General features: G+C 37.5%; 18 protein-coding genes and 2 non-coding genes across 25 annotated transcripts; 11 read left to right on the top strand and 9 right to left on the bottom strand.

Moving 5' to 3' along the window:
* Window positions 1–1795: 1795 nt before the first annotated feature.
* LOC133726262 (cytochrome P450 85A-like) lies at window positions 1796–4486 on the bottom strand. The gene is made up of 9 exons (XM_062153778.1): window positions 4220–4486; window positions 3776–4097; window positions 3537–3686; window positions 3183–3434; window positions 3012–3098; window positions 2838–2916; window positions 2336–2442; window positions 2123–2244; window positions 1796–2015 (listed from the first exon to the last, which is right to left on the bottom strand). Exons 1-9 carry the CDS (start codon window positions 4444–4446, stop codon window positions 1922–1924), a joined length of 1440 nt encoding a protein of 479 aa, XP_062009762.1. The 5' UTR covers window positions 4447–4486; the 3' UTR covers window positions 1796–1921.
* A 16252-nt stretch (window positions 4487–20738) lies between these two features.
* LOC133745323 (PI-PLC X domain-containing protein At5g67130) lies at window positions 20739–24351 on the bottom strand. The gene is made up of 7 exons (XM_062173383.1): window positions 23995–24351; window positions 23775–23897; window positions 22585–22821; window positions 22198–22501; window positions 21864–22087; window positions 21679–21765; window positions 20739–21549 (listed from the first exon to the last, which is right to left on the bottom strand). The coding sequence occupies exons 1-7, from the start codon at window positions 24094–24096 to the stop codon at window positions 21520–21522; spliced, it is 1107 nt and encodes a 368-aa protein (XP_062029367.1). The 5' UTR covers window positions 24097–24351; the 3' UTR covers window positions 20739–21519.
* Window positions 21225–21297, top strand: TRNAE-CUC (transfer RNA glutamic acid (anticodon CUC)). The gene has a single exon. It is a non-coding gene; the product is annotated as a tRNA-Glu (tRNA).
* A 3885-nt stretch (window positions 24352–28236) lies between the features above and the next one.
* On the bottom strand, window positions 28237–29235 carry LOC133745312 (uncharacterized). The gene is made up of 3 exons (XM_062173375.1): window positions 29006–29235; window positions 28746–28834; window positions 28237–28631 (listed from the first exon to the last, which is right to left on the bottom strand). The coding sequence occupies exons 1-3, from the start codon at window positions 29027–29029 to the stop codon at window positions 28475–28477; spliced, it is 270 nt and encodes an 89-aa protein (XP_062029359.1). The 5' UTR covers window positions 29030–29235; the 3' UTR covers window positions 28237–28474.
* Window positions 29236–30329: 1094 nt separating this feature from the next.
* Window positions 30330–32795, bottom strand: LOC133726261 (uncharacterized). The gene is made up of 2 exons (XM_062153777.1): window positions 32315–32795; window positions 30330–30521 (listed from the first exon to the last, which is right to left on the bottom strand). The coding sequence occupies exons 1-2, from the start codon at window positions 32694–32696 to the stop codon at window positions 30445–30447; spliced, it is 459 nt and encodes a 152-aa protein (XP_062009761.1). The 5' UTR covers window positions 32697–32795; the 3' UTR covers window positions 30330–30444.
* Window positions 32796–33615: 820 nt separating this feature from the next.
* Window positions 33616–36053, top strand: LOC133726260 (COBRA-like protein 4). The gene is made up of 6 exons (XM_062153776.1): window positions 33616–34118; window positions 34217–34296; window positions 34424–34880; window positions 34967–35114; window positions 35208–35485; window positions 35580–36053. The coding sequence occupies exons 1-6, from the start codon at window positions 34067–34069 to the stop codon at window positions 35861–35863; spliced, it is 1299 nt and encodes a 432-aa protein (XP_062009760.1). The 5' UTR covers window positions 33616–34066; the 3' UTR covers window positions 35864–36053.
* A 1650-nt stretch (window positions 36054–37703) lies between these two features.
* Window positions 37704–41089, bottom strand: LOC133726258 (protein COBRA-like). Its single transcript, XM_062153774.1, has 6 exons — window positions 40882–41089; window positions 39738–39817; window positions 39118–39574; window positions 38871–39030; window positions 38482–38753; window positions 37704–38329 (listed from the first exon to the last, which is right to left on the bottom strand). Exons 1-6 carry the CDS (start codon window positions 40964–40966, stop codon window positions 38037–38039), a joined length of 1347 nt encoding a protein of 448 aa, XP_062009758.1. The 5' UTR covers window positions 40967–41089; the 3' UTR covers window positions 37704–38036.
* Window positions 41090–42465: 1376 nt separating this feature from the next.
* On the bottom strand, window positions 42466–47606 carry LOC133726257 (tRNA (guanine(26)-N(2))-dimethyltransferase 2-like). Its single transcript, XM_062153773.1, has 12 exons — window positions 47288–47606; window positions 46428–46727; window positions 46234–46321; window positions 45804–45925; window positions 45417–45556; window positions 45257–45329; window positions 44829–44917; window positions 44623–44728; window positions 43986–44198; window positions 43584–43778; window positions 43323–43400; window positions 42466–43175 (listed from the first exon to the last, which is right to left on the bottom strand). Exons 1-12 carry the CDS (start codon window positions 47381–47383, stop codon window positions 42936–42938), a joined length of 1740 nt encoding a protein of 579 aa, XP_062009757.1. The 5' UTR covers window positions 47384–47606; the 3' UTR covers window positions 42466–42935.
* Window positions 47607–67739: 20133 nt separating this feature from the next.
* LOC133745292 (transcription factor MYB23-like) lies at window positions 67740–69542 on the top strand. The gene is made up of 3 exons (XM_062173353.1): window positions 67740–68148; window positions 68425–68554; window positions 68650–69542. The coding sequence occupies exons 1-3, from the start codon at window positions 67917–67919 to the stop codon at window positions 69368–69370; spliced, it is 1083 nt and encodes a 360-aa protein (XP_062029337.1). The 5' UTR covers window positions 67740–67916; the 3' UTR covers window positions 69371–69542.
* A 567-nt stretch (window positions 69543–70109) lies between these two features.
* Window positions 70110–70183, bottom strand: TRNAI-AAU (transfer RNA isoleucine (anticodon AAU)). The gene has a single exon. It is a non-coding gene; the product is annotated as a tRNA-Ile (tRNA).
* Window positions 70184–70246: 63 nt separating this feature from the next.
* Window positions 70247–71156, top strand: LOC133745301 (uncharacterized). The gene is made up of 2 exons (XM_062173366.1): window positions 70247–70404; window positions 70727–71156. Exons 1-2 carry the CDS (start codon window positions 70292–70294, stop codon window positions 70944–70946), a joined length of 333 nt encoding a protein of 110 aa, XP_062029350.1. The 5' UTR covers window positions 70247–70291; the 3' UTR covers window positions 70947–71156.
* Window positions 71157–82331: 11175 nt separating this feature from the next.
* On the top strand, window positions 82332–87074 carry LOC133726256 (agamous-like MADS-box protein MADS2). Of its 3 annotated transcripts, none has more exons than XM_062153772.1 (8): window positions 82337–82849; window positions 85345–85423; window positions 85595–85656; window positions 85804–85903; window positions 86018–86059; window positions 86140–86181; window positions 86503–86648; window positions 86745–87074. In XM_062153772.1, the coding sequence occupies exons 1-8, from the start codon at window positions 82665–82667 to the stop codon at window positions 86833–86835; spliced, it is 747 nt and encodes a 248-aa protein (XP_062009756.1). In that variant the 5' UTR covers window positions 82337–82664; the 3' UTR covers window positions 86836–87074. The 3 variants fall into 3 exon arrangements, with proteins under 3 accessions (XP_062009754.1, XP_062009756.1, XP_062009755.1); XM_062153771.1 differs by having other exon boundaries at window positions 85592–85656; XM_062153770.1 differs by having other exon boundaries at window positions 82332–82849; window positions 85592–85656; window positions 85804–86059.
* A 6766-nt stretch (window positions 87075–93840) lies between these two features.
* On the top strand, window positions 93841–99224 carry LOC133733405 (uncharacterized). Its single transcript, XM_062161035.1, has 2 exons — window positions 93841–94014; window positions 98988–99224. Exons 1-2 carry the CDS (start codon window positions 93841–93843, stop codon window positions 99222–99224), a joined length of 411 nt encoding a protein of 136 aa, XP_062017019.1.
* Window positions 99225–101232: 2008 nt separating this feature from the next.
* On the top strand, window positions 101233–105718 carry LOC133726255 (agamous-like MADS-box protein FUL-L). The gene is made up of 8 exons (XM_062153769.1): window positions 101233–101678; window positions 103555–103636; window positions 104425–104489; window positions 104626–104725; window positions 104857–104898; window positions 104979–105020; window positions 105119–105249; window positions 105357–105718. Exons 1-8 carry the CDS (start codon window positions 101494–101496, stop codon window positions 105481–105483), a joined length of 774 nt encoding a protein of 257 aa, XP_062009753.1. The 5' UTR covers window positions 101233–101493; the 3' UTR covers window positions 105484–105718.
* A 142-nt stretch (window positions 105719–105860) lies between these two features.
* LOC133726254 (uncharacterized) lies at window positions 105861–109585 on the bottom strand. The gene is made up of 8 exons (XM_062153768.1): window positions 109070–109585; window positions 108658–108851; window positions 108525–108572; window positions 107978–108050; window positions 107530–107701; window positions 106550–106981; window positions 106282–106473; window positions 105861–106164 (listed from the first exon to the last, which is right to left on the bottom strand). The coding sequence occupies exons 1-8, from the start codon at window positions 109320–109322 to the stop codon at window positions 106098–106100; spliced, it is 1431 nt and encodes a 476-aa protein (XP_062009752.1). The 5' UTR covers window positions 109323–109585; the 3' UTR covers window positions 105861–106097.
* An 814-nt stretch (window positions 109586–110399) lies between these two features.
* On the top strand, window positions 110400–112946 carry LOC133726252 (uncharacterized). Its single transcript, XM_062153765.1, has 8 exons — window positions 110400–110534; window positions 110721–110872; window positions 110983–111105; window positions 111215–111258; window positions 111415–111540; window positions 112211–112295; window positions 112491–112547; window positions 112629–112946. Exons 2-8 carry the CDS (start codon window positions 110726–110728, stop codon window positions 112707–112709), a joined length of 663 nt encoding a protein of 220 aa, XP_062009749.1. The 5' UTR covers window positions 110400–110534; window positions 110721–110725; the 3' UTR covers window positions 112710–112946.
* A 451-nt stretch (window positions 112947–113397) lies between these two features.
* Window positions 113398–115196, top strand: LOC133726253 (uncharacterized). Its single transcript, XM_062153767.1, has 7 exons — window positions 113398–113473; window positions 113573–113898; window positions 114007–114056; window positions 114199–114324; window positions 114415–114499; window positions 114825–114878; window positions 114969–115196. The coding sequence occupies exons 2-7, from the start codon at window positions 113629–113631 to the stop codon at window positions 115044–115046; spliced, it is 663 nt and encodes a 220-aa protein (XP_062009751.1). The 5' UTR covers window positions 113398–113473; window positions 113573–113628; the 3' UTR covers window positions 115047–115196.
* A 384-nt stretch (window positions 115197–115580) lies between these two features.
* LOC133726251 (E3 ubiquitin-protein ligase At3g02290-like) lies at window positions 115581–119058 on the bottom strand. Of its 2 annotated transcripts, none has more exons than XM_062153763.1 (5): window positions 118746–119058; window positions 117640–117996; window positions 117024–117450; window positions 116547–116656; window positions 115581–115921 (listed from the first exon to the last, which is right to left on the bottom strand). In XM_062153763.1, the coding sequence occupies exons 2-5, from the start codon at window positions 117757–117759 to the stop codon at window positions 115895–115897; spliced, it is 684 nt and encodes a 227-aa protein (XP_062009747.1). In that variant the 5' UTR covers window positions 117760–117996; window positions 118746–119058; the 3' UTR covers window positions 115581–115894. The 2 variants fall into 2 exon arrangements, with proteins under 2 accessions (XP_062009747.1, XP_062009748.1); XM_062153764.1 differs by lacking the exon at window positions 118746–119058 and adding an exon at window positions 118423–118651.
* Window positions 119059–126147: 7089 nt separating this feature from the next.
* Window positions 126148–133192, top strand: LOC133726249 (AUGMIN subunit 5). Of its 2 annotated transcripts, XM_062153761.1 has the most exons (11): window positions 126148–127184; window positions 127653–128195; window positions 128552–128687; window positions 128820–128867; window positions 128977–129135; window positions 129360–129569; window positions 129949–130134; window positions 130497–130656; window positions 131370–131565; window positions 131843–131975; window positions 132604–133192. In XM_062153761.1, the coding sequence occupies exons 1-11, from the start codon at window positions 126673–126675 to the stop codon at window positions 132730–132732; spliced, it is 2412 nt and encodes an 803-aa protein (XP_062009745.1). In that variant the 5' UTR covers window positions 126148–126672; the 3' UTR covers window positions 132733–133192. The 2 variants fall into 2 exon arrangements, with proteins under 2 accessions (XP_062009745.1, XP_062009746.1); XM_062153762.1 differs by lacking the exon at window positions 128820–128867 and having other exon boundaries at window positions 126150–127184.
* Window positions 133193–135205: 2013 nt separating this feature from the next.
* On the top strand, window positions 135206–136833 carry LOC133726248 (uncharacterized). Of its 2 annotated transcripts, XM_062153760.1 has the most exons (3): window positions 135206–135434; window positions 135570–136286; window positions 136413–136833. In XM_062153760.1, the coding sequence occupies exons 1-3, from the start codon at window positions 135272–135274 to the stop codon at window positions 136664–136666; spliced, it is 1134 nt and encodes a 377-aa protein (XP_062009744.1). In that variant the 5' UTR covers window positions 135206–135271; the 3' UTR covers window positions 136667–136833. The 2 variants fall into 2 exon arrangements, with proteins under 2 accessions (XP_062009744.1, XP_062009743.1); XM_062153759.1 differs by having other exon boundaries at window positions 135570–136833.
* Window positions 136834–137736: the final 903 nt, after the last annotated feature.

Below are 137736 nucleotides of genomic sequence, written 5' to 3'. Positions count from 1 at the left end.
TGTTCAAAGGGGAGGAGAGTGATTGATTAGGAAAGACTCTAGGAGATTATGAGGTTGAGTTTGTGTTTAACAAGGTCTAAGTTCTTTGCATCTTCCACCACAAAGATGGTTGAGGCTACGGATTAGAGCTTAAAAGAGAACGATTTAATAATTGAAATTATATTGTAGGGTAACGAAAAACAGTAGATTTTTGCACTTTCTTACTTTTGCCAACGTTTCTTTTAGAGATTGGACTTTGGACGTTCAATTTATACGGGCAGTAAAAGTTACTAATTCAAAAAGTGGAAAAATAATATGAAAGGTAAACGTGTCATTTCAAAAAAAAAAAAAAAAAGGTAAACGTGTATGAGAGCTAGTTTGTCTCTTTGCGTCCAATTACAGTTATAGGAAGTGAATTAATGAAATGGACTGCCTTAATTCAAGCAATGATTTTGGGAGGTGTGGTGGCTCACATGCGCTCACATTGGGTTTGGGCTATGTTCATGTTAAGCAAACCCTCACCTTCTTCTTTACGTTTCATAACAAGCTTTTAATGACCCAAAATAAGACCCAAGAACCAGAATTACATGGCCCGTAAAGATTCCATGTCTAAGTTTAGACTTGTCGGAGTTTGTTTGCGAAAATCGAACTATTAATTCTGTCATAACTATCCTTCAAATGCTTCCTCATCCCTCATTCTGATCATTTTCTAATCTACTTACAAACGGCAGAATGGAAGGTTTTAATTCATAAGGAGGTCCCTCACCTATTCTCGCATTCCTTAAGGGCCTGTCCGGTAACGTTTTTAAAAATGATTTTTCAAAAACCGATTTTGAAAATGAAAACGAGAAAACAAGATTGGATTTTTGAGATTCGAAAATGTGTCCGGTAGTTTATTTCGAAAACAATTTTCAAAAACGAGAACAGCAAAAACGAGTCCGGTACTACCGTATGAAAATACAAAAAACAATGAAAATGTATACATATATCTCCGTGTTTTCTAAAATATGAGAATGAAAATGTGAAAACATCTATTTGTCGTTTTCCTGTTTTACAAGTAAAATAAAAAATCATTTTCAATTTTTATTTTCTGTATTTTTGAAAACAGACCAACGAACGCATTTTCAAGCCATTTTCATTTTATAAAATGAAAAAGATGACTTGAAAACGTTACCGAACGCCACCTTAATGTTTGCGCTATCCCAAAATAAGTATTCGGGCTTTACTGAGGCTGAATGCCTTTATCTTATGGGCTACACTTGATATTAGCCCAAAACGAGATTGCTCCATACTCTCTGCAGATGTAGCTTCATAATTAGGCCCAAAAAGTGTAGTTGCATCTTCTATTTGTTGAGTCACTTGGAGTGTTGGATGATCAAAGAAAAACACGAGTGAGAAAAGTTTTCTATTCAAATCACAAGTCGAAAATTCCAAAGAGGTGGCAGTAGGGTTTAGAATCTGGCTATTTTGCAGTCTCTAATATTTGATTTGCTTCACTTCAAAGCCTTTTGAAGCTACATTGTGTCAAAGCCTGAAACCCCAAACACAGGTATGTAAACCATTTTAAGTTCCATATGCACAGTTCTATCAATATTCATATAAAAATTATGTAGTGTTCTGGAGTATTGAAAACTCTGGAGTTAGAGCCGTTGGATTGGCACATTGCCTAATCCCTAATCTAACGCCTCCCGGATCTGGAGTTGGTACTGTAGAACTTTCGTGAAGAATTCTATTCTACTGCTCTAGACTGTCATACCAAGCACCACGCAGAGGTTTTTTTTTATTATAGTCTCTGTGATTGCATCAGAACAATAGCTGACAAAAGGAAAATGCTGACTTTCATTGATTTCTAATGTGTTAGCACGTTATCATACACCATCATTTTTTTTTTTTCTCTCACTCTGATATGCTACTGCTGCTGCTATATACTTGTTTATACAAACTAGTTAGTCAGATTTGAAACCCTAATGTGCAGTCCATTTGGCGCTTCAACTCTTGGAAACTTCATCAGTTTATCTCCCCCAACTTCTTCCCATCTGCAAATAATAGATCAAAGAAAAACCATTAAAAAAAAAAACTAATGATAGTTTTATATTGTAATCGGAAAATTATAGATTTCTGATTTGGGTTTTTAGTCACTAACCTGTATCTAGTTACAAAGTAGTGTAGGAATGTGGAAATTTCTGCTATTCCCAACTCCTTTCCTGGACACAGCCTAGTACCTCCCCCAAATATAAAGGAGTTGTTAGACTCCAAGCTCTTATCCTGCATTTTCAAGTCAAGAAAATTATTACTACCATGACTAGAAAATGAATCTGATACATTTCCATGAAAATAGAGTCACAGTGAAACTCACCATCCATCTCCATGGATTGAAGGTTAATGGATCAGGGTACGTAAACGAATCGTAGTTAGTCTCTCTTGTATAAACATAGATTCTCCATCCTTTTGGTATCAAAAACCCTGTTCAAGCAATCCAAGAATAGCTCTGATCAGGAATTATTCCAAGCAATGGTCCACCAGAAATCTTATCAAGATTCCCAGCCACTGAAAACCATGTTGAAAATGCAACTTAAATTTTCTTGATGTCAGAAAAAAAAAAAGGGGTATTTCCATGTTCTGAAGAATTATTCTTTAATGTATTGTCTAGCTGTTTTGGTATAAAATGCCATTGTAAATCATTGAGTCATGTCTATCCACTGCTTCAACATAATTTTGCCAAAAAGTGCCAATAATGTAATGCTAGCTGCAAATAGTTTCTTGAGCCCATAGTTATAATACAACCCAGAACTATACGAAATATCTATTTATATCTGTATCTTATATGCTTGTGAAACTTTCCAGCTTAGACTACTCACCATTTAGTTCCATATCTTGAGTGGTTTTCCTCAAAACCCCATTTACAATAGTAGCTAATCTTGAGGTCTCAAATATCACCTGCGGTAAAAAAAAAAACAGCAAGAGTTTATTAACAAAATTGCTATGATCCATAGGGCAAATGATGAAAACAAAGCTGGGAAATGATCTCTTACCGCACGAGTAAACCGCATAGATTTCAGGTCATTCCAGTCAATGGGATCCTCGGGCCTTTTTCTGGCTCTGATTGCCAAATGTTCTTTCTGGAAGTAGTAAAATTTAAAGTCAGTAAAAGAAACATGAGAAATGTAACAAGTATTCAAAGAACACCATATTCTTTAACCTACTCTGAGTTCTTCAATCGCTTGTGGATGATCATGAAGGTACTTAACCGCCATCATTGATGTGGTCGAAACAGTCTCATAGCCCGAATACATAATCGTGATGATGTGATCGATTATTTCTTCATCAGTGAGTTTGTATCTGTTCTGATCATCACTTCTCATCAATCCACCAAGCATGTCTTGGTGGACTTCCTCTGAAGAAGCCCTTCTATCTTCTATTAATTGCTTCAACATGCTAACAATATTTTTCCTCGCCTGCATAACATGGTTCAACTCTCAATTATTACATCTTCCATAAATCTCACAAACCACTCGACCATATTACACAAAAATAATGTGATTGGTGACATAATATACCTGAAATCCGCGGCGATAATTTGTGCCAGGAAGATCAATGGGCAATGAGAGAGTTCCCAACACAAGCTTGAAGAAGTCGGTCTTGAATGCCTGAGAAATCGAGCTTGATTCAATGCCTGCAATCTGTTTAAGCGACGAAAGAAGCGCCATCTGCGTAAAACAGTTGAAACAACATCAGAAATTGCACCAATACAAAGTGTGAAAAACTTCGCATGGATTTTCTTCTCTGCCACACAAACCTCTTTGGTCTTTTCTTGGATGTTGATGACTTGGTTCCCCCAACCACTGAGGTGGGCTCTCATGAAGTCATCAATCTTGGGCAAAATCTGGTCTCTGATCATGGTTGAGCTAATGAGGGCAAGCAATGCCCCTCTCATGTACTTGTGAGTGGAGCCATGAACAGCTGCAATGTTACACTTGCCCAAGATATCCAACATCGATTGAGGGTACCCGGGAACGAGGCCTTTAGCTTCGTTCATTAGGATGTATCTGTTCACCTCTGGATCCATGGAAACTACGGTAGGACACCCCAGTATGTGGGATTTGAAAAAACTACCATACCTGTCACAAAAAACCAGAGTTCAGAAAATAAAAAGACCAAAGCTACTAAAAACAGAGGAGAAACAGAGTAACTAACACTAACACCTGGTGAGCAAAGGCAAGAGTTGGAAACATAATCTCACCTAGCTCTCTGGTTTTTCATGAAGCTTGGGCCTTGCTTGAGGAACTCTGTGGTTTCTCCAAAGACTGGCCAGCCCATTGTGCCTGGAGGAAGACCCTTCTTCCTGTACCTCACCTCATTCCATCTTAGCAAAGCAGAGCAGAAACAGAGCACAAAGAGCACACAGAGTAGTACCACCACAAACACAGCCATTGATGCTCTGAAGAGAGAAGAAAGGAGAGAGAGCATTCAATGGTTTATGGGCATGCTCTAGTTTTTGAGATAGCAAGTGTGCATAGCATATATATATATATATATATATATATATAATGGGTGCGGCTATTGTCACTCTATCATTTACTTTGTTCACCGTACTTACTCATTACACTCTACATTTTAATTTTAATTATTAAATTTACTTATCTAACCTATTTCTCTTTCCAAAAATATCATTATATGATCCAATTAAAAAAGAATTTTTTTTAACGAAAATCTATCATTTAATTTATACCAATAACAAAACTAAAATATATTAAAGTTTCCTAATTATATTTAATCTGATTTACTTCCATTTTTTTTTCTTTCAGTTTCAATGTTCGTCTATTTCAATCTATCTCAAAAGATTAGTAAGTTAACAATTGTGAGCAATAAAGAAAAGATTGATTTTTTTTTTTGTGTTTTAATTTTTTACTTTCAGTGTTTATAAAGAATATTGCAAAGATTTTGATGAAGTTAACACTAATGGTTTTGTGAATTGAATAACGAATTAACCATGAGGAGAGAACAAAAAGACATAAAAAAAGAGTAATAAATTCAAATTTGGGTAGAGAAGAAGAAGATTAATGTTATCCAATGAGAAATTAAATAGTCTTTGTATTTAATTAATTGGTTATGTATTTAGTTTTCTTTACAAATTTAGATTTTAGAAAATTAGTGTACTTATTAGTCATTTTACACTTGGGTAATATAGTCTTTCAATAATTCAAATGTTTGTAGGATGAACTAAGAAAATGGTAGAGTGGCAATAGCCGCACCTAGGACTGTCAATTCCGACACGACCCAATAACACGACTCGAAACCCGCACGAAATAAAGCTGATTAAACCTGCACGATTAAAAAGCGGGTTGGCAGCGGGTCAACCCGTCATGACCCATTTAATAAACGGGTCGGCCACTGGTCAACCCGCCAACACGGAGTGAACCCGTATAACCCGATTATGTTATACTTCTTCTTCAAATTTTGAACGTTTGGAGTATTTAATCCTAAGATTGGACAATTTGAAATATTTTGCTTCATCATTATTAGATTTAATTATTTATGAATTATATATAATTATTTATATTCTTCGTCTTATGGAGTTTTTAGTGAATTTAATCAATTTATGCATTTTTTTAGTTAAATGGGTCGCAGTGTTAACCTTTAAATGGGTCATTTTGTCCAACACGACACGACATATTTATTAAATGAGTTAAGCGGATTGGAAACGGGTAACCCGTTTAATAAATAAGTTGGGTTTGAGTTTAAATTTTCGACACGATTAATAAATGGGTTGGGTTTGGATTTGTCTCTTGTGACACGACATATACCTTGACCCGACACGAACCCAACCCGACACGACCCATTGACAGCCCTAGCCGCACCCATATAGGATTTAAATTTACTCACTATTTTTATTTTGTGGTGATATCACCACCCAATTAAAACTTGTCACGTCATGTGTAATTAATTTAATACTTAAAATTTATTTGTTTAATAAAACATCATGATTAACTATAATTATGTTTTATAACACATAGCAGTTTTATATTGAGTGGTGGTGAGCAAATTTGAATCTATATACATAGGCCTTTTTCACAAGCCTCAAGTCCGAACAACCATATGAATAGAGAGAGGAGAAGGGAGGGAGGAACATATAGGCCAAATCCATGCACCCTATGCAATTTGAGGGACCCTAGTCTAAGGTAAAAGTACCCTCTACCTCTACTCAGAAAAATTGAATGGCAGAAATGTTTAACACTTTCCAAGGTTAAAATTTTGGAAATCAGACAAAAAACAAGAAGTTAGAATTTGAAACTTTCAAAGCCAATCAATTATATTAAAAATGATTTGCTCACAATAGAAAGGTAAAAATTGATTCTGAGTATTACTGGTTGAAACTTGAAAGGCATAGATGTAAAATGTGACGAGGCACATGCACAGCACCCAATTGGACCAAATAGTAAAGTGACTCCAAACTCCAATCCCTTCACATGTTGAACAAGATCTGCTAAATGGAATTACAAAAACCAGAACAAGACAGGTCCTTTGGGTTACCATGTGAATAAGTGGAGAGAGAGAACAAGACAGGTCTCTGTGTTTTTGGTTACATTCTAACTGCAAGTTTCAAACTTGGGCCCTATTCCCCCTGTTGCAGTTTGAAGTTTATGGATACACTACCGTACTACTGACTTTTTGAACGGTTAATTTGGTAGACCCTCGACCCTAAGGAATGGTCGTTTTAGTCTTAGTGTGGCCACTTTTAAGCATAAAGTGTTACCGGAAAAGTTTGATACATTTTGTAAGCTTTTTCGATAATACTTTTTAGGCGTGTACGGTGTTTTATATGAGGCTTTATATTTCATTTTAGTTTTAATGAGATTATATGTGAACGTTAATAAAAGACTGAATTATATTGATATTGACTACGATTGTTCCAAAATATGATTGCTTTATATATTCAAATAAAGATCTAAAGAAGTCTTAGTTTTCTGCTAATCACATCAATTGATTCAGTATCATTGGAGTGTTGGCTTCTTGCGACCAGAAAAAGAAATTCCAATTCCATAACTACCCTTTTATATGATGAAAACCCTGTGACCTCGTTGCTTCAATGATTGAGAAAAAAATAAATCAAATTTACCTAAAATCTAACTGAGAAAAATTACCATAAGCATTTAGCATGCCACCGACCATTATTTAACAATTTACTCCTACTGTTAATGTGAAGTTGTGAACACAGAAGCACAGAACACAAAGACTGCATATTTACTCTAAATTTTCTTCATTATTACACAACTAAAAGGGTGTTTCTCTTACACAGCTCAAATACTCTGTGAAAAAATGTTGAAAGCTGTCTTAAGTTGGTTGCCCATATTAAATCACATTTAGATGATCAAAGCACTATAAACGGTGCATTGGTTTGTGTGCAAAAATTTTGTCTTTTGCTATTCAAGTAAAGAGGTGAAGACATTAAAGAGAAGAAGAGGACCTCTGAGCAAATCTTGAAATAACATGGTTGGGTTGTGAAAACCCAGAACGCAACAGAAACCAGAAACAGAAACTTTGGACCCGAAAAAACTACCAGAAATGAAAACGCTGGGGTAACTAAACCTCACTAGTTTTGGAAATGATTCCAAAACCCTAGTTCTCCATTATTGCAACTTCTTTCAACTTTTTGTAATCGAAAAAAAAAAAAAAAAACCTTCTCTCAACTTTTTTAAACAAACTAAAAGTCCAAAACTATTTCCTTTTCCTTATCACGAACAGATGCTGATCTTTTCTTCTTCTTTTGGTTTTTTATGCAAATATTGACAAACTGCAAAGTGCTTGTTGCTTAGGGTTTATCTTGATGATCGTTTAATATATATAGATACACACCACACACATATATGGATGTCTAGTTTCGATCTTCAGGCGGCTCCGTACAGTAGGTGTGGGTGTCGATATATGATCATGTGTCTAATCAATTTACACATTCAGTGTTATATGATTCAAATGAGACAGGTTTCGTCCTGTAATTTCCGTTTATCTCTTCGACTTTCATTTTGTTTTTTGACTTTGGGTGGTCTGAGGCTGATGGCTTGTCCTGGAGTGCCCACACAATGTGATTTTGATGGTGACTTGAAGAAGAGTATGGATCCATATGGAGATCCTTGGAAAGGGATTTGACACAAAGCCAGCATTTATGAATTTACCCTGAACTTTCCAAAACTACCAAGAGAGAAAACTTTATAAATGTATTACGATAGGGCCGTTTGTGATCCTGAAAACTCGATCATAAGCTCAACTATGGATTCATATAGCTATAAACGCCGGAAAGTGCTAACCCTACATTCGATATTGAAGATTTCGGAGACTAATTATTTGTATAATCATGTCATTCAATTAAAAATATGAATTCTTTTTGATAATCTCATTTTTTTATGGCCACAATATAAGTGAAAATAAGTAGTATTCTAAAAAAAAAAAAAATCCTTGAAAAATGAGTCACATGTTAGGCACATGTCAGTTTTTAATGTTTGATTAACGGAAGTTAGTGATATGTACCATTTAAAATGAAATCGAAAAATTCAGGTACTGGTTGTAATCAAAATTGAAGTTCAGGTACCATCGATAAGATAGATGATAAGTTAAGGTATCATTTATGATAATAACCCTAAAGACAAATACAAGAGAAAACGAGAAGCATTTTACAATAATTTATGTATTAATGTTTTATTTTTGTGTTAGCTTTTGTCTTTTATTAGATAAAGAAAAAATTTCAAGATTCATCTTATATGAAGTTACATAATTTCTTTCTCATACGCACCAAAGTATCATTAATCTAAGATAACATCTCTCATGAAGACATCAATTTGTTAAATAGTGAAGTAAATGATTAAGGTATTGTTTGATATTCAATCATTCCTTTCATAAGATTAAAGGATTGGTTTCACGAGTACCCTTTTGGAGTTTTCTTTTCGTACATGCACTTGGGATATATATGCACGTCTTACAATAGAACAACTAGCCAGTTTTTTTTTTTTGGCATGTGACAAATGGAAAAGTAAGCACCCCTTGATCGTTCTCAAGCTGTTATCCATGCACCCTCTAGTTTTGCATGATTAAGAGGTAGCAATACATTGCATTGCCGACAGGGCACTGAATCGATGGATATATCGACGAAAACAAACTAAAATCTATCGAAAATTAACAAAAATAAAAGATTACAAATTATACGAGAGAGAGCGATTTATGAACGAATGAACAATAGGACTTTTTGTGTGAATCAAAATGAAAAAGGGTTTGCCCGGATTTGCAGATAGAATACTTATGGTACGTACGTACTGGTATAGGTTAATTGCCTGAGTTGTTGCTTGCTAGAAGAGGCTGCAAAAGGTTATGTATATATCAGAGGGAGACTGTTCACTGTTCTAAGAGAGATCGATGGAGAAAGCTATGATATTGATATATATACACATACACATGCATCTCAATGATTCAAATCTATATGCGTGGCTGGCTCCATAGATTTGCAGGCGGCAGAAGAAGAAAGAAGGAAAGGAATGTTTACCCACACGCACACATTTATATTAATCATTTTTCTTTTTGGTTTTGATAAAGGAGAAAAGGTGTGATGTTTATTGAAGCATCTAGTTGCACGAGGGCCTCTATTTTGTTTGCTACTACTTTTCTGGCGCCAGAGAGGAAATAATAATGGGCAACCCATTATTTCGATCATCTAAATTATTGATCTCTCTACCAGAGTGGACATGCATGTACACAATTCGAGATACAATCATATAAATAAAGTTTTGTAATTTTGTATTGTACAGGTATATCTAATTTTATCTATATTTTGGTTACAAAATATAAGAAACATGGGAATGGAATTTAGAACTATGCAAAGCAGTAAAGCTTGAAATATCAATAGAGAATATTCATACCTTCGCGGGGGAATTATGATACCTAGTAATTTTTTTGCTCGTTACTTCTATTGTGCTCATAATTCCATGTATTTCAAGGTATATATACACGAATGAGAAGAAAGAGTATGATAACGAGAATTCTTCTATGCATCGATAATGCAAGTTATCCGGTGAATATCTGTTATGTGCTCTCAGTAATTGATATTTGAGTCAATCTTTTTCTTCTTCTTTTTTTTTCAAACCAAAAAGTCTACTTAATGTTATCAAGTCGTCTATTCATGTTAGTATAAGTGCACGTCGGTATTTTAAATCTCAATCATTCTTTAGATTAAAATTTGTCATTTTTAGCGGATTATTCATAATTTACCAAAATTTACTAAATATTTTGTGGACTGTGATGAGAAGAAACATTGCTTGACATTGTTTTATACGTCTATCTTAATTCACTTCATGCAACAACCAAAAAAACTACATTTAGAAACTGCACTTTGAGTTCTATGTTATTCGAAAGATACTCCAAGATAGAGTATTATTTTTAGTGGACCATTTTCTTGAATTAGAATCATATTGTGATTCAAACTGTAATAGTTATAAACCACAAGATCAGTGCAGATATTGTATTTTTTTAATTAGGGTCCTTGACCCAAAGCACAGAATTGAACAAAAATTATCCCACTTACCCAAACAACAGATTTTTATTCCCATCTATCCAAATTAACATCAAATGACCATTTTGCCCTCAACTCAATTATACAATTACTTCCACTGCCACTCTCTCTCTCTCTCCAGATGCCAGCTTCGATCTGTCTCTCTCATCTCTCTTTGCAGAATCACAGTTCTTCTTCTTCTCTCTATGTCTCTCTATGAAGCGGCCATGGAGTGATTGATCTGCTTCAGATTGTTGATCTCGTCGCCGGAGAGTGAAACGTCGCCTGTCATGACCTTGACGCCGTCGAAGTTTCCTATGAAAACGGAGGTGATGGTGGGTAGGAGCGAGTTCGGCGTGTAATCATCAGAGCTTTTTAGACCCAACTTGGGTTTGGAAGATTGACGGAGCTGACGACGGCGTCGTTTTAATAAGAAGTGGAAGGCGGGTGTCGCCCAACCGGAGGCTCGTCCGGCTTCGATGCTCCGTCGAGACTCTCTCCGTTGCCAGGCTCTTCGCTCTCAATTTCGGGTCGGATATTGACCCACATCCTCACGGGCGGGTTGTTACTCATGAAAGCCTTGAATTTGATTTGAGTGTTTTGTTGTTCACAGTGATCGTTTTGATCGGAACAGGTTGGTGGGTTTTTAAGCCGTTTTTGCAAGCAAGTTCTTGTCAATTTGGCTTCTGTTGTGAGTTATGAGACTGGGCCATTTATTAAAGATTGGGTCACCTGGAAATAGGTCTTCTTGTTTGTTGAATTGTTGATATCATTTTTGCTGCACTCTGTTTTGGCTTCTTTTTATATTTTAGTATTGGATTTTGGGTGCTTTTTCAAAGGAACGTGTTGTAGCTATAGATGAATATGATGTTGGCTTTGATTTTGTTGCAAATTTAGGTAATGGTGATGCTACCATTTTTATAAAATGAGGGCAGAATGCCAGGTTTGAAAGAAAAATGAAAAAAGAAAAGTTCTATTGCGGGGCAATAGAGGTCTATTAAAGGTCTATTAGAGGGTAATAGACGTCTATTGGAGGACAATAAATATTTTGGAGTAACAAGCTACAAAATGGTGTTATGTCAAGGGCAATACAAGTCTATTGGGGGGCAATAGACGTTTATTGGGGGGCAATAGATGTTTTGAATTGATGTAGTCTCCTCGTTTTTTTTCTTTAATCAAAGTTTTATTTGTGTAGTTTTAGGAAGATTAATTACCATTTCGGTAATCTAAACGTCTATTGGGGGGGCAATAGACGTCTACTGGGGAGCAATACATGGCTGATAGTCGTCTATTGGGGGGCAATACATGGCTGATAGTCATCTATTGGGGGCCAATAGACGTCTATTAAGGGGCAATAGACGTCTATTGCCCCTCTATTAGGGGGCAATAGATGTCTATTGGAGGCAAAAAAAAATTCCGGTGAGATTTTCAGCAAATTTCGGTGGGCAGCAACCGGTGACCGGAATCCGGCGACCGGTGACCGGAATCAGGCAAAAGTTGGCCGGAATCCGGCGGCCGGTGACGGGCTCCGGCGAAATCTCCTATGGTTTCTCTCTCTCTCTTTCTCTAAGTAACAAAGGGGTAAGGGGTAAAATGGTATTAAAAAAAATTAAAAACAAAAAAAAAAATCTTAATGGGGTATTAGGGAAGACTCCCTTAGAGTGTATTGGGTAAGAGAGAATTAAAAAAACTTAATGGGGTAAGTGGGAAAAAAATCCCTATAAATGGGGTAAATGGACAAAACCTCATTTTTTTATATAAAATTTCTTAATTTTCTTGAAAACTAAAGAAGCAATATATTGTTGCACAATCCAACAGTTGAGGCAGAATTTTGATCCATGACAAATGCTCATTATAATTAAGCTTGTTCGGTTACAATACAGTTCACAATATTTTAGCATTAACGGTTTAAATTCAGTAAAGTTCTATAGTAACAATCAATCAACAATATACATTATACGAAATATAAAATCTCATAATAGAACCAAACACATCGACTTGAACTGTCATTCAAATTTTTTTTTTGACAACTAACTGTCATTCAAATTTAACAAGCAAATTTGACATATGTACTATTATTTTAAATACAATTGAAATTTTCATGAAGAACCTACATACAATGATTAGATACAGTGACGAAATACATAACATTGAAGTTGAATAGTCAAGAGTTTTCACCTAGCTACCCAACAAAGAGAAAAGAGTGGTCAAAACACCCGATTCATTTTCTTCCTCATGGCCTCTAGAACAGTAAATTAGACAGAGACGGTGTCGACACTGTCGAGTGTCAAACTCAGTGAGGATCGAGGACCAAACCTGCCTCCTTGAGACTCACAATCTCAGTTCCCGAACTCTGAAATATATGGAAAAGAGCACAAATATTAATCTAAACAATAAATTATATTGCAGAAAAAGAAAAATAATAAAATTCAGAAGCACACGGGTCCTTAATGGCAGAGAGAGAAGAGAGAGAGAGAGAGAGAGACATGGTGGTGTTTGTTTTCTAGTTCTTGACGTCTTCAATTCGTCTCCTATCGATCCCAGCTCAGCTATCTGCTCTCTATCTCTTCTCTAAGATGATTGCATGAGTGCATACACGTGTGGTAGGTCTATCCACGTGCACCTGTTTTATTCACTGAATTGATTGATTTGTTCTTTGCTTCGACTCTCTCTCTGAATTCTCTTTTACCCGTACTCCTCTCTCTGATCGATGATATTCTTTTTTTTTTTCTTTTTTGCTTCTGTCTCTTTCTCACTTCTTTGTTTCTTACTCTTCTACTACAAGACTATTAATAGTCATGACTGGTTTGTCTTCAACCTTTGCAGTTCTTACTCCGGCAAAGTTACCGTTGGTGAAAAGACGTGGGAACCAAGAGCCATAAGTAGTAGTACATGTAGCTTATTACCTACCAATTTACCACGTTCTGGAATTCTGTCCCGTCTCGACAGTAGGGTACTATCATTTACCAAAAGGACAGAGGTATTACTCTCTTAGTCTCTTTGGACAAGTCACCTATCCTTGGTGAGTGGGGTGGACTCGATTATATTGATTCGGTTTTTCGGTATTAACTGAAATCGCAACAGAAAATTTGATTAACCGATATTTCAGTTGGTCGGTTCGATTTGATTTAGTTTCAGTTAATTTTAACCGCGTTGACTTTAATAGTTTGATCCAGACTTAGTAATTATCCAAACAACAACAATATTCATAATTTTATTGTGAACTGAATAGTATACATCAAAAGACAATAAAATTGAAAGACTTGCTCACTTAAGAGACAGTTTTTAAATGATTATGAGGAATAAGTGAATCTGAAGGCTGAAAACAAATATAAAGTTTTAAGTTATTATAATTTCAGTTTTTTAATTCAGTACATGTGGTTGAGAACTTGAGATGCATTTGTCAAGTCCATCAGGTGAGCAAGCCTAATAGAATTGAATATATATATTATAGGTTAGGGAGCCCCTCTAATGAGAACCACTAAAATTAGGACTTTTTAATCAACGATTTGAGAGACCCACTTTTCTTTTACACTACTACAAATCAACTGTTAGATGTTTATGTATGCATGAGTAAATCTCACTTCTAAAAAATTTCTTCCAAATTGCTAACCGTTAAGGTACCGAAGTAGATCAAATCAATGGATGAACCAAATTTTTGTCAAACATGAACTGTTTATGTTCATAATAAATAAATCACGATTATGAATGTCATAATGATTTTTAATTTAGTTGAAAAATTGCATAAATGATCTACACATAAATTTTTAAACATCTAACAGTTGATTTGCGGAAATATGATCGAAAAGTGAGTCTCACAAAAAAATCCTCAACTAATCCTCATTTTAGTAATCCTCGTTAGAATGGCTCTCTATAGGTTATTCTTCAAGTTAAACATGTTATAAATATAAAAATCAATAAGCAAATGAAATTAACTACAACTAAAATTGCATTACAGCTCAAAGAAATTAAAAGTAGTAATATGAAATTAAACACATATATGAATTAAAATATAGTTAGAGTAACAATGATATAGTGCTTGAGAGGCTACAATAGAAAATTTTTTTGGATAGGAATTAACTTCATATACAAATATAAATATATTGGTTCGGTTCGATTTTTATCGGTTTATTATAAACACTAACCGAAAACCACAGCGTAAACGTTGGTTCGGTTCCATGTCGGTTAATTTTTATCGGTTTTGTTCAGTTCAGTGCAAAATATCAGTTTTTAGCTTCAAAACGTCCACCCAAGACTTGGCCTGTTTATTTACTTTTTACTATGGCAAATCAAAACTCAAATGAGTGAAATTCTGCATTTTTACCGTATTCGAGTGTCGCATACATTATATAGTTTTCACACTCCTTATAACTTTTTTTTCTTTAACTTGTATAGTTTGTGGATAAATTAATTGACTTATTTCAAATTGAAATACTAGTCGGTCTTTGGATGATACATATGGGAGCATATGGCTTGATAGAATGATAGATATATGAATTCCACTTATTTGGCTTCTTCTTTTTTTTCTGTTGAATGACTAGAAATTACAAAATAAGGTCCCATTTGCGATTGTTTCGCTTTTAAAAAATTCATCTTTTGTTCAAAATTTTAGATTTTATTGTGTTTGGTAAATAAATAAAAAACAGCTTTAATTGAAAGTTATTAGTCATTGGCAGCAGATTTTAGAAGCAGCCTAGATGTTGCTTTTAGAAGCTGCTGTGAATCAAAACACACTCTGCAGTTGTTTTATGTACTGATAGCACTTTTAAAAATATTATTTATCAAACACGAAACTGTTTTAATTCACAGATGATTATTCTCACAACACAACAGCAGCAGTTTTTTTTAAAAGTCACAGCAATCCCAAACTAGCCCTAAGAACAAAAATTGTACCATCGACCTTATTGGGATCTGACAAGTTCTAAAAAAAAAAAAAAAAATCAAGAAAGAAACGCATATTTCCCCACATCCTAAATATGTCTATAACCCAACTTCATTTTTCATGATCTAAATTTCATAATATTTGCAGGACTGGTACGGTTAAACATTGGCCTACCCAGATACTTTCATTTCTCGAGGAGAGATTCTTAGGTAAAGCAGGCGTGCAACGTGGCAATACGCTCAGCCAATTGTTACCTACACATGGAGTATTTTGAGTATTTCACTATAATTAAACATGAGTTATTTTAAAATATAATTAAAAATAAAAAAACATGATTGACTGAACGTATCACGTGGCTGTTACGTTTGTCTTAATTTCTCTTTCTCGAGAGAACTTGTTGAAGAAAAAAAAGCCATTTCTATCCTGATTGTACTTGCATGCTAGCCAGTTGCAGCAGTCCTACTCAGACGAACTGATCACGCGTGCTGGTCATGGCCGTGTAAATATCAGAGGCCATGCATGGGCTGAGTATAGATAGGGTATAGGTATTAGACTATTAGGTAGGTATCAGTTGGACGTTATAGTTTCAGTTGGACGTTTGTACGTATAGGTATTAGGTATGAGCTAGGTGTAGAAACTATAGATAGTAAGTTCCAATCAACTTTCGGCTACTTGATGCCCACAGTAATAAGCAACGTTCCTCTCTTCCAGAAAACACACAAAAACCCTATTGCCAAATAATGCAGACCTCACTGTACTGGTATGCAAACTCGTGCGTTCGTCCCTAGCTATCCCCGGCCTCGATCCGCTACCTTTATACACTACAAAGTCCAGACAAATTATCTGTCGAGCTAGTGAGCTACCCCAGGTCTAGCTTCGCAGCCCCTAACTTATGGGTGTGGTGATCCATCGATAGAGAATGACTAATAGGCCGGCCGGCACTAGATTTTTTGTGGATCCTCTCTTTCTGGCGTGGAAATCAATGAGCGGAAATTGGAAAGAGTTCATTATCTAGTTCCTTGAGTAATTATTAGAGAATTTTAGGTTTTCATTTTCAAAACTTTGAGATCAAAACTTTATTAAATGCTCATCAAAACCTTGTCAAATTCTCTTGCAATAATTATATTTACAAAAATAATTATAGAATGAATATACAATTTGATTATCATCTGCGATGTTACATGTATGTTGTTAAATATTTTGATTTGTAATGTATATATATTGAACTAGTTAAGTTGAAAGATCAATTAAGACTTAAGATCTATGATACGCAGGAACGTAACAGATAGATATATAGGTAGATTAATCAGTTTTTTTTTTTATAGGATATAGGTAGATTAATCAGTTAAGCTTAACTGTATATGTGCATGTAGTAGAGGTTCCAAGCGACATTTTGCAAAAAAGATTCTCACAGAAAGCTTTAGGTAGAGAGTTGCACCCCCACCCCATGTGTGAAAGGGGTCCCCTCGATTGGCCTTTGCATTTTTTGTTTGGTGCATAATTGGATCTTTGTCTTTGCTCTTGTTTCTTTCATTCCCACTCTGCATTTTTAATCGTAATTCTCTTTGCTTTGAGTTTGAGGGCACGTTTACTTACTTGGAATGGAATGGAATGTAATGGAATGATTACGGAGTAAAAATACCCCTGTGTTTACTAACACATAAAGGAATCGGAATGATTCCAGGTAAAAGAATTCCTGTGTTTACTAACACATGAAGGAATGGGAATTGGTGTAGGTCCCACCTATTTATCAGGAATCGATTCCTGAATACTCAGGAATTCGATTACGAAGGGGGGAGATGGGTTTAGGAATCATTCCTCCGGAATCAATACCGATTCCTTTCTTCTCCCATTCCACTTGTCTCCGATTCATGATTATTTTCCATTCCAAGTAAGTAAACGTGCCATGAGTTGAGACTTGAGAGCTAAGGGTACGTCCACATTAGGTAACCTTATATGTTATGCCAGGCCGGGGCTGCCCCAAAACCCACGTGATTGGGTGGTGTGCTTGGCCACAATGGGGATCGAAGGATGGAGATTTGAGCTAGGGCAATCAAACTCCATTGTTATATGTATACAACTATGGTGGGGCTGGCATCGATTCGACAGAGAGATTAGGGTTGGGACTCATGAGTAGTCTTAGTTTCTTATAAGTTGTATAACAAACAACAATGGAAACGATGGTGGATGATGATGTTGCCCCAAGTGCATGTTACCCCCTCGTGGGTGTATCGTAATCGTCCTTGGTACATTTGTGAATGTTTTGACAAGTACCTGACAGCCACTTAGATATGTGTATATAGCTAAGTGATCCATCCTTCACCCCAACCCCCTTACCACCATGCCAAACCATCAATTCCAATTCACTTTTGCTATGATGAACAACAAATTCATTCCGGAACGGAACAAACGTACATGTACTATATATTCCATGTCGATCGTGACCATATATATGGGATTTAGGATTTTTGTTTTTTTGCGAGAGTAATATAGGCCACTTCAAGAAACTAATTGCTTGTTTTGTTTGTCTAATATTATCCTTTAATCATAAACTTGAACAAACGCATTTGTCCCGAATTTTTACAAAAATAGTAACAATGTACAATAAAATTTGATTGTAAAAATGAATGTCCGTTAGGCGAGGGGAGGTGACTATTTATGTTGGTTCTATCTTATATATATTCTTATTACACCACATAAGATTTTGCGACTATGCATTTCAAACACTCTTTTGAGATCTCATAGTCATATATGACATACTTAACGTTTTGATTAATATTTTGTTTAAAAATGTAAAAAAATAACAGAAGTTACAATGTACTTGAGAGATTAGTTACTTTTTGTGAGAATTCAAATTTAAAGATTGCTACGATGTGTTATCTATGTAGTTTTATAGAAAACAAGTGGCTAGCTGTCGATAAGAGAATACCCCACCCACAATTATACAACACTTTTGAGCTATGCTTTGAAAATTATTATATATAATTGATGTTTGGTGCATTTCTTAATCAATCTAGCTATTTAGTAGTGCGTTGACGACAAGAGTACTACTCCACGAACAAAGCACAATAGTCAAAATGGCATAAAACAACACGAGTACGTAAATAGTATTAAAATCAAATCCACTACACGCCCATGATCACATAATCTGAAACCAATCAAGAAAAAACACAGATATCTCCCTCTTGTTCATCGGCTCATTCTTTCATTTCTCTAATGTGTTTTTCTACACCAATAACATGAAGCCCATTATTCTCCCTCGCAAAGCAACATCGAAGCATGCATGTTACTAACTTACCTAGTGAAACTAATCATATACTAATCAGATTAGGTAATCAAGCAGATCTCATATCCCTATTATTCATATCCATTATATAACAAATGCCTAATAGACATTGATTTTATAAATATAGTATATGATCAATACTAATTTCTATTGCTTTGTCAAGATTGCTAGCATGTGTTGGATGCCTCCTAACCTACCAACTCACATGCTCTTCACCTATTAAGCTTTACTTAATCCTATAATTAACCAATTTGTGATTCTCATTGTATATTCAACGATTATTTATCCAGGTGATGCCAAAAAAACAGGATCTTGGATTACTAAAACAAGTTATTTATTCTAAATCCTAATTTCTACCAAGTCTAAACTTGACTAACTAGCTTAGCACCAAAGACTTCAGACTTTTCGGGAACAATGCTATAACTCTAATGTGTAGAGAAAAAATGAACTAGGTCACAGTTGTGAATTTGATCGACTCAAAATTCAAAAGTAGACAGCTTTGAATCTGACAAGAATTGCATAATCCAAACAACTTTTTGTAGTTGTAAAATACTTTACTACTACTCCCTTGGTGAGTTATTAGGTTTTACACTTTTACATTGGGGAGCATATCCTCACCAGAATTTTTTTTTTCTTGCCTGAGCTATTGTTGTTTCTATTTATTTGCACGATCATTCCCAAGGTTCCATTTATTTCCTCATCCGTTCTACCCCATGCTTTTTGGTGTAGCACATATCTCAGTTCGTGATGGTTCAGATTTTGACAACTACATCACATTATCATATCCTTGATACTCGTTGCTCCGACCCACATTGTTACACCGCTACAGATCAAACTGCGATGATCTAGCTCATGACGGCCCCCAATGATACCTCGACCATCAATTCTGACTTCACTCTTGCTCGTTGTATTGGGCTCTTCACTATGTCCTCTACCGATTGATCCGTTATCAATTAGTTCGAAAATTAATACAAAAGGCGTAGCTACACGCAGGCTTCGATGGGCTACAGCCCATCCTAAATTTTAGAAAACATTGTTTTATAGCTTAATTTTAATTTTAAATTTTAAATATTAGGAAGTAGCCCACCCCAAATTTCTAAACTTAACACATATGTTATTAAAATATTTTAGTTAGCCCGCCCCATTCTACAATCCTAACTGTAACGTAAGAGATTGAAAGGTGTTTGTGTTGAGGCATGTATGCGAGGAATCGTATAGGACTACAATACATTAGTCGTGTTGCTCAATTAGGCTCAGATTTCATGTACTTCAATGCTGTGTTTTTGTTTTTTTTAATGAAACAAGAGAGCATTTTAAAAGGGTTTGGAACCCAGTCTAGTTGGGAGGCTCAGCTCTACGCCTATGCATATTATTAGATAAAAAACAGTACAAAATGGGGAGGACATAAAGCCTAAGGCCCGTCAAAGAGCACATTTAAAAGAAACTCTAAGATACAAACTGAACCAAAAATACAGGAAAATGACAAACTAGAGGAAAGTTCACGCTCCTCAGTAAGAAATTCTTGATGATGCATCAAAGCTAAGAGAGTGCAATAAGAAGTTAGGAACATTGCCCTGCTTGTTGGTATCTTTTTTAAGGGAATTTTTTTTTAGACCAAGTAGTGAACTACTAAACTGTTTATAACACTTCCTCTCATTTTACCAAGATCATCTAATTTTCCTCAGATAATTAACACTAAAAAAAAAAAAAAAAAAAGAATAAACAAACAATGAAACAAATGAAAATGGATAGAACTGGTTTTGGATATAGATGTAGGATGTAGCTAGCACAACTCAATTATTGGTAGAGACACAACCTGGACTAACCAAGGTTTGGAGAGCCCATCTAGTGCTAGTTAGTAGTAGTTGGTTCCCATTATAGTGCACGAAAGGATTATTTAACTAATCTCAACTCTTTCATTTGTAGCCCATTGCTTGCACAACACAACATGGAACATTCGAAATGTACTATAATATATTCGGGACCTTTAGAGACTTGTCACACATACAAGTATTAAAAAGCTTAATTACAACCGTGCATGTTCATATATTATAGACTACCCCAAAATACCTTAATGCTTTGCAAACTGCATTCCACAAAACCCACCACATATAGTAGTAGAAGGCTCATCATTTTCTAAATTCTATCCATTAAGAAAACAAAATTTGTTCATCATTTGAAGCAACAAAACCAAGATATATACCTGGTGTTTTTGTTTTAGAGTATTTGTTTCCACATTAAATATTTTTCTCAATATTCTGGATGTTTTCCCGCCAACAGACATTTCTTTCTTTATTTACGGGATCTTCAAAGTTTGTTCGTTTTGGAATAACATAGGTACATAGGTATCCTTCTAAAGGACCTAAACCTTTTTTTTTTTTTGATCTGGATCCTTCCTAAACCTTGGAGCTGTCATTCTGATTGATCTTCACCTAGGAACTCTAAACCAGTGGGCCACGCATCTTCCAAGCCTGCTAAACATAATTGAGCCCGGCCCTCATACACGCTATGTGTTATAGATGACCTATTTTATTAGATGCCAGAAATCCGTTGTAGTCTAGTTGGTCAGGATATTCGGCTCTCACCCGAAAGACCCGGGTTCAAGTCCCGGCAACGGAATTTTTTTTTTTAATTTTATACCCATGTTTATGCAGTGCAACCACCTTCGATTCGATCATATTTTTGCCCACCATCAATAAGCGCCAGTGTTTGGTTTAAGGAACTAGCTCAATTTGATTTTGTAAAAGCCTGATAACTATTTTCGAGATATCTGATTTGATTGTCTATAAAGACTACATATCTCAAGATAAGCTTATTGATAAATTACAATAATGCTCCCTTCTATACCTTGCAGGGTGTTGTTGATCCTGGCTGCAAGCAAACAAGAACAACAATTATCAAAGTTGTTATCTTCATGAACATACTTTTGCTCACCAAAAACTCAATTAGGCCAGATGGTGAAATGGAATATATGATGTAGAATCATATTTCATAGCTTACCGCACATGCATGGACATCGTTACATCCACATATGAGTTCTCCATTGAGAGTGTCTGTAGCTTGAAACGATCCCCCCCCTCCACTCCTCTGCATCACAAAACCAACAGAAATGTAATTAATTCCAATTACATTGTCGATTTTCCGGTGGTTAATTACTAAACCAAGAGAAAAAGTATGTGCCTTACCTTGTAAAAATCAACCGCAACAAAATTCGCCCACCGGTTTCCAGCAGCACCATAGCAAGTGTTAAGCATGCTAACCAAATCCTCAGAATTGAATTGACATGAAAGCTGCTTAATGGGAACTGACCCAAAATAGTTAACCAATAACAATGATTTAGTCTTGTCATTTAGAGGCGACGATTCACCTCTGTTTGAACAGCTTCCCGCTTTCATTCCATCATCTCCATCTGCAAAATTTCGTGCTCTCTAATAATTAAGAAACAAAATAACACAACATTACTGAACCCAAAAAAAAAAAAAAAAAAATCCTAGGTTGCTTAATTTAGTTGGTTCTTACACTGGTTTTCAACCATGTAGTTCCACTGGTATGCAATCCCTTCAGATTGTTCCTTCTCTTGTTTTGAAGTGAATACAAGTAGCCTTTGGTTCTTGGCAACCATATCGCTAACCAGCGGCCAATCCTGACCACTTTTGGGCATGTTTGATACCGGAAACCAGTATTTCATCAATCCGGCAGATTTGAAAACATTTGTCAGTCCGTTTGGAGCTTCAACATAGTCCTCTAATATCAATGTCACGATTTCTCCTGGATTTGCTGATAAAAATGCTTGGATTTCGTTTAATGTATCTATAGCTGGCTCCTGCAATTTTGAGGTAATAGGTAACACATTTGGGCAACATCTGTAATGAAAACGAAGTGAAATAGGGAAGTTAGTTTGCTTACAAATGCAGTGTAGTCATGGCATTGTCCTTTGAAGGAATGGCACAACCAGACATCTCCTTTAAAATCATAGGTATCAAGCATTAGGGCTCTAACTCCATTGTTAAGTTGTTGAGTGACAGTGTCTTCTTGATTCGTGAAGGTAACACGAGGGACTCCGGTATGAGATGGCTCTCCTTCGATGGCAAAAGCATTGTGGGTTGTCAAAAATGCATATTTGTTGAATGGTAGAGAACTATTCTGTAGAACCACAAATAAGCAAATCTTACTTAAATCCCATTTGAGATTAATTAGCAATGCTACTGGAAAAAAAAGTACCAAGCTTGTGTAGCAAATGATGAGGTGACATTCCATGTCTTCACATCTCACAAATCAATTTCAACAACTAAGTTGGATCGTATACACTAATTATATCATTTAACAAACAAATTCTTATTTGTATTTGATAAATCATATAAAAGTACAAGTTCAATTCAAATGTCACTATGTGATTAAACAAAACAAGTGACTGCGAAATCCATAGTTCTTATTTTAAAGTCTAATAACTATATATATAAAATAAAAAGACACATGTATTAGCATTTGAATGCATTGATGTAATGATGCATCACTTTAACCCATATCTATTGGCCGGAGCTAATGAAAAATCTGTCCTAAGGTCTAACCTCATTGACGAGAAAGTTAGAAACTCTTCAATGTTCAATCAGGGTGCCTAACAAACATGCCAGTATATAATTGTCAATTCTACCGATACAATGTTCACGATTTCAAAGGATGACAGAGTATCTCAGGTGTATCGCAGGACAAACATGAGGTAGCTTAATTGTACAACTTTATACTTAAAAAAAAATAATAATAATAATAAATAAATAAAATTTTATACTTAAATTTGACGTGTCACGTGAAAGAGTGAAATAGTGGCTATAAGATTTTGGGTCCGACTGGATTTAACACAAAGATAGCCTATATGACGAGAAGTGGTTATGACTCTAAGCCCAATGACAGCAGTTAGCCCCTTTATAACTACTGGTAGACACTTTTGCCCCGAAAAATCGCAGTTTTCACTTTGCTGGGCAATCGTCAAGGAGCTAGAGTTGGGAAACTTCGCAAGGACAAAAGTGCGTGACTCACTAGGTCGTGTGTGTCTGTGTCTGTGTCTGTAGAGAGAGAGAGAGAGAGAGAGGGTAACGTACCAAAAGCTGGAATTGGTTTGTGGTGGTTGATCTCACACATCTGGAGCCTGAAAACTCCAAAGGGCAACCGAAACAGTAAAGCCCCGCCTCACAATCTCCGTCCATCGAGCACTGATCTAAGAGCTACGTACACCACATTCGAACCAAGTCATATCCTTTGAAAACTATTATTATATATGATTGATACCAAGAAGAATAAGAAGATTAAGGAGGCGCAAACCTTGCACTGTCCATCCGAGCAAGCTATGACGACACAAGAAAACACAGCAAGAGACATAACCAGAAGTAGAACCAGAACGAAGCTGTGCCGAGTCGTCTTCATGTTAGAAGCGAAATGATAGGGAGTGGCTGGTCGGGTTTTGATTTTTGAAGCGGCCAATCAACTTGGGTCTCTCAGTTTTTGATATGGCTGAGAAAACGAAGGAGCTAGCCGTACTGGTCTGCAGAGGTTTATTTGAAGTTGACAAATATAAAGTGCGAGCTAGCTAGAGAGAATACACGTCAAGTTTATGGATATAAATGCTATAAGCTAAAGAAGGAGTCAAAGACCAACAAATATTGGTAAACGAGAGGATGACTAGATCCAAATACATTGACAACAAAAGTGTCGAAGACGTTTGGAAGACGAAGGAGATGAAATTTTATGATTAAATTAGAATATGTTAATTAATAGGTTTTAATTTTGGCCATGAGGGGTGTTATCAAAAATCAAATGGAATCGTTACGGAACATCCATCGCTCACATAGCTCATCATTATTTGTGTTTGACTTTTGAAGTAGGAATTGGATTCATGGATGCAAATTTTAGAGGATATGCAATTTATGAGGACATTTTTTTATTTTTTTGAAAGGAGGATATTCTTTACCATTTGTAAAATGGATTGTTTACACTAAATGAGGATATATACATAAAGCCCCAAAATAAACTCTGATTGAATTGGTAAAACCAAACCCAATTCTTGCAATCAAACATGTAATATACGCAATTTTGATACCTGTGGAATAATCTGACCTCTCCTTCCTCCTGGAATTCGAGTCCCTCAATTGAGTCCCGTTTGATCTAAACACATGTTTAATCACCACAAAAATAAAATAAAATAATAAATAAATTGGCCATGGACTACGAATTTGATTCATTGATATTGGCCCACATTTAGCCACGATTGTTTAGCGATGGTGCAGAGATGATTAAAGATTACGTGCCCATAGGTGCAATGACTAGTGCCCCCTTGCTCACGTTTGACAACATTGTTTAGACCCTTTACTCCGTTAAGGGTCTTGGCCCCACCATCATACAAACATCTCACGATTAGATCTAGCAAAACACCGTGTTGTGTCCATTCTCAAAAAAAAAAAAAAAGAAAAAAAAAAGGTGTTTTTGTGTTGTGTCCTGTTCGTGTGGTGTTAAGTTCATTTTGCTAGAACGTGATAATAAATCGTTAAACTAACGTGTGGAGGATATTAAAACTAAAATCGAACTATTAAAAATTTCGTGTTAACCATTTTTTTTTTTTTTGAGAAAAAAAAAATACATTAATCCAAGAGATTACAACCAGCGGTTACAGATACCATGAGCCGATAGGGGCTCAACTCTAACCACAATCACCCTTTCTTCCGGGCTACAGACAATCAACCTATCCCAGGAGTCTCGATACATCCTTATTACCAACCTCAAGAAGAGACTATCCCCTTCCAACTCCATATACCAAAACCGCCAGTATATGAGTAGGGGCATCTCCCCATTACATTGACAACAAGAAAACATCGACATTAAAACAACTAGTCCCTGGATATGACACCATAACAATGGCACAACCATAAAACCAAGACAAACAAACCCTCGCTCAAATGAGGAAGGACTTATTAGACCTAACCAAAAACCAAACATTAAAAACCTAATAAAGAAAAGTAATAGACTGCCGCGAACCGTATTCCTGTCCCTTAGAGTCAACTCCAGCTTCCTGGAAACCACCATATGAAGTCGGAAACTTGCAAGGTTGGCTATCTCGAAACCAACTGCTTGTATGCCCAACGAGAACACCAAACCACGCTGCTCCAACACTCTAGTTACAGCCCACCACCGAGCAACAGACGACTTTGTGGTCGACTCCAAGTCTTGGAACTCAGGTCGACAAAGCCGTCCCCCACCGGTGTCGAGCCCCCGCGCATCTGCACCGCAACCCCGCTCCACCATTGAATCTGTCTGAGAGAAAGAGAAAACCAGATACTGCAACCATAAAACCCGACCACCATCTTCCGCCAACCAAACACCATCCCGTCCGGCCACACCCATCATACTCCGACGAGGCTGGAAGCCGTCGTCAGTGAGAGGGCGCCGCCGGACAGGTACCGAAAACCCTTTTATTCCCAACCCTAATCTCCCCTGTTTTTGTGGAGTTCACGACCTTCGTGTTAACCATTAAAACTCGTTAAGAAAATAACTAAATGTTTGTTTACAACATTTTTTCAACTTGGAGTAACATAAGAAACACATGTAATCTTATAAAATCAAGATACCTTTTTCTTTTTGAAAATTGAGAGTCGAAGTTGTTGTCGTGAAAATTGAGAAAGGGATTATGATGAATTAGGGAGATGCATTAGGGATTCTAATGTATATTAGACAGAGAAACTCAAAATTTACAAGAATACCCTTATGTTAATGGTTTTTATCGTGTTAACAGATTAACACTAAACCGAATCATTAAAATTCGTATTCTTATCGTGGTGACCCTATATGGAACCAAACCATAAACCTCAAACCAAATCCTTATAATTTCATTCGTGTTCATATCGTGTTATCGTATTGTGTGCAATTTGCCAAGTCTACTCATGATTCTAGTCTGTTTGTGTCTTATTTTAATGATTTTTATCGTGTTAATAGATAAACACTAAATTGAACAATTAAAATTCGTATTCTTATCGTGGTGACCCTATATGGAACCAAACTAACAAACCTCAAACCAAATCCTTATAATTTCATTCATGTTCGTGTCGTGTTATCGTATCGTGTGCAATTTGCCAGGTCTCCGTACTTAAGATCGATTCTAATTTGTTTGTGAATGACCACATATATAAATAAATAAAGAACCATTGAAATTCTTTTTATATTAAATTCCTTACAAATTATTATTTTTGCTTTGTGAAGTCTCAAAACCCAATAGTCAAGCTATTTTAAAGAGACAATAACTAAATAAAAAATTACTAGTTTCTTTAAACACGCTCACGCATGTGTTAATTGACATTTTCTACTATTATATTTTATTGTACCTATAATATTTTGCAGATTGCAAACTATAGTTACCTTTTACCATCTTCATAAAAAACTAAGCAAATCTCAATCATTCGACTTGTAACCTATCACATGAAAATTCCTAGAAACACTCTGAGAATTTAGCACTTTCGCTAAATAAAGTTACACAAAGGCCCTAGTTTGCTAAGAGGTTTGTCAAACCAGCTTCTTGTTCTTTATTTCGTGTTTAAATGTCCTAAGCTTGCTCTCCTATTAACGAATTTAAGAGAAAGTTAACTTCTTAAAGCAACTCGACAAGTTTGACTACATATTTAACTCTTTGAAAAATCCAATAAAGCAACTTCCCTTGCACCATTTTCGCCAAATTATCCTTACAGATTTACATTCAATCAGTTTCTGTTGGCCACAATTCACTGGAAAATATAACAAATTAAACACACGGACATGTATAAGCACATTAACAGTTGAGCAAGCATGGACAATTCCTTTTTCTTATTAAATCAGTTTGAACTGTCAATGTGCTGCACTGGTATGTGGTTAATTAGTATATTAATCGCTGGTAAGAACATTTACATTTATCAGTGCACATTCAAATATTTAATTATACAAATCTTCCTGCCTTTAGGGTTCTATGAAGTAAGTTTCAAACCGAGGCTCTCACTGTTGAAATCCCAAAAGGCAAAGACAAGAGCAGCCCAAACAACAATTCAACAAAGACAGAAAGATCAAATACGCAGCAGATAGAGAAAATCTAGAAAATAGAAGGAAAGCAGCACAGACAAAGCGATCGACGGAGTTCCTCCCCAGCCCAGAATTATAGAACTGAAAAATTTGAAATTAATTTTGTAGAGAAAAATTAAAGAAGAATACCTGTTTCTCAATGCCACCTCGGAGGAGGGAGGTCCGGCCTCTTGAAGCTAGAACAAAAGTGAAAAGATCGAAACTCTGCGGTTTGTTTGTTTTCAATGATTCAAATAGAGGAAGCATTTATAAGGTAGGCAAGGTACGTTGGGCAATAAGAGTGAAATCCACACTCTCCATTTCACTCCCCTAATAATAACCTTTTTTTTTTTTTTTTTTCCTTTTTTGTGTAGTGAAATTAAATTTGCTCTGATGAGTCCCAAACCCATATCATAAACCGTAATGAGAGTTCGAAACGAAATTGTTTGAGTTGCATACTTGCATTAGAAAGGAATACGAGAAAGATCGAGATTATACTCCAACGAGTGCATGACTGTTTCTTATTATTCATGAAAGTAATTAAATGGAAGAAACATACATGTCCATTATGGTGTTATAGATACTACTTGTAAAGTTTCATCAAGAGGTCCAAGACGGTAAGTACTACAAGTCTACAAACGAAAATTAAACTAGACATAAACAAGTAAACTAAATTGATATAGATATTCCACTTTCGATCTTCTGCGTAATGTTTGTGCATGGATTGTGATCATTTATCTTCTTGAGAATTAGAGAAGAAGTGGTTGATTGTAGGCATGATCTCCGGTGGGCGAGTCCGGAGGAATTTCCGGAGGCCATGTTCGGCATACTTCTCTCCCTCTTCTTCGTTTTCGAGCACCGCCATTCTCCGGTGAGCTTTGTTCACTCTGCAAAACAATCATCAGAGAAACGAAATCAGTTGATTAATACTCCTCCTCCTCACCGATCATCAACATCATCATCAGAATTCATATATGAAATGATTAAATATATAGTACTACCTGACATCTGGGTTGAGGAATACATTCCTTGTAAGCTGAAATACGCACAAGCTTGTCACAAATGTCATCGCAGCCATGAGCGGGTATACCTGAATATAGTTCATATAATATGTATCATATCACAAAAAACGAGAAATATGCACATACAAAATTTTATATATATATATATACACACACACACACACACACATAAAGATGTAGAATACATGAATACATGTTATGAAAAAGTAATTAAGAAACCAATTAGATTGATTGCTCACCTCAGGCCTAACCCAACGACCCATCACAATGCTCTTGTATTTGGCTTTAGAACAAAAGTTGGTAGCTCTTCTTTTCGTGACCAAACTAAATAGAACACTCCAAGAATAATTTGCTTTTCTCTCTTCCTTCTTTCTTTTTCACTGTTAGGAATGAATTTCTATGTGCCCGAAGTGTTGGTATATATAGTGCTAGGTTGGATTGGAGCAAACCAAACGAGGAAGGAGTCCTATATGGAAGTCTTGTGCTACAAAACTTATTACTGTGGGCAGGATTGATTTTTGACTCTGCAGAAAACCAGCGGCTCAGCCTCTGGGTTTCTCATATTCTCTACTTCTTAATCCCGCAATTCCAATAGGCCTCTGGTGTTTGACCATTATGGCTGTTGACCCTATCACTAGAATGTTCCAAGCAACCTCAAAATTATTCTATATATAAAGCGTCAATGTTACTGTTACACTGTTCATAAGAGTCGGAAAGGGCTTATCCTATCTTGGAAAATAATAATAAAGGTTCACTATCTTGGAAAATTTAATAGAAATGATTCATTAGGAAAATTATTAATTTCGTGACTTGGACCCTTCATGTGGATAAGGATATGGTAACCACTGTTTTCACTAATCCGATTAATCCAAAGCCAGGCTGTTGCTTGTTTTCTTGAGGACAGGATCATAGATTGCAATAATCAAACGAACTAAATACAAAAACCACAATTCCCACCAAAATATAAAAGCAGAAAAATTTAAGAGTTGGCTTTTTTAAAAAAAAAAAAAACTATATTTTTAGGCTTTTGCAGTTTTAGTTTTTATATTCATAATGATATCATGAACGCGTTAGAGCGTTTCCATGATATATTTTCAAATACCGCTATATAATTACAGCTCGTCTTTACTAAATGGATACAAAACACCCACGCTTGATCCCGTAAAAACTTCTTTCGAGGAATGAGGAGTGAAACAATTTGTTTTCGTTATCTTATCTAGACTCTAAACCTTAAAACCTTTTTGCATAAAAAATATTCTAAGCCCATAACAAACAACTACAATGATGGACTAATGGATCACTAGTCTATTTCCTTTGGACACTACTAGGCACTATTTGTCGCTGATTTTAGGCTTCGAGAGTGTAAGACTTGTTATAACTTATAAGCAATGAATCGAGAGGAAACTAGATATCGATATCTGAATTGAATCATTTGATGATGCGAAACACCAGAGACCAACCAGACCATTGCAGATTATTTGATCTAATGTGATTGCTTTCAGAATCAGAAGGTAGTATAACTGAGTTGAGAGATAGAAGGGACAGGAAGAGGAAGTGTAACGAAGCAATCCATAAGCATCAGAAAATTTTCCCAGTCAATCTTTATGAGAATCAGTCTTAACAAGTTACATCACTTAAGTTGTTTAACTGACGTACAAATTACAGCCGAGCTAATAGCTCAGAAACTACATGACAATAAGCTGATTCTCCGTAAGCCCTGTACATCTATCAAGTGCAAATAGCCCATAGTTGAAGCTGCATGCAAACAGATGCTCTGTGTTAGTTCAAGTGCCAACAGAAGGTATGCACATTCAAGTAGCCCAGACAACTCAAAATCAATAAACTATGCTTTTCTATGAAATAACTTTGCAAGACAACTCAAATTTATGTAAAATAAAAGTTATGCTTTGCTTCCTAGAGTAGTTAATTCCTTGCTTGCTTTAAGCCGGTAATAATGCAATCCAAATACCAATGCCCTAAACAGACTTCAAACCCAAACACCTTCTTCCTCAAAATCAGACAACTTAACATGAAGCTTATACCATTTTCAAATCAACAGGGCAAAATATACAAGTCATGCAACTTTTTTTTTCTGTTACAGAACTCACATATCTAAAATTAGTCTCTGCAATTTGTTTTTTAATGTACACCACCACTTGATACTAGATGCTCTGTATTAATGTAATCAAATTAGGCATCATTTGGGATAATGGCTACCAAAAACAATGCAGATACAAAAGTTCTTTCCTTTGGCCTGAGCATATACTAATTGTTTAAACAACTCGGAATCAAAGAATAATGAATGCTTGTCCAGTTCAGTGTGAAAAATTTGCAGGACACACCAATTTGTTCTGTGCTTTCTCAAGTTAGCTGGTTAATTAGTAATTACTCAACTGTTTTAAGCTGCTGGTAAGAACCCAACTACAAACTCAATATCCGCAAAACCAGAAAAATGCCAACTAAACTGAGAAAGCCTATAACCAGATACATTTAAAAATCCAAGAGGAATTACTCTTAAATCAACACACTGAATGTGCAACAAGCAACTTTACTGTTACAAGTTACAACAAAACTACAAGAATAGATTGTGTGAACTGTAATTGCCAGTAGCGTGCCAAACAGTAAATCCTAATGCCTTTGAGCTATATATTGCAAATCTAGAACTAGTAACATACATTTTGTTTTCCTTTCTGGGAGACTTTCAGACCTTAGTATGTAAAAATTCCCAAAAACCAGAGAACTCTTAACTCATTATACCACTTTGAAATCAACCGAGCTAAATGTGCAGCAGTGAACTTTACTATTATAACAAACTATGGGAACATATTCTGCGAATTGTACTTCCCATTGCTAAAAAGTAAACCCTACCGTCTTTGAGCAAAATCTAGCTAATCTGGAACAACTCGCAGACATTTTGTTTTCACTATCACTTTCACACATTATCTATCACACATTCAACCTGTTTAAAAAGTCTGAGGCTAGCTAACATACTGATATAAACTACACCATTATATTTCACATCATGACAACATTCTGGAAGATTCCATTGAGTAAGGTGACTAACTCCCTACTCAGCCTTTGTGCAATGCACATACAACACCGTGTTAGCAACTGCATTCCACAACAGAACCACCATGAACACCCCGGAAGCCATCACAATCCGAAACACAAACTCCGGCGTCACCATCCCCCACCACTCAAATCACCAAACAAACCAATGTGCGCCTCCAAAATCCAGCTGCTCACAAACCCCAGCACCACCGCAACCGACCCGAAAACCACCAACATGGACAGAGCAACCATCCTCCTCCCCTTCATCAACTTACTACTCCTCTTCAGCGACTCCATCAGCTCACCAGACTCCACCACCACAATGGGGGCAACAATGGCATGATGCACATGAATATTAACACACCCAATGAAAAATACCACCCACATTGCATCGACCTCGCTCTCCGAAACCCCCTGATAAACCCTAAACATGCATTGCCCTAAATCTACCAGACTAAACAGAGTAACCAAGTTGGGGAGTGCAATCAGAACTGTACCCAGCAGAGGCAGAACGGAAACCGAGACGGAGTTACAGGTGGTGGGCTTGCCGACGGTGTGGGTGACGTACCAGAGGCCGAGAGAGTAGAACACGTATCCCGAGACGGAGACGACGGAGCTGTAGACGGAGAAGACGAGGGCGAGGAGGGTCTCGGGCTGGTAGGTGGGGGGAAACGGGCGGTGGGCCTTGATGAGGCTCTGGCGGGTCGGGTGGGCGATGGAGGCGAAGGCTTTGGGGAAGAGGTAGAGGGAGGAGAGGAAGAGTAGTTGTGGGAAGTGGGATTTGATGATGCGGAGAGACTCGCTGAGGACGGCGGAGAGAGATGGAGGGTGTGGCGGCGACGATTGAGGTTCGGTGGTGGACGGATCGGAAGCAGCCATGGCCGGGTCGGGTTGTGTGAGAGAGGGTTTTGCAAGCCAAGGGTTTATGCTCTTCTACAGTAAAGTAGTAGAGTTCTGCCGTTGTGGTTTTGGTGACTGAGGCCCAATATAGAGGTCTGTCCGAAATAGACTTTAACAATGAGATTCATTTAAATTAAATTTTATTTTTTTGGCAACTTCCAAATTTTAACTAGTTAGTTCTTAAAATTTTAGTTTTAGGAAACTTTTTCAGGTTTGGCTGCACTTGGTTAATATAGTTGGAGCAGATTTTTGGAAAGTAACGGCCTAACATATATTTTTCAGGCGTTCAACTAGACACCTAAAAGAAGTTGAACTTACTTTGAGGTTAAATTTTTGGTAAATGTGGTCGTGTTTTGATTTACTCAAACCTACCAATTTTGTCAAATCTAAAAAGAAGATCAAACTATTTGAAGAATCTAAGTTAATTAGAAAATTTTGACCCTCAAATTAATTAGCAATAAATCTATTTAATTTATATGACCTAGCTTTTTCTTTTTTGATTAATCTATGACCTAGCTTTTGCACACTAACATTTGATGCTAAGTTGCACCTAACCTTCCAAGGAAAACCAAAAGTTAAATAATGGTCTAGAACAATTGAGACCTTTTCAAAGGAACTGTACAGATTTTCTTTGTTGCATTTGTTCATGAGTTGGTCATGAGTTTGATACAGGGCCCAAATCATGAGGTGGCCTAAGACTCTGGAAAAAGGTAGAATATTACTGTTGAAGCAATTCAGTTCTGTTAAATGCAAAAGTTGTTGAGTTGAGTAGTCTTTCTATCGGAAAAGGACTCATTACTTGTCCCTACTTTGCTTCCATGAAACTCATGCTTCTAACTAAAAACATAGAGACGTGAGCAAAATTCCAGATAGCCCTGGAAGGTTATAGTTGGCAGCTTTCTTAAAAATGATTTGTATGATCAGAAACCGTATAATCAATCAGAAATAGAAGCATATATGTTTGATGTGTGGTTTGACTAGACCTTAATATATTCAGCCATCTAGTTTCTTAGCTTGAACTTCCAAACTCATTACCTGTCAACTTCATTCCACATATTTTTCTCTGTCTGGTTACACTTAGCAGTTGCTTTAAGATTTGGAAATCCAAACAGAAGTCTCCAAATGAGAGTCACATGGTAGAAATTTGAAGATGTTATAAGAGGCTAGCTCCAACTAAGACAATCTGTGTAGAAGCTAACACATTCTAACGCTCTCTTAAATCCATACACACTTTAGCCCCTAAGAAAGAAGCTCGTAATTGATCCTTTACATCTTCAGCTTAACAAATTTGCATCTTACCATCCAAATTCAATAATTGGCGAGTGAATAGATAGGCTTTGGGACAAGATATGAGGTTTGTTGTATCAGCTCTATTCCTTCTTGTCATCTTTTCATATGCAGGTGAGCTCTTCTTCATTAGACTTCAGTTACATTTTATGGGAAAAGTCATGATCACTTCTATGCTTGGTTATGAACTTTTCTGTTTTGAATGGATGCAGCTGCATTTGATCCCTTGGATCCAAATGGAAACATAACCATACGATGGGACATAATGTCTTGGACACCAGATGGCTATGTGGTCGGTACACATCATTTTCTCTCACAAAAGTTGTCTTCTCACAAATTGCCATATATCTATTAGTATTGCATAATGATATTGTATCAATGAATGTGCTGTAAACAGAACATTACTTTGTATTTTACAGGCAACTGTAACCTTAAACAACTTCCAAATGTATCGGCACATAATGAGCCCTGGGTGGACATTGGGTTGGACATGGGCTAAAAAAGAAGTGATATGGTCCGCGGTGGGAGCACAAACCACCGAGCAAGGTGACTGCTCCAAGTTCAAAGGGAACATACCTCATTGTTGCAAGAAAACCCCCACAGTCGTGGACTTGCTTCCCGGCGTGCCTTACAACCAGCAATACCAAAACTGTTGCAAAGGTGGAGTAGTGGGTGCTTGGGGCCAAGATCCTTCAGCTTCTGTCTCGGCCTTCCAGCTGAGTGTTGGAATGGCCGGTACTTCAAACAAGACTGTGAAACTCCCCAGGAACTTCACTCTGCTAGGACCAGGTCCAGGGTACACTTGTGGCAAGGCTAAAGTTGTGCCTCCCACCATCTTTTTGTCACCTGATCGTCGTCGTAAGACTCAAGCTCTCAGTAAGTTCATCTGCCTAAGAAGATCTAATTTTCACTGGAGTTTAGTCTACAATGTTTGATTCTGATGTGTAGCATATTTTGTGCAGTGACTTGGAATGTGACTTGTACTTATTCACAGCTTCTGGCCCGTAAAAACCCAAGTTGTTGTGTATCACTCTCTTCTTTCTACAACGAAACAATTGTTCCCTGCCCATCTTGTTCTTGTGGTTGCCATAACAAGGACAGTTGTGTCAAGTAAGTCACCCTTTTGCATACTTTGGAATATATAACTTGTGCAATTGTGCAAAGATAGGCACCTAAATCACATTATTAATGATGGTATTGCAGAAGCAACTCGAAACTTCTGAGCATGGTGGGAGTTAACACCCCAAAGAAAGACAATGCCCCTCTTTTGCAGTGCACACACCACATGTGCCCGATAAGGATTCACTGGCATGTGAAAGTGAATTACAAGGAGTACTGGCGTGTGAAGGTTTCAGTTACAAACTTTAACTATCGGATGAACTACACACTTTGGACTCTGGTCATTCAGCACCCTAATCTCAACAATGTCACACAAGTTTTCAGCTTTGACTACAAGCCTCTTGTTCCTTACGAGTCCATAAGTGAGTTCCACTAATCACTTCCCTTAATCTTCCACAATTTTATGTTCCAGGCTTGATATGCTAGACTAACACAATTGCAATGTTACATATGCAGATGACACTGGTATGTTCTATGGATTGAAATACTTCAATGACCAATTAATGGAAGCCGGGCCATTTGGGAACGTTCAGTCGGAGATTCTTCTTAAGAAGGACATAAACACATTTACTTTCAAGGAGGGGTGGGCATTTCCCCGCAAAGTTTACTTCAATGGTGATGAGTGCCAGATGCCCCCACCTGATACATACCCATTTCTGCCTAATTCTGCCCATCAAAATCTACTTTCATTCTCAGCATTGGTTTCCACATTAATTTTCTTGTTGATTGCTATTTGGTGATTTGTGTACATAAGTTTTGGAGTTGGGATTTGATTACATAGATTCTGGAAGTTTAAGGATATTTTGACACTGACAAATGATGAAGCACAGGTACTACAACTCCAACAAACATGACTTATTGATATGCATCTTGTGAAAAGAGAATTTGAACAAGTCTGGAATGGAAATTTCTGTGTTCCTTAATTTATAATATCAACTATATAGCCTCACCACTTTGAAGATCAAATCTATGCATATAGAACATATAGCCTCTAATGGCTATATGAAACATATAACCATTTAGCCTCACTGCACAAGATCTGTAACACATATCTAGGGGCTGCAGAATAGTGAAAATAGCACCTTTTTTTATTTGGCCCAAAAGCACAAAAAAGTAGCAAAGTTTAGAGCAAATAACGTGAATCGAAACTATTTGAATGCAAAGTATGAGTGAGCAATTCAAGAAAAGGCACATGAAGAAATGGACATCACCAGTAGCTACACTGGTCGCTATGGAGCATATAGCTAATGCATATAGCAGGCTTGGCCATAGCTAGACTGGCCATTTTGAGCAAAACTGCAAAAGACTGAGACCCTAACAATTTGTGACTTCTATGGCTTAAAGATCCAAAGACTATTTGTGAATGAGAACTGAGAACATGTTCACAGCTTATATAGTGATCCCTTTAATCCCTTAAGACTTTGTTCAAAAGTACATTTAAGGTTCCAACCTGGAACAAACCACTAATTAAACTATTAAAGTCCCTGCAGATTTTCCCATTTTCTTTTCATCTAACCAATAATAGTTCGGTAATGGGATGGCACTAATTGCACCAGGTCTTCATGCATGCATATATCCCTTGAAACAGTCTAAATTCTTTTTGCAAAACTGCTGTAGTCAAGGAATCAAATTAGATAATCTATATTTAAGTGGAAAGACAGATTTGCATAGAATTTCTGAACAGTTTTGAATTTGTAAGGGGAAGTAGGTGAGATTAGGTTTGCTTAGGAACTTTCCAATGGTATGAGGAATGTAACAAAGTCGATGGGCGGGTGTTTTTTAAGTAAAAGTTTATTTATCTCTGTCAACAGTTTTACACCTTCAATCTCAACAGATACATTTGGCTACCTGTTGATCTTAGAGAATGCTTAACAGTTTACTACTCAGTATATACACTAAATCATTGTCAATGAAGTTTAGATAGCCAATAATTTCATTTGCCGAAGTTACCAAATACCTGAATATTTTCTAGCACTCGAAAATTTCTGGTCATTGTTATAGAATATGATCTGAACTGATGAGACTGAGCTCATAGCACCAGGCCAATGTTTCCCAGTCCATTGTCTCGTATTCGTTCAACAACATTTAAGTCTGACACAGTTTTTAATTAATTATCATGATCCATATTAGTTCTAAAGTATTTATAAATTTTATGAACTGCGAAGAAGAGAACTGAGTGATTGGGTTTGATACTTTCATTTGTCAGAAATTTTTGATTTCATTTTCCTTGACTTCTGATTTTCATCAATAATGACAGCAAATAAAACTTGCCAGTGGTTACTTGAATAGAAAAAATGTAATCGAAAAACCTTGACTGAACTTGTCTTATTAATATGTTCTTATGAATTAGAAATTTAGATGTCTGCTGTGTGTACTCACTTTATGTTCATACAAGTACATTTATTTCCTTCTCCAAAATATTAGAGAGGCCATTCTAAACTGCTAAATTTTAGTTTTTAGCAGTCACTTGGCAAATGAACACCTAAATTGAAAGGTAGAACTGCATTGGTTTTATTGACTCTATCAGCTGATATGAATCATAAGAATAACAGTGAGAATAAGAGCTATAGATCCATAAAATCATCAGATTCAAATCCTTGTTCTTTTTCTTTATTTGATCATAAGTTCAAATCCTTGTGAAACATTGTAGCTGATATACAAGTACAATTACAACATAGAACGGCAAATCTATAATCGACAGAGTTGCTTCATGAATCTACACATCAGAACAGCCAAGGCAGTGCACACTTATCTAGTCCAAAAGATGAGCATCAGCTGCACTCTCGCATACATCCAATTTGATTGTGGAAGCACTTCATGTAAATGCACAACATTTTTGAGTGGCCTTTGTAAATTTCAAGGTCAAACTAATCCCTTTTAAAATCTTAGATTTGACGCATTTGCGAGTAGAGTCTAAGCATAAGCATATGTGAATGCAAATGTTGATACTGAAATCATGATCACAGTAAGCAGAGAAACATACTGTCGGAAACCAGCATTTGGCAAATGTGGAAAGGCATCTGGGGGTGGCATTACACAAGTATCACCATTGAAATAGATCCTTCTTGGGAACGCCCATCCCTTGTCAAAAGTGAAGGTGGCTGGATTCTTCCGGAAAAGCATCTCTGACTGCACATTACCGAGAGGCCCAGATTGCACCAGCATGTCGTTGTAGAACTTGGTTCCCCATAGCATTACAGTATCATCTGTTAGAAAAGACAACATATTATAAATCCTCAACTGCCCTTATGTATAAAAAAAGGATAAGTAACATGTCGAGATGTTCTGGAATATCTCGAAAAACTTCAAGTAACAGCTCAAATACATTGCAAACAAAGAAACAGTGAGGACAACATACTTATGGTTCCATAAGGAGTCAAGGACTTTGCGTTGAAGCTGAAAATTTGGGTAAGATTGTCAAAATTTGGGTGTTGGGCAACCAAGTTCCAATCAGAATAATTCCTCCTGTAATCAAAGTTTGTAATTGTGACCTTCACTCGCCAGTATTCCTTGTAATTCAGCTTGACGTGCCAATGAACTCTGATAGGGCACATATGGCTAGTACATCTAACCAAAGGTGAATTCTTATCAGCAGCTGAAACAACTGAAGCCAAATACGGAGACTCTGGCCTGCAAATTCACAGCACAAAAAAAAAAAAAAAATGTCTTCAGGAGAATATATAGAAATAAATTCATCTTTGAAATTAGAAAGAAGTTAAGAAAAAGTTCATGGTTGAGAGAGCTCACACTACACAGCTTCCAGGATGAGTTATGTTGTTTTGGCAGCCACACGAACATGTCGGGCAGGGAACTACTGTGTCATTGTAGAAGGAAGACAACGAGACACAGCAAGGAGGAGCTTTCTGAGCCAGGAACTGTGAATATGTGCATGTCACATTCCATGTCACTGCCGCCAAAGATTGAAGGTTAAACCAAATATTTCTTAGCAAAAATACTTGCATGTCAAGAGATTTATAAACATTCGTCAACTTACTCAGGGCTTGAGAGACTCTTCTTTTATCAGCTGTAAAGAATTTAGTTGGTTTAACAACTTTTGCAACACCACAAGTGTACCCAGGCCCAGGTCCCATTAGGGTATAGTTTTTCGGAAGCCTAACTGTCTTGTTGGTCGTTCCAGATCGACCAACACTTATTTGAAAAGAAGCTACAGCATTGGATGGATCCTGTATCCATGAGCTCAGCACTCCCCCTCTACAACAATTGGAATACTGCTGATTGTACGGGGTTCCAGGGAGTAGATCAACAATGGTTGGGGTCTTTTTGCAGCAATGTGGGGGAGTTGTCTTAAATTTTGAACAATCACCTTGATCGGTGGCTTGTCCTCCCACCATGTTCCAAATTACCTCCTTCTTTGCCCATGTCCATCCAAGCGTCCAGCCTGGTGCTTGAATGTGTCTATACTGCTGGAAGTTAAAAAGCGTAGCAACGGCCTGTTTATACAAAAAGAATGCTGATCACATATACTTTCCTCTTATTCTTAACTCGAATGCAAATGAATCCATGTCAAGACTCCTGATTAGAAGCTGGCCATATTACAAATGCAACTAATGGAAAAATAAACCACCATTAGCTAATAACTCAAATAGTACTTACAACATAGCCGTCAGGTGTCCAGCTTATAATATCCCACTTAATTGTGATGTTGCCATTAGGATCAAGCGGATCATATGCATCTGGAAATCAACGAGCAGGAAAAAAACAGTGAACATCATGAGAATGTGAAACTTAAATGAGAAATTTTCTTTTTTGTTTTTGTTAACTTAAATGAGAAATTATCACAAGACAAACTATGAAATTTTTGTTCTCATGTCCTTATAATGAATTGTTCAAAAGCTGAATTAGCTATTGTGATTCAGTATGTCTTCCTTTATATAAACAACATCCGATTAGAAATAGAACTCGAAACTGATAAAAAGCTTCACATTTTTTATTGAAATGAAAATAAGAACTTAACCATAGTTCACATAAATATCCATTTGCATATTGCATATTGCATATTGCACATGGTGCTGCATCTCAAAGAGTGCGGCAACGGCACATCCTTATTCCTTAATGAACCAACACTCAGGAACAGAGGACCCTGTTTTTTGTTTAACTTTAAATGAGCCCAAATCGGGCATAAGATTTCTATTCTCCACTTTTGGAACACAAGTTTACAAGAGAAACCCTTTATCTCAGATGTTAAATTTCAGATTGGACTACTTTTAACTCTGGCCTCTAAGCAAACTCTTAGGTATTAATAAGAATATGTATGTTCATAAGCAATGGAAGATTTTGAGTTTAACAACACAACTATAGTACTATACCGAAGTTCTAGATTTCATTACCAGAGAAAACCAAAGGGGAATGAAATTTTGGACCTTCTTGATCCTCATCTGTCGAACTTAATACCATACTTTCTGATACCCATTTCTGTTAACTAATCCATACTTTAACCGATAAATATAGACTAGATTATATATATGTAAAAGCATTAAAATCTTTTGGATTGAAATACATTCACTCCAAAAAAAAGGTTGGAACTTTCCATAATAAAAAAGACCAATTTCTTATCTGTCAAAGTCAATACCCAAAAGCAGCCAAACCTCACAGGTGAAAACCATAGCTTCAATCCAGAAATGAGACGACACATTAACAAGACCTAACAAGAAGAAACCCACTAACAGAACAGAGAAAAGCTGCAGAAAGATTCAAACTTGGGAAACAGTGAATGAGGAAGAAGAAGACTGAACTTAACCTGTTGAGGTGAAGAAGCTGCAGAAACCAAGCCCAAATAGAACAACAGTGGCCAAACTGGTTAGCTTGGACAACAGAAACCCCATTTTTGCTGCTAGATTTTCCTCGAATGTCTGTTTTAACTTCTTGGGTGACACGCAAACAACACAAGCAAGCAAGAAAATGAACAGGAAAATAAAAGAGAAACCGAGTACGCGGTAGCGTGTGGATCACTCTGCAGGTCTATATATGCTGCTTTTTTATCAAAAAAGACAAAAAAAAAAAAAAAAGGTGTATATATGCCTGCCCAGCTAGTCAGTTAAAATTAATAATTTGCTTAGTATATTTTAATTTCAGTTTGAGATTGCGATACAGTTGTGAAAGCCTCTGATCATCATGAGTCTATCACAATCAGCAATCAGGGGTTTTCATAAACCAGGAAAAGGTTTTGGCACCAAATTCAAAAAGTGTTTGGGTTGTATTTGGCAAATGGAATCGTCTGGAATTTACTGCAGCCATATTTGACTCTATTTGATATTTCTCACACCGTTTATGTGGGAAAAACAAAGCTAGTGTACAATTATCCAATGCAAGTCTTACCTCATACAGGTTTTAAGTATCGATATTAGTAGATGTATATATCGGTAATTCATAGTAAACATCAAGTGTTAATTGATATCTATATATGTAAAGTTATAAGCTAATACCAGATATCATTAAAATATTAATATAGTAAAATTTTATTTGAACTAGTCTACCAACACTCAAGAATTGATGGATAGATACACTCAATAATTTTAAGTGAACTCTACTTTCATGATATCACTATTGACTATTCCAATCTCCAGCTCCAAGAGGTTACCGTTCATATAATGTAGCAATTAGCAAGACATAGGAAAGCTAGGTGTGGACTAGACTATAATAATATAAGGAATGATGATCCAGCTAAAGTGGGTGTTGATTGATTCAAAATTAGCAGCTGAATCTAGATGTAGCCTAGTGTAGAAGTCTTTCGAAACAGTTACAAGGGAAAGCTACAGGTTATGCAATTTTTTTTAGTTCTAATTAAATCTTTTATGTGGTTTAGTAAGTTAAACAATAAGGTCCATTCTCAAAAAAAATAATAATAATAATAAAACAGTAAGGTCAAGGCATAGATTTGTTAATCTAAATGTTTAGATAATACAATACAAACTACAAAGACCTTGTCCTAGATAGCACCCTATTTCTGGTTGGCCTTACCTCAGTCAGCACTAAATTCTTGTCCAAAATTAAATGTGCCAATGCATACACAGCTCATATAATTAATTATGTAAGCATGCCACATTGCCATGTTAGTAATCTATGGTTGTGATTTATTCATGTTTGGGTCAAACACTAGAACCAGGCTGCACGTTTTGCCCAATTCAGTGCGTAAACTCCATATTGCTACGATCGATGTGATTCATTTAGCGGAATCCTGGATTGTTGTTTCGAAATTTCTTTCAAATGAAATATCTAAATAATCCATGTATTGTATTCTATTCGTATTATGTTTTATTACTAACTATGTTTTATATTTGAGAGGTCAAGTATGTCACTATATTGAGACAGGCCCAAGCAAACGTAGGAAGAAAATCGAAGATCTCTCCATTGAAATAATACAGAAGAATTATATGGGAATTGGCGTTCAGCTATGTCCTGAAAATGATCCTCCTTCCTCCATTTTGCAATAAATCGTCCCAATCGGAAAATGCAAGGCTAAATCATCCAGTAAAGATTTAGCTTGGGACAGACATTCATTTCGACCACTGCGGCTCAATACAGTATAACCAAATTATCCACCAACATACTTTGAAAGCTAATCCAAGAAAAAATGAATACAAACTCAAAAGTAAACAAAATTTGTCTTTCAAAGTCTAAATTGCTGTAAATTGGCTTCTAATTTCGCCTAGAAAATTGCAGCTCCATTCCATCTTTACGTGATGAATCAAAGAGAGATCTCTCTATCTCTCTCTCCTCTCCAGATTACTGGCTGGGAGGGTATGGAGCTCTAGGTCAACTTGATTGACATACATACTAAGGACCTTCATTTCATCAACCTGAGGGCGGATTATCTTCAGTCTTTTGACGCTTGGCATTGTGTTCCTCACCATCTTCTTCCTGGTTAAGAATTTCATTGACAGCCTCTGGACCCAAGAGAGAAATGTGCTTGCTGGTGATTTGACGACCTGCCCTAAGCTTTGGACCCCAATGCCTTTCCGGGTTTGGAAGGAACCGTGCAACCTTCTTGGTCTGTGCCTTGCTAAGAGACGCAACAGCTCGAGCAAAATTTGCCTGTCAAAAGAGGAAACAGAAGCAAATTTCAGCGACATGCCATCTCGTCAAAACGCCCATAGAGCAAACAAGAAGTGGCAAGAAAGATAAAAGCCAATATACAGAAAATCATTAAGCGCAGAGAGAAATTCACACGGGAAAACATACTTGAAGAACAGGTTCCTTAGCAAGTATCACGCTTCCTGAATGTTCTGGAGGTTGAGCTTTCACTGGATGATTTTTCACCTATACAAAAAAACAAACCCACAAGAGTGAACAGGACTAATCTGAGGGAAAGGCTAGTGCAGTTAACAGGATGGGAGTCGCAAGATAAAACAACAGAAAAGCACAGTGGTCCAAAAACTTAGTTAAAAAAAATATTTATATGCATCAAACAAGAAACAAGCAAGAACTGAAGAGACTCCTTACCCAGCAGCGCATTATGTCCCAAATGATATCCATAGGAGCATCTGACTTCAACCCCAATGGGTTTACATGAGTTCCAGATATACGATATCCTGCATTGATCACAGCAGAACGGAAAATCACTGCAGATGGGGAAGTGCACTTGAGAGTGGCACAGAGGCTGTGCAGACTCAAGAACAGAGGAACATCTGGCAATTCCTGCAACAATACAAACACATTACTCAAACAATCCCTAGCAGTTATAATACTTAAACCAGTGAATATGCATATGCTGCTATCATAAGTTATTTTTCTTCAAAGAAATATATATTTTCAGTAGCATCTAATTTTCAATCTGATAGTATAATGGGCTAATGGCATGACTAATTGATTTGTATAGGAAGGATATCAAAGCAAAGTACACACCTCTGAGATTGTTGTCAATACAGCCGAGATGCGATCATAAGCAGGATAACGATCCTTCATTGATTTCACATCTGACAGTATGGAAGTAACCCATTCTTGATCATGGATAGGAGCAGACCATATAGGCCCACCCATATTGAATTTCTTCCCACAATCACTGCATTCTTGAGGAACAATGGGACCAAAACCCGGAAGATATCTCACACTGGTGTTCTGAAAAAGCAAACAGATACCTTATCAGAAAATTACTGCCACTTAAATTTAAACTCAAAAAAGAAAATAAATCCACTGATCTAAAGCTACAAGCCCTTCGATGTCCATGTAAATTTCTGTCATACATCAAAAGGGCGACTACACTACATACACAGAGGCAGTGAGATATATGCAAGAGCCCAAAGCAGACCAACAGAGACAAAATCATGACAACCATTACAGATAACTGTCCTACGTATCAAGTAATAACTTCCCAAAACAGTCACACGTAATAACTCTTTTCAATCTTTAAGGTGATTTTTACAAATACAACTCAGAAGTAAAACACCTCAACCACAGTATTTACATAAATAGTGGTGTAAAAGCAGGAGCAGGAGTATCAACATCATGAAGGTCACATGCTAACATATAATATGCAACACACCTTAGTGACCGTCCTTCCAAGGGGCTGCAGATGAAAAGAATCACATCCAATGCACTGATAAACATAGGAAAGCTTAAGGGGAGTGTTCTTCATAGCACTTGCCGAGCTGCAATCAATGGTTTGAGTCTTTAGTCAACGACAAAAGAAAGAAATGTTACTAGCAAAATAACTAATATAAACAAATATAAAATAATTAGGCCACCTACGAGTAGACTCGGACAAAAACACGAACATAAAAGTCCATCTGAACAGATAGCACAGGAACAATGTATCTTTTGTACCGATTTGCATGGCTCTGCATGGTACAAAGAAAAATTTAATTATGTGAAAAATTTAATTATGTGCTAGAAAATATGTGAAGAATTCAATAAATAAATATCACACAGCAGGAGAAGAAAAATCAATCTTGCATTTCTAAAAACAATTGCTATGTACATCAAACACACACCCACACCCTAGAAGTAAGCAAGATTGCTGCAACCAGTAGGTATGGAAATTGGAAAAGACATGCTAAAAACTACATTACCAAGATAATTCCAATATGAGTTACACTTACTTCTGGCAAAACTATCAAGAAAAAGTTTCACAGTATACATACTCAAGGAAAAAGGTATAATCAAGAACATAATAATACCTCAATGCAGGCTAAGAGGATTCTCAGAGCCATTTCGTGGCAATATTTCCCTTTCAATGGATAGGAACCATATCTAATACCACAAACAATTCTTGATAAGTCCACGAATCAGAATAAATGTTCAGTCAAAGTAGATAAGCATAACAGTATGAGTGCTTACTTTGAATAGCAAACCTCCCCATTACCACCACATAGTACTGCCATATCCGTTGCGGTACACATGAGCATGCCTCCATCAGCAACAGCTTGAATCGCAGAATCCAAGAAGACAGAGGGAGAACCATAAGGATCAAGATCAACCTGAAACAATAACGAATAAAGGTAAGTTTAGTTGCTCAAGTTAAAAATTGGTAACCATAATAGTGCAAACCTGAAGCCTGAGGAACAGAGGTAGTAAAATCCACCCAAGTAGTATAAGTCTATCAAATTCTTATGTTATTATTATTATTTTTTTTTTTTTAAGTTTGGGGTATTAATAGCACTTGTTAATCATATTCAGATAAACAATTATTAACAAATGCTTTGAGAAAAAATATCATATGCATACCACATCAAATTCTTTTGGGTGGGTGAGCATATGCACACGAGCATCAACAAGATGTGATTCCACCTTTGAACATGCAACTGAACCATTGAACTTGATGTTTCTCCTACAAGCTTCAACTGATACTGCAGGAAGGCAAATAACAGTAACTCTTTTAATGGTTAGATGTAAAAGCTGAATCCAGCGACACCATAGATACACCTGTGCTAAATTTTACTCATAGGGTGAATGTCATTTACAGCTACACAAATAAGCAATTTATAATATTAATCTGTATCTACATAGGAACTACAATTTTATCTACTCTTTGGTACCATATTTCTATTAATGCATTTCTTTGAATAACAAAGAAATGGACCTCCTAAAAGGCCTTGAACCACAAAAATGGCCATATACTTTTATAAGGTTATCAAACAGAGAATCTGACAATCACCTTTATCATTGTCTAGGGCCACAACTTGACCAATCCCTTCTACTTCACGAGCATACCTAAGAGCTCTTAAGCCAGAAGCTGACAAGGCCTGTGAACCCAAATGACACAATAGAACTGAGGATTTTCATCTTCCAAAACTAGGATTGCAGATACAAAAAAACTAAGATTGATCAAATCAAAATTCCTGCAAGTACCTCAAGAACTCTTGGTGGCTTCAATTCCCCTCGTCCTTTTCCCTCTGTGGTCTTGCTTGGTTCTTCTGGAATGCTACATGGTTCATCTTGAGATATATCTTCTGGCATTTCACAATCTCCATTGGAATTTCCATTAATAGCAGGTTCATTAGATGCTTCTTCTACAACAGATTCTGAAACATCTTTCTCAGAATCCGTGGGAGCTGTCTTTTTTTTCTTGGACAATCTCGCTTCATGCTCCTCTTTGCGTTTGGCTACAAATGCCCTCATAACAGCAATCGAGATGTCTCTATTGTTAACCTATTACAGAGAGCAACAACCAAGTCCTTTTATATATGAAATATCAAAGCCAAGAAGAAAAGAAATCAATATATCGCAGAGCAGCCACTAGCTCTATTTATCACTTCATCATCTAGTTAGGCACTATGTTGTATTATCAATAAATAATGCGTTTGAGTGATCCTTTGCTCCTAAATTGTAACAAAACAACTGTCATTTGCTTTTAATCTATTGAACTTGCTCTTCTAAGTTTAAAACAAAAGCCTACACACTCAACCTAAATGATAAGCAAATTGAGCATACATGACTCTAAAAAGTAATTGGCTCTCCTTCGTTCCTCCCAGACATTACCCCCAACCAATGTTAATACCACAAATAACATCTCCAAACCTCTGGCTTCTTCAATTCAAGTCACATATTTTTCTTCTCTTAACTCTTCTACACTATTTTTCCATAACCCAAATTCAATCTTTTCAAACTTCCAATTCAAAAAACACAAAGCTCATAAATAGCACATCAATAACATCACAAACCCAATAAGCCAACACACAAAATCATCAAAAAGAAAAGATTTTTCTCACCTGGGTTTTGTTGTAAAAGACTTGGTTTTTAGTATGCATGAGAATCTCAGCCTCTCCTTCTTTGATGACGATGAAATCACTGAGATCCGTCGACATTGTTCCTTCACTTTCATACAAAAACAAGTTTCTGGGTCTCTTCCCTTTTACCTTGATTTGGGTTGGGACTTAAAAAAAGCACGAGGCTTTGGTCGAGTTCGAGAGTTTGTGAAAACAAGAGTCTTGAGAGTCTGTGCAAGTAGCATCAACCTTAAAACCTCGGTTTTATATGTTAGAAGAACTGTCAGTTATTCTAAAAACCCTATCTTTGAAAACTGCTTCCCAAAACTAATTTTGATTTTTCTTCTTAAACCCTAATCTCCCACTGGTCAGTAGGGATTTTGTGGTAATTTGGGCCGATGTTCAACAGTTCTTTTTCTAACAAAAATTCAATTAGTACATTTCACACAATTATTATTTTCAGGTGAATTAATCCTTACATTCCACTATCCATCTTACAAATTTATATTTAGAATCGTTAATGTTTCAGAGAATTATTTAGTGATCACTTATATTAATTGAAGATCTTTTTAAAATGGGAATGATCGAAATTAATCAAATCGTTTTGGGTGAAAGATAATAAATAAATTAAATTAACTAATCACGCTCCTTTTAAATTTTTTCCATGCAAAAAAGGTGTTCACACTATTGCATTGAAGTGCCATGATGATTTTGTTAGTGATATTGATTTTTTTTCTTCAAACGGATTACTTCAACGGTTTACTATTTTAGTACGTAAGCAGTCTAGACCCGCGTAAAAGCGCGTAAATATTAAATATGAATGTCTCACTTTTAAGTTATAAATATTGTATCATAACGATGGCTCTCTCTCTCTCTCTCACGAAACCCTAGCAGCGCCTCCTCTTGCAAATATCGTCGAGCATGGATGTGGCATTCCTCGTTGCTATTGTACGGAAGGCCAGCCTCGTTCTAATGCATGGTTTCTTCATTTTGTTATTTTTTTGGCTAGTTTTCCAGGCCATGTCAGTGGCAACAATCAGATCACATACCACTGTTATGCTTCCGAGGGCATTTCATCCTGTTGGAGTGGGGGCCGACTTCTCTCCTCCCCTCGAATTGAAGACAGGTTTCAGTAGGTCGTTATGGATTCTGTTAGAACAAATTTGTAGGTATGGATTATGAGAGAGTTTATGCTATTCTAAGGCGCGTACGTTGCATCAATGTTTTGCTTAAGACATGCATTAATATTTACCCCACTATCAAGTGTGCAAAGGGGAATAATCGAATATGTCCTTAGAATACAATGAAGCCCAACACAATATTGTTGGTTAATGCTTTGCACTAACAAAAACCAACATAAACACTCAAAAGAAGGTTTACAAGATGGCTCAAGGTTACTAGAAACTAATTGTGCACTATTAGTTTCTAGTAGTTTTGTGTGCAAGAAAACATGAAAATTGTGAATGTTAGAGGTTAGATCTTCTTAGGATTTTCTGGGATTGTATCATTCTGTAAAGAATGATTCATTTATATAGAAGTATGTGTACCCCTTCAAATGTAAGGTACTTTTTCATTTGTATCATTTGAATTTTGGTCATATTACTTAACTCAGACAAATCCAAAAGGTGCAAACATAAAAGACACATTTTCATTTCTTTAATAAAAATTATATTTTAAAATTTTCTCCAACAGATTCTTCTTCGGAAGCCTGGTGTTGATGGCGATAAGTTGATCGCAGGCTGGTGAAGGCGTTTCACGCTTGGTATGTTGCTATTTCCTTAGCGATATGGTTACGACGACGCTAAGGTTAAATTGGAAACAATCGATTTGACTTGGCTTGGCTATGGCAGCAGAGAATTTAGTCTGGACTTAGTCGGCGGTGATGCAGGTTCTGAGATCTGGGCTGCCTTCTACCAGTGGTGAGGATTGTGGCTTGACCACTGATGTTAGTGTTGGGTTTGGTTAACAGGTTGGGTCTGGATCCCTTACCTTTGGGTTTAGGCTTTGGGGCTCAATTTGTGCTAGGGTTGTTCTAGATTTTGTTGGGCTTAGTTTTTATTAGCATTGATTTTGGGGAAGCCCCCTTTGCGTAGGGCGGTCCTAGGCTTTTTGAGTAAGTTAGGATGGACTTTGGTCTTAAACCCTAACATTGTCTTTTTGGTTACTTGTGGTTCACGCTAGGGTAATCACATCTAAGTTGTTTTAGGGTAGTCTTACATGACTCAGTATTGACTTAGCCCGCAAAGAGTGAATCATTATGTGTTGTCACCTACTTTTACTCTTAATGGATTGACACCCTTCCTTTTTTTAGGAAAAAAAAAAAAAGGTTATGAATTGTGTATGCCATAAAAAATAATAAAAATAAAATCTTTTTTTGAATCAGGGAAAATATATTCATCGCAAGCCAGAATAGGCCGTTACATACCCTTCCGCTGTCATAGACAAACAAGAAGCTAGTGGTAGTACCCACAAGTGGTACGTACATATAGTCATACTCATTGTACAGTCAAATACGTAGAGATAGCGGATATCCTCCTTCGGTACTACTCCAAAGACGCTAAAGAGACATTGGGTGCACAGTAGTGCATTGGTTCCTAAATACAAGGAATTTATTGTAAAAGACAAGCTAAAACATAGTAAAGGCCTAGGGCAACAACCCTAGCCCAAAATAGCAGGCCCAAGAGCATCTAAAGGAAAAGTCCAACTCCAGAGCCCATCAAGATGGTCTGGCCCCAGCCCATCCGTCCTCGACGACATGTCGTTCGCCACAATCCCAGCGTTCCTGACGACATGCCGTACGTCACAAACCCAGCAGCACTGCCCAACCCGCTCTGCCATGATCCATGCCACGCCGACCTATACGCCGCCGCGACAACTCACCGCTTCAGCCCAAACCCCCGCGCCTCACGCCGCCACAGCTCATGTCGCGCCTCACGCCATCTAAAAACCCACTGGTCTTGATCAGCACACCCCGCCTCCGATTGAGATATGGCCAGAAAACCCCAACCCCGAGCCGTCTGGAACCCGAAGCGCACCACCCATGGATGATTCTCAGGTTAAATCGGATCGAAAGCCCGTCCGGCAGCAACCCCAAGACGATGGCAAGGCCCGGAGGCTAGCACTGGTCGGGGAGCCGCCAGACGAGATCGAATATTGGGGTGGAAAAAACCGGACTTTGGGGTTTTAGGGTTTCTCTCCCGAGGTCGGGGATGTTTTTATTCCGTCTAAATAAAATCTTTTTGATGAAACCATATGCCATAATAAGTTTAAAACAATTTTAGATAGCAGTTGTTCAATTGTGAACCGGCTTTATATCAAAAGTCATGAGGTTTGAGTTGAGTGAAATGCTTTTGAAAAAAACAAAAGTAAAGTGAAGAACCGAAATGAAATGTACATAAAACTACTGGTATTAGACCCAAAAGATTCTTCCAATATATCATTTCTAGTGCAGCAAATAAGCTAACCCCTATTCTGCACCCTCAAGAGCCTTCCTATCCTGTGTTACTGCGTAAACCTCGTTAAGATAAATGTAATTCCTATTAAAAAAAGAAGAAGATAAATGTAATTATTTAATAATTTTTTGTATCTGTTCTGGCTGTTAGCAGTTGAAACTAAAAGAAGGATGTTCTCTGATGAAGATAGGATTGCTGTTTTGGACTTTTGGCATTGGCTCCATCGGGTAGTGATGGCATTTGTGCATCAATGGTGGTAGCACAAGGCTATCGTTGTGAAGAACACACAGTGACAACATTAATTACTAGTAATGCCAATACTTCTTTTCTTTTCTTCTCTTTTTAGTTTTTACCAACAAAGGTGATGTCAAAATGTAATCATAAACACAATTAAAGTTTTGAGACATGTTTTCTACCACAATTTAAGGCTGATTTGTTAATTGCTAGTTAGTGAAGATGTGACTTTTATTTAGGGTTTTTGTTGTTCAGCTCTTTTCGACTGGTTAGTTTTCCAAATTGCTGCCTAAATCATTCAAGTTTAGATCTTTACTATTTACAATTTTACATACACCACAATCCACTGGCACAAAGAATTTCGTACATTTGTCTCAGATGATCAGAAGTGGAACCATAAGAATGTTCGATTACACTCTTCCACTCAGAAATCTACAGCACTACAATAAGTTTACTCCTCTGGTGTACAACATGGCAAACATTTCAAAAGACATTCCTCTTTTCCTCTGCTTTGGAGGGAGAGATGCACTTTCGGACGTCAACGATGTGAATGTTTTGCTCAATGACCTCAAACATCATGACAAGGACATGTTAAACAGCGACAAGCGTGGCCCGTGGCCTACCATTGTACTCATACTGTCCCAACTTAACCACCCGTTAGGTGTTGGGTTTTAATCACAAAAAGCCTCGGTACAATTGGGTGAGATCCACCCACTTATAAGTTATGTTTTATTTGTCACTTTTCTAATGTGAGATCTTTCCTCTCCAACACGCCCCCTCACGTGCAACCTAACTCTAGGTCTGCACGTGAAATTAATTAACAATCTAATTCCCACATTGGAAATTGGGACACAAGTCTCATATCGGAGACTTGGTAACAATCCAATCGGAATTTTCCGATGGCAATATAAGGAACCCAAATTCGGGCCCATGACAATTGGAGACGCAATTGGAGAGAGACCCGCTTTGATACCATGTTAAACAGCGACAAGCGTGGCCCGTGGCCCACCATTGTACCGATACTGTCTCAACTTAACCACTCGTTAGGTGTTGGGTTTTAATCACAAAAGACCTCGGTACAATTGGGTGTGATCCACCCACTTATAAGTTATATTTTATTTGTCACTTTTCCAATGTGGGATCTTTCCTCTCCAACAGGACAAGTTTGTGAATTTCATTATGGATTTCATTATGGGTTGGAATGCCAATCAAAAAGTTTATGATTCTCTGTTCACTTTCTTCAGGCAACATTGAGAGTTTTGACTCCTTAATTTATAGTCTCTAGATCTTTTTTTGGATCAGGCTCCTCTAAAGTGAGGAGCCTGTGAATTTACTTCAATTTCATAAAATCTTGATGCTCCACATTATCTAAGGGTCCAAATAATTAACACCTCACTCTACACCAATTTTTAGAATTTTAATTTAAACACCGTTAATTTACTGTTAACTCCAAAAAAAAAAAAGAAAAAAAAAAAAGAAGGGATTTGACTTGATTTATGCTTCAATTCTTTCTCTGTGCTGCAACAATACGTTTGCTCTTGGGCTAAATACGAGTTAGTGCCCTGTGGTTTAGGTCCAAAATCAATTCAGTCCCTGGACTTCTAATTTCATCAAAAACACCCCTGCACTTTCAATTTTGATCTAATAGGTCCAATTTGTTAATATTCTGTTATGGGTTCAAGTTATAGTTGGATTATTTGTTGAAAAACTATTTATTTTTAATAGTAGGACTCACTCCTAAATTGACTATGCAGACCACCTCGACACCACATCATAAAACATAGGTCATATATGAGCCACGTTAACAAGTTAAATAACTCAATTGTCGGAAAACTAACAAATTGGACCTATTAGATCAAAATTGAAAGTGCAGGGGTGTTTTTGATGAAATTAGAAGTTCAGGGACTGAATTGATTTTGGACCTAAACCACAGGGTAGTAATTTGTATTTAGCCCTTTACTCTTTCTATGTGCATCCATGGATACTCGTCCATGGTTGAAGAAAATCTGTACAAAATTATTGATGTGCAAGTCTTAATGATATACACAATTATGAATTCATAATTATAAAGATGATTGAGGTAGTCAATGCAAGGTGCGGGTCACTGCAAACCAAGGATTTCACTTTAGCAAAACGCCAGTATTCGATCAATATGGGGTTTCATAAATCTTGTTACTGATACAAGTGATCTGTCATGACTTTGAAAATTAACTTCAAGGATTTAAAATTTTCTTATTGGAATTTGAAACAGATGCAATTGCATGATTAAAATTTCTCTACCCATGGACAAGTTTCCATGCAAGCACAGACAAGTAGCAAACGCAGATGCAGCGCAAAGAAAAGAAGGGAAGTTAGATTTGTTTATGGATTGAGTTAACGGGAAGTTAATAATTTTTAGACTAAAATTCAAAAAATTGATGGTTTAGTGAGATGGCAATTATTAGGACCTTTTGATCATATTGAGCGTTAAGATTTTTATGAAATTAAAGTAAATTCACAAACTCTTCAATTTAGAGGAGTCGGATCCCTTTTTTTTGTATTGCATTTATCAATTTCTAAAGACTATTTTTCCTTTAATAGTTGTAGTAGCTAGATATGCATCTTTTCATATAGCTTTCTCACTGTATAACTTTGATTTCTTGGGAATAAAAGTTTTAATTAGCCTTTTCAAAAAAAAAAAAAAAGAGAAGAAGAGGCCTCAACCTTAATTTGATCCTGTTAAACAGCGACAAGCGTGGCCCATGGTCCACCATTGTACCGATACTGTCCCAACTTAACCACCTGATAGGTGTTGGGTTTTAATCACAAAAGGCCTCGGTACAATTGGGTGAGATCCACCCACTTATAAGTTATATTTTATTTGTCACTTTTCCAATGTGGGATCTTTCCTCTCCAACACGCCCCCTCACGTGCAACCTAGCTCTAGGTTAGCACGTGAAATTAATTAATCCAATTCCCACTTTAGAAATTGGGACACAAGCCTCATATCAGAGACTTGGTCAATACAATCCAAGGCCCACATCGGACACTTGGTAACAATCCGATCGGAATTTTTCCGATGGCAATATAAGGAACCCAAATTCGGGCCCATGATAATTAGAGACGTAATTGGAGAGGGACCCGCTCTGATACCATGTTAAACAGCGACAAGCGTGGCCCATGGTCCACCATTGTACCGATACTGTCCCAACTTAACCACCTGATAGGTGTTGGGTTTTAATCACAAAAGGCCTCGGTATAATTGGGTGAGATCCACCCACTTATAAGTTATATTTTATTTGTCACTTTTCCAATGTGGGATCTTTCCTCTCCAACAGATCCTCCATAGTACCCTACTCTACCGGCAAAACGTAACACTCCACCATGCATATCTCTCCTCCCTCCCTAGCCTTTGATGTTTGCCATTTCTCACCCTCTATTGCGTGTGCATCACTTGAAAAGCCCCAAACCTGCAGCCAGTGACTCATACATACATTATACTCTCATAGTACAATTCCCTCAGCAACCGGTTCAACTTAATCCTCCATATTATAGTAGTGGAATTAATTAGGTATTGTTAACATTATATTTTGCAACATTATGACGCCAAAAATATGCAGAGGGGACCATATCTTCTCTTTTGGTTGTTAGCCATCATCAAAAAGAGGAAGACAAAGGATCGGAGAGATGAATAAACAAAGTTAAGATCTAATTAGTGGTTTGATGGGTCAAGATATGCAGTGATTAACTTCCCAGATCCCTCTAGAACCCATGTAATATGTCTTCTGCATTTATCAGAAAGAATTTGAAGATGGATGATAGGAATTTGTAGCTCCCAGTTTCCCAACAAAGAGTTGGGCTTCATGGTCTTTATCATAGTTAGTAAAAAACGAGACGTGTATAGTACGTGAAAAATATGTACATGTATTATTCGGATATTGTACATACCTCCAATAATATGGAGTATTTACTACGTCACCAAGCATAAGTAACACCCACTTTGGGACATCCACAAGACATGGCAAGGCCCAACCGAGACATACATCGTGTAGCCCTATGTTCAGGCTTCGCGGCGGTATCCGGAAGTCGCAAATCCGCCACCGGGAAGCCACCTTCCCGCCCTTGCCAAGATGCCACCACAACACAGCTTTCTACATGTTAAATAGACTAGAAATATGTGGAAACTTGTCCCACATCGAAGAATAAGTAGAGGAAGGGCATTCCTTCATCTATAAAGGGAATGCCTCCTCCCACAACTCAATTCATTCCATTACATACTTTGTAATCTTGTTAGGCCGCAAGGCTCGACACACTAGTATAGCTTTCAAGTGGACGTAGTCTCCCGCTCATGCAGAGGCGAACCACTATACATCTCGTGTCAACTCTCTCTCTCTTTACTTATCGTTAATTAGATCTCCCAACGGATCAAAGCATTAACATTGGCGCCGTCTGTGGGAAGCCAACACATTGGCTTCGTCACCTTCCATGAGCTAAGTCTGCTTAGCGGAGCTTGAAGAAATTCCTTCCTTCTTTGAGTTTATGTTTGAATTAATGTTTCTTGGCGGCAACTAGAGCAGAGTGTGCAGAAATTTGCACATTGCGGGCTGGTCAACACGTGGTCAACGCCCAGCGGAGTTGGTCAACGCCCATGGAATGGTCAAAACTTGCAGAAACTGCTCAAAACACCAACGTATGGGCTGGTCAACGCCCGGCGGGGTCGGTCAACGCCCATCAAGGCTTGATCACACTTTTCGGTCAGCACCAGTCAAGGTTGGTCAACGGCCAACCCATGAAGGTCAACGCTGGCACCACAAAAAAAAAAAAAAAAAAAATTTGGGCGGCAAAAATTTTCTCTGGACACCCACGAAATTGTTCTCCACACCCAAAATATTTCTCGTGCAGCGCTCTCCTTCTCCCGCTCCGCCCAACTTCGCAGTTCCGCCCACTACTGGCCTCCATTGAGCTCCTCCTTCGATATGCCGCCGGGTCAGCGTCCATACACCTGCTGGGTCAGCGTCCATACATCAGGTCTCTGCTGCGAGCTCGCGCTTCCGCTCCGAAACAGCTCCGCCGGACTTGATCATTGGACAGACCCCGCCCAACCCTCCTTCTCAGCATCCCAGCGCCTTGCTCCGCCCAGTGCTGCACCGCTCGGCTCTCCCCTGCGCACAGCATCGCTCCGGTCTCGGCTGCAGACTGCAGTGCCGGTGTGCAGTCCCCGCTGCGAGCTCCCTGTTGCAGGTTGCATCTCCGTCGGATTCTAGCAGCGGACTCCGCTCCGCTGAACGAGAACTTCCGCCAACCTTGGCTCCGCTGAGAAACTCCGGGCACCTTCTGCTCCGGTCCGTCACTGCGCACCATGCTCCGCTAGGCTGCGTCGACCGGCCAGCTGCTCCGCCGAGCACCATGCTCCGCTCCGCCAGACTTTTCACCGCCGGCAGTCATCCGCCCAACTTCCTCCGTTCCGCTGCACTACTCCAGCGATAACCAGCTCCGCTGTGCTCCTCCGCCAGCGACTGCAGCCTCCTCCGCTAACCAATAGCTCCGCCACACAAACCGCCACGCACCACTGCTGGCCATCTCTGCTAGCCGGCCTCCGCTCCGCTAGCCAAAATTCCTCCGCTGGCTACACCCAACCGCTGGCCTACCTCAGCGGCCAAACCCGTACAACCTGCCACCTTACTCTGGCCACCCAAGACTAACGCACACTCAGCCTAGCGCTGTCAGCCACTCAGCACCGAACGCACCGCAAGCTTAGTTCTTTGAGTGAAGGAGGAAGCAAAGGTTACCTGGGAACCCCGCACTCACAGCATTTTATCTTCACACCCAACTATCTACCCCGGACACCCAAAGCTAAGTATTCCTACATCTCGCTCGATCGTCGTACTTAGCAATTGGTTGGGATGGTTTGGTTTATACTGTTGCATATATAATTATATATGCCTGTATGTCTGATCATAAGTAGCCACATGCTCATATCAAATATCATTATATATGCTTGAGTTCATATGAACCCCCACGTATAGCAGCGTATGCATGTACCAACCCAACTATAGTCTTCATAGTTCATATGTTAAGACATCTGGTTTTCATATATGTTAAGACATCTGGTTTTCATATATGTTAGACACCTGGTCATTCCTTAATTGCCTAATGGCCATGTGAACACCACGCTGCTCATTACTTCTAGTCAAACTTCTATATGGCCGCTGCATCTATATTATAGACTTGGCATACTAAGGGGAAATTACCATGCGTCAATTGTGGCTACACATGTATATACCATGTATCTATCCATGCCTCTTATTCTTCCAGCAAGAATAAATCAAAATTTTCACATTTTGCTACTCCGTGACTTCCACATTTTGCTTCATTAATTTATTATTCAAGAAGTTTGTTCACTCTATCATGTGCAAGTTACTAGTGTCTGCTTTTACAAATCTTGGACTAATCGTTATTTTCATTCAAGGAAATTCAATTATTTCTATCAAGCAGTCAACTACTTGCAAGGGGTACCTCAACTAGGAGTTGCTGTGCATTATCGGCGTACTTTATCCGCCACAAGCAATGGACCGGAACGCTCGGCCAAACTCCGCCAGCCCCCTAATTGGCACAAGATAAGTAGCTTCATCTTATCTCTTACGCTCTTGCAATTTGAGCTACCGCACATGCCATGTCTATACATGCTTGCTCTGTGTGTTGTCATTTTTTCGTGCACATACAAACTTCACGAGTCCACGGTCTACGACCAAAACCGCCAAGCGGTCAGGCAACGCCTCATAATAGCCATTGATCCGGCAGCAAGGGACTAGTTAACACAGCCTACGGCAGCCATTGATCCGGCAGTTAACCCCGACGCTTGGGTACCAAAGATTGGGATCGCTTCCCAACACCCTCTGCTCCGTGCAGCTCCCCCTCAACAAACATGGCTGGGGAGTCGGGGACTCTCTAGCGGGGCCTAGCAGGGGCCCACCCCATTGAGCTTCCCGCTCATGCCTTCCCGGCGCCCCATTGAGCTTCCGCTCACGAGCTTCCCGCTCATGCCTTCCCGGCAACCCATTGAGCTTCCGCTCATCCCCTTTGAGCTTCCCACTCATGCCTCCCCGGCAATCCTCGAGCTTCCCGCTCACGCCTTCCCGGCATTCCCAATCTTCACATTCATGTCTACTCGACACACCACACGTTAATGGAACATGGAATTCTTCTACCATTTGTCGCTCCCGACAAATTGAATTCTTTTCGCGTTCCATTAATACGAGCGACAAGCGTTCACGTACTCATCATTTACACGCTACAAAACGCTTACCTTCGCAGCGCTCATACACCTTACATTTATCATATGCAATCCATATGCTCACACGGCCATACGCGATCGATCGTACTCGGCGCCATTCGCGTGTATACATCAACATGTATCGCGCACCTCATACGTTTATATATGCCAGCGCATATCGATGCAACTCACATTTGTTGCCCAATGCAACGAGCATTCTACGTATGCCTGCTTTTTGTTTTTGTTGTGCAGGTTAACGAGTCCCTTCTTGCTTACGGAGTTCGGGGACTTGTAGGGGCTCCGTACCGCCCGGTTACTTATGCTTGATGACTTCATGATTTGAACTCCCCAACCAAGAAGCTCCTCTTACTTGGGGACTTCGGGGACTTGTACATACCTCCAATAATATGGAGTATTTACTACGTCACCAAGCATAAGTAACACCCACTTTGGGACATCCACAAGACATGGCAAGGCCCAACCGAGACATACATCGTGTAGCCCTATGTTCAGGCTTCGCGGCGGTATCCGGAAGTCGCAAATCCGCCACCGGGAAGCCACCTTCCCGCCCTTGCCAAGATGCCACCACAACACAGCTTTCTACATGTTAAATAGACTAGAAATATGTGGAAACTTGTCCCACATCGAAGAATAAGTAGAGGAAGGGCATTCCTTCATCTATAAAGGGAATGCCTCCTCCCACAACTCAATTCATTCCATTACATACTTTGTAATCTTGTTAGGCCGCAAGGCTCGACACACTAGTATAGCTTTCAAGTGGACGTAGTCTCCCGCTCATGCGGAGGCGAACCACTATACATCTCGTGTCAACTCTCTCTCTCTTTACTTATCGTTAATTAGATCCCCCAACGGATCAAAGCATTGACAGATATTTTATCAAATAGTTTGTTGAAAAGTTCGGCAAAACATTTTTAATTAATTAAATAATTAAAATTTTTAATTAAAAATATTCATTTATATTCATTTTTGTTCAATAATATGTGTAAAATACGAAAAAAAAGGTAAAAATCGTGTATAGTATGTGTATAATACTTTTGGCTTCAAAAGTACGGGAAATTTAACGAGTCCCTTTCAAAAATACGAAGTACGGAAGTATTTTTAAAAAAAACGTAAGTACGTGTTTTATTCGCGTATAATTCGAAAAATTACTAACTAGGGTCTTTATTATCTCTTTGATTAAGTTATAATATGACTCAAAATTAAGTTTGGTGGAGAAGAAGTTCTCTAGCTGTCTGCTGTCAAAAATCTATCTAAACTGGGTTTGATAATTAATAAGAGATTGAATAATATCAATGTGGGAGTGGTCAAATTCTGCTAGACCCGCAATTAAGGCGATTAACTCCGTAGTTAGTATGACGTTAAATTTCAATCATGAATGCGGCGATTATTACGACAATAACTACGCACAATGATTACGATTATAAGTGCGCAATGAATGACTGGCGTAAGTACGCAATGATTAACCATTATTAGTGCAGCAATAATTATCATCATAAGTGCATAAATAAATGCAGCCATAAAAGCAGAAATAATGGCGGCTTGTCCTCTAAGTAAGTCCCTGCCTATATAAAGGTCGCCCGACGTCAGGTAATCTCATCTAATTCCAACTTGTTTTACTCCAAAATACTAAGAAACGTACTGACTTAGGCATCGGAGGGTTTTCTGCATGTACCCTGGCCCCCTACTCCTCGAGCTGACGGTCAAACTCTAGATCAACGCTTGAAGGAAGCTTTTAGATCATTCCCGGTCAGCTCCCGCTCCAGTCCGCATTCATTGGTGAGTCAAACTCCTCTACGGAATTTTCCTCACCAACAAGTGGCGCCGTCTGTGGGAACCACTTTTCCCTAAAAAGTGATGGTGGGAGCTGCACCATTAGAAATCTCATTTCTGTCACTAAGGACTGGGAGTGATGGAATACTAGCCCCGAAGTGACAAAAGTTTGGGTAACATAGACTAGTGTTCTTTCCTTTAGTAATCATATTCTGATTTTTTCCTTTTATATTTGAAATATATTTGTGGTCAATGTTGTTGAAATGTATGTGTAAGGCTGGTGGCCAGAGTAAATACCCAAGGCCGGTGGCCAAGGAGAATAAAATGTTGTTGATCAGATTCAAAGGGAAATGGGGGCAATTCCATGTCTCATGCTAAAAGTGAATCTTCGCCTTGAGGAAAGAATCGAGGCGGCTAGGGCCCGAGGAAAGATTCAGGGCAGCCAGGGCCCGAGGAAAGATTCAGGGCGGCCAGGGCCCGAGGAAAGATTCGGGGCGACCAGGGCATGAGGAAAGAATCAGGGCGGCCAGGACTCGAGGAAAGAATCGGGACGGCCAGGGCTCGAGGAAATATTCAAGGCAAGATTCAAAACAGCCAGAGAATGGGCAAGATTCAAAACAGCCAGAGAATGGAAATTTCCTCTTAGGACGAGTGTCCAAAGAGAAAATTTGGGGGCATTGTGGGAGTGGTCAAATTCAGCTGGACCAGCAATTAAGGCAATTAACTCCGTAGTTAGTATGACGTTAAATTTCAGTCATGAATGCGGCGATTATTACGACAATAACTACACACAATGATTACGGTTATAAGTGCGCAATGAATGACTGGCGTAAGTACGCAATGATTAACCATTATTAGTGCAGCAATAATTATCATCATAAGTACATAAATAAATGCATCCATAAAAGCAGAAATAATGGCGGCTTGTCCTCTAAGTAAGTCCCTGCATATATAAAGGCCGCCCGACGTCAAGGTAAATCATCTAATTCTAATTCTCTCTACTCCACTACTTAGGCATCAGAGAGTTTTCTGCAGGTACCCCCCCTCCTCCTCGAGCCGACGGTCAAACTTCGAGTCAACACTCGAGGGAAACTTCTCGATTGTTCCCGGTCAGCTCCCGCTCCAGTCCGCATTCATTGGTGAGTCAAACTCCTCTTCGGAATTTTTCGTCACCAACAATCAACGAAGCTTTATAGATCTTCTTTTTTAGAACAATCAAATCAAGCGCCTATGAGCTTTTTAGTTCTTTCAATAAAACTAAAAATAGACACGGCGCCATGGCCATCAAGCTTGACCTTGAAAAGGCTTATGATTTTCTTCATTGGAATTATATTGAACATTGTCTTCAGAAATTTGGTTTCAATTCGCATTGGGTTGCCCTCATCATGAATTGTATTACTTCTGTCACCTTTTCTATTGTTCTTAATGGTAAACCTCAATCTTATTTTCATTCTCTGTTTATAACCGTTAATCAGAACGTTGAACAACCTCTCTCTTAATACTAAGAATCAAATTGGATTACTTAATTCTCCTAATGGCATTGGGGTTGCCAATTTATGTTTTGCTGATGATTGTCTTATCTTTGCAAAGGCTACTAATACTGCTGCAAGAAAAATTTTACATACAATGGACCTTTTTAGTAGAGCTACTGGTCAGCAAATCAATTATCATAAGTCTACTCTTATTTTGCTCATAATGTTCCTAATGCTTCTAGAATTGCTATAAATAATATTCTTCAGATTCAACATAAGACTAATATTAGGAGATACCTTGGCATTAATAATATTATCTTCTGGAAAGATCTTATTAATTCCAAAGATCTGATCCTTAATATGCAAAAGAAGCTAGCTGGTTGGAAGACTACCACTTTATCTAAGGGTGGTAAGCTCACTCTGATTAAAGCAAATCTCTCAGGTATGCCTAACCATGTTTTATCCTGTTTTAAATGTCCTCATTCTATTACAAATGCTCTTGATAATGAATGTAGGAATTTTTTATGGGGTAATAAGTCTCATTATCCAATTGCTTGGTTTTCTGTTTGCACTCCTAAAGATAAGGGCGACTTAGGTATACGCTCTTCAAAGCACTTTAATCAGGAAGCTTTAGCTAAGTTAGGTTGGAAAGTTTTAACTGATCCTGATAATTGGTGGGTGAAACTAGTTAAAGATAAGTACCTTAGAAAGCATTCTTGTTGGACTGTTCAGAAGAAGGCTCATTCTTCTTTTGCTTGGAAAGGTATCCTTGACTCTAGACCTTTACTTACTAAAGGTATCGGATGGAACATCGGTAATGGCTCAAGTATCAATTTTTGGTTATTTAATTGGGTTTATCTTTTCCCACTCTTGGTGATAGTCAAAGACAAAATATTAACACGTCTGAGACTGTTGCAAATTATATTACAGACTCTCATTGGAATGAAACTAAACTAACGGTTTTACCTAGAGACATTGTTAAAAAAATTATGTCTACCCCTATTCCGTTCTTTCAACAGCAAGATGAAATGGTCTGGGGTCCTTCACGTAATGGTAAATTCTCCATTAAATCAGCTTCTTCTCTACTTACTCAAAATGTTTTTGCTCATTTCAAATCTAAACTATCAATGAAAATGTGGAGGGCAAAGTTACCTCCTAAAGTAAAAGTTTTTGCCTGGCAACTATTTCAAGAAAGGCTAATTACTAGAGATGGACCACATGATTACACGAATTTTTATGCATGTAATTGTATCTAAAACTATAAATAAGCAAATTTCTAAGTTAATTAATATGTGATTAATCTATTTTTATTTATTTTGTAGTAAATAAGCGAATTGGGTCTATGTAGAATTGGGTCTCATTACTTTTTTGTAATTTTATTTGGGAGTGGCCTTGGCTGCGTCCTCCACCCCACTTGTTTTGTTTTTGAGTTATCAATAAATTTCTGAAGGTGGGCTTTGAGCTAGCCCTCTTCTCGTTTTCCAAAAAAAAAAAAAAACGAAGTCACGGAAATCAAAAGAAAAATGGCGCAATATGGAGTTTTCAACTATTTTACCCTTTTATCGACGCTAGTCAATCATCGTCACTACTAGCAAGAAAGCGGAACTCTACAATCTATGTATATGTGATTTCGTGTGTGGAGGTGCTCAAGATCGGAGAAAAAGACAAAAAAAAAAAAGGAAAAGAAATATATAATGAAAAGGAGGAAAGAATGGTTAATTAAACATTTTTGTTTAAAAAACCTTGGCACGTGGGTTCTGTAGGAAACATAAAAGAAGGAAGAAAGTCACATGCTTAAGGCTTAATTAACCATTTGATTGATTAAGCATGGTTGCACGTGTTTTCTTTGGCTTACCCCATAAGCCACTGCCACGTAGCAGCTCATTTGTTTTCCTCTCTCTCCCAGCCACACACAGAGAAGACCAACTGCAGCAGTATATATATATGGGGAAAATTTTAAGAACAGTGCACGAAGTTTGGCCCACTATTAATTTTCGTACACGAAGTTACAAATTATGAACTTTGGTACACGAACATTTGTTCCCGACCAAAGACTTGTACACGACGTTAATGACGCCGTTAGAAGGTGTGAAACGTGGCAATTTTTGAGGGGTAAATCTGTCCTTTCACTGTTCATCTTCTCCAAACCTCTCTCCCCTCTCTCTGCGATATCAGATTTTTTTTTTTTCTTCTTCATACCTCAATACAAATTGTTCTTCTTCTTCGTTTGGATTCTACCATTTGTTTCCTTCTCACCCTTCTTGATCAACCCGAAATGCCAACCCATCAAATAAGGCCAAGCCAAATATAGTTCTAAACAGCCTTCCTGATCCCATAAACAAAATATAACAGTCCCTTCCTCAGAATGAGTTCCTCTCCACAAAGAACACCATAATCCTAATCCAACCCGAAACCAGCCTCCCATAAATCGAAACCAAAATAAGCACCTCCCATTTCCACAGTATCAATTTCCACAGATTCATCTCTCTCAAAACTCTTATAAAACGTTTTCTGGGAAATTCTTGCACAAAATCTCCACCTAACCAAAACAAACCAGAAACTAAGTCCTTACTGTAGGCGAATTTGGCTGCTCCGAACCATATACTGCACATTGCAAACACAAAAAGCAAGAGGTAACACAAATGAGAGAGAGAGAGATCCAGAACTAGAGTCACGAAATCGATTTCAAATCAGATCTGATACAAACAGAAGAAACAGATCTAAGTGAGTGTGAACGGAGTAGAGGCTTCACTCACCTTGAAAGCCATTGTGAATACCGAGAAGGAATAGAAGAGGCACGAGCATAGAAAGCAGAACCAGGTCTAAGACTCCTACCACCAAACCTTTCCATCTCTTCTTTCCGGCGTACGCCATCTCTCTCTCTCTCTCGCCGCCGTCGCCTCCTAATCCGATATCATACCACCGTAAATTTCCCCATCCACGGCGACGATTCCAACCGCAATCCACCGCAATTTCAGCTTCTCCTTCGTCTCTAGCTTCTTTTTCTTCTTCCGGTTCTCAAATGCGGCGAACCACTCTTGGCTGTGGAATCAAAAACCGACATGCCGTAAAAGGTGTGGTTCTTCTCCAGCATGTATCATTCAGATTCTTCCAGTGTGATTATGCAGCTTTCTCTTTCGCTTTGTCTATGTGAGAGTCTGTGTCACTGCAATTCAAATCAGCATCGATGCCTTGACGTTGATAACGTCATTAGGGACGGTGGTGGGGAGAGAGGGATGATCGGAGGGCTGAGAGAGGAGGAGGGTGTAGGAAGAAGAAGAGAGAGGAGGGATTATAGAGAAGGGTTGTGTGAAGGAGAAGAGAGATGGGTTTGCGGTGAAAACCCTATTCTACCCTTCATTATATGGATAATGGCATACCCACTGACGGGGTTATTGATGTCGTGTATAAAAAGTTGGTCGGGTTTATAAGTTCATGTACTAGAGTTCATAATTTGTAACTTCGTGTACAGAAATGCATAGTGGGCCCAACTTCATGTACTGTTCCTATTTCCCTATATATATATATTGATATTCAACCTATTCTCACCCGACGAGCAGCACCGCACACTCCATCCTCTCTTCTCTAATAGCCGCAACCCACCTCCATTTATCATTCCTTCTCATTTTCTCTCACCCATCACCTCACACTCTCTCCTCTTCCCTTCTTCATTTTTAATTTCAATCTTTTGGGATTGGACACTCAAGGCTTCAAGGAAATCATCATCAAGAGCACACATCCATTTTTGGGTAGTTGAGTGAAGAAATTAGTTGGATACTAGCCCATAGCTAGAAGCGGCCAAGCTAACTCTCCTCTCTCTTCCTTGTTATCTCTTTCATAATTTTTCTATGCTTTTGGTGATGTATTTGATAATGGGTTGTGAGTAGTTCAATTTGGGAGTTAGGGTTGTGAAGCCCTAACTCATCTTGTATAAATATTGATGCTTTAATTTTAATAAATACAATTTTCATTGTGTATGCTTTAAATCCGAATTTATTGGTCCTTAGAAGCATGTTTCTAGGCTTTGTCACCCTTTGAAATTATGTTGTGGGCAATTTTGATGATTAGATTGATAAATTGACAACTTATTAGTCTATGACATCTAGAATTTAAGGGTGGTAACCATTAGCTAGCTTAATTGTAGCTAAGCTTGCTTGGGTCTCTATTATCTTGCTCTCTAGGCCTCTAATTTTAGATATTGCGGCCTTGACTGGCGTAATGCCTAAGTTAGAGAGTTGATTGTGGCCATAATCGGCATAATCAATACACCGAAATGATAATTGGTTTAGTAGCCTTGACTGGTACTAGATACGGGACTTAACACAAATAGGAAATGCATGCATTTGTGAAATTGGCATCGATATTTGCAAGATAGTTAGTGTGAATCACCCGACACTCCCATGTTCCCATTAATTTGAAAATCCAAATTTAATTTCTTGCTTGATAATTAGTTGTTTGCTTTTATTTTAGTTTGCATTTAATTTAGTTAATTCCCAATTCAAAACTCCCGAACAAAATTCTACCTTCCATTGTGCATAACTCATTTGGGCTACAAGTTAGTGGCTTTGATTAGGCTTAGTGTGAACTAAGCCGAGCATTGCCGAGGCTTGGTGCCTTGTGAATATTATTTTACTTTATTTTATTTTTATTTTTCATTGTATACTTTTAAGTTATTCTAGCGCCAATTACCTAGGTTAGGTCCTCCACCTAATCCCCGAGGTACGATAACTAAGGTCCAAATACTTCTCTTACTTAATTGACACAATTCGTACGCTTGCGAGAGTATATGCATCAAGTCACCACATTTACACTAATCTTCCTATTGACAGAAGCTGCCCATTTTGTCATACTCATCTGGAAACTCAAGAACATTTGTTCTTTAAATGTGATTTTGCAAGACAGGTTTGGCAGCTAACTTTTCCTCATATTGACTTAGATACTTGGAATGCTTCTTTCATTGATTGATATAAGTTTCTTTTATCTTTTAAAATTTTTGATTCTGTTAATACTTTTACTGTAGCACTTTGCACTACTTATTCAGTTTGGAAAGCTCGTAATGACCTTATCTTTAGAGATAAAATACATAGTCCAATTCAAATAGTCCATGCTACAGCCTGTTATCTGTTTCTTTATGATTATTCCAATCCTAATCCTCCAAGAAGAAGTTGTTCTCAGACCTTAATTAAATGACAACCACCTCATACTAGTTTCTTGAAATTAAATTTTGATGGTTCAATTTTATAGAATCATAGTAGTGCAGGAGGCTTTGTTTTTAGGAATGCACAAGGTGAGCCTATTTTAGCAGCTGCAAACCACCTTGGCTCATATGATGTCCTTACTATTGAGGCTATGGCTCTTAGAGCAGGCTTGCATGTTGCTTGGTTGCATGGATTTTTCCAGATTGAAGTTGAAGGTGATTCTAAGCTTTTGATTGACAGTATAACTAGTTGCATTCAAACGCCCTGGAGAATCAAGCCCTTGGTTCAAGATATTCTCAAGTTGACCACTTTTCTCAACTCAGTTTTTTACGCATGTGAAGAGGGAAGCGAATTCCTTAGCTAATGTTATTGCCTCTGTTGGTCATCACGGTCCTGCTCAGAGTTGGAATAAATCTTTACCCCTAGCTGCTAGTCATGCGTTTTTGTTTGATGAGTTAGATCTTGGTTGTGTTAGAAAATTTGTTTTATAATTTTCTTTGCTTTGTGGAAAAAAAAAAACAATCAAATCAAGCGTGTCATACTGTAATCTTCAAACTTTACAAGATTCTGAAGTCTCTAAGCTTCTATTACCAGCAATACCTATATATCGCATTTAACACTTAAACAAATGACTCAAAACCAATTAAGCACTTCCTAGCTTTCCAAATAAGCCTACATGGATACATTTTAGAGGACAGGTGTGGGATAAGTGACTCACTTATCACAGCCATTCGTCCTTTTCACAACTAGACAATCCCCATTACGTTAAATGGCATCCTAGAAACTTCTCTCTTTAAAAAACGTACACAGAGGTCATTACCACAAATAGTACTGTTACATCACAGATGTGGCACACTGATTGTAGCATAAGCCACTTTCAAGGAGACATCAACAACCCACTAACTATTTTATTTCAGCTAAACTAAGAATATATAGATCTTGGTTTTGTCTAATCTTTAGGAATATTGGCACTGATGTCATATACTACTGGTAAGTAGGAGTTAGAAGACGCACTTGTTGATGTGTAATTGGTTTACAATTGTTGAGCTGGTGACAAAAAACGTGTCGGAACACTTGGATTCAGATTTCTTGATGGAAGGGTCAATTTCATGGAGACTGAAACAGAGATTTGGTTCAAAGATCTTGACCAGTGAGATCATCAATTGGAGTGCTTGCTGTTTCTCTCACTGATTCTGACATGTATATATGTAGAGGGAATTAGGCCATGCATTGATGAGCAGTATCCGAGTGATGGATAAATTAACAGAGAGAGATATACGCGAGGCATCGATTGAGAATCTACAAGTGAAATTGAGGAACATGGCAAGTGTGCTGGTGGGATGGGGCGGTGTTGCGGAAAAAGGGTGGAGGAAAGGTCCTTGGACTCATGAAGAGGATAAGCTGCTCAGTGAGCATGTCAATTTGCATGGAGAGGGAAGATGGAGTTCGGTTGCTAGGTGCACAGGTAATTACTTCATTCATTCAAAGTCTTTTAGTATCTTCTTGGCTAGTTAATTAATCCTAGTAAAATAGGAAATTGAAAACCTTTTTTTGTGTTATATTGGAGGGTAATTTGAACCCCCAACTCATCCTCACTCTCCCTCACCACCTGTGTCAGCTACTCCGAAGAGTTACAAAGTACAGACTTTTGGGGTCTTCATATTGTGTTAATTTTCAGATTTTATGATCATATATGGTTTTGTTTTTGTATGTTCATGATGAGTTGGGTTTTGTTGATCAGGGTTGAACAGGAGTGGGAAAAGTTGCAGACTTAGATGGGTGAATTATCTTAGGCCTGGACTGAAGAGAGGCCAGTTAACACCTCAGGAGGAAGGCATTATTATTGAATTGCATGCTTTATGGGGTAACAAGTAAGTAATGTCATTTGATACTAGACTGATCTTTTTCTCTAAAATAGATTTAAGTACTCTGTACTCACTTCTTTTATGTGCAATAATATTTGCAGGTGGTCTACAATTGCTAGATACTTGCCTGGGAGAACAGACAATGAGATAAAAAATTACTGGAGAACTCATTTCAAAAAGAAAGAGAAGTGCACCGAGAAGCAGCAAAAACGAAAAGCTCAAATCCTCAAAGAGAAGCAACAAGAAGAAGAAGAAGATATAAAGGATGATCAAGAAAACAAGAAAATAAAATCAGCCAGTACTAGTACTGCACCACAGGGACATAGTGAAGCCTTGGCCTGCAGCAGCGAATTACGAAATAATAATATGATCACTGATGAGCTGCAGCAGCTGGCACAGCCAACTCAAGAGATGAATGTTGTTTTTACATGCCCGAATATGGAGGAGGTTCAATGCTTACCTGCACTAGTGTCTATGAACCAATTAGGCGGTAGTACTACTAGTGCTGTTGAATCTACTATATGGTCATCGGAAAACACTACCATGATTAACATTGAATCAGAAGACGATCAAGGGTTTTGGGGACAACTCTGGAACCTAGACTATGATCATGGTCATGTACAAGCTAACTGCGTGGGACATCACACCAGTTATAGCAATAGTGAGTGCCGGAACAGTTTAGCCTTGCAGCAGAATCAAGCAATTACAGCTACATCTTCTGGAGCCATACACAATGAAGCTACTAGGGCTAACAATTTTTCCTGGGGAGAGGATATTCGTTCCTATAAGTACTTCTATAGCGGATCAGGCTACACATTCTAAGGAGGGTTATACCTAGCTGATTCATTATTGATGTTAATAAACTGGAACCGGAAGATTATTTATAATCATACTCTAGCCATAACACCATGAACTCATGCATGAAGCTGTATGCTGTACTTGTACTAGCTAGTACTGATTTCGATTTGCATAAGTAAATAACATTTTTCATAGAGTTGGACCTTTCTGTGGAGTCAATTCCCATATGTTCTTGATGTTTTTCATTTTAAAATTCCCTAAGGGACAGAAACTAAAATCGAATTAAAGAAATCTGGGTGTGTGTGTTTGGTGGGGTGGTAAGGCTTTGGTCTCATATATAAGAGGTCAAGAGTTCGAGCCCCATCAAGGGTGGGAATGGGGTGGGGTTTTTTTTTTAAAAAAAAAAAAAAAAAAAAAAAAAAAAAAAAAAAATTAAAGAAATCTAACATGAGGTGGCAACCGCAAAGGAATTCAGCTTCTATTTTATATCAAAACAAGTGGGGCAAATTCCATATGACCTAATTAATGTCAAAGCATGCTAGCTTGCTGATGATTGGGCATTTGAATATGAACTTAATCATCTAAAATTAGACATGGCATTCAAAGTGTTCTTTTTTGCTTCTTCTTTTGTTTGTGATCAGATGCAAATAATTGCTTCCTCCTTGTTTCTGTTTTTCATGGTTACATTTTCACCGAGTCTAAAGAGAAATAACAAAGTCTAAATACAGAAAAATTATATAAAAAATGAAGGAAAAAAAAATATTGGCCCATACAGGTCTCGAACCTGTGACCTTCGCGTTATTAGCACGACGCTCTAACCAGCTGAGCTAATAGGCCGTTGTTGATACGTGTTTCATATGATTTTTACATATTTTTGATAACCAATTCGGATAAAGTGTTTATACTTATCCGCCATTCTGGGAGCGGATAGCAAACAAAGAGGAGATGGACAACATAACTGCAAGCGAGCTGGCGGGTTTTGGAGTTGGAACTCTACTTCTCTGCGCCACCATTGCTGCTCCAAAGGTCGATGCTTTCATCTCTGGCTCTCAGCGCAGGTAATACACATTACCCATCTCTTAATTTTTCATCTTCCTAATGTGTACGTGACTCTTTATCTTCATCAATTTCAATTCTAGTTTCCAAAGATTGCATCTTTATGAGTCACTATGTGCATAGGGTAGGGCGTAATAATGAAATACGAAGATCAATGAAAACCCAATATTTGATTCTGCAAGTTCAATAAAAGTAATCAGTAAAATCTAGTGTCTTGTTGTTTCGAGCTCTACATGGTATTGGAAAACTCTACATGTTACATTTTGCAGTTCAATAGTAATTGCAAATGTGTGCTGAATATGTGACCTTTGGATTGATGTTCAGTTCTTTGGGAATGTGCAAGAGATGTGGTAATGTAAGGAGGATAGCATGCTCAACATGTAGAGGAACTGGATTGGTTAAGGAAGGTGGAGTAGCCGGTTTTAATCTCATTGATGACTTGTATCAATCGCTAGGGGGTGATGAATCGAAAGTAAGATCCATTGCTTGCACCAAATGTCAAGCTAAAGGTCATTTTAGCTGCCCTGATTGCTCTAAAACATAACTTGTTTGAGTTTCTGTATGTCATGTGAATCAAAGTTGTCTTCTGCCAGTTATGCTCTATTCAAAGTACGCGCTTTCTTCTCCTACAGTTACATTACTTCTTTTGGTTGTAAGTAGTGAAAGTGAAAAACAAGTTTATGAACCCAATTTTAGACTGGATATAAACAATGGTTGATAATTTCATATGTATGCATGGTAAAATCTTTTTCTATATCTTGTCATCTCTCACAGATAATATACTGAGAGTATTGCTTGTATTAAATTGGATAGTTTGCTAAACCTGTCGAGAGACTTTATACTACCGCAAATCTAGTGATATCAGTCAACATTACCTGCTCCTTAACAAGAAGAATCTCATGGTCAAGGTAGTATCGACTCCCTTGTGCCCTTTCTCCCTTTTGTGGTGTATTTGTGGTTGAAATCAGATATAAAGGAATTTTCTCCTTCAAGTACCTGGTGGTCAGAATGAAGCTAAAAACAAGTGGGGAGGGGCATATGTAGATTTCATCTAAGGATCTTCATATGTTATCAGTGGCTTACATTTTCTGAAGGTGTTCCTTCTCTTGCATGCTCTATCCACTAAAAGATATCCAAATTCAGTTGGATTTTGATGAGAAGGAGCATTGTGTGTCTTTTTGTTGATCTCCCACCACCACTAGTATAAATTTCAAGTACATAGCAGAGTGGCCATAATAGTGTCCTAAGAAAGAAGTTTTTGCCAAAGATAGCCCATACCTCGGATCAAAGTATATATACCCTTCAAATCGGCAGGAATATTCTGTCTTTGGATCAATTCTATGTTAGGTGCACATACAAACTTTATACGATTTGTATGTATTGAAATCGGTTGTGATTTTCCTACTACCATGGTAAGTAAAGCCGTATTCACTTTTACGCAATGTGATCATAGTAACTTCTGCAATACATGTCTTTAGTATACAGAAGTATGTAGATTTTGGTAGATTTCCAAGTCTCTCACCCTTCTTTATCGTTGTGCTTTCAGAAATACCTTTTTACAAGTTTTGCAACTTATAGCAATATCCCCTTTACTGGATTGGACAAGGCTTAAAGCATTATTTTGCTAGTGGGGAAAGCAAACCTGATTCATGATAATATGCATGAGCATATAGTTGGGAAGTGACAAGGCACCTTGAACCAGCTATTGCTCCATTGGTGAATGGATGAGCCAGAAATGAACTCCATGATGACCCTATTTGACTCATTTCACTGATTGGACATGTGCCAGTGTGCCACTATATCCCTCTATATTTGATTTTATAAAGAACACATACAACTGGTGGGAGAGAATTTCTAACCCATGGTTCAATTATGAACACTAAACTTCTATGAGAAATTTTTATTTATTTAATGTCTGTGATTTTACTCTGAGATACTAAACCAATCAGCCCGACGCAACAGACCATAAAAGCAACATTTACCATTAACAATTCGGAATCTGTGGATCATTTTCTGAGATTCTTGTTCACAAATTAGCCAAGAACCCTGGTAGACCCGAAAAAGCTAAGCACCATGAGAAGAAGATGCATTAGTTTTTTAAAACATGAAGAATTTTGGGTGGCCTCCTTTTTTTCTCTTCTTTTTGTTTTGCACGTACACTTTCTCCTTACTAATTGCAATTTAATGAACAAGAACCATTCAACTGTCAAGTCATATATCCTTCAAAAATGATCAGTACAACTGAAAAATTGTGTAGTCATTCGGTTACTTCTGCACAATACAGATGACAAAATGATGTTCATATATTATAACTAAGATATTATAGCCAAGAAAAAAAAAAAAAACTTAAAATGAACTGTAAATTACAAAGTTGAGTACGTAGAACCGAAGTTTCATACTTCTATAGTACACTCACTGAAGGAAGCGTTGGTGTCATTTCATTCTCTGTTTATAACCGTTAATCAGAACGTTGAACAACCTCTCTCTTAATACTAAGAATCAAATTGGATTACTTAATTCTCCTAATGGCATTGGGGTTGCCAATTTATGTTTTGCTGATGATTGTCTTATCTTTGCAAAGGCTACTAATACTGCTGCAAGAAAAATTTTACATACAATGGACCTTTTTAGTAGAGCTACTGGTCAGCAAATCAATTATCATAAGTCTACTCTTTATTTTGCTCATAATGTTCCTAATGCTTCTAGAATTGCTATAAATAATATTCTTCAGATTCAACATAAGACTAATATTAGGAGATACCTTGGCATTAATAATATTATCTTCTGGAAAGATCTTATTAATTCCAAAGATCTTATCCTTAATATGCAAAAGAAGCTAGCTGGTTGGAAGACTACCACTTTATCTAAGAGTGGTAAGCTCACTCTGATTAAAGCAAATCTCTCAGGTATGCCTAACCATGTTTTATCCTGTTTTAAATGTCCTCATTCTATTACAAATGCTCTTGATAATGAATGTAGGAATTTTTTATGGGGTAATAAGTCTCATTATCCAATTGCTTGGTCTTCTGTTTGCACTCCTAAAGATAAGGGCGACTTAGGTATACGCTCTTCAAAGCACTTTAATCAGGAAGCTTTAGCTAAGTTAGGTTGGAAAGTTTTAACTGATCCTGATAATTGGTGGGTGAAACTAGTTAAAGCTAAGTACCTTAGAAAGCATTCTTGTTGGACTGTTCAGAAGAAGGCTCATTCTTCTTTTGCTTGGAAAGGTATCCTTGACTCTAGACCTTTACTTACTAAAGGTATCGGATGGAACATCGGTAATGCCTCAAGTATCAATTTTTGGTTATTTAATTGGGTTTATCCTTTCCCACTCTTGGTGATAGTCAAAGACAAAATATTTACACGTCTGAGACTATTGCAGATTATATTACAGACTCTCATTGGAATGAAACTAAACTAACGGTTTTACCTAGAGACATTGTTAAAAAAATTATGTCTACCCCTATTCCGTTCTTTCAACAGCAAGATGAAATGGTCTGGGGTCCTTCACGTAATGGTAAATTCTCTATTAAATCAGCTTCTTCTCTACTTACTCAAAATGTTTTTGCTCATTTCAGATCTAAACTATTAATGAAAATGTGGAGGGCAAAGTTACCTCCTAAAGTAAAAGTTTTTGCCTGGCAACTATTTCAAGAAAGGCTAATTACTAGAGATGGACCACATGATTACACAAATTTTTATGCATGTAATTGTATCTAAAACTATAAATAAGCAAATTTCTAAGTTAATTAATATGTGATTAATCTATTTTTATTTATTTTGTAGTAAATAAGCGAATTGGGTCTATGTAGAATTGGGTCTCATTACTTTTTTGTAATTTTATTTGGGAGTGGCCTTGGCTGCGTCTAGCGCTGGGCATTTCTGACCGAATAATCGGTTACCGAACCGTCCGAACCGAAATAATCGGTGCGGTTTCCGAACCGAATACAAAGAACACAGAAAACTGGACGTGGGCCACCGAACCGGACAAATACGGGTCGGATCCGGGTTAAGGCCCAAAACCGACCGACTTAAACCGAACCGAATTAATTTAATTAAAATATATTTTTTATTAATTATTAAATAGGTGTCAAATATTTAGTGGCTGAAATCCGAGCCTTTCTAACCTCGACCACACCAAATCCTAAGTTCTAACCCTAAGTTCCCAATCAACTCGACCTCAATTCACTTTCAGTCTTTCTCAGTCTCTCGTTTCTGACTCTCTCAAGAGAACGGCGCTCTGCTCAATCTTCCCACCAGATCACCGATCGAGTATGGCTTCTCCTCTCTTCTCTTCTCTTCTCTAAATGTCGTTCTCTCACTTCTTTGTAATCTATAATCTATATCATTAACTCTTCTCTTATTTTCCTCAGTTGCAAAATCTCTTCAGTCTGCACAAGATCTCTGTCTCTCTAAGGCAAGTTCTCTAATCGAACTATGAACTTGTATGGCTGTATCTTTATATCTGTATATATCTTAAAATATATGTAAAGAGCATGGTTTTCTCATTTGCTAATTCAAAATTAGGGTTTACACTTTTCTGATTTGAAATTTACATCGAGTTTTTTGATGTTCAGTCCTATTTGTTTTACATGAGCTATTATTTGTGAAGAAGCTACTTCAAAAATATGTGTTTCTGTTTGCACTTGCAGGTAATGGAAGGGGCATCTGAGACTCCTAATTCCACTCCCATACCTACTCCAACTAATGGTTCTAGCATTGGAACAACTCCGACACCCACAGCCACTCCTACTCAGACGGTGGACCAAAGTCATCAACAAGGAGCTGCACCCCTTCCTCCAGTTTCAGAAGATCCTGATGGAACAACCAGGTACGCAGAACGGCAGAATGCAATTAGTTGGAACAATGTTTATGAATTTATGGTTGGAACAATGTATACTTGTGGTTGATTTGTTATTTCTTTATAACTTTATGGAATTGAACAGGTTTAGTAGTAGGAAGAACAAGTCAAAAGCTTGGGAGCACTTTGAGAGGGTGAAGAATCCGGATGGGACATTGAAGGTACCAGCTCGATCTAAATGCAAGTATTGCCCCCAAACATATGCATGCGACTCCAGATCAAATGGGACCACTTCAATGAGGAACCACATGCTGTTCCAGTGCAAGAAGTGTCCTCTGTTCGTCCCCAACAAAAAACAAAGGTACCTCACTTTTGAATCTGCGGAAAAGGGTGGGAATCTTGTTGCTGTGGGTTTTGATGACACAGTCTCTAGGTTAGCTTGTGCAAAAATGGTAATGAGGGATGAACTTGCTTTCAGTTTCGTTGAGGGTCAGGGCTTTATTGATTTTATGAAAGTAACACAGCCTTTATTTAAGTGCCCCTCTCGTAGAACACTAGCTAGAGATATTTGGAAACTTTATCAAGCTGAGAGGGAGAGGATTAGGGGGTTTATGGCTACTAGTGAGCAGAGGGTGTCACTAACAACGGACACTTGGACTTCGATCCAAAATGTCAACTACATGGTCTTAACAGCCCATTTTATAGATTCAAGCTGGGTTTTGCATAAGAGAATTTTAAATTTCTGTGTGATTCCCAATCATAAGGGCAAGACCATAGGGAAACTAGTCGAGAGTTGTTTGATTAAGTGGGGTATTGAGAAGGTTTTTTGCATTGTTGTTGATAATGCCTCTCCGAATCAAGTTGCCATTGATTATATGAAGGAGAAAATAGGAAATTGGCATGAATTGTTGTTGGGGGGCAGTTTCTTACATTTACGTTGCTGCTGCCACATTCTGAACCTCGTTGTGAGGGATGGAATGGAGGAGCTAGATGAGTCAATTGAGGGGATTAGGAACTGTGTGAAATATATTAGATCATCCCCGGCAAGGCTTGATAAGTTTAGGAAGTGTGCACTGCAAGAGAAGGTGGAACACCAAGGAGGAATTGTTCCTTTGGATGTCTGCACAAGGTGGAATTCCACCTATTTCATGTTAGATGTAGCATTTAAGTACAAGAAGGCTTTTGAGAGGTTAGAGGATGAAGATCAGCAGTTTGATTTTCAAGAGAGAATTGGTGGGAAAAAAAGATCGGGGCCTCCAAGGGGTGCTGATTGGGATAAAGCAGCTAGGCTAGTTAAATTTCTGAAAATTTTTTACGATGCTACATTGAAATTCAGTGCTGTTAAGTCTGTGACTGCAAATGAACCATTGTTGTGGATGTGTACTATTATCCAAGAGCTGGATAAGTGTACAAACTGTGATGATCCACTCATGGTGAGCATTGGGACATCGATGAAAAAAAAATTCGATAAGTATTGGGCGAAGCTTGAAGACCTCAATAAGATTTTGCTGATCGCTGTTCTCTTAGATCCAAGATACAAGTTATTGTATCTTCAGTATTTTTTCCCAAAGTTGCAATCAGACAAGGCACTGCAAGAAGTGATGATTGAAGAAGTGAAGAGTATCTTCATGCAGCTGTATACTCATTATGGAAATGAAGATCCAGTGGCTGCAGAGGCTTCATTGCATGCTACTCAGCCAAGAATGGAGGATTCAAGTGCTGCACAAGGTGTTGAGGACAGCCATGCGCAGAATCTGCGTCAATTCAAGTTGCTGAAGCAAGAAAAAGATGTCGTCGAGATAAAAAATGAGGTGGACAAGTACTTACTAGAAGCTTTAGAAGATCCGTCCAACGACAAGTTTGATGTTCTTGCCTGGTGGAAGGAGAATGCTCCGAGGTACCCCATACTTTCCCAAGTTGCCAAAGATGTCTTTGCTGTCCCTGCATCAACAGTTGCTAGTGAATCTGCGTTTAGCCTCGGCAAAAGGGTCGTTGACCCTTTTAGGTCATCTCTCACTCCAAGAATGGTTGAAGCTTTGGTATGCATGAGTGACTGGTTAAGGGCTGCAGGCTTTAATGCTTATAAGGAGCCTACTAAAGATGAATTGGATCTATACAATGAGCTGGAAAAGATGGAGAATGGTGAGGTTTCCATACTTAGCTTTATGTTTCAGTTTCTGTTTGACTTTAATTTTTCATACTTAACTATCTGTTTTAATTGTTTTCTCACTTTTTTGTGTTATATCAAGGGGTTACTGATGATGAGGATTAAGCTGGAGAGTTGTGGAAGCAAGCAAGCATTGAAGAGGTGGAATAGTGAAGACCTGCAGATTTGAACTTGCTTGTTTTTTTCTTTATTATTTCATTTACTTTGCTGTTGGTTCAAGTGTTGAACTTTGCCGGAAGCTCGAAACTGTGGAACTTTGGTTAAACTTTGCTTGTTGGCATCTGATGAAACTTTGTTGGTTTGTAATAGTTAGTTAGTTTGTTGGTTTGTAATAGTTAGCTAATTTCAACTGTTTGAGTGCTTTGTTGTTTAATGTTTTTGCAGTTCTCTCTTTTGGGTAGTAATTGCAGTTTTGTAGCTACTTTGAAACGTTGGAAATTGACTGATCATTTGCAACTAGTAATATAGTATGGGTCATTTGCAACTGATCATTTGCAACTGATCATTTTAAGGCCAAATAGTGAAACCGGTCCGCACCGAACCGGATTTCGGTGCAACCGAAAAATCCGGCCCATGAAAAAAAAAAGCGGTTGCGGTGTGGAAAACAGGTAAACCGTTTAATGCGGTTTCGATGCGGGTTGGGCTTCAAACCGACCCGTACCAAACCGTGCCCAGGCCTATTACAGTGTATGAAAGCATACAATATTTGAGACGAAGCAAAAAGGAAATCATGTTATGGTTGGTGCATTCAACTTTGTAGCAGATAAAAACAAAAAGGTTTTTTGTTGTATTCAACTTGATTGCAAAAAAAAAAAAAAATCAAAATTTCATATTTTCTCTATAAAAGTGTGAAGTAAAAATTCATTGTAGGTGACAAAAAAATTTAACAGAAATTTTAGAGAAATTTCGGACAAAATTTCGGTGTGAATTTTTAAATATATATTGTGTGTGTAGATATTTCGGAAATTAAGAATTTCGTGGAAATGTACGGAAAATTTCGGAAAATTTTGGGAAACTTCTGACGGAAATGATATAGCATATGAATTTCGTTTCGGTACTTCAAAATTACGGAAATTTCGGCAGTTTCGGAGAAATTTAAAACCTTAACCACAAGTGACAATGTCATTCTGTCCCTATAAACGTAAACAGGGGTGCCCAGTTCCATGAGTGAAAATATTCATGTCCCATATCCTGTGTCGACCTGTAGTCCGGTACTTGAAGCTCAAGACCATATCACCAGCCAAGCCAAACAAGTGCTTTCTTGCCAAAAAAAAAGCCAAACAAGTGCTTTACCCAGCACGCTTCCGACAAGACGTAGTCGATCAACGTCGCACCACCAATGTAACTCCGTTCCACCTCCGAGGCTCCGACACGTATGCGTACAGAATCTATAAACGCCGTTCGAAAGCGTCGCCATCAATCATACTCACGTCCGTCACCAGGCACTCTTCTGACCCCCAATGGACCAGTCGACACGTCTCGCTGTTCTTGCACTCCACCGGTGACAGTTGGCCCTTGGGAAACGGCAGGGTACGGTTTTCTCATCGGAACTAACATTTTGTGCTGGGAACATATATAAGACGGACCTTCGATGGCAACACGTGTTTGCCTGGGCAAAGCACTTGCCTTTCAGTCTTTAATCATAACACACCAAACTTTGATTCTATCTGTTCAAATTGTCTCTTCTGATTTGCCAAAAAATAAAAAAAAATTGTCTCTTGTTAATTGCAATCCTTAATATCAATTAATTATCAAAGATGGTTTACTTAATACTAGCTAGTGTTTACTTTCTTTTTCTTGGAAGAACGTACGATAATCTTCGTTATCAAGCTGGTCGACAAAATTAGTCGTTCGTATTAAGCTCTACTCTTGTTACGGACCAGTCGATTACACAACAAAATTGTGTAGACTTAGAACATAACTTATTTTTTTAACTCTCATATTAAATGACACTGCGTGTTGTCGATTATAAACTAAATTATTCGGATCACTTTCTCAAAAGTAGTAAACACTAACGTAGTTGAATAGAAACAATAGAGAAATTATTAATACGTTCTGAAATCTGTGTGCGTTCCTGAAGTTTGACCCTAATTCAGATCTTGACTTAAATTCTTTCGACCGATACAAAAAAGTAGAATTGATTTACTTTTCACGAATCAAATTAGGCTATAGCCTTTAATAATACGATGAGATGAGGAATAATAATTTAAATGGGGCCTACTGCATAATTGTACTCATGCATCTTCGGCTACCCATGCACGACTGTTGTCTACAACATAAAAAGTCCATCCTACCAGGCTACGAAACCATCCGTATGGACCGTCATGGATTCTTTTATTCCTTTAAAAGGAAATGGGTGTTAGGTCATAAACCTAATAACTATGTAATTTTTCTTCTCAGGAAATTATTCTGTACAATTCTCCATATGTGAAAAAATGATACATAATATCTCTAATTTTTTTAATTTTTTTTCCTTTTCTTTTTTCTACGGCCGCAAATAATTGCCTCACAATTTTTCACACACGTGTTCCATCAGTTGCGCAAGTTTTCAAAGAAAAAAATCACCACGTCTTTTCCTTTTTTAGTACTTGAGTTAATTGTGCTCCAACGTATGGGGCTTTGTACTCGGATATATACCACTTCATAAATATCCACATTATGTGAACTGACTATACAGCCGTAGAAATTGAATGCCCTTGTCTTTAAAATAAATTTGCACCATGGCCCAAGATGTGAAGCTAGTATATTTGTGGACTTTTTGACAAACAGAACTTTATATCTGCTTGTACTTCTATTTCTGATCAATGATCAAATGGTAATCGCCCTGGTATCTCATGCAAATTAATTAGTACTAGTAAAACCGCATGTAAAAGGAAGCCCCGACACAAGTGAGATCATCCATATGGAAAAAAAAATATATAAATAAGTCTTTTTTCATTCTATCAAATATTCGAGTATATGGTGAGCGAAAAAAATAATAGAACCATCATATTTATTCTTTCATTCATTCTTTTTAGGTAATACATAAGTAAAAGTTTCATCAATATCACATTTATGCATTTTCATAGCAAACTTTTTTCTTTTCTTTTTTAGAATTATTTTCATAGCAAACTTGAGATAATTAAACTTGTAAGGCTGAATATATATAATTTCAGTCTGGATCTGGGGAGGAGGGACATTTTAGTCTCGCCAACCATTTTCCTTTTATTTAAATTTTTATCGAAAAAGAAAATTGTCTTTAACGAATGGAGGGCAAACACGTGGAGATCCGTTTTAAGGTAGGTGACGACGTTGTCATACCTTGTGATACATTTGCTCTTTATAATTCGAGCAACTGGTTATTACTCTATGCCACGCGCCCTTGATGCGTGTAACAACTTGCAACAACTTTTTAATTAGAGGAGCAAAATGTCTCTTGTAACCCTGACCCTAATGGTTTATATTCCAACAAAGATGTCACCCAATCATCTTATAGATGGCTTTAGCCTTCAGATCTACCCTATGGCCGTGTTTGTTACACAGAACTGTCATCGCCCACCTTAATTTCTATAAGAGTCCTGGACTCCTCTAGCCTGGCTTATGTTATTCTAGTACTTGACTCATGTTTGGTGATGACAGGACTATCATTGATACTTCCTCTTCAATGCTGCAAACTTCTTCGAGAGTTTAATCATCTCCAGATGAGCGTTCCTGTGAAGTTCCTCAAAATCTTGGTGAAGTTCCACTCCGAAAGCGAAGAAAGCCTCTCCGACTCCATCGAAACCCTTCCCCAGGATCGCAATCATCTCAGATTTGGTCTGAATCTGAGCTTCATCTTCGTCTTCGTCGGTGCTTCCAGCCCATAATCTGAGACCCATCGATTGATTACCGGATACAGCTGTGGGTCTCGGCCGGCGTTGAGCCGTTGAGGATTTGAATCTGACGCCTGGAAATGTAGAGGCAATAGAGGGAGGAGGAAGAAGAGGCCTCTGGTTTTGGGGGTTAAGGTCTGGTGAGGAAACTGAGAACTGAGAATGAGGGATTCTTAGCTTGCATAGAATCATCCTAGTGTTGGGTGTTCTTCTATTGTGCGATCTGCCCAGTGGCTGATCCGAAATGAAATTGGGGGAGAGAGAGAGAGCAGGGTCGTGAGAGAGAGAGAGAGAGTGAGAATGATGAATAGTGGAGTAGAAGGAGGCTTGCACAATCCCATGGTTTTCGGTGGGTTTGTGGTAGAAGGTGTTGGGGCTGCTGTTGGGACTGTGGAGTCTCATTAAAAATAGTCCTCCTTGCTGCCAAACATGGGATAACTGGGATTAGACTAGATAAGGATGTCCAATCCCATCCAATCCCATGAAACAAACATAGCCATATATGTGTTGTCACATGCATACGTTTTCAATCATAATTAAGATAGATACATATTTTGAAATATTAGACTAAAAGTAGAATAAATGTAGATGCGAAGATATTCAACTAATGTAGATGCGACACAACTATGTAAATAGAGAGGTTAATAATAACCTTCAATTTTGTACCCGCCGACGAGGTTGTAAACATCTTTACGCCACATCCAAACAGAGTTGAAGAAGCTGGGGAAGAAACAGATCATGTGATTTAATAGAGAAGGGCAAAGTTGGAAAGTTAAAAGGTTCAAAGAAACTAGGCAAAAGTGTTACCTCTTAGGCCTAAATAAATAAAACACTCTTTTCCAAAAAAAAAAATAAACACTGAATTTTACTTTGGAAATACAAGAGCAAAAGGCCGAAATAATAGAGTAGTGGGGTAAAGGCGTAAAGCCAAAAGGGCAGCAGGTCCTAGACGCGCAACCACACGCGCTGAAACTGAGGTTGGTTGCACATCTTAGCACAAGCAAGGTAAACAGTACACTAAAGAAAGGAAAGGAAGATTTGTATGATATTAGAAAGAACACCAACCCTATGTTTCTCATTCAGAGTTTCTGGGTACACATCTTGGATCGGACAACTCTCTCTCTCTCTCTCTCTCTCTCTCTCTCTCTCTCTCTCTCTCTCTCTCTCTCTCTCTAGGGCTTTGCACTCAGTGAGTATCTATCTTTCTTTAGGCTTTCACAAATTTGGTTATAGTTTTGGTGCTGACATAGAAAAGGAGGATAAGCTAGCTACAAAGATAGAAGATGCAAGAAAAGCAAAGAAAATATTGAGGAGATCATAAGCTTTGGTGTTTGGGTAGGCAAAAGAAATTGGTATATTAAAGAAAAAAAAAAAGGGAAAGAAAAATTGAAGGGTGTGGTTGGGGGGTGTGTGTGGATAAGACTAGTTTTACAATTAAGGAAAATGGGGAGGGGAAGAGTGGAGCTGAAGAGAATAGAGAACAAGATAAACAGGCAAGTCACATTTGCAAAGAGAAGAAATGGGCTCTTAAAGAAAGCTTATGAGCTCTCTATTCTCTGTGATGCTGAGGTTGCTCTCATCATCTTCTCTAACCGTGGCAAGCTCTATGAGTTCTGCAGCAGCTCCAGGTAATTAATTAATTAATTACTTTACACACCCGCATATCACTCTCTAGCTGATTTCTTCATTGGTTTCATCTGGATCCATGCCATAAGATTGCTTCTACAAGGGCAACGCATATATACATCTTTACATTGCAAAGTCTCTATCTTTCATGAGTTTTTTGTTGTCCAATTGCAATGTTGGAAATATTAATCTATTAATTAACTAATTTCATAAGGCTGTGCATATATGTATATATTATGAGTTCCTTAATTAACCAAAAAAGCTCCAGCGTTTTTTGCTCTTTTTCTTCCTTCCCTTCTGTGATTAATTGAAGCTAATTTAAGGTGGGGTTCTGATTTAACTCTGTGTTTATATACACTCATCTGAGTTCACGAAGTGATAATCATTCAGTTTGGATGTACTACGTTTTTCGTTGTTGGATCTGAACGTACTCTAAAGCATAAAATACTATAATATATGTATAAAATACTATAAAATATCATAAACATTTTTGAGTATGCATATCAGCATATAAATGGAGTTTCTGATTAATCTGCATATCTTTCAAGCACAGCAGGACCAAGATCTTTGCTTTCCTTCCCACCTGTTAATTTTTTTTGTGTTTCCTTTCCCTCTAGCTTCATGTATTTTGATAATTAGAATTAGTGTCATAAAGCCGAGCAGTTAATTTATCATGAAATTAAAGTTCATTAATTACAATTATCTTTGTACAATCTTGTACTAGAAAAATAGAAATGCATATGTCAATTGAGAGAAGTTTTGTCAGATATGCTCAAGAGGTGTGAATATCAAAAGTCTAAGATGATGATAATCATAGACACTTCTTTTTCTACAGAATTTCCGACTCAGAGGGTTCTCTGGCATGCCAAAGATTGTTCTTATTTTTTCTTTGTCCTGAAATCCGTATATAGACACATCTATCAATGAAGAGGATCTATCTATTGTACAGTGGACTAAGTTAGGACTTCCTTTTAAGTTATGGAGTTCTTGTTTGATTAGACCTTTAAATTAAACAAAAAAAAAAGTACAGAAAGTTATTTCATATTTTGACTTGCAAATTAAAATAAGCGATAATATTTTGCAGCAGTTTAGCTTTATTGTTTTATGGGTAGGGAATTATTGCAAGGCTGCATGCAGATCATGTTTGTTTGTTTGGTTTGATGAGATAATAAAATGTTCTAAGGGTCATTAAAAAAATGTGGGGTGGGGTTCAGGCCACTTAATAATGATTAATTGCACATATGCCATAGTCAAAACTGGTCATAGTTCTCAAGCTCAGAGTTGGTTCCGTGCTCCATCTCTTTCTTCTAGTCAGGCTTTTCTTTTGGATAATTAACTTGAGTGTTGGTTGTTGTAGAGATTTCAGTTTGTAATTATTTTTGGACTATCGAAAAAAATTGTCATTGCAAAAAAGTGGATCGAACAAATTTATTGCCTTTACAAAAGTTTCAACGTAAGTTTCTTTGTTTGTTTGATTGAATTTCAAATTAAGTTGAATGAAATGATTTCCAGTTACTAATGCATGGTACTTGCTATAACTTCAGGTTTTGCAATTTTATACTTTGTTTTTCCTTTTTTTTTCTTTTGTTTTAGAGAGAGAAATTTCAGAGACAAGCTAGTGTACTGGTGGGTATGAGATACCCTCATTTACAATTATTTGAACAAAAAATTACAAGTATTTGAACCAAAATTAAAACATTGAGAACAAAAGTTACTATATTCATTTACACCATTTACATATAGTTAAACAAAAATTACAACATTGACAACGAATTTGTTCAAAAACTTGTAAAATGTCGTAAGAGATGTAATTACCATTATTAGAACTAAAATTACACAAAGTAGGACTCAAATTACAACTTTGACAACAAAATTTGTTCTCACTTTTGTAAATGTGGGTATGAGATACCCACAACTACACTAGAATTTCCTGAAATTTCAAACCTAAAACCTCATTGATATTAATATATTATATGGCATACTATGAAGTTAACAGTTTATTGATAGCAATGAAAAGTTGAAAACTAGGATTGGTTGCATGGTTTATATAAATAATAAGAATAAAAACAGAGTTGTCAAAAGCATAAGTACGTTCAACAGGATTGAAGAGAAGCTTTATTTTTTCAGATCTTCAAGAACCTTTTGATTAACATTTTAGATCTCTAATCTATACAATACCTTTAGCCATCCTTAAGTGCACTATTACTTAGACAATCTGAATTAATGGAAGTTTCTATGTTGATTATAAGAAGAACCCGCATGATTGTATCCTTGGCTAAGCAACCAATAGTTAAGCCAGCTAGCTAGTAGCTAGTCTTAACCGTCAATGTTTTTATAAATCAGGATATATAATTGTATAAACTTTATTGTGATGGTGCATTTAAATGCAAAGCAGCACAGTGGTCAGAGTACATTATAGTTTCTTCTTGTATTTTCTTTCATTGCATGCTAATGGGTCACCTTCTTCTTTTCCTTTTCTTCTTCCTTCTTGATTTAGCATACTCAAAACCCTTGAAAGGTACCAAAAATGTAGCTATGGTGCAATGGAAGTCAACGAACCTGCCAAGGAACTTGAGGTAGCCCTAAAATTTGCTAGTTTTCTATGTTCCGGATCTACTATATGGCTTAACGTTCGAAACTTGTTTACTTGAAATGAAATGAGTTTGAAATAAACAACAATAAATCAGTTATAATAATTGACGTTTTGTTGTTTATAATATTTTGCTGTTACATTGCACATGTAGCAGAGCAGCTATCGTGAATACTTGAAACTGAAAACTAGATGCGAGTCTCTTCAACGAACTCAGAGGTAATCTCCCTGTGAAATTGCTACCAATACTAGCTTTCTCCCCATGAATTGGTAGTATATAAGCAGTTATACAACTATGAGTAAGCAGACTGGTTATTATTATTATTATTAGTCGTGAATCGATTATTTTCTGAATTGGTATTGTAGAAACCTTCTTGGAGAAGACTTGGGCCCATTAAACACGAAGGAGCTTGAGCAGCTTGAGCGTCAGCTAGAGTCCTCCTTGAAGCATGTTAGGTCTACAAAGGTAAACCTAGTATTAGTTTTACATCTATATATGCATTTAATTCCCATGGAGATATTGATAGTTCTTAGACCTATATATAGAGTTACCACTTTGATCTTGCTTTGTTTGTTGCAGACCCAGTATATGCTCGATCAGCTTTCTGACCTTCAGAGCAAGGTACCTATACATGCATGCCTTTAAGTTTTGAAGATATCAAGGCCATGCAATTTTATGTGCTTATTTTGTTTTGATTGTAGGAACATATGCTAATAGAAGCCAACAGAGATTTGACAATGAAGGTAACTACTTAACTTTGTAGTTGTTACTTGATTGAGGCTTACAACCACTGTTATTTAGCACTCTGCAAAAATACTAATAATTAGTGAGAAATGTTACCACTCTTGAAACGTCATTTTAAACTCCTTTGCTTTTCATTTGTGAATGTTTAGAGTCTACAAATAAAATGTTAATAGATCATTGAACTTTGAAATTGAGAATGACTTCTTTGAGAGTTGGCCGAGAATAATATATAATTAACTCTCATTTAAACAATGATCAATTTTTGAAAAAACAACCCCGAATAGAGAATCTGCTCTTACGTTTACCTGTTGATATTGCAGTTGGATGAAATTAATTCAGGAACTCAACTTAGACAAACATGGGAACGTGGTCATGCTCACCAGACTATGCTATATGGAACTCAACATGCTCAAACCCAGGGTCTTATGTTCCAGCCTTTAGATTGCAATCCCACCTTGCAAATAGGGTAAATAATATATAATCATTAGAAAAGTTACACTGCATCAACTTGGTCCAATTATATATTTACCAAAGTAATTAAGTGCCAATTATTTACTTACAGGTACAACGCTGTGGGGTCACAGCAAATGACTGCAGCCACACCAGCCCCTACTCAACCAGTCAATGGTTTCATTCCTGGTTGGATGCTCTGAGAATTGAGAATTTGAGATAGCAGCAGCAGCCTAGCAGATGCTATTATATATATATATATATGGCCTAAATATCAGTGATCATTGTTAAAAATCTAGCATCATCATAATAAGTCCCTGTTTCACTGAACTTGTTCTCAAGGGTTTTGCCTTGGAAAGCCTTACAGCCCTTTTAATTCATCACTTCTATAAAACGGCATTCATGAACTGTGGTTGCATTATTTGTATAAATCCTATTTCAATATGCTTATCACTATCCTCATCCTTAATGGCCAAAAGACCAGTTTACTGAGAATGCTTTTAACTGTTATATATGAAAAAATGCATATGATGATCTTAATTTGTTTCCTCGATCAATTGCGTTTTTTTTTTCTTCTTCTGGATATTAAATCAACAAAAACTCAACGAAATTGGAAATCATCTAACTGTCTATTATCATTATAATAACACTCCACTGAGTTTGTCAATTACTCAAATAGAATCAACTTTTTAAAGAGATAATATGCACTCACAATCTTTGAATTAGAAAAATTGAGGCCTTGTTTTAATTTTCAAGTTCACCTTTGGCCTATGAAATCTCTCAATTGACCTGGAATTCCTTTATCAAATCTGAGTTGCTACCTCCAACCTTAATGAAGAAAATGTAGTATGACTAAAACCAAATTACCCAAATATACAATTGCAGCCACATTTTTTCCAGGTGCAAGGCCCGCAATCCTATTTACCCTGCGGAAGTCCAGAAAATCCATCCGGGTCATTAAAGCCAGTGCAGACATTTTTTTATTTAATTTTTAATTCCTTTTGGTCAAAGTAGAGAGAGAGAGAGAGAGAGAGAGAGAGAGAGAGAGAGAGATATATGTTAGTCGAAGAATATGAAATTCTAATTCAAAATGAAGTTAACTCTACAGTACGATCTGTGGTATGTGATTCTGTGTTTGAAAAGATTAAGGTTATCTTATTTTTCAATAAGATTTCTGCAAGGTTCAGAATTTATTTGTTCATGTTGATTTATGTGTTTTTTTTTTTTCTTATCTAATTTATAGTTTTCGTTGTTTCAAAATATAATTGTTATTTTTTTTTTTAAACTAACGAGAATTAAATGATATTAGCCCCTCTGCAATGGTCTGAAAGGGGTGCCGAAACACCCACACAACCCCGAAATGAACCACTACAATCGGGGGTCCACCGCCTGTCTCTCGCTAAAAAATTTATTAATAAATGGTGGCCAAAAGACCAAAGTACATGAGGTAGGGGACTAGACCAAAACCACCTTCAAAAGGAAAATATACATAAAGTAAGGTACTGCACTAGTGGACTCTCTAGCTTGAACAAGAAAGTAACAAACCTTTTAATCAAATCGGTAATCTGTTCTAGCAGAAAAATCATGACCGAAAGAACTAATTAAAAATTGTGGGATTAAATTCCACCAATGTGTACCAATATTCATGGCACCATATATAATTTGCAAGCTTGTCAGCCACGCGATTTCCTTCCCTATATATATAAGAGATATGAACCTGCAGTTGGTGAAAGGACTTCATGTAATTCTTCCAACGGGTGCGAAGACGCCATGGGACCCTGCTAGGATGCGTGAAATCATGCACTACTAAAATATAATTGTTAGCTTATTACTACTTTCCTTTGCAAACTTGAATGAAAGAGCATGTAATTTATAAAAATAAAATAAAAAAGTAAATTAAGCAAGAAAGATTACGTACAGAGGCATTGCATTAATATGTGTTCGTCTCTTCAGCAGCATATGAAAGATTACAAAGCTGACAGTAATTATGGAGCTCTTTACGCATTTATCATTTTACTAGATATCTGCAGAGAACCAATAAATTAGATCTAGATCTATGTACTCCGCTGAATTATTACGGCACCAAACAAAAACAAAAAAAAATTGTAATTAAGCTGCTGCCTCATGCAGTACGTACTACTCGATACTCGAGCTAGTAACTATAATGCAGGTAGTAGTTAATACATGAATCTTTCTAGCTACTTCAGAGATAGAAGGGTTGATACTCTGCCAGTTATGGAAACTAGAAATTTCTCAGCATGATAAACACGAGTTAGGCTAGGCTAGGGACCGCGATCAACAAGTAGCTAGCGGCTTGATCTTGAAAATGACTTAAAACAAGATGGTATCTATTCATTCATAACATCCATCACAATATCAAAACTTTGATCCTTTTTTTATTTTAGTCTCTACTTCTATGACACGTTTACTTATTTAGAATGAAAAAAGTCATGAATCAGAGACAATTGGAATGAAATAAGTCATAAATCAAAGACAACTGGAATGAGAAAAGAAAAGAATCGGTATGGGAATGATTCCTAAACTCATATTCCCCCTTGTTTATCAAATTCCCCCATATTCAGTAATCGATTCCTGATAATAAGGTGTGACCCATACTCATTCCAATACATATATATGTTAGTAAACGTATGAATCTCATATATTGGAATCATTCCCATATGTTAATAAACGTTGGAAATCTCATACACCGGAATCATTCCCTTCATTTCCATTCCCTCTCTATGTAGCTTTTTAGTTGTAGTTCACCTTAATGCTTCGTTATCATCAATATGGTTTTTGAAGACTAGCTAGCTCACGTATTTATAATAGATGGATATACGTACAGAGGTTTTTGAGTTCACATGTGATGCATCTGCCAAAATATTAAACAGATCATGTTATTCTAGTTGCTAATATATAGGACCATGCTATATCATGGAAACCTATCAAATTATTTAGGTACCTGCATATGTTATGTGCCTTCTATCGTACTTTTTTCTTTAGATCTAAATTAGTATGTGTAGCTTAGAATTAGCTGTTTTTGATTTTGAAAATAAAATACATTAAAGAGAAGATTCTCTAGAGTGAGCATCAAAAACAAATAAAGGTATTACAAAATGAGAATGATTTGTAAACTAAATACAATTTTGCGAATACTGGCCTAAACTTGCAAAGAAATCAGAAACCATATCTGCTTCACAAAAAACATGATCAAAAGTGACGTGTTGAAAGTAATCAGCTAGTGAAGAATATATTGGATGAGAGTCCAAATTCTCCATGAATTTGAAACTGACGACTTCCCTAACCATAAGTTTTCAAACAATTACCAAGGTGGGGGTGCCAAGAAGCAAGAACTGGAATTTTTTCTTATTAGACCCAACAATCATACTTATAATTATACCATACAGTAGAAATCAAAGGGGGTGCCACGGCCACTGCAGACCCTCAACTAGCTCCGCCTCTAACTTGATGGGACGTAACCAATATTCTGAAGGCTTGCTGTATGCGTTTAAGCTATGATTCAGCTCGATTGAAGGGTTCATGAAGTTGGCCTGAGCTAGCTCATATTATTGCATGTGCATTAACTGTTAACACAGCTAGCTAGCTTCTTCATGAGCACATGTATTAGCAAACCTTAGCTTTGATATAGAAACATTCTGCTATACAGGTACAGTGAAATATATACAAACCAGAAAGCAAACAAGCTAACATTTGCAGAAGGGCAATAACAAGTACGTAGCAAATAGTGTTAATGGAAAGAAGCTGTACGTATTAAAGATATCTAGGTCACCCGTCACCTCATACGGGACGTAATAAATTGTAGCACAGGGTATTAATTTCTACAATAATGTTGAGGATCAAATTGTATTCCCCGTTTTAGTAGCATTTTGGGGATCAAATTATGACACGAAATGTCTAACATGTGATATGCGCATTTATCTGAAATTTCTACATTTTTAGTTTATGAAGAGGCCAGTCGAAATGGAGAATATTGAACAATCAAGACTAACTCGATCTGGCTATCAATATATATGGAGCCGTAGACTACTGGGTGTATATTATAGGATGTTTTTATCACCACTAGGGTCAAAACTTTCTTGCGCCGGACATAATGATACTCAACTTTCAAAAGTGATCAAAGAGTAACCAAGACTTATAAAAATTGATCAATTTCATACCTCCGTCCATTTTCCGTCACATCTCTATTAAAACTGAGGGTATATACAATATTTTACTCAATTTTTAATTAGAAATGACAATATTATCCTCTAATTCTTTCTCTTTCTCTTTTTATGTTCTCGTTCTTCCCCATTCTTTTGCAATCTACATATTGCATCTAGTCAACTACAGCCTAACTATCCAAGTTTAATTCTTCTTTACTTGTGATTGCCGACTACTAAAAGCTAGTTTTGATGTGAATATACTATTATAACCCCACAAAACCACCTCACATGCACCTGCACGTGATCAATTTTAGCAGAGAAGTGACGGAAAATAAGCTGAGATATCAAGTTGGTTTGTTTTTAAAAGTTCAAGTATCATTTTGATTACTTTTGAAAGTTAGGTATCATTCTGTCCGGTGCAAAAAAATTTAGACACTGTTAGTGATAAAAACTCTATTATTTGCAACAAAAAAGTGGGACTGATCTAGTTGTAGCTATAGCTCGAGCTATGCTTTACCGTAATTCTCCATTTATGTCGATCTTGAATTATGAGAAAAGAAATGGTCCTGTGCTAGATAGTAGATAGATAGACTTACGAGGTTGGATTTAACATTTCATCCATTAGGGTTAGCTAGCTAGCTGGTCACTTTTTCATATATTATATGATTTATATCTTCTTGTTGTAATCGAAAGTGTTTATGATAACATAGTTATAGTGCTAACGGGACCATGCTTATCATAGTCATCAAAACCATATGTATATTTGGACCACAAGAAGATATTGCTCCACATTCTTGTAATAGAGTAGCACATAGATGAATTGGCTAATTTTGTCTATGAGTCTACACAAGGAGAGATGTGGTTTGGCCATATGCCGAGCTGCATTCTTGACATTATGCAGTAAGACTGTAGCCCTTCCTAATTTTCTTAATAAAGCTCAGTACTGTTTTCCTCAAAAAAAAAAAAAAAAATTATAGTACTTGAACCGTGGGTGGTTAATTTTGAAATGAGATTAACGAAGCAATCTGTTCCTTTTTTTTTTTTTTTTTTTTTTTTTTGTGTTAACAACATGAAATTATTAAATTAATACAATTTGCATTAAAATATATCCAGCTTTAATATATTCCATTACACGTATTTTTGTTGTTTTGGACAATTTCTCTTTCTTTTTAACCCAAAACAAACACTCTAAGCCTTACCATTCCCACCCTTGATGGGGCTCGAACTCCTGACCTCTTATATATGAGACCAAAGCCTTACCACCCCACCAAACACACACACCCTGCGAAATTTGAATATAAATATTTCACAATGAGAAATCTCTACTTTCACAATGATATTTAAGCAATAATAAATTTATGGAGGAACAATCGATCGTATCTAGGATAAATAACAAAAACATACGTTAATGCAATCCTTTCTAATTCCGTGACATTCATAACTGCATTACTCGCTGGAATCATAAAGTGATAAAACACATTAACATCTAGCTTACATTTGCAGAACAATAATTCTGAAATCTTATCTAAAACACGTACAGATGGGAAAAAGTAAATGACTTTGCAACTTGCAATTTACAAAGAATTGAGGCAGTTCAATGATCATTAAGAGTTGGATGCATCCAGGAACTTACAAATCAAGTAAATACATATATGTATAGGTCGGCAAGTCAACAACTTTCTTGGAAAGGAAATAGTATGTTAGGTTCCCCTTGTAACTAGGGAGCCTCGATTAATAAGTAATTCGTGGGTTCTGGTATTTATAGACTAGAGGTCTCTCTCTCTCTCTCTCTCTCTCTCTCTCTCATATACACACACACACAGTGAGAGACTGAGAGCTGGCCTAGCTAGCTAGTACTCTAGTAGTGAAGTGATCCATCGATCCCTAGCTAGTTTCTCCAGAATCTGCGAAGATATTAAGGTCGCCCCTACAATTAAAGAGGAGCCCTAGCTACTTTCTTTTCATAAGCACCAAAGAACCGCATTGGTAACCAATCGTCCACAAGTCCACGCTCAGATATACTATTTGTCACCAATTTCTATATGTCTAGCTGGTGATCTAATTTGTACCAAAAATGGTCCCTGGCCTATATCGTATAATGCAAGAGATCGGTTGTATTATTGGAAAGGACTAGAGCTCGAGGTAATGTATTTTTCTGTTAGGTTAATCGAGCTAATGTTAGAACCCAACAAGAAGAATAAAAATTACGATAGGCTTAAACATTGTGGTTGTCATATTTTGATAGAAGAATGCGACTGAAAACCATCACGAAATAAATTTATAGAACAATTCAATTCTCTAGTGATGTCTTAGAGCAACTCCAACAGATTCCCTATATTTTGATTTTTCTCTACTTTAAGGAAAAATAAGCATTTTTTGCTCAAACAGATTTCCTATAACTATCCCTATTTTAGGGAAAGTGAGGAAAGAGAAAACCAAATTCCCTATATTTACAGCAAACTCTAAAAATTTTAAGGAAGAATATGGAGATTTTAGAAATTGTTGTAAAATAGAGAATCTGTTGGAGTTAGAGAAGAAAAAGAGACTAAAGCTTTAACTTTTGCTTCCCTATAATACAGAAATTATAGGGAAGCTGTTGTCTCGTGAAAACCCACGCATAATTCACATCGGCAAACCTTAATATTTTTTGTTCAAATTTTGCATACATAATCTACGCTTCAGCTATTTTACCATTATCAAATTTCAAATTTTTTTTTTTAAACTTCATTAATCATAGTGATTCCATTTTTTATCCGTATTACTCAATTATAGCTTTTTCTCTTTACATCAATATTTTGAGTTTATGGTTATCAATTACTATTCTTGGTTTGTGCTAATATTATATGTATAGAATATTTAACAATGTGAAAACAACCTAAGAAGCTATCTTTTGCGGGGAAGCTGCGTTGCTCATCTTTGAGCCCTAGCCGCCTCGTCGTTTCATTAGAGACTCGTCCGGTTATGGCCGGCGGCAGTGTCTGCCTTGGCCCTGCTGTTGTCGTTTGCCGTTGCCGGACAGGTGATTTACTATGGATGATGACTCCTATGGCTGGGTTTTTGGGTATGCCTCAGTCTGGAGGTTGGAGGGTGGTGTTCCATTTTGATTCTGCTTCGGCTGCTCTGAGGCAAGTGAAGGTGAGGGCACTGTTGGCTCGGCGTCAGGCACGCATGGATAGGGATGTTCAGGAAGGCAGCGGCGACGCTGTTGATTGTGTCGTGGTGGGATGGAGGAGCTCCTCGGGTCTTTGATGGCAGACTTGGGTGCTTCGGAAGGATCTGTACGTATGGCTGAGGTAGGCCTGACCCTACTGCTGGACTTAGGACCTGGCCCTCCTTTGGGCCTTGCTTAGCTGTTGCCTTTTTCAATATTTTTTTTTGTTTTTCATGTTTAATATGTTTGTTTCTTTCTAGTCGTTAGTTTGGTGACAAACCACGTTTAGTTCGATTGAGTTTGTCTTGTCTATGTTAGTAAAAGCTACTCTAGGAGTCTTTGTAGAAATACTTGGTTTAAACGTACCACAATGGCGTGCTTGGTGTTTATAGTCACATAGAATAGATTGCCTACGAGGCGAGAAGATTTTTTTAACATAGATTACTCTGAGCTATCATTATCTAAATATAGTAGTTTTCTTTTAACTATTCTTTGCCATGATTCAGAGTCATATTAATGTTATGAACTCTTTAATTCAAAAAATTACTATTCTTTTTTTCAATTTTAAATTTTTTTTATTAAACATTTCATTTGTTGATAATCTTCCTTAATCGTACTACTGTTACTCTCTAACTTCATAGGTTTAACATATTAGCACCTTCGATATAAAATTCAAATTATACCAACTTATGATTAACCAAAGTGATAACTTGTAGAACCAACAGAAAAAGAATGAAAAAAATTTGTATCCTTATGAACGACACCAACCCATTGAAAACAAATTTAAATTTAAAGATCACAACCTGAAAATCAGTATATGGTTGCGTGGCCTTTTTCTGCCTTAAAATTTAAATTTAAAGATCAACCTTAAAATTAAACATGAAAAACGTACTTCTGCGAAAGGACGTGAATTTAAGTTCAACTATTTCAAATATGTATATGGTTGTGTGGCCTTTTTCTGCCTTCTAATACACATAGTACATAACTATGGTAATGAATACTTGATTCCATGTAGCCAAAAATGGAATATCCATTAAGCGCAACTCATTTATATAAATCGAAAAAGGTCATCCAACATGAAAACAAATGGTCAAGTGAACAAGTTATGCAAGACAATAAGAGTTTGGGTTTTACTTTTCTGAAATAATTTTTTATTAAATCGGGTTTGAGTTTGTATATATGCAGGACAGCCATATGCCGATATGTTCAATACTCGAACTAGAATGACACCCCTAGTGGGCATGATGAAACCTAATTCTTATATTCATTGTACCAACATAAATTATATGTCTTTGTGCTACATTGCAGCATCAGAATCTGGACCACAACATTATGCCAATTCTTTACAATTTTATAGCAATACATATATATATATCATTTTAATTAAAGAAATTTTCTTCAACATACAATAATGTAAATATGATGGGCCGTATATATTATGAATCTGTATAAAAGTTTTTTTTTTTTAGAGGTGAACATAAAATTTTATTCAGATGAAATACAATTAAATGAAATATAAATACGAGAGAGTTAAAAATGACACTACACATCTTAATATGAAAATCAGGAAACAATAACTCATCATTACTAACTAGATGTGTTGCCACTTTCAAATACATACTTATAGAAGAAGTGGAAAATGTCTGCATTTCTTCTCAAATCTAAAATAAATAAATAAACCACTCTAAAACTTTGTTTAGATAAAAGGAAAAAAACTAGTAATTACATAAAGTTATTACATGCCAAACCCCTAGCTACCCAACTCGTAAGTGGTCCATACCTCATCATTTTACTTTCTTTTATTAATTTGACCATACCTTTTTTTTTTTATCAGATAAACAACTCGAATGCTACAATTAGTCTTTCATGAGTCGAACTTACAACCTCTCACTCACAAATGAGAAACTATGTCACTAGACCAAATGGTATTGGACAATTTAACCATACCTTTGAAGGTAAACATTCAAAATTTGATTTGACATAACTTATTTCTCATCAGTTGAAATAGCAAACAGCAATAAAATTTCGTATGCCAATTTACAAAATTTTAATTTTACAAAAATTTATGGCGCTCCTTTGTCTGATATACTGTTTTAGGTTATCCCATAGTTGAGTTGTATGAATTCTCCCAAGTTATTATTCCGGATAGTACAAGTGGTGTTGTGGGGATTTATTGTAGTGGGGCTGCCTCTTGTTAAGACTAGAGTGGCCGGGTTCTCCGGTGGTCAAACCAATTCGAGCAGGTGATGGTTAGATTCTTCAGTGTCAGTTTGGATTGTTCATGTCTATCACTCTATGTCTTCCCTTCTCTGGGTTGGAGTTGGCTTGGTCGGCATGGCTGTACGAGGCCGAGTTCTCCATGATAACATATCGTTGGCCGGTGGTGAACATAGGCGGGGGAGGGGTTGTTTACCTGTTACAGTTATTTCATCTAACCAAGTTTAGGTTTTGGCCTACGTGCGCACATGATATGCACTTATGCCTTTGAAGAGCACAATATGAGATGCAGTTGACCAACCCTGATCCGGTCTTTTATATATTATCTCACTAGACATGTTGAAACAAGTGTGGAAATTTTAGTTCCATATTTTTCAAAAGTTTTTGGGTTTCATTAAGTGCAAAACCCTGATTTAGTCTAATTTTAACCAAATTCTCAAATCCTGCTCACCATTTAGGCCAACTCTAAAAATGCGTCTAAGATATTTTACCTTTAGCCCTCGTTTGGTTTGCAGAACGGAAAGGTTGGGAAAGGAAAGTTTATCTTTTCCTGTGTTTGGTACACTCAAAGAAAGGAACAACTTTTCTGCATGAAGGGAAAATATGGGAGAAAATGGATCCTTCCACACCCCATGAGATTTATTTTACCTCATACTTTCCATACATTAATTGCTTACTCTAAATATTATTTTAATGTTGTTATTACCAAATTATCTAAGATTTTTTTTTTGTTTTGAATAATCTAAGAAGGGAGGTTCTATTCATACCTCCAAAATTAGCATTTAGACCTCTTCATTTTTTCAAGTGGTAGTTGACTTTGTTAACTCATGTTAAATTACCAATAAATACACAAAAGAGGAGAAAAGAAAAAGAAAAAGAAATCTCTTCTTACCTCTACGAACAGCAGTAATCTTCAACTTGAAGAAATTATGTGGTTTTTGTTTGGTTTATTGACATTTCTCGATTGGATGCCAAGATTTTTTAGGAAGAAAATAAAATTTCCCCTCATCTTCTTCTTGCTTTGATTTTTTTTTTTTTTTTTTTGTAACGTCAATGGATATTTTGGGAAAATTAGGGAGGTGCAAATAACATATTGGTTATTTGTAAAAGTAAGTTGGAGGTGTATTAAGTGGGGATGTATGAATAGAAGCTCCCATCTAAGAAACTTTTTAATCTTGAATTGTTTATGTTTTGATAATAAGGATATTATTGGAAAATTGATGTTACATACTTTCTTATTCATGCACAAACCAAACATCAGAAAGGAAAGTAAAATACATTTTCCGATTACTTTCCTGGCGTTTCCAAACATTGGTAGGAAAACTAGTGAGAAATTTACTTTCTCATGTTTATGGGAAAGACCAAGAAACTAATTTCCTTTATGGCAACCAAACGAGGCCTTAGTCTATGTGTTGTGATCCAATAGTACAATATGATATTTCTTATGTAATAACTCTTATTGTTGTGCCTATAAATAAATTATTATTTATGATGTCATCCACTATGAACATTAATGTTCTTAAAATCCCCTTAGAAGCTAATTAAGCAGTGGTCAGCTGCCTTGATTAGTCTGAGAAGTGAATAGGCGGGCTGAGTTAAAGAAATTGTTCAAAATACTATATTTTTTTGTTAGATACTTAAAAACAACTTTCTATTTATAAATACTCATTAGAGTTAAAAAATTTCCGGAGTAAATTTAAATATGAGAGATGACATGGCAATTGACATTTTTTTTTCTTGCTTCTAAAAGAGGATCAAAGGATTTCACTCCTACCCCCATGGTGACTCGAACCCATGACTTCGTCATTAGGTAGTGGGTGCTCTAACCACTGAGCTAACACCACTTCGTCCAACCCATAGGTTAAAATATGGGGAGTGAAATTTATATATATTTTTTTGACAAAGTTAAGCATATATGAGCAACTTCAGCATAAGTGTCAAATGACTGGTGGAGCTCTTAATAGATATATTTCGCGCACACACACACACACACACACACATATATATATATATATATAGGGTGGTGCTATTCACACACCATTTTTTTCTATTCACACACCCCTTCTAATTTTCTATTACTTTAGTTCAAATTTTTTTATAAATTACCCTAACTACCCTCCCCTATAAATATGTTTCTTTTTCTTTTTTCTTTTTCTATTTGGCAATTCAATCATGAATCAAATATCATTATAAAATAAATCAATTTTTTTTAGCTATAAATGAAGGAAAAATAATACATTTATTAAGTGGAATGACCTGTATTATTAGACAAAGAATATACTTCCCAGGTCTTCACCCAACTGAATCCAAATTGTAAAGTTTGTCCTCATACTTTGCAAAGTACGAAACTCAATGCTTGTTTGTTTTTGACTCTTAATCCAGGTGTATCATCCTCAAATAAAATTTTAAAAAAATTGAATCAGCGTTTTATCCACTTTAGCGGTTCAGCCACAAGCTTCCACACTGCAATTGATGATGTACACAAAATTTGGAGATGCTCTACATAATATTGAATGCAATGAGTTGCAATCTTCGTGTGGAGACAAAATTATGTTCTACTAGCATAATATAGTAGAATAAATCATGTTTATAATCATAAGGCCATCATTATTAGCCTGTTGTAAAGTTCTATAGTTGCTCAATAGATTCAAATAAACCAAATAATTTCAGTTAGAATCTTACTAGGAATAATGGAGAGAAATTTTGAGAAATAGCCTCTTTTTGGTGTATGAATTGAAAAATAACCATGTTTTCTCAAATTGATGAAAAATAACCATATTAATGAATCAAAAGTCTTAACTGCCCCTATCCTCCAATTCTGCAGTGTGCTGAGCATCCTGGGAGGTATTTCGCCAAGGTTGTGCATAAGGCGATGAAGGGTTTAGGGACAGATGATAGTACACTTCTGAGGGTGATTGTTTCGAGGGCGGAGATTGATTTGCAGTATATAAAGGCCGAGTACCAAAATAAGTATGGAAAGAGTTTGGGTGATGCTGTTCGTTCTGAGACTTCTGGGAATTACAGGGATTTGCTTCTGGCTCTTATAGGCCCCAGTCATTAGCCTAAGTGTGTTGTGTTTCAGTTTCATGTGTTTAGTGTAGGCCTGATCTAGAACTATGGCGTAGTAGCAAGGTATTCCTTAATTGACTCCAAATGTTTATGTTTGATTTGAAGAATGTGTTTGTACTCCTTACTTTGTAGATAATGAAATGTTTGCTTTGAATAAGAAATTCGACACTGCCAGAAGAGGCCATTGAATTTGTCCCCAAATTTCTGAGGCATGAACATCAATTCGAAAACTCTGTGAATTCAATAGGGCGTTTGCTCATATATAGTAGGGAGGTGAGTCACGGTGGTGACCGGAAGTGGGTGTCGGAGGAGAGAGAGAAAATAGATCTAGTTCCTCTGTCCTCCATTAAACCAAAACAATTTGGAGATGAGAGAGGGAGGCGGAGAAGAGGAGCTGGGATATGAGAGAGAGGAAGAGCAGTGGGCGGAGGAGAAGAGAGAGGGGGGGGGGGGGGGGGGATAGGGGCAGTTAAGACTTTTGATTCATTAATATGGTTATTTTTCATCAATTTGAGAAAACATGGTTATTTTTCAATTCATACACCAAAAAGAGGCTATTTCTCAAAATTTCTCAATAATGGATTCAAATGAGCTCGAATGATCACTGAACTCAGATTTTTTTTTTCTTCCATGTCTCCATTGCAAATCAAATGTAAAATTTTCTCAAAAGATGGGTCTAAAGTTTCTTGTTCTACCATGATTAAACTTCAAAACATCATATTAGAGAGATAGAATGACTATGCTAGAGAAGTTTTTGATGAAAAAGAATATAGGGAATCAAAAAGAGTTTTGAAGTCTTCTGTGTCTGCGGGAAAATAAAGGTTTAGGATTTGAGGATGATTGACTTGCCAAATAGAAAAAAGAAAAAAGAAACATAATTATAAGGAATGGTAGTTAGGGTAACTTTTAAAAGAAAATTGAATTAAAGTAATAGAAAAATAGAGGGGGTGTGTGAATAGCACCACCCTATATATATATATATATATATATATATATATATATATATATATATATATATTAGTTGCTCATATGCTTAACTTTCTTTGTATATTTACAATTAACTATACTAAGGTGTAAGTAAACCAACAGATTCAGCCGATTTCAGTCGTAGATATTTATAGAGAATTTTTTTTTTAATAACAAAAAAATATGCTTGATGTTATCTAGCCGTCCATATATTAATGCTGCCGCAACTGCACGTCAGTGCATTTAAGTATAATTTTTGAATTTAATATTATACTTATTTAGAGCAACTCCAACAGCTTTCCTATAATTTTTGTATAATAGGAAAGCAAAAGTCAAAGCTTTAGCATCTTTTTCTTCTCCAACTCCAACAGATTCTCTATTTTACAGCAATCTCTAAAATATCCATATTCTTCCTTAAATTTTTAGAGATTGCTGTAAATATAGGGAATTTAGTTTTCTTTTTCCTCACTTTCCCTAAAATATGGATAGTTATAGGGAATCTGTTGGAGCAAAAGATGCTCATTTTTCTTTAAAGTAGAGAAAAATCAAAATATGGGAAACCAGTTGGAGTTGCTCTTATGTATTGTACGACAACATTAAAATAAATAAACAGCCCACCTAAATGTTTGCTTAAATCCTGTCCAAGTGCCTAGGCGCTAGGCCCCTTTTACCACTACCGCGCGCCTGCTTATTTTCCTGCGATGTTTAGAATATTGACACTGAATATAATCGGTTGCTCTTTGTATGAGAATTAGTGAGAGAAGAGACGTCAGCTAGCGATTTGCTCCTTACCCGGGTCCCGCGAGGAGAGGCTATGCCTTTTGTTATATAAAATTAATATTTTTATAAATCAGACATGGTAATGTACGGACCTGTCTGTTATCCGGTGTGACTAAATCGAGACACGAACGACAGTTTTTCACCTTCAAGCCAATGGAAACTCGACAACGCACATCCCCAAAACTACCCGGTTTTCGGATACCAGACTCTCTCTCTCTCTCTCCTAGTTTCTTTTCCCATATATATGAGCCTTTGTTTCCAAAAACTCCACCCAAACACAAAAATAGAAAGATACCCAAAGAAAGCCTCATTAACACTGCCATTACTAGATGAACAAGAACCTCACCATCATCATCCTTTCCCCTTTCATCTTCTTTTCCTGAACGAACCAAACTAGGGTTTTCCAGTTTTTTGCTATTCTGGCGATCAATTTCTCTTTAGGAACTTATCGATATCCGTTTACAGCCCCCTTTCTTTTGTTAAATTCGAAAGAAAGTTAGCTCAATTCCTCAAAAATGGGAAGAGGCAAGGTTCAGCTGAAGCGGATCGAGAACAAGATCAGCAGACAAGTAACATTCTCGAAGCGAAGGACAGGATTGCTCAAGAAAGCTCATGAGATCTCAGTTCTGTGTGATGCTGAGGTAGCTTTGATTGTCTTCTCCACCAAAGGCAAGCTCTTTGAGTACGCTACCGATTCCAGGTACATATATGCTTCATTACTATTTAGTTTTAGACTGTGTTTGTATTGCTCGTGTTGCACGTACAGATTCAATTTCTACTCCTTCTAACTGCCTTGAGCTAGCAAGCTTATATATTTTTCTGGGCAGATATTTATTGCTGTTTTTTTTTTTGTCAGATGTTGTTTTAAATTATTATTTTTGAATGGAATGTTGTTTACTAATAATTAGTAGTCCAGAAATTTCCTACAGTATTGACAGTGCAGTATCGAGTTAGGGGACAGATCATCGGACGTAGTGGGTATATATATATATATATACATGAAGATTTTAACAAGCCAGTTAACTACTACTTGCATAGCGTATACTGTTCCCAAAAGGGTTGTTTATGTATCAAATAGAAGACTCAAAACTCAAAAGAAAGAAAAGGGATATATAATATTAATATATATATAGTCCAAGTCCAAGCAATAGTCCATGAGCATGGGATGCTTGTACTTTTTTTTTTTTTGTGTGTGGTCAAAATGGGATGCTTGTACTTGATATCTATAAATTTAGTAGCACTTGTTATTGTTCAAATAATAAATTTGTTTGCAGCTGTTGGACCAGGGTGAACAAGGTTCTTGAGAAATGTGTCGTGATTGTATAACAGTATTTTTTCTTAGATATATGTATATTTCCAATATTTTTGGTTGTGCATCCTTATTTTCTGCTCCAATGATATAGCTAGGTTTTGGAAAGGTGCAAGGAAAATAAAGGAAGCTAAGCATCGTTAATTGGGTTTTCCAAACTAGTATTCTATGGAGGTTGAGATTTCACAAATTTTTGGAGAACATTTGGTCAAAAGCATGATATTTAACTAGAAGAAAGGATTTGAATTGATCGTGGAATATGACTAGGTTCCTGAATTAATACCAAAACTAGTCTACCTAGCTGCATAAGAAAACTAGTTACAGGCATTCTTTTTCACATGATTTGAAATTATCCCTACAATATTCAGATTTTAATTTAAAATAACTAAATCCACCTACCTCGTAACTCATTTGATGAATAGTAGTGTGTTCTAGGTTAGTTATCAATCTGAAATTTTTATCAATCATTCTTATTTTAACAACATTAGGGTTTAGGATCCAATAGTTAGGTTTGATAACTTAGACAATCTCCATTAATTTTGTACCTTCGTCTAAATTCTAGACACTAATCTTGCCTAGTGCACATTTCTCTGAAAAAAAATGAAGTACACATCTAACTAGGTATTGACTAAACGCTATGGTACGACATATTTCTTATCCACAGTATTAGACAAGGCTTCAAGTTCAAATAGAAAATAAAACTGAAATGCATGTGGACAAAAAGGATGAAGATCAAATTTCTTCACCAAACTTGATAGAATTAGAATTTTATTTAGTAATTCTCTCACTCTATCCTTCCAAATTCCACTTGATTCGAAACACTCCTAATCCACCCACATTGTTCACCAGACCATGCATGTTCAAGAAGTTCACTTTTCTTTGAGTTACTCCTATCTAGCTTTGATAAAATCACTGTTTATTTCCTAACAACTTAATCGGAGGTATACTCCGTTGTGTAACACAATTATACATTAATGCATGTTTGATGTACCTAATATATACCTCGATCATAATATGTCAAGCCTTAATTCCTAATAAATTTTGATCTTTTGGTTGTGATATTTAAAGTAGCTCAATATCAGCTAGTATATATATACTAGCTGCATCATCATGATCGATCCTATATAAGAGCTTTCTAACTTGTTAATTATGAGCGATATAAGTTTATGAATCGTATTCATTCTCACACTTTTAGTTCAGAATAATGTCATTATTAGCTTGCGGTTCTGACCTTTTTTTTTTTCTTTCTTTCTTTCGGAAAATTAAGCATGGAGGGGATCCTGGAGCGATATGAACAATACTCGTATGCAGAAAGGCAGAGCATGGGTGTTCCTGCTTCTGAATCACAGGTATTCTGTGCATTCCTACCCTGCCTAGCTAGATAGCTGGTGCTAGTGTGTATGTGCATGTGTATAAATATGTGTATATTTGTGTGTATAAATGTGTGTGTGGGCGCGCCCGCCTTAAATGATGGCTTGGCATGGTTTCATTAGGTAAATTATTTCAATTTTATTGCACGTTAATTTTCTTTTAAAATAAGGATCTAAGGCTCCATTAATTTGTCTTCATGGTTTTAATTTCTAGCTACAGTATTTTGCTTAGTATTAAAGACTTTAGATAAGTAATTTCTCCAACATAATGGATCCTGAGATGTTTTTGCAGTAGTCTTATCGATTCAATATATAGTTGTGCCTTTAGCAAGCTTGGTTTAAGTTAAACCAGTAAAGATTTTGAACCCCAAACTCATTGGACCTAGTACGTTCACTAACAAGAACTCATAATTTCTTGAGTTCTGTTGATGTGAGTTTTGAATTTTGGCACAAGAATATGTACTCTCATTTGCTGAAATCTTCACAAGAGTATCTTCGATGGACTCTGAAATAAGTTCATAATTAGTTAAAATTAAGAAAGAGATTAAAAAAAATTCAAATAATTAAACCTCTAGGAGCTCCTAATTCTGAGGGGTAGGAGTGTGGAATGTCCCTTAAAGATCGGAAAGTTTGGGGTTCAAAAAATTCAAAATAACATTTTAGTCATGCAATTTTTGTTTATGTGAAGTTATTGATGCCATGAACTGATTTAAGAAATTAATAAGCCATTTATATAAGCCTTTGTTGCATGGTGGTTGCGTATATAGGGAAACTGGTCCATGGAATTTCCCAAGCTTGCGGCAAGGATTGAAATCTTACAAAGGAAAATAAGGTACGTGTGTTTATACTGTAATTTTTTTTTTTTTTCCGAAAAGAATATCTACATGGATGAACATGCAAAAAGTTAGGATGATCATGGAGTTCCGTTCCATTAACTCTGATGATCACTACTTTGATTAATTCTCTAGGAATTACACGGGAGAGGATTTAGACCCCTTAAGCTTGAGGGAGCTTCAAAGTTTGGAGCAACAGATTGATACAGCTCTTAAGCGCGTGCGAGCAAGAAAGGTGAATCATGTTAACTGTAGCTCCCTTTTATTGATCTTATTTAGCTTAGTTCGATAAACTTTCAAGCTAATATGATTTCCAATTAATCCATTTATAATACTCATATCGTAGTTGTCTGTGGCTTTGTTCAGAACCAAGTAATGCATGAATCCATTTCAGAGATGCAGAAAAAGGTATGTTCTGCTTTAAGTGCATATATATGCTTCTTATTTTCATGAACGTCTTCTCACATTAGTAGTGTCGACACTTTCAGCACAGGACACTGCAAGAGCAAAACAACTCGCTAGCAAAGAAGGTAAAATTAATTAGGGCAAGCGAATTGGCCGGGTTTATAGCTAATTGTTACATATGAATAGTGCATCTAATATATTACAAATGTAAATTAACCTACAGCTGAAGGAGAATGAAAAGCTGCTGCAGGAAGAACCTAATAATAATCAGCAGCCAAACCCCTCAACCCTCGTCTTAATGCCGCCACCGCAAGCTACATCACCACCAGCCCTACTCTCTTCTCTAACTATTGGGTACATATGTACACATTCATACTATGTTTATGTACATATTTCTTGAAATACAATTCGTTAATTAGCATTAACACAGTCGAGTACTGACAGTAAGTATGAAAATGCAGTGGGGCTTCCCAGGGAAGAGGAGACGCAATGGATGAAGATGCTGAGGATCATCAGGGAAGAGCTCAAACTTGGCCTGCCAGTAACACACTCATGCCACCATGGATGGTTCGCCATTTGAATAAATGATGCATGCAATCACATCAGAAATATATATATATATATATATATATATATATATATAAAATAAATATATATATCCTATTGTTTAATTTGGGGTGTTGATCAACTGCAAGATTCATCAAGGCATCACTAAATTTAATTTACCTCTCTAGTCTCTACTCTGTACCATGTAAAGGAATAAGAACAAGAATATTGTTTCTTGCAAGATGAAATTGCAATAATCTAACCATGTTTTGATCAAATTTTGAGGTACTGTACCATCTTGATCTGCCTTACCTCATGCTGGCCTCATAACAGAAGTTGTTGAAATTTCTACAAGGAACAAACTGCGGAATTACCCAAAAACCAAACATTTAAAACATAGATTGTGAAGCAGCTGTTCGTACATGCTAAGTTCAGGTTCAAAGTTTTCATATAACTAATGAGTAATTACAGAAACAGGTACATCCCAATGCGACGTCTTGACATAAATACATACAAGATTACAAGAAATGGCCACTTTACAATGTTATTACAACAACTTTTATTACTTACTTTCTAACTAGATTGTAAATGAAGTGATCAATAGATACAAATTGACATAATGGTTAACTATCTCATAAGTTGATCCCATTGTTTCCTCACTTCCTATAACTATTTGGCTCATCATCTTCAAATTCGTAGTCGCCACCATCAAGCATGTGCTGCCTGCATCAAATGGAAACTAAAATGGTCATGTTCCTCAAAGACGAAAGTAAAGTAAAGAACAAATAGGATGCAATTCTAATCCACTGGGGAGAATGCTGCAAAATTATTGCTCAGTACCTCAATCTTTCACATAGGCGTACTAAATTATCTGAATCTGTTCTAGACGCAATGTCCTCAATAATAGAAGCATTGGTCGGAGTCACACTATCTGCAAGCCTAAATTCGCACAATTCCTTCAAGGAACATGCATCGGTCAACACAGCTGAATGTCCCCCACCAGCTGCAAGTTTTTGAACTGCCCCAACACACCTGCAATTTGCACTTCAATTAATGTACAAAACAAAGATGGATATGAAAACCTGCTTTAGAACTCTATGGGCCATACCAATCAACTGGAGATGGATACCAAGCATAAGTAGATTTCTCATTAGATGCCTGACCATAGCTATTGTAGCCCCATCCATGAATCCTTCCTTCCCTTGTAGAAATAAGTGTATGGGAATGTCCACATGCAATGAGCTGCACACCAAGTGGAATAACCAAAGCAGGAATATTTCGGAAAAAGCTTGCAGACTCATTAGGATTACATGAAAAGAATCCAGTTTCAGGGCCAAGGCCTAATTGTCCTGCTCGACTGCCACCCCAAGCATAAAGAGCTCCCTTCTGAGTCACAGCACATGTATGCACACCACCACATGCCACGTCCTTCATGAAGATTGCATCAAGTGCGACCACTCTCCTTGGCAATAACTCTTTATCAGCAGATTGAAGAGAACAATGACCAAGTTGCCCCATGCTTCCCAACCCCCAAGTATACCTGTGTGAGGGCCAAATACAAATTATTGTAAAGGAAGAAATTTGTATAGACCCTAAAAGTAAATAAAAAGTGAATATAAACTACATTAATAACTTATTCTGGGAAAACTATATTATACATGTGGATTGTGCTAGTGTTATATCATCTCATAACATATATGAATGATTCAATATAAGAGTAACCTCTTTTATTTGGAGGATCTTTCTGTTGTTTAGTAAAAAACCAACATAAAAACCTTCTAGGCATCACAATTTTATATATAAAGAATGACAGCCATATCATTGTTCCTTCAGCTGCTAAAACTACTGCTGAGGATGTGAACCAACATTATACATAAAAAACCAGAATAATCTAGAGGAATCAATAGCAGCAGATGCAAATTAGAATGAATCCATTTTCATATCATCCTGTTCCTCCTCTTAAGATGGGAGATTCCTAGATGAAGATATCTGCAAATCTTCTGACTTAAATGCCATGCGGATAACCCGAATACTCGAGCTAAAATGTAGGACTTAATCTCCAACTAATAAGCTATTCAGATCACTTACACCTCGCCATCTTCAGATAGAGCTGCTGTGTGGTACTCCCCACATGACACTTGGGTAATCTTCACAAGCTCAGGGGCTTCATCAAGGAACTTTGCATAAGCATTTATTATACGAGCCCCTTGTAATCCTTCACATGTAACGCCTCTGCCAAGCTGGCCAAATTCATTGTATCCTGGTGTATCCAGAATATTAATTAGATTCTGATAAATTAGAGGTGGGAAACAAGAGCATGAGCTTCAGTTTTCTGCTTATATTTTCTTTTAAGGGATCTATCTTCCATTTTGAAAAAAAGGTATTTATCGCAAAATTGCAATGACATAACCACGTCTAGCTTCTATTCCTAGAAGTAGAAGATGCTTCCAAAGAATTTTATAAGACAAAAATTTTGTTTGGAGTTGGAATGATTTATAAGGGACAACATAGAAAATGATTAAAGAAAAGCAGTTACCCCAAGCTTGTAGCAGGCCATCCTCAGATAAAGCCATCACATGAGCTGCTCCACAAGATACTTGACAGATAGCCTGCTATGATCCTTTCAATAAGTAATGTTATGACTAAGTAATAAATGAAATGTATATTTGAGTTCATGGAAGACCCATATGCTTACACCAATTAGCTCATACATTAGAAGTAACATAAAAGCACTCCATCAGAGAATGTTCCTCCAATGAAGTATTCCATACAAATGCAATTTTTCTCTATCCTCTTGTGCATTTTGCAGTTATAATCCTAGTCCAGTTGTCCAACTTAATAAACGCATTGTTTGCTGCGGCAGCAAGGCCTAGTCAGACTTAGATCAAACAGTCCAGCTAATGACAATTAATCAAGGTTGATTAACTCAGTAGCAGAATTGAAGCCCAACGAGCTCAACAGTTTTGATATCTATCATTTTCTTTGTTAATGAACTGTCTCTCTAAATTAACGTTACGTTAAAGCTGAACACCACTCATCTCTAAAAGGATGGAAAGACTATGAAAGGAAGAATCACAACATACCGTGTTTGGAGCAAAGGCCCCCCAAAATAAACGCGGCAGATTTGAACCCTACAATGAGAAGTAGGGAAAATTTGGATAAATCATAATATGCCACAAGTTGATGAAAGTAGGAAATTTTTTCAAAATATCAAACCTGATTTTGCCCCCAAATCCAAAGCCTACTTGTCGACATGGTTCCATCATTCTTGCGAGGCTCTGCAATGGCAGCTGTACAATGTGCTCCACAAGATACAGACTTCACAAACTCCGTCTCCAATTGCTTCACTTTCTTTGGATGTTTACTTCTCTCCTCAGTTCCATCTCCCAATTGACCAAATTCATTAGCCCCTGACCAAATCAACACCGACCAAACCTTTACTTAACCCTATACCTATCATCCATTCCCAAACCCGAAAAAGGGGTTTCATTCTATATTTCTATTACCAACAACTAAATTCATTCGATCACTCCATTCCCACTACACACAATTTGATTGAATTCACAAATGGTAAAAAATCGAAAACAAGTAAAAAAAAAAAAAAAGGAAAAAAAAAAAGGCATATTACCCCAAGTGAAGAGAGACCCATCTGAAGCTACAGCTGCGGTATGCTCGCGGCCGCAAGCAATGTCCAGCCAGCGCGAATTAGCTCCGGCGGGGCACCCAAAGAGCTCCGGCGAGAGCTGCTTCGGGATCCTCAACTGGCGCTCTCTGCCCTTCCGACCAGTCTGGCCGGACTGGTTATATCCCCAAACGTAAATCGCACTCCTCGCCTTGATTGCCGCCGGTCGGTTTCGGCCCAATAGTTCCTCGATATCCATGTTAACTAACCAATAATAAATTAATCGAACCCAATTCGAAGGAGACTTAAAAGTTGCGAGCTTTTTTGGGAAAAAGGTTTAAACTTGGTTGGCAAGGAAGGAAGGAAGGAGTGGAATTGAAGGGACGGTGGAGGTGGGTCACTCTTCTCTCCTTCATACACGAATGAAGGAGAGGAGAGGATCTAGAGATGGAAGAGCGGAGGGAATTTTGGGAGGGGGAGGAAATGTAGAGTTGGGGGGTGATTTTGATGGCTGAGTCAGTCAATGTGATAGGACAAACTGATATTTGATTTGGCCGTTAATCGTTACTGTGTTCCGAGATACTGGGACAAGGGAGCCGGGTCGGGTCGGGTTCGGCATTGAAGGCCTACGTGATTATGGTAATCGGATCTTGGATTTTATTTATGGTTATGGTTAACTAGATCTGAGCTGAGGACAATGTAAACATCATATTAACGTCTAGTGATAAGACAATTTTCTACGATCAAATCTTCACATTTATGGAAGATTTCCGTCTACTCGACGGTCGGTCATATCATTTAGTAACTTTTTATATGTGGTGTATCTTTAGATATCCAATTATGTTCTTATTATATTTATTTTCCAATATCTCGTTGCATCTCCTATTATTTCATTAATTTTTATTACGATGTAGCTCTTACATTTATCAGTTGTAATACTTTCTTATTGAAAAGAAGCTTTTTCATGTTAATAAGAAAATTGTAAATGTCATTATTAAGAGAAGTGTCAATATAATTGGTTGATTTATTAAGTTACATGCTTTGTTGGTCGGTCGATTTTTAAACACCTATGTGTATGACTAAAAAAATTACGAGTAAAAGGACAAATCTTTAATAAGAATAGACCGTTCTAGTAGGCAGATGATATGACACATCAATGAGAGCACAATAGAAAGTAACCGTAAGACGTTTGGGTATTTCAACATATGAAAATAGGGACCTTTTTAGCATAAAAGTATAGTTTGATGTAACAGACGGACGACTTTCTCCTATTCCAAAATTCCACAAAATTGGTAAGGTGATTTCACACAAAAAAAACAAAAAAAAAATTGGTGTGATGCACCTTTCGTTTTGACTTTTGTGGTACGTGTTAGGTGATGAAGCAGAGACCATAAGAACTCGAAAACGTGGAACATTTATCAGTTGTATCGGAGCTCCAAGTCTCGACTTTCATACTCTCACACACAAACAGGCAAGTAAATCAGCAACCCTTACCATCAAAGCCTCTTACTTTCATTCGTTTCATCAATTTTTGGACCTATGTATATCCAGAAACCATGTCTCTGATACATGAATTGTGGATTTAGTTCTATGATTTTATAGTTTCCGGGAATTTTTTTGAGCACCAATCTCATTTTTAGTGTAATTTTCTTACAGAAAAAAATGGCTGAGGGATCATCTGGAACCAAACCTGCGAAGAAGCTCGTCGAAATTGATATAATTTCGGATACTGTATGCCCATGGTGCTTTGTGGGCAAGAGGAATCTCGACAAGGCTGTGGAAGCATCCAACGGTCGATATGACTTTAGGGTACTCTTTTATCTTTACTCTCTGATCATTCTTGCTCTTATTATTGTGCATGATGATGATGATGATGATGATGATGATGTTGCTCATTTCTAGATCCTTAATGTTTGCAGATTAGATGGCACCCTTATCAGCTTAATCCTAATGCCCCTAAAGAAGGTCTTGATAAGAGAAAGTACTATGAGCAAAAATTTGGGTCTGATATGTCTGCAAAAATGGGCAATAGGATGTCAGAGGTATTCGCTGTAGTTGTGTGTATGAACCATGTCAATTTAACACTAAGCGCATGTACATGCTTAATGTGCTATATGCTATGCATTCACTATTTTGTATTGACAATTGCAGATTTTCAGAAGCCATGGCCTTGAATATGACCTGTCTGGACTCACGTACGTGTGAAGAATGATTTTGATCTTATGTTGTTTTTTTAGTTTTCGTGTTGGTTGTGGAAACGGTGAACAAGAAGTTCATGTTGTGGAAAGTTTGGAAATGAATGTGTTTTGTTAGGTGATATCTTGATTAACATGTCTGTCGAATATGTACAGGGGAAATACTCTAGATAGTCACAGGCTTATCTACTTTGCCGGGCAGCAGGATCTTGCGAAGCAACATGATCTTGTTGGTGAGCTCTTTCTCGGGTACTTCACACAGGCAAAGTACATTGGGGACAGGTAATTAAGCTACTGGGTTACTTGGTCATGAGCTTTATAAATATGCTTGCTTTAAGGTTGTGTTGATGGAGTTTGTGGAAATGTGTTATATGTAAACCACAGCCACTCTAAAATGAGAAGGACAGAACTTATGACTTTATGAAAATATCATGTGGTATGATCTACAACTGCCTTTTTCATTAACAATAACATAACTCAGAGTCAAATGAGAAATAAAATATGAGAATTTTATCAGTCTGCTGTATACAGTACCAAATCTTATGTAGAGAATTGGTTGCTCTGCACCAGAAAACTTGAAATAATAGAAAAGCAGGAGGGAAGCCATTTGGAGGGTTCACGGCAAGATTGATTAATTTTCTGATTTTCCATAGCAGTCATTTAAGTAATTGTTCCTACTTAGTTTGATCCATAAAAACAGAACCTATTGTGATGATCACCCTAGTAGGTATATATCTTTCAGATCAGGGGTAAACTAAAAGGATAGTGCAGTCATAATATGATACATCCTTCCCTAAAGATTACAAGGTAAAGAAGCGATTTCAAAGCATGTATATATATCTTTTTACATAGAAAAACTGTATTTCCTCATTCCCCCTAAGATTATGCAAATCAATGCTATTACCTTCCTAAATTGAATTATGAGGCACAAAAATTTGCAATTTGGATATAGGGAATATCTTCTGGAATGTGCTAGGAAGGTTGGTGTAGAAGGAGCAGCAGAGTTTCTTGAAGACCCCAACAATGGCCTAAATGAGGTTCATACTTCACTGATTCTTTCATGTTGCTATTTTTCCAAGTTAATGTGTTAGACGAAGGCAAACATTTGGAGCATTTGAATTTTAGGATCAGAATGGAACTGTTGAGCTTACTGATTCAGATTGTGAGCACTGATTCTGTTTCATTATTGGCAACCCAAATAGACTGACTTTGCTTATTGTGATAAATTGAAGGTTAAAGAAGACCTTAATAAGTACTCGGGCAGCATAAACGGAGTCCCACATTTCGTGGTGGGTGATGACATTCAACTCTGGTTTGATTCATTTCACAAATCAATCTATTAAATAATGATTTTCTGGTTCTTTTGGCAGATTAATAATGGAAAGCAAGCATTGAGTGGTGCTCAACCGCCTGAGATTTTCTTGAAAGCTTTTGAAGTAGTAACAAAGTGATACGGGCCGCACATCAACAAGCATTGCTCTCTATGATCTCCAATAAGAATGCAACCTCAGAAATATGTATACTAAGCGATTTCGTTCTGTGAAACAGTCTTGTTTCTTATGTTTTTCAGAGTGTGAGTCGTCAGGATCATTGAATAGGTGAAATCATGTGCGGTATTGATTTACTGTCTTATATACCGAAGTTCCCAGATTTGCGTTTTCCTATCCAGATATTGTTTTTGTTATTATGCTCTTGGACCTCTTTTTGTTTTACCTACTATATATGTCACCTAATTGTATGTATAATTATACAAGAAACAACGAGAGGTGACAGAGGAACATACAGTAGAGTATCCCCAAATTTGGTACAAGAAAGTAGTCGACGATTTGTCATCTACAACCTTGAGAGTTGATACTTGATACAAGAAAGTAGTCGACGATTTTTGAGGGGAGTCGAATTAAGGGAGATAACGCTTCTTGTCATTGGTGGTACCATTCTGGTCGACAGCAATTCCTAGATGTACTTCTTAAGAAGTTACTTGGTTCATAATTAAGCTATTGAAATATTTGTTCTCTAGCTAAGGGTTAACTTAGGGTTTAGTATTGGGTTATGAATTTATGATGTATAGTTATTCAAACAAATGTGAGGCATCCGTTATTCCGTACTTCCAAAAAATAAAATATATAAAAATGGTGTAAACATAGAAGCAAATCTACGTCCGTTAAAGTATCCGTACCTCACTACATATGGAATTGGCTTCTCTCTTCTCCAAGTGGTAAGCTGTTATGAAACAGGAACAAAAACCATTCAATGATCCTGCCATTTCAGATTCATTTGTGGGTTGGTTTGGTGGCTCTGATATGATAATTGTCAGGAACAATTGTTTGAGCACGCACCCCAGTTTCATACACAAGCATTGCATGAACAAACATGGCTGCAAATCATCCCTTCCGAGTTCCGAAAAAGCCTTGCACAGTCGACATCGTTTCGGATCCGGTATGCCCTTGGTGCTTTATAGGCAAGAAAAATCTTGACAAAGCTCTAGAGGAGGCTGACCCTCTGTACGTGTTTGAGCTCCGGTGGCATCCATTTCAAACTTATCCTGATATCCCTAAAGAAGGCATTGATAAGAAAAAGTATTCTGAGGATAAGCATGGCAGCACTCATATATCAGAAGTTGTGGAAATGCGTATAGGAGATGTATTAAATCATTAATTCTATCGTTTCCATGCATGTGTATATCCTAATGTCATTTGCTACAAGTTTATGTCCAAGATTATTCACTATTTCCCCTTTCACAATTTGCAGATTTTGAGAACCACCTACCATGCGCTTGAATACAAACTTTCTGGAATCATGTAAGTGTAATCCATGATTCATTTTCGAAGACCTTCATTATATGTCACATTCCAGAGTGCGATAGAATTTTTCTCATTTTTCCCCTTGCTTATCATTTTTGTTTTTGCTTAAAACAACATTTTTGGTGTTGCAAATTTACAGGGGAGATCCTCTAGATTATCACAGGCTTGTATATTTTGCTGGGGAACAGGATCATGATATGCAACATGATCTTGTGGATGAGATACTGCTTGGGTACTTCACAGAGGAAAAGGACATTGCAGACAGGTAATAGTTGATAATGGTTGTAAACTTGTAATTAGTGATTTGTTAGATCTGATTAAGAGGCACAAGCATTTGCAATTTGTATATATGCAGGGAATATCTTGTGGAATGTGCTGGTAAGATTGGCATAGAAGGGGCAGCAGAGTTTCTTGAAGACCCTAACAATGGGCTCAATGAGGTATCTTTTTCTTCATTGATTAATTCCATTAATGTTGCTATTAAGCCCTTGTTTGGTTTGTGAATTAGAGGCATGGTAATGGAACAAGAATTTTCGCTTCTTACGCGATAGTAAGTTTGAGAAAACTCGAAAAGAAGGAAATTTAAACCCTTCGGTCTTCTTGGGTTTGTTTTTCCTTTTGCTTGAAAATTTGAGTCATTTCCATTCCGCAAACCAAAATGGACCTAAAAAGAGAAAAGAAGCAACTATATGATCGAACTGTTAAGGCGTTAAGCTACTGATTCAAACTGTGGGTTTGATACATTGCTCTTCTGACACACTGAAGGTCACTGAAGATCTTAAGAAGTACTCGGGAACAAAACAAGTCCCATATTACGTGGTGCGTGATGCAACTTCATATTTAGGACTTGAGCTTTGTTACATTAACGAATTACTTAGATCCCTTAACTGTTAATTATTACTTTCGCAGTTTAATGGAAAGGTGGACTGCGTCGGTGCTCAGCCGTCTGAGGTGTTCATGAGAGCTTTCGAAGCAGCCACAAAATGATACAACCTCATCTGGAAGCCTTCAATCTCCATCTATAAAGGTGATGGAGCCCTGGAAATATGTAATTGTGTACATGTAAACACAACTTTGCTAGAAAGTCATCTGTTGTATATTAAGTGTACATTTGTTGTATAACCAAATTGTAAATTAGCATTGTGAATTAGGTCTGCATATATGACCTTGATATATATTCACTCTGACAAGAATATTAAACAGAAATTTTGTAAGAGAACATTGTTCATATTAACCACCCCTTTTATGGTACAGTAGATGAGTAGAATATTAAATCTGTTGCATAGATGAACGTTATGAATTTGGACTTCATTGCAAACCGAAGTAGAGGACATGAGTGTAACCGCAGAGCTTACGTGAAAAATAACCCAGACTACAATGACTAAAATGATTGCCAAGATTCTGAAACAAGCCTTTGCTGAGCAAAACCTTACATCAACTTAAACAGGGTTTGCGGGAGTCGATGAGTAAATTCCATCTATATAAAAGGCTGAAAGACCAACCAGCAAAATAACACCCAGAGAAAGAACACTGGTAACATAGATAAGCTGTACAGAAAGTTTTCTCTCTACTGGTGCAATGCTATACTTAGATGACTTTTGCCAAATGCACGTAAAATTGCAAGAACTATCACATTTTTTCTTCCAAAGAAAAATTTCCAAAGGAAAAAAACATTTGGATAAACTGTACTTACAACATCGGTTATCAGAAATTAAGTTTTATATGTACTATCGATGACACTATTTTTTAACATGCGGTATTCACAGTGGCATCACTTTCTTTAGTATTCTATCTTCCTGATGCTGCTGGATTCATCGACGACGCGTCAATCAAGATTAAGTCGTTTCATCGAATGCCATGACCTACAAAAGCCAAACGATAATTCCACAGTTTAGACTCTACGCATTCATGAATAAAGACATTTTTTGTTCCTATCTTGATATCAAAAGAAATCCTAGAAATATAGCTTTAAATAGCATTTTTAGTTTCTAAAGTTGATATTAAGGTATGCAGCATCCATCCCTCTACACTACAGAACATCGGTAGAGTTTCAAGACAAAGCACAGTAGTGTAAAACTTTCAATTCCCAAGTGAATCTGCCTGCTTGGTTGTACCTTGATTGAGCAGAAATCATAGATATTAAACAATATAAAACCAAATTGCTTGATCTTGCAGCTCGAGTATTGTGTTGGTGCGACAAAGAAAGATCTACTCCAGGACAGAACTATATAGTTACAATTTTTAAATTTAACCTTCACATATGTTATGGCAAAGGAATTTCCCTATTATATAACAAAATAACACTAAACTACAACTGAGAAACTATTTGGCCATATAAGATATATCTGGGAAATTAAGAAATATTTCTGGGATATTATAACAATATAATAGAGATGCATGCCTACTAGAAACTATGACTGCTGAAATATTATCATGACTCATGAGTATGAACAAAGTCTGCTTAAGGAAAAACATTGGTAATGTTACCTTGCCACAAACAGGACAACTTTCACTTCTCTCCATCCACTCATATATACAAGCGAGATGATAATGATGAGAGCATTTTGTCATTATTTTGGGGTTTTCTGGAGTATATTCTGCATACAAAGGCAAATGGTAAACAAGTGAGAAGTCATACAAAACAACGGTATACTTTCCAGAATTATAAACCAATCAAAATTGCAAGAAACATCAGAAGTGCAAAAGTACTCTATCCTAATAAAACTAGCATCTGACATCAATGCCAAGACCTCACCCTCCCTTTACACATACAGTTAATTTGATTCAACTCAGCAAACAAACATAAAAACCAAGTCCAAACAGGATTGGTTCATCATTGGTATGAGCAAAGTGTGGTGGAAGTAGCCATCGGAAAATACTGAAAATCCAATGGGGGGAAGTTCTTTTCTTATAGATTGAGAAAGAAGAAGAAACACTAATATAAAAAATACAAAGGAAAAATACCTTCAAGACATGTTGGGCATACATCCTCTTCTTCTGAAGATGTATAAATGATCCCAAATCCAGTTGTTGCTTTTGCAGATGACAACTTCATCGAGGACCTCGAACGATGTTCTTTTGATCCATCTTCACAAGTAGATCCATTCCATTTGTCTCCTGTACTCAAACATTCTGAATCTGCATCGGTATCACTTCTTAGAGGTTCGGTCTCCTCATGAGAATGACTAGTGCCTTTCTCACGCCTAGAAACCAATCCATCCCGCTGCAAACGGATGTATCTGGGGTCAGCATCATAAGGCAAGGGTCTTGGAGGAGAGCGATACATGTCAGATAAAGAGCTATCAAGTGAGGCTGCAGAAGTCATCGATGCAGCCCCCTGAATGGATGAGGGGAGCGACTGCAGTTCCCCTCTTCTGAAAAGTGATGAATACTACAAATAACAGAAGATAAAGGATTATACATCCATCTTAAATATAAAGACCCCACAATTAATACTACATATATTTCTCTTAACAATGGCGTACGGATTATGAATTTGAAATGCATGGTATTTCAAATTAAAAAGAAAAAGAGACAAAAATAAGACTATTAATTCACTATCAAGGATCACTAAGCATACCACATTTACAAAGTTTTGACCAAAGCAACCAAGACACGGACAGTTCCTCAATGCAGAACTGTTTGGATTCACATAATCTTCAAAATCATCGGCATTCAAACAACAACAGAGAGCGCCCATAATGCCAGTGTCGAAATACACCTCCCCAACAATTCTACACTCTCATATGCCGAAAAATTCAAGCTCCACTTGCACTAAGAAAACCTCTGGGAGCACAAGTGTGCTTTGATAAGAACGAGAGAGGACACAAAGCTCGCAGAAGTCCGACTACCTCCGCGGACCAGCACCCTCCCTCTTCTGACTAACAAAGCTGGACGGCTTTGTGGTTTTGATATAACTTAAGGTTGCATTCCTCACCTGCAAAATAGGAGACAGTCATGTTTAAGTTTCAAAGAATCACATTGACCAACAGAAACGGTAAGACTCTACAGACTTGTCATCCGAGTGCAGTAGATAAATGAACTAAAGCACAAGACAGACAGACGCAATGGATGTCAACTAAGCTAATTGGGATCTACTTCAATCATCATTGTCATATTCCCTGGGAAAGATTGCAGGCACATAACTAACTGCAGTTCTGATACCATGACTCCTATAGATCATGTATCTAAAACAATGAGAGCAAGATGACAGAATTGAATTGATAAAGTGATTATGATAAAATTTCACAAAACAAAATCTCCAATAGAAACTGTCTCACTTGTGATAAAAAAGTGACCATCTTTCATATAAGAAGGCCATAACCAACATACAAAACGCAGAGAAATAAATTTGAAGTCTCACCAGATTGAAACTCATCCATGCAAATATCCTTTTCTCTTTTCTCAAGGAAATTAAAAGTTGAAAAGATCAACCCAGAACACACATAAATCAAGTAAACAAGATCAATCCATTTGAAAAGATCAAATTTTGAAGCAGTCAGAAAGTTCAAAACCAAAACCCAATTTGCAAAAACAAATTTTGCAGCAGTCAGACCCCCATCAACACCAAAACAGAACAAAACCCTTTTGCAGATATCAAATATGACACAAACAGAAGAATCAAAAACACTGTAGAAAAAGCAATAATTGCACAGAACCCAGATTAACATAGAGAAAAAAAAGTACCTTTAGGTGGAATGGAGAGAAGGATAGAGATTGATCTTGATGGGCGGACAAAGACAGGGGCACCCAGGAATCGGAAATCCAGTATAAAAAAATTTGGATTCTTTGGATAAAATTATATATAGATGATTCGAAAATCAGATACTAAAAATGGGTGGGTGGGTTTTGTAATGGAATTTTGGTGCAGCAATTGTGGGTTTTTGATGTTGGGGTGATATCAATGAAGGCTATGAATGCGCGGAATTTTAAAGCCACCTCCTTTAATCTTTCTCCTAACAGTGGGTGGAACATTCTACATCCTAATTTATTGTGTGAATTATAAAGAATGCGAATTTAACTTTTTCATGATGATGACCCAATCCCCAAAGGAATAAAAATTAAGCAAATATCTCCAAAAAACGTAAAGTAATGATTTCGTTTTTGTAGTGGCCGGAGCTTTTGTATCTTTTTAGTCAAGAAATGTTCTTAAATATTTATTTATTTTTATTTATGCCTTTATTTTTTCTTCTTCTTTTGATTGCCTTATTTATGCCTTTATGGTAATTGTCCTCGTCCTCTCAAAAAAAAAAAAAAAAAGTAATTGTCCTCGTCACTTATTTGAATTATTGGGAATTTGTGATTTCATAATTTCATATTTTGAATTGAGATTTTATAGCCCAAAGTTATTGAATTAGCCAATTGTGTAGAACATACCCCTAACAGTAACCTGTGTAATGATTCTCTGCTCTAGAGTTTAAATATTTTTTAGCATTATAAGTTTTTCGATGATAAAACATTCATAAGATGGAATTAGTTTTGCTATTATTTTTAGTCTCAATAGTGTGATGATGCAACAATGCGATACTACGACTCTAATTTTTAATTATGATTGTGTAGGTCTATACAATTATGTCAAAACCTAACACTTGAGATTTCAAAGAAACTCTAAACCTACGATCAATTATGCATCAAATTAATATTGATTTCTTTCAGTTAAATCTGCACATAAAGAACAATAAAGTAGAAAATGTAAAACGAAAAACTCATCAAAATTGATATAATTACATGAAGTGATACATCATGGCAATTTCCTTTTTGGTATGGTGCTTCTTTATGAGCATGGTGTACGTGGTGCAAGCACCATTCAGTTGGTAGGTTGGAGGAGGCGGCCATTATCTTTTTTATAGGGTTCATAACAAGAATGATACTCGCTTCTGATGAAAGTGTCGGCCTTGAATAGTTTAGTTAACTAGAGACACAACTCACGACAAGTTTGATACATTGCTTCATATAATATCATCCTCATTGTAGTTGAGACAAAACAATCATAAAATGAAATTGTCAAACCACCATTACAAGCACCAATTTCTTTCCTTTTCTTTGCTTTTAATTATTTCACATAGATTAATCTATTTACAACAAAGGCTAGTTTACTTCCATCATAACATTTTCAATCGACACAAAAGTTCTCCGTGGCTCTTAACATTCGATTTTATTTGATACATGCCTTTAAAAAAAAAAAAAAATTAAGACAGAATGAACAAGATTCTTTTATCAATATATAACCAGAAAATTCTTAGTCATCGATGAGATATATAAAAAATTGATAATTGATGAAATCACAGTAATCTATGAATAACTAATTGTTATATACAAAAAAAGGTTCTCTCACTTCGTACGTGAGCTCTCTCTTAGGGTTTTCTCATGGCAGCGGTGTGGCTATTTTTCTCTAGGATGGAGCCTTGGTTTCCTCCTTGGGTTCTCATGAGGTGAGGATTACGGCCTTGCGCGTTGGCTCTTCCTAGCACTTGGACTCCTTGTTGTTGCTTTTTGGGCTTAAGGCTTTGTACTCGGGTCTCTATTTTGATTCAAGTTATATCTTTAATGCCTTGGCCTGCATCTAGCTGCATTGTTGGGCCTCTTATTTTTATTTTTATTTTTATTTTTTTTCTCTTAGTTGAGCCCAAATAATCCTTCTCTATGTAGGGTGATTCTTTGGGAACATAAATAAATTGAGGAAGAGTCTCAATTGTGTTCCGATTTTTCCCTAGTAATGTCAGATTAATTAGTTACTATAAACTTCTGTTGGGAGCTTTGTTAAGAGAAAGGTAAAATGCAAAGAAACTAATTCATATCATTCCTTTGATACCTAGCAATAGGGAATGAAGTACACATATAAAGCCTTGAGATATGATACAAAAGCAAGTACACAGTTTGTCTCTATTCTAGCTTGTGGTCTTGGTACTTGGATGGGCATGGATAGCAATTGACTAATGGGTACGTACAGATAATAATTGGTGTTAGTGGTTGATTAGTGAAGTTGGTTGCAACAGGGCCCGCCCCCTAACAACGAGCTTGTCCTCAAGCTCTGAACTGAGGAAAGTGGTTGATGATGGAATGGGCCTCTTCTTAAGTGGCATCGTCCTCATAAAGCCCAACCCATTGCACAAGCCATTTAGTGAAGGAGCAGCCGTGTTTTTGGATCACCGCCATATCAAGGACTCTGGAAGGCACCCATTGAATGACGTCGTCATCACCGATTGGAGGGAGTGTCACCGGCACAGAGAAGTTGTCGTCGATCTTCTTCTTCAGGAGCGACACATGAAAAACCGGGTGGAGTTTGGATTGGGGAGGGAGCTTCAGCTTGTAAGCAACAAATCCGATTTTGGAGTCAACCTGAAAGAGGTCATAGAATCAAGTTGCCAGCTTGTGGGTAGGGCGATTCACTAGCGATTTTTGGCTGCAAGGATGCAATTTCAAGTAGACCTAGTCGCCCTTCTCGAAGGATCGCTCAGTATGGTGTTGGTCACTTTGTTACTTCATGCGATTCTAGGCAACGACCATGTTCGACCGAAGAAGGGTGAGAAGCTCATCTCTGTTTTGAAGTGCCACATCCACATTATGAACTGCAGTTGATCCTGGAAGGTTCATGGAGATTGAGGGAGGTGGTTTGCCATACAGAGCCTGATTAGGGGTCATATGAATGGCTGAATGGAAAGTAGTGTTATACCACCACTCAGCCGAGTGAAGAAGGGTTGTTCAAGAGTTAGGTTTGCCAGCAACAAAACACCGGAGGTAGTGTTCCAGGCAGTGATTAACCACTTCGATCTGGCCATCTGATTGTAGGTGGTAGGCCGAGCTACGACAGAGCTTGGTTCCTTGAAGATTGAAAAAAGCTTCCTAAAATTTGCTGAAAAAGATTGGGTCAATCATTGGTGATGGTTCTGGGCATGCCATGGAGGCGAAAGATCTCACGCATAGAGAGGTCAGCTATGTGAGAAGCTGTGTATGGGTGTGAGACAGCAAGAAAATGGCTGGATTTGGTCAATCTGTCGACAACCACCATGATTGCATTCTTGACATTAGAAGTGGGAAGGCTCTCTACAAAATCCATGGAGATGTCAGCCCAGACGTTTTCGGGAATGGGTAGTGATTGGAGCAATCCATGGGGATTGATAGCCTCATAATTATGTCGTTGGCATTGATCACAAGGTGCTACAAATTGCTTGACATCCTTTCGTATTCCGGGCCAAGCAAAATTACGAGTCAAGCGTAAGTAAGTTCTGAGGTAGCCCGAGTGACCGGTGCAACGTCAATCTGATGTAAGTGGAACAAAAACTTTCCATTTGTAAAAAAATCTGCCTTGCTGTAGTTCAAAGTGTTTCTTGGTGGGTTGTTGATTTTGTAGGGAAGTGATGATGGCACTTGCTGTTGCATCATTGGTGCAGGTGCGGTTGATTGACGGAAGGCTATCGAAGATTGGGCAAGAAACGCTCTTAATGTTGCACAACTCCATTTATCTAGACAAGGTATCAACTACTGTGTTTTGAGAGCCATGACAATATTGAATTGTACAGTTATACTGTAATAGGTTGTAAAGCCATTTGTGTTGTGAAGGGGTTGTGATTCTTTGATCCAGCATATGCTTGAGAGTCTGATGGTCTGTGATGCTATTGAATGCTTGTCCAAAAGACAGTGTCTCCATTTCTCTATAGCATAAAGAATGGCCAACATCTCTTTGTCGTAGACCGACAAGGCTTGGTTCTTAGGTGAGAGATTCTTGCTGAGAAAAGCTATAGGATGCCGAAGTGAGGAAAGAACAGCACCAATGCCCATACCGCTGACGTCAGTCTCTATGTCAAAAGCGGCATCGAGATCTAGCAACCGTAAAATCGGAGCTGAAGTGATGGCTTGCTTGAGTTGTAAAAAAAAAGCCTGATCTGCCTCTGGGGTGCAGAAAAAGTTATGGGCCTTTAACATGTCTACTAAAGGTTTTGCAATCATGCCATAATTTTTTATGAATTTGTGGTAGTACCCAGTCAGCCCCAAAAAACCACATAGGCCCTTAACTGATTGTGGTTTGGCCCAATCCATTATGCACTGGACTTTATCCGGGTCCATGGCAACACCATTTGCAGAAATCACATAACCCAAATAATGAACTTGGATTTGAGCAAAAGAACACATGGATAATTTAACTTTTAAGCCATGATCATGCAAAAGCTCAAAGACCTCTCTAAGATGTGCAAAGTGGGAATCAAGATCTTGATTGTAAATTATAATATCATCAAAGAAGACCAAGACAAACCTCCTTAGAAGTGGCTTGAAAACAACGTTCATCAAGGCTTGAAAATTTGATGGAGCGTTGGAAAGACCAAAAGGCATCACCATGAACTCGTAGTGACCTTTAAGTGTCCTAAAGGCCGTCTGGGGAATATCTTCTTCACACATTCGGATTTGGTGGTAATTGGAGCGAAGATCAAGCTTAGAGAAATAGCGAGATCCATGGAGCTCATCCACCACGGGAATTGGAAAGCGATCCTTGACCATAATTGCATTCAACTCCCTATAATAGACGCAAAAGTGCCATGACCTTTCCTTCTTCCCAACCAATAAGACCGGTGAAGAAAATGGGTTGCAGCTGGGCCTTATAATGCCTTGGGATAACATCTCACGAACTTGGACCTCAATTTCGGATTTCTAAGAAAAGGTATATCTGTATGAGCGGACGTTGATTGGGCCTAAGTTGGAAAGAAGTGTAATCTTGTGGTCAATGGTCCGTGAGGGAGGGAGGCCCACTGGGTGTTCAGTAAAGCTGAAATGGTAGGGTGAGTGTTAAGTGGGACCAGCGCATGGATTTGGGTCATATTGTCTAACTAGTCCACTGGGACAAGGTTCAAGATGTCCTTATCTTCCAGCTCTGTATGCCTGGAACTCAAACCACGCAATACATGCCTATGACCATCAGTGACAAAAACCATTAATTTCTCCATAAAATGTCAACCAATGAAGCTAAGTGTGTCCAGCTACTGAGCTCCAAGGACAAAGTCGCAGCCTGTCACTGGTAAAAGTAAGAAGGAGCCAGTGAAACCGTAATCTTGCATACAAACGATCACATTGTGGACCTCGCCGGAAGGAGTGACGTTGTGACCTGAGGCGGTACTGAAACTGAGTGCTCTCGGTGGGGTAATTGGAAGTCCCAATTTATGAGCCAAAGCCGGATTCAAGAAGTTCATCACCGAGCCGCAATCGATGAACACTGAGATTGGTAACTCATTGATCGATCCCATGAGGCGCATCATCTCACTGATTTTGGAGTTTGAGATGGCGTGGAGTGGCAGCTTGAGAGGCTCACTTAGGTCCTATGGTGGAGACTCGGCGTTAGACTGATCAGAGGCCGCTGTAGTGCCTTCCAATATAGCCAAGATTGGCTTTTTGCAGGTATGGGTATTGGACCAAGGTTCATCATAATTGAAACACAAACCTTTCGCTCGACTCTCTCATTGCTCAATGGTGGTCCACTTGCGAAAGAGGCCATCTGGCCTTGTGCGCTGATTCAGCTGACTGTTTGTGGCAGAGTTGTGGGTGAAGGTTATCGGGTGCAAACTGGAGGTAGAGGTATTTTGGTTGGAAGCGGTGTGGGTTGTGGATGAGGGTAGGCTAGTCATTGACAGTTGGGACCATGAAGTTGGACGGTATGTCCGGTGGGCTCTGAGGTTAAGCAATTTTGTCTCGAAACGTAGAGCTAAGTGCTGAGCCTTGGCCAAAGTAGTGGGTTCCAAGGCGATGAGGTCGTGCCTGAGCTTCATTTTCAAACCACCAAGAAAAATCATGAAAAACTGGTCATGGGACCAATCAGGTGCTCGACACGAGAGCTTGGTGAATGTATTAATGTATTTGTCGATCGACGAGGTATGTTGGAGGTGGGAAAGGGTAGCCTTGAAATCAGTAGAGTTCCCATCACCAAAGTGTTCCAAGAATGCTGCTATGAATCTATTCCAAGAGGCAATGGAATTTCGTTGCTCATAGAAATTCATCCAGATGGATGCGTCGGGTCCGGAGTGTGATGCAATGGACGAGACACGCTCGTGGAGAGGAATGCGTTGAGCTCAGATGTATTGCTCAACCATGGCTAGCAAACCGACAACATCTTATCCCGTGAACCGTGGAAGGTCCACTTCGGAGGCCGGAACGGTTGAAAGTCATGTTGGAATAAGCCAACATGACTTTCAGCTAGAGCTTGGTGGGGATGAAAGAGGAAGAGTATGGTGGAATGAAAGAGATTGTGGAATGGGGTGGTGTTGATGAATGTGGTGGAAGGGATGTGGTGGTGGAGTATAGTGGAGGTGTAGAACAGTTGGTGGAAATAGGTGGTGGTCTAGGAGTCATAGGGGATGAATGGATGTTGCTGGAGCCTCACTCAGAGAGTGGTGGAAATGAGCCAAGGGAGAGTTGTGGTTGTGTGAGAAGAGTTGGTGGTGGTGTTGAAGGTCGGGTAACCGACCTACCATGAGTAGTCATATGGTTGGGTTGTGGTGGATGGTGGTGTGGGCTTGACGGTTCATGAGGAACTGCTGGAATGCTGCAAATTGTTGAGCCATGTTGGTCTGGCTCGAGGAGATGGCCTCTACGGCTGTGTGAATGTCCTCCTGTTGGGATTGTAAGAGGTCTACAGAGGCTTGAAAGACAGTGAATTGGCTGTCATGCAGGGGGTAGTGGAGGGGTAGAGGGGGAGGTGGAGGTGGTGGAGTAGATGTGTCATGTGTGTGGAGAAGATGACACATACATGCCCCTCATGGATCAAGGGGTTATGATACCAGATGTTAGGAGCTTTGTTAAGAGAAAGGTAAAATAAAATGCAAAAGAAACTAATTCATCTCATTCCTTTAATACCCAGCAATGGGCATTGAAGATCTGATACAAAAGCAAGTACACAGTTTGTTTCTATTCTAGCTTGTGGTCCTGGTATTTAGATGGGTATAGATTACAATTGACTAATGGGTGCAGATAGTAATTCATGTTAGTGGGCTGATTAGTGAAGTTGGTTGCAAGTTGCCACAACTTCACTCAAGAGTTGCATTATGTTAGATTGCTTTAGAATCTTTACTTTAAGGTCTTCTTTCATGACGTAATATTGTCATAGCCCATTTGATTTGATGCGTCATTTTGTAATGTAACCTTAATTTACCATTGATGGATTGATACCCTAGGAAATATATATATATCATATATATCAGAGTGATCTAAAGCTTGTATTTAAAAAATAAAAATAGGGGCGAGATACTCTGTACAATACTGGTTGTCGTTTCAAGCGAAAAAGAACGAACTTTATAGTCGTTTCGGTTACGTGCCAATTACCGTTATATAATTTTCAAATTGCATCATAATCCTTCGCCGGCCATTTCTTCCAGATCTGCTCCGTCTCTCCAATTTCCCCCAATTCCAAAAACCCTAATCTTCCACACACATAGACATCACCCAATTCACCAACACCAGCACTCCTTTCTCTCTCCACACCCATCTCAATACCACCGGCATTGACCACCCCTTAACCCAGTTCGAGTCTCAGTCCAGACGACGGCGTTTCACCAATGCACCCAAATTAGGGTTTTGAAGGGATCCCAAAGCCTCTCAATTTCTCACAACCAAGCTCAAAGACCGAGACTTTACAATGCAGGGCTCGTCGTCGAGCTCTGCGGCTCAGCCGGAGGCCATACTGGAGTGGCTTCAGAAGGAAATGGGGTACCGACCCTTGGGCCCTTACGGTGGCGCCGCCTCCAGCAAATCCCAATTGCCGTCAATCGACGCCGTGAGGAAGATTTGCAGGGGGAACATGATACCCATTTGGAACTTCTTGATCACGCGCGTGAAGTCGGAGAGTACTGTGAAGAATATTCGGAGGAATATTACGGTGCACGGCGACAGCGGCGGCGCGTTGGTGAAGTTGGGGAAGGAGGAGGGGAGGAGTAAAGGGGGGAGGAGGAAGGAGAAGGCTGGGGAGAGTTCGAGTGCGGCGGAGGTCAGGGAGGCGGCGCTGCAGGAGAGGGTGGCGGCGGAGAAGGAGGTGGAGAAGTTGAGGAATATTGTCAAGAGGCAGAGGAAGGATTTGAAGGCTAGAATGCTGGAGGTTTCGAGGGCCGAGGCCGAGAGGAAGAGGATGCTTGATGAAAGATCAAAGAAAAGGTATGGCTTTCTGAGAAGTTTAGTTTGTTTTGTTTTAGAGTAAGAATTGGTTATGATCTTGTAGTTAGTGATCATCATATATTGGAATGAACTGAACTGTGTGAAGTGTTAGAGTGGTGGCTGAATTGTTGCTTCTTCAATTTAACTAACAGTGTTATTGTGATGATAATAAAACGACTATCAGGAGTGTTAAAGCAGTAACATTTATGGGTCATTAATGTCTCTGTATACCTCATAGACCTGCATTTTCATCGAAATGTTAAAATGTCATTCCTCTTTGTTGCTTCACAATGCTATCAATTTAGTATAGATCATCCTACATTGCGAGAAAATGCTATCACTCCTCTTTGTAAGTCTGGGATGAATTGCTAGGTGGATATATAGGCATTTGTTTTCATAAACTGCAAATGATATATCAATATCATGAGAAGAGTAATAGAAACTCTGTTATACTTGTTCATAATGCAGGCATAAGCAGGTGATGTTGGACGCGTACTATCTACAGTGTGAGGAAGCGGAAAAAATATTTGCAGAGTATCATAAACGTCTCTGTTATTATGTTAATCAAGCCAGGGATTCTCAAAGGTTAAGTGTGGACTCGTCTCTTGAATTGGTTAATAGCTTTAGTTCCAACAGTGAAAAGGAGGCTGTTTATTCAACACTTAGGGGCAGTAAAGCTGCAGATGATGTGCTTCTTATTGAAACCACTCGGGAAAGAAACATACGGAAGGCCTGTGAATCTCTTGCAGCACATATGATTGAAAAGATTCGCAATTCCTTTCCTGCGTATGAAGGAAGTGGTATTCATTTAAGTCCTCAGTTAGAAGCAGCCAAGTTAGGATTTGAATTTGATGGGGAATTACCTGAGGAGGTCAGAGGTGCAATTCTGAATGGCCTGAAGAGTCCTCCTCAGTTGCTTCAGGCAATTACATCATACACATCACGATTGAAATCTCTAATTTCCAGAGAAATAGAGAAAATAGATGTAAGAGCTGATGCAGAAACTTTAAGGTAAACACTTTCTTGTCAATACTTGGAATCTGTTTCATCTGGCACCTCACCATTCTTATTTGCTATCTATCTTTGCGTGGGCTTCTACTTCTTGTTCACACGTGCTCATCCTTCTTGGTTGTTCTTTTAAGAGTTTCTTTGCATAATACTTTCTGCTGCTTGATTTAGATAACAATTGCATGGTATCTTTTTCATTTGATCATTTTTATGTCTAAATTTTTTGGATTCTCCATATGCCCTTGATAATATAGTCAAAACTACTCTCATAGGGATTAGCTTCCTTGACAGTTTACATCTAAGTCGCCTTGTTTCTGTGGTCATACCCTTGACTAATAATTCTTAAATTGCCTAATCAGGTACAAGTATGAAAACAACCGAGTTATAGATGTTTCTTCTCCTGATGTGAGTTCACCTTTACACTATCAACTTTATGGTAATGGAAAGATAGGAGTTGATGCACCATCAAGAGGAACTCAGCTTCTTGAAAGACAGGTTATATTCTTTTCAAGATAGTAGCCTTTACATCATCGTTAGATTTTTCTTAAGGTTTTCTACAAGAACTGGTTATTTTATATTGTTCCTTGTTTTGGCTTTAATCTTCCTTGTTTTGGCTTTAATCTTTAGAATAGTCGGGCTAAACCCCAATGCCATAGAAGATCATACTGTTTAAATGTAAGAATGGTTGGACTTGATTTTGACCCTACATTTTGTGCTTTTATTGTGGTCAATCTGCATAATTTCGGTAGGTTTAATTTTATTTATTGCCATATGTTGTTTACAGAAAGCCCATGTTCAGCAATTTTTGGCTACTGAAGATGCACTGAACAAAGCTGCAGAAGCTAGGAGTCTGTGTCAAAATCTTATAAAGCGTTTGCATGGAAATAGTGATGGAGTTTCTTCAGGCATATCACAGAATGTAGGCAGTCTTAGGCAACTTGAGGTAAATTTCATTGGATATCTTTTGAAGTAAACTTACCATGGTTTGGGAAGAAACAGTGCCATTGACCATTGTTGAGAGGCTCAGTCTTGATCCTTGGAACAATATTGAATGTTGTAAAACTCAATTCTGTAGCTATGGTTTTTATTTCTTCAACTAGTGGAACTCTTTGGTCTGGCTCAACAGTATCATCTGGTGTGTTTCATTCTTCCCTTTTCTCTGTGTAGTTGGAGGTTTGGGCCAAGGAAAGAGAAGTTGCCGGCTTGAGGGCTAGCTTGAATACGCTAATGTCTGAAATACAGCGCCTGAATAAATTATGTGCAGAAAGAAAAGAAGCTGAAGATTCATTGAAAAAGAAGTGGAAAAAGATTGAAGAATTTGATTCCCGCAGATCTGAACTGGAAACCATATATACTGCTCTACTAAAAGTTAACATGGTAAGGTCTTTGAGCTTCAATACTGCCTGTAAAACTTCATGATCTACATATAATCTGATTATGAAGACCTTCTTTGATCATTCCATGAAAATTTGTATGTTCCACCTGAAAGTTCTTGGGTATCATTTAAATTTTAAAATGGGGTCATTCAAATACAATTTTATTATCACCCAAACTAGTTGGTGGAGTATGTTTCATATAATGAACTGTGACAGTGCCCATTTTTGCACCATGACATTATGATGGTCAAAGACCCTATTTGTGGTTATATGTATGTGCCATGAGGTATTTTATTCTGCGGAAGACACATACAAATGTATATCCAGTTACATAGTACTTTCTTAAAATTAATTTGTAATGTGATTTTGACAATGTGTAGGATGCTGCCGCCTTCTGGAATCAGCAGCCATTAGCTGCAAGGGAGTATGCATCAAGCACTATTATTCCAGCATGCACAATAGTTATGGATCTTTCAAATAATGCAAAAGATCTTATTGAAAAAGAAGTATCTGCTTTTGATCAAAGTCCTGATAATAGTCTCTACATGCTTCCAGCAACTCCACAGGTTCATCTATCTGCATTAGTATTGGATGCTGTCTCATGATTAAGTACCTCTATGCTTTAGGTTGATCTTTAAATTGGTGATTTGATTGTTATATTGATGGATCTGTTTATCATCTTCAGTCAGAGTATTGGTTTAAGTTTTTACATTTAGTAGGGACTTAAGGGTAGTCTGACCATGGCTTGAACTTACATGAATGCTATAATCTAGGATCTTGATTATCAATAAGTTTTTCTGATTCTTCTGGCTAGAAAGTATAAAACTATGTTTTTCTTGATTCCATGTGCACTTTCCTGAGTGCCCTTGATTTAATCAGTCCATATGCAGTCCTCTGTGTACTCAACCTTCATGAATTTTTGTTTCAGGCACTATTGGAGTCAATGGGTGCAAACGGCTCGACTGGACCTGAAGCTGTTGCTGCTGCAGAAAAGAATGCAGCTATATTAACTGCAAAAGCAGGTGCTAGGGATCCATCAGCAATACCATCCATATGTCGTGTATCAGCCGCCCTTCAGTATCCTGGTGGTGAGTCTTCATTTCATCTGTGACAACATGAGGAGCATGAGATTAGAGGCCTATCTGTAATATGCTTGGTTATGGAAAAATTAACATTCTATCCATTTGGCCAGTTTCTGTTAGAAGGGTTCTCTCTATATAAAAAAAACACATTTGCCTTCAACTTTTGGTTGTGTTCATAAGGGCTTGCCATTACAGTTTGAAGGAAAAAAGTAAAACCAAAAGCAATAGTTTATCAATGATTAGCAGAGTCCACTTACTGATTTGGTTTTCTGCTGATCGGTATGGAGGTGCTAATACATTGCTGCCTCAAAAACTCTTATTTTGTTGAATCTCAAACTCCAGTAGAACATTGTAATTGGTTCTTTCATCCCTGTGTGGGTGCGGATGCTTATCTCATGAACAGAAATGGTCCTCAGCACATACTCATTCCTGAAGCTTAAGTCTCAAGGAGTTTTGGTTTGGAAATAAAAAGATAATTTTGACTATCGTATGGGCATGGTTTTGGATATTGCTCTTTAGTTTCAAGGATGTCTAGTAAAACACACTTGGTGCATGAGTTTAGATACTTCTAAGGCATGCATTCTATCATGACGTATTTTGTTTTACTTCATTTGTTGTTTTCTTTAGGATATATTTTTGGATGACATTGTATGCCATCTTAATGGGTGTTTTCCATTTTGTCATCTTTTATACACAGACTAATTTTACTGGATAAACAGGTCTGGAGGGTTCAGATGCTGCTTTAGCATCAGTGTTAGAGTCGCTGGAGTTCTGTTTGAAACTTCGTGGTTCTGAGGCTAGCGTGTTGGAGGACTTAGCAAAGGCAATCAATTTGGTCCATACACGACAGGACCTTGTTGAAAGTGGTCATGTGCTGTTGAACCATGCCTATAGAGCTCAACAAGAATATGATAGGTAAAACTACACATGGCCTTGTTTTAACTGCCAATTGGCATCTTGCTCTTTATCCCCTGTCAAATACTCAGGATTTATAGCTCTGATTTTATGTTAAATTCATTTTACATGTTAAACCTTCCAAGTCGGTGATGTTATGTAATATCCATGAATATAAATGTTTTACACAACACAAATTTGTTCTCTGCATTTTGTTTCTTTGTTTTTTGAAGTACACAGACATGTATGATAATATCTATGAATAAACGTTTTACATAATTACACACGTACCCTGCAGGAAAACGAGTTTTTGTTTAAATTTGGCTGCTGAGCAAGAGAGAACTGTCACAGAGAAATGGTTGCCAGAACTTAAGACTGCAATTTTGAATGCTCAGAAGTGCTTGGAAGACTGCAATTATGTTAGAGGATTGGTAAGAGACTACCATAAGCTGAAATTTCTGTCATTACATTGCATATCTATACCTGCATGCATGTGAATTTTAGTGGAGTTAATCTATCATCTTTTACAGATGTTGATATGCCAATACTGGATAAATAACAAATGGAACTGAGATTTTCATTTATTTGCAGGTTAGGAGGTTGGGGTGGATTCATATGTCTAGATATTACTTTCCATAAAATCTGTAACTCAAGCTTTTTGCTTCTAGTTTGTGTTGCCCGCATTATATTTTACACGAGTTGAATGCTAGAGTTTAAGCAATCACGCTGCAAATTATTTACCTGGTGACACTAGGGACAATGCTTACTACACAGACTGAACCATAGCCAGAATATAGTGTGCCTTTGAACATACAGCCCACGCACACATCCAGTTGTCCTGGATCTTGAGTTCATTATTTGTTGTGATTGGTGTTCCCCGCTACCATGTGCCCTATCTAAATGGCAAGGCTTTAAGGGTTATATAGTTGGTAGTTTGGTTGTATAGTAGTAGCTTTACAGGAGCTTTATCATCTTGCCACCTTCATTGAATAGACTAAATCCTTGAAAGTTCTTTTGGTTTTAACCGTTTTAATTGTCTGAACTGCAATGTCTGTGCAGCTTGATGAATGGTGGGAGCAACCAGCGGCAACTGTTGTTGACTGGGTCCTAGTTGATGGATTAAATGTCGCTGCTTGGCACAATCATGTGAAGCAGCTTCTTGCATTTTATGATCAGGAGCACATGTGAACATTCTTTGAACACTCAATGAAGCAAGACGTGTTTTGGACCTCCTCCTGTCTTCCTTTCTCAATTGTGCCACTTAGCGACACTATAAATAACCTTGTAAACCGTAGCCCTGTCTGAAAGTAACATCTATACTGTACAGTTAGGAGTGCAACGGAGCCATACACTGAGATCACCACAGCCATCATTGGACTTGGGGAAGAGGAGGAGGGTAGCCCCGGCGGAAGGAACAGGTCTGGGTCCTCTGGATCTTAGTTGCTCTGTAGCTTGTATCATAACTTTGTAGCTTGGTTTCTAGTGGATATTCTCATGGTGGGTAGTGTTACTGTACTGGTTTCATTTGTACTTTCATTTGAATCAAAGGGCAGCTGCTTGATGACAGCCACCATTGTTGATAGAAATACTTCAAATTTTGTCCTTGGTAAATATGAACAGATTTTTTTTCTTTTGCCAAAATTAAATATTAACAGTTTTTTTTTCCAAGACAATGTAACTCCCTAACTCACCCCATTCTTGGTGTCAGTGAGGTTTGAACCCGTGACCTCTACAGTGTTAGTTAGGCTAGCTAACTAACAGATCACGGCTCACTGACTGAATATTAACAGCTTGAGAGCATAATCTAGGTGGTAGTGATTAATTTGGCTTCTTTGTCTTTGAATCTATATTAAAAGAATTTATTATCTAGGTGGTAGTGATTAATTTGCCTTCTTTGTCTTTGAATTTTATTCCTCTAGATACTAGGAGACAGGAATGCCAATCCAGTATTTTATGAAACAGGAAAGGTGGAAATGTTCCCCTAACACCACAGACTTCGTAATCACTCATGTTTAGATAATTTTTCTTATATTGAAAGGTTGAGATTAAGGGGTCTTAAACTTTTATGCGCAACAACATTAATGACGTGTTAATTCTCCATCTAGCCAGATGGCGATAAGGCGATCCACCATGTCGGCTAGATTTTACAAATTGAAGCGATGCAAAGTCGAATCAAATTTTAGAAATCGTGGCAAGAAGATCACGCTGCATGTGTGGTGGCATAGCATACTATTAATTTACCACAAGCAAAAACAAAAAATCAAAATCTAATATTTAATTGAGAGAGAGTATTCAGTGCACCGACGTGCACTTGTATTAACAGAAATGAACGATTGAATAATATTAAGTATATTTTTTTGTTATTAAAAAATATGTTATCTATAAATATTAACGGCTGAGATCTGCTAAATCTGTTGGTTCACTTGCACCGGTGTGTAAAAGAATTTTCAATAGAGAATCTTATCTTAGTGTTTGAGATTGGACATCTTATCCGCAGGTAGGTAATTCAACAGCGGACATGAAGAACACCCTAGTAGCAGGGGCTTACTCTGGTCCGTGAAATCATGTAAGAAAAAGATCGAAGTAGACAAAACCATCCCTTCATGAATTGTAAAAGCTTATAAAAAATTAAAAACTCAAACTGTATAATGGAGAATGGACTATGGACCCAAAATAGGTGTCGGTCCATGGATTATTGTTCTAACAACCATTACTTATCCTCACAATTATAATTGTTAAAAAGTAGAATATATGAACAGACAATCTTGATGCAAGACCTAACATGGGAGTGTCGTTCAAGGCCTAACATGGGAGTGTCGTTCAAGGCCTAACAGTTCACATCAATGAGAGATGCCATAATATTGAGAGTGCATGGATGTTTGTGATGAAATTGGAAGAGCAAGGATCAAATTGATCTTAGGTCCAAAATGAGAAGGATATTATGATAAGTTTTGGCCAAAATAATAAAAATAAAGCTAGATAGTTTCTAGAGTACTTGAATGGCCCTTTCTCATTTCTATTGTTGGTTTGGGCTGGGTTGTAACTATATGTTTCTCTCTTTACGTTTATATTATTACACGTAGGATGAAGCTGATGAACAGGAGGGTTTTCGTTTGATATACATTATCGACGGTTTTGATGCAACCATTATAGATGGATAACGGCCCCAGTTAAATAATCAATGCTAATTGTTATAGCCTTAAAATTGGTATTATTATCACATTACGTCATAACAAGATCCCATCCTCAAATGACATGCTCTAAAACAAATGAAACTTAATTGTAAACTTTAATTATTGCAGATAACAATCAAACTTGTTAAACTGGTGTTGGTTTGAACTATATCCCTATATAAGTAGTCACGTGTATACAGCAACATGCACCTTCAACTTGTTGTTAAGAACAGTTAACAAGTAGAGCTAGCTCCATCACTTCAGGCACGCTCGAGATATTTGTGGGTTGCTCACTTGCTCTACTTGTCTCGTGAACCAACAGGATCCCGAGTATTCCTTTTGGCATTCTTACACCAACAAAGTGACAAACTCCGTAAAAGCTTATGTTAAAAACCTCCCATCAACCATAAGAAACCAAAAGGTATATAATATATCTATATATCAGACTATCCACTTGAGGCTCAGCAACTAATATAAAAGCCAACCTCTATCAACTCATTCTTACAGACTTAGAAGCCATAGAGTTTCTTAGGAGGAAGAGAGTACATTCTATAATGTCTTGGTTTCTAACCATATTCCTTCTCATTAGTCTAGCATTTATCACTCCTTCAGAGGCTAACCATGAGGAGAAGGTTCAATCTGCCGTTGTTATAGGCAAAGTATACTGTGATACATGCTTCCAAGACGGGTTCGCGAAAACTAGCCACTTCATTTCTGGTGACCTTTTCAAAATTTTCAATATATGTTTAATCACCCAAACTGTTTATGTGCATGATAGCATATTAATAATACTAGAACATGAGCTCCTTAACATGCACTTACTCAAATAATTGTGGGTTTATTTTTATACAGGGGCCTCTGTTGGTGTGGAGTGCAAAGATGAGAGTTCATCGAAACCAAGTTTTCAAGCACAAGTGAAAACAGATAACCAAGGAGTGTTCAAAGTCCACTTGCCTTTCTCAGTAAGCAAACATGTGAAGGAAATTGAAGGGTGTTCTGTGAAGCTAATCAGCAGCAGTGAACCCCACTGTGCTGTGGCCTCAACAGCAGCTTCATCTTCGCTTCCCCTCAAGTCCAGGAAGCAAGGAACACACATTTTCTCAGCTGGGTTTTTCGCCTTCAAGCCCCTAAAGCAAGGCAACCTATGTAACCAAAAATCAAGCTCCAACAAGCTGCCATTTTCCTCACCAATTCAACAACAAGACATATTGGGAATTGGACTTCCAGGTCTTCCAGGACTACCAGGTTTGCCGGGCCTTCCAGGTCTACCTGGACTTCCGGGTCTTCCAGGACTTCCAGGAATTGGAGCTCAGCCAGAGCAAATACCAGAGTCCAAATATGAAACCAAAACTGCTACTTCTAAGGTAGAGAGGCACCTAATTGGCCTGGGTCTTCCGGGACTGCCTGGACTTCCAGGTCTTCCTGGACTTCCAGGAATCGGAGCTCAGCCAGAGCAAATACCAGAGTCCAAATCTGAAACCAAAACTGCTACTTCTAAGGGAGAGAGGCACCTACTTGTCCTGGGTCTTCCGGGTCTTCCAGGACTCCCAGGACTCCCAGGACTCCCAGGTCTTCCAGGAATCGGTGCTCAGCCAGAGCAAATACCAGAGTCTAAATCTGAAACCAAAACTGCTACTTCTAAGGGAGAGAGGCACCTACTTGTCCTGGGTCTTCCGGGTCTTCCAGGACTCCCAGGACTTCCAGGACTCCCAGGAATCGGAGCTCAGCCAGAGCAAATACCAGAGTCTAAATCTGAAACCAAAACTGCTACTTCTAAGGGAGAGAGGCACCTACTTGTCCTGGGTCTTCCGGGTCTTCCAGGACTCCCAGGACTTCCAGGACTCCCAGGTCTTCCAGGACTTCCAGGAATCGGAGCCCGCACAGAAAAAATTACAGAGAAAAATGATGATGGAGCCCAGGCCGTCCCACTTGCTTCTTCTTCTCCTTGATTAATCACACCACTTGATGTATAACTAAACTAAATTTCTCAAATAATGTCTTACAATTGACATCTGCTTTCTAGGGTTTGTAAGTTTGTACTTTGTAAGGACGAAGCCACGAGCATAATGTAAATTATTGTACTTCGGAATAAAGCTTTATGTGTTTCCTTGTCTTATAGACTTTGTTCCTTTTTACATCCCTAATATTTAACATCAAATTACTTTGTGGGTAAAATGATACTTTTTTGAGCTAACCTCAAATGATACTTTAAATTTTGATAATCGGATAAACAAAAATTAATCTACCTTATAAGCTGGATCATATGTGCTCTTATTAGTAAACTTGACGTTTGCACTCGAAAAAAAAATAAAAAAAATAAAACAAAACAAAATATAAAGCTCATTCATAATGTGGGCATAAGCAAGTAATATTGGATCTTACCATCTACAGTGTGAGGAAATATTCCAGATTATCGTAAACATCTTTCTTACGTACTATATTAACTATTAGGGATTCTCAAAGGTTAAGTATGTATTCGTCGTCTCTTGAATTTAATTGGTTAACAGCTTAATTTAGTGCAAACAATAGCTGTTTATTCAACACTTAATTTTGGTTAGTAAAGCTGCAGATGATCGATATTATGTTCTTCTTATTGACACAACTCGAGAAAGAAACATAAAGAAGCTTGTAAATCTCTTCCACCACATATGATCATCGAAATGGTGTATAAGATCTCTCATTTGAATCCCTCAATTAGAAACCATGTTGCAATTATCAATAGCTCCCCAGCTGACAGTTAATTTTTTTTTCTGTGTGAACCCTTAACTTAATTACTAACTAGCAGGGCCCACCCACTATGTGTATGGAGAGAAGTTAAAGGTAGTGGAAAAACTTCTTGTACAACTACCACATTTTCTGTTTTTTTTTTTTTATTATTATTTTGTTTTCTATTTTACAATTTACTATATTATCTTTATTGATTAATTATATTTCATAGTTTTTTAATATATAAAAGTTAAATTGGTAAAAAAATTCAGTTTTGGAAAGCAAACTCTCTTTCTCTTAATAATAGTATAGA

Source organism: Rosa rugosa, chromosome 1 (genome assembly GCF_958449725.1).
Source record: "Rosa rugosa chromosome 1, drRosRugo1.1, whole genome shotgun sequence".
NCBI lineage: Eukaryota > Viridiplantae > Streptophyta > Magnoliopsida > Rosales > Rosaceae > Rosa > Rosa rugosa.
The sequence above is the reverse complement of the archived record's forward strand: the minus strand, read 5'-3'. Positions and strand labels throughout refer to the sequence as shown.

Excerpts from the sequence above, each read along its gene's own strand:
- LOC133726262 (XM_062153778.1), bottom strand. The coding sequence starts at position 4,446 with ATGCTCTCTCTCCTTTCTTCTCTCTTCAGAGCATCAATGGCTGTGTTT. Across the intron at positions 4,098-4,219 it reads ATGAAAAACCAGAGAGCTAG|GTATGGTAGTTTTTTCAAAT; the intron begins GTGAGATTATGT and ends TTTTTGTGACAG. Across the intron at positions 2,016-2,122 it reads TACTTTGTAACTAGATACAG|ATGGGAAGAAGTTGGGGGAG; the intron begins GTTAGTGACTAA and ends TATTATTTGCAG.
- LOC133745323 (XM_062173383.1), bottom strand. The coding sequence starts at position 24,096 with ATGAAGACGACTCGGCACAGCTTCGTTCTGGTTCTACTTCTGGTTATG. Across the intron at positions 23,898-23,994 it reads GCTCGGATGGACAGTGCAAG|CTCTTAGATCAGTGCTCGAT; the intron begins GTTTGCGCCTCC and ends TGGTGTACGTAG. Across the intron at positions 22,088-22,197 it reads CTACATGGTTGAAAACCAGT|ATGGAGATGATGGAATGAAA; the intron begins GTAAGAACCAAC and ends GAAATTTTGCAG.
- LOC133745312 (XM_062173375.1), bottom strand. The coding sequence starts at position 29,029 with ATGGGTCGTTGGGTTAGGCCTGAG. Across the intron at positions 28,835-29,005 it reads GTCGTTGGGTTAGGCCTGAG|GTATACCCGCTCATGGCTGC; the intron begins GTGAGCAATCAA and ends AACTATATTCAG. Across the intron at positions 28,632-28,745 it reads TTCCTCAACCCAGATGTCAG|AGTGAACAAAGCTCACCGGA; the intron begins GTAGTACTATAT and ends ATTGTTTTGCAG.
- LOC133726261 (XM_062153777.1), bottom strand. The coding sequence starts at position 32,696 with ATGGCTGCTTCCGATCCGTCCACCACCGAACCTCAATCGTCGCCGCCA. Across the intron at positions 30,522-32,314 it reads TTCCGTTCTGCCTCTGCTGG|CTTCAACTATGGGCTATTTG; the intron begins GTACAGTTCTGA and ends GTTTGCATGCAG.
- LOC133726260 (XM_062153776.1), top strand. The coding sequence starts at position 34,067 with ATGAGGTTTGTTGTATCAGCTCTATTCCTTCTTGTCATCTTTTCATAT. Across the intron at positions 34,881-34,966 it reads TCGTAAGACTCAAGCTCTCA|TGACTTGGAATGTGACTTGT; the intron begins GTAAGTTCATCT and ends TATTTTGTGCAG. Across the intron at positions 35,486-35,579 it reads TGTTCCTTACGAGTCCATAA|ATGACACTGGTATGTTCTAT; the intron begins GTGAGTTCCACT and ends TTACATATGCAG.
- LOC133726258 (XM_062153774.1), bottom strand. The coding sequence starts at position 40,966 with ATGGGGTTTCTGTTGTCCAAGCTAACCAGTTTGGCCACTGTTGTTCTA. Across the intron at positions 39,031-39,117 it reads AAGAGTCTCTCAAGCCCTGA|TGACATGGAATGTGACATGC; the intron begins GTAAGTTGACGA and ends CTTTGGCGGCAG. Across the intron at positions 38,754-38,870 it reads CATCCTGGAAGCTGTGTAGT|GCCAGAGTCTCCGTATTTGG; the intron begins GTGAGCTCTCTC and ends GTGAATTTGCAG.
- LOC133726257 (XM_062153773.1), bottom strand. The coding sequence starts at position 47,383 with ATGTCGACGGATCTCAGTGATTTCATCGTCATCAAAGAAGGAGAGGCT. Across the intron at positions 45,557-45,803 it reads ACCCAAAAGAATTTGATGTG|GTTGATCTTGATCCTTATGG; the intron begins GTATGCATATGA and ends TTATTGTTTCAG. Across the intron at positions 44,199-44,622 it reads TTGGAAGGACGGTCACTAAG|AACACCAGTGTGAGATATCT; the intron begins GTGTGTTGCATA and ends TTGCTTTTTCAG.
- LOC133745292 (XM_062173353.1), top strand. The coding sequence starts at position 67,917 with ATGAGCAGTATCCGAGTGATGGATAAATTAACAGAGAGAGATATACGC. Across the intron at positions 68,149-68,424 it reads TTCGGTTGCTAGGTGCACAG|GGTTGAACAGGAGTGGGAAA; the intron begins GTAATTACTTCA and ends TTTGTTGATCAG. Across the intron at positions 68,555-68,649 it reads CATGCTTTATGGGGTAACAA|GTGGTCTACAATTGCTAGAT; the intron begins GTAAGTAATGTC and ends TAATATTTGCAG.
- LOC133745301 (XM_062173366.1), top strand. The coding sequence starts at position 70,292 with ATGGACAACATAACTGCAAGCGAGCTGGCGGGTTTTGGAGTTGGAACT. Across the intron at positions 70,405-70,726 it reads ATCTCTGGCTCTCAGCGCAG|TTCTTTGGGAATGTGCAAGA; the intron begins GTAATACACATT and ends ATTGATGTTCAG.
- LOC133726256 (XM_062153770.1), top strand. The coding sequence starts at position 82,665 with ATGGGGAGGGGAAGAGTGGAGCTGAAGAGAATAGAGAACAAGATAAAC. Across the intron at positions 85,657-85,803 it reads TCTCTTCAACGAACTCAGAG|AAACCTTCTTGGAGAAGACT; the intron begins GTAATCTCCCTG and ends TTGGTATTGTAG. Across the intron at positions 86,649-86,744 it reads AATCCCACCTTGCAAATAGG|GTACAACGCTGTGGGGTCAC; the intron begins GTAAATAATATA and ends ATTTACTTACAG.
- LOC133733405 (XM_062161035.1), top strand. The coding sequence starts at position 93,841 with ATGGCTGGGTTTTTGGGTATGCCTCAGTCTGGAGGTTGGAGGGTGGTG. Across the intron at positions 94,015-98,987 it reads ACGCTGTTGATTGTGTCGTG|TGTGCTGAGCATCCTGGGAG; the intron begins GTGGGATGGAGG and ends CCAATTCTGCAG.
- LOC133726255 (XM_062153769.1), top strand. The coding sequence starts at position 101,494 with ATGGGAAGAGGCAAGGTTCAGCTGAAGCGGATCGAGAACAAGATCAGC. Across the intron at positions 103,637-104,424 it reads TTCCTGCTTCTGAATCACAG|GGAAACTGGTCCATGGAATT; the intron begins GTATTCTGTGCA and ends TTGCGTATATAG. Across the intron at positions 104,899-104,978 it reads TTTCAGAGATGCAGAAAAAG|CACAGGACACTGCAAGAGCA; the intron begins GTATGTTCTGCT and ends CGACACTTTCAG.
- LOC133726254 (XM_062153768.1), bottom strand. The coding sequence starts at position 109,322 with ATGGATATCGAGGAACTATTGGGCCGAAACCGACCGGCGGCAATCAAG. Across the intron at positions 106,982-107,529 it reads CTATCTGAAGATGGCGAGGT|GTATACTTGGGGGTTGGGAA; the intron begins GTAAGTGATCTG and ends GCCCTCACACAG. Across the intron at positions 106,474-106,549 it reads TATCCATCTCCAGTTGATTG|GTGTGTTGGGGCAGTTCAAA; the intron begins GTATGGCCCATA and ends TGCAAATTGCAG.
- LOC133726252 (XM_062153765.1), top strand. The coding sequence starts at position 110,726 with ATGGCTGAGGGATCATCTGGAACCAAACCTGCGAAGAAGCTCGTCGAA. Across the intron at positions 111,106-111,214 it reads TGGGCAATAGGATGTCAGAG|ATTTTCAGAAGCCATGGCCT; the intron begins GTATTCGCTGTA and ends TGACAATTGCAG. Across the intron at positions 111,541-112,210 it reads GCAAAGTACATTGGGGACAG|GGAATATCTTCTGGAATGTG; the intron begins GTAATTAAGCTA and ends ATTTGGATATAG.
- LOC133726253 (XM_062153767.1), top strand. The coding sequence starts at position 113,629 with ATGGCTGCAAATCATCCCTTCCGAGTTCCGAAAAAGCCTTGCACAGTC. Across the intron at positions 113,899-114,006 it reads TGGAAATGCGTATAGGAGAT|ATTTTGAGAACCACCTACCA; the intron begins GTATTAAATCAT and ends CACAATTTGCAG. Across the intron at positions 114,879-114,968 it reads AACAAGTCCCATATTACGTG|TTTAATGGAAAGGTGGACTG; the intron begins GTGCGTGATGCA and ends TTACTTTCGCAG.
- LOC133726251 (XM_062153763.1), bottom strand. The coding sequence starts at position 117,759 with ATGGGCGCTCTCTGTTGTTGTTTGAATGCCGATGATTTTGAAGATTAT. Across the intron at positions 117,451-117,639 it reads GTCAAAACTTTGTAAATGTG|TATTCATCACTTTTCAGAAG; the intron begins GTATGCTTAGTG and ends TGTTATTTGTAG. Across the intron at positions 115,922-116,546 it reads GTTGTCCTGTTTGTGGCAAG|GTCATGGCATTCGATGAAAC; the intron begins GTAACATTACCA and ends TGGCTTTTGTAG.
- LOC133726249 (XM_062153761.1), top strand. The coding sequence starts at position 126,673 with ATGCAGGGCTCGTCGTCGAGCTCTGCGGCTCAGCCGGAGGCCATACTG. Across the intron at positions 130,135-130,496 it reads TGCTTCCAGCAACTCCACAG|GCACTATTGGAGTCAATGGG; the intron begins GTTCATCTATCT and ends TTTTTGTTTCAG. Across the intron at positions 130,657-131,369 it reads CGCCCTTCAGTATCCTGGTG|GTCTGGAGGGTTCAGATGCT; the intron begins GTGAGTCTTCAT and ends CTGGATAAACAG.
- LOC133726248 (XM_062153759.1), top strand. The coding sequence starts at position 135,272 with ATGTCTTGGTTTCTAACCATATTCCTTCTCATTAGTCTAGCATTTATC. Across the intron at positions 135,435-135,569 it reads AACTAGCCACTTCATTTCTG|GGGCCTCTGTTGGTGTGGAG; the intron begins GTGACCTTTTCA and ends ATTTTTATACAG.